Genomic DNA, 107,500 nt, shown 5'->3' on the forward strand with positions numbered 1-107,500 from the left:
TCCAATACAGAGAATTGGATATCAGCAAGGTCATGGGAGCTCATTAACCAAAGAAAATCAATCAAACTAAATCTCCTGAACGCTAAATCCCCCCGACTGAAAGAAAGGCTATCCAGTGAATACTCATTGAAGGATAAAGAAGTGAAAAAATCCACAAGGAAAGACAAAAGAGATTTTGCAGAAAATTTAGCAACTGAAGCAGAAATGCAGCTGTAAGACAAGACACACAAACACTATACAAAATCACAAAAAAGCTCTCGGGAAACAGAAGTTATGGTCAAGAGAAACCATTAAAATCCCAAGATGGTAGTGTCATCACAGACGAAAAGGAGAAAATTGAAAGATGGAGAGAATATTTCGCAAACCTTCTGAACAGACCAGACCCATCTTCTTACACAGATATCCCAGAAGCAGAAATAGACGTAGAGGTTAATCTTGGTCCAATCACTGAGCATGAGGTGCACGAGGCAATACAACAACAAAAAAATGGCAAGGCCCCAGGTATTGACAAAATCAGTGCGGACATGCTTAAAGCGAACTCGCAAGAAATGTCCAAAATTCTCAGTAAATTGTTCACCAACATTTGGGAAAAGGAAGAAATACCAGAGGATTGGCAGAAAGGCATCATCCATAAAATAGCCAAGAAAGGAGACCTAGGAAATTGTGCTAACTGGCGTGGAATCACACTCTTGTCCGTAACGAGCAAAATTTTTAATAGAATCCTTCTGAAAAGAATCTCACCTCACATTGAAAACATTCTTAGAAAAGAGCAGGCAGGGTTCAGAAAAGGGAAGTCATGTAGTGACCACATATTTACCCTGAGACAAATCCTGGAGCAAAGCATTGAATGGAACAGCCCCCTCTACACCATTTTTGTCGATTTTGAAAAAGCCTTTGACAGCTTACACAGAGAGTCCCTGTGGAAAATACTCCGCCATTATGGTATACCAATGAAGATAGTCAACCTAATCAAAGCAATGTACAGCAACTACCAATGCCAAGTGATCTGTGGTAACAATTTAACAGACAGCTTTAATGTAACAACTGGTGTAAAACAAGGCTGCATACTCTCCCCGCTTCAGTTTATCCTGGCTCTAGACTGGCTCATGAAAAATACAATTAATGGTAAGAAGAGAGGCATTCGCTGGACACTGACATCCTTTCTGGAAGATATAGACTACGCAGATGATATCGCGTTAGTTTCCAGTACACACAGAGACGCCTCAGAGAAACTAAACGTATTACACAAGAACGCCTCGAAAATTGGACTGAAAATAAATTTCGATAAGACTGTGTACATTAGGGTGAATCCAAAACATGACAGTGAAATTAGGATAGATGAACATATAATTGAAGAGGTAACAGAGTTCTCCTACCTCGGATCCAAAATAACAGACGACGGAAATGCAGAACACGATATCAAGCACAGAATTCAAAAGGCAAACCAGGCTTTCGGCATGCTGAAAAACTTTTGGAAATCAAAGCAAATAATGAGAAAGACAAAGCTGAAAATATACAAGAGCAATGTTTTCAGTGTACTGCTTTATGGAAGTGAAAGCTGGAAAATGACATCCTCCTTAATACAGAAACTAGAAGCCTTTCAGAACAAATGTTTAAAAAGAATTTTTAATTTATTTTGGCCTACAAAAATAAGAACAGTGGATCTATTAAAGAAAGCTGACTGCACTAGCATTGGTAGCCAAATAAAAAGAAGAAGATGGCGTTGGCTGGGTCATGTGGCCAGAATGGAAAAAGGGTCACTTCCCAAGACAGCCTTGTACTGGACAGCAGATGGGAAGAGAAAGCGGGGAAGACCCAAAGAAACCTGGCGAAGGACCATGGAGAAAGAATTAAAGGAAGCAGGCCTGTCCTGGAATACAGCCACCGCAAAAGCAGCCGATCGCAAAAAATGGAGATGTCTGGTGGATGCCCTATGTGCCTCAAGGCCCGAAGAGGATTAAGTAAGTAAGTATCTAAGGTAAACACTAATGAGATTTAGACGATATCCATTAAAATGGAATTTGGTTCTTTCTGCGCATGGCGGAAGTCATCGATAAGAAGACCACGCCCACTTTGCTTTAGATCCTTTCTCGGAAGGCAATCAGAAAACGAAAGTAGATCAGTGGTCCGTAGAACGAAAATAATGAATTGTGTTGTGTTGGTATTTGATTGAATCTTGAAATTATTTTACCCTACACCATCATGGTAGGCGTAAAGAAATGAAATGCTTGTAGAAATTAAAGGAGAAGCATCCTATATTGGTACTTTTATTTTATCTGGAGCACAATGCGTGAGCTATACGATCAGGTCAGGGTGTTTGTCTTAAAAGTAAGTGTCCTCACTCATACTCTTGTATTTTTTCTTTTCAATGAGACTTTTGCCCGTCACTTCTAGGTACTTGTGGAAAGACTCCCCTTAAAATAACACGTATGTGTAAACTATTTACTACGCAACTGCATTCACTTTCTGTCTATCAAAGTAAGAACAATGTCATCTATCATGTCTAGGCACTTTGATAACTCCAGTCCAGTGGCCGCCGATAGGCTCACTGTACTGTAACTGTAAGTAAGGTGAAACTCGTTTTTGGAACTTTATTTTTGGCTCTTAACTGTTTTGGTCACCTATGTGACTAATTTTGGTATCATTTTAAAAGGCACAAAACAAGCTTTCTAACGGTGTATTTCATTCTTAATTCCTGATTGTATTTATCAGAAAGCTAATGAAGTAAAAAATTATTCAATATTTTAATTATGAGAACTTTTTAAATTATGGATACATTTTAATTATACTTCATACATAGATAGACAATTAATTGAAGAACATCTCTGCCAAAGTTCATCAAAATTGATACATTCGCTCATTAGTTTCTTTTACCCGCCATCAACCCCACTTTTAAGGACAAAAACCTCATATTTTTTTCCCATTTTCATTTATCCTTAATTTTATCCATACTTTTCATACATGATTTATATGAAAATAAAGCTTATTTTCTGACCTTAAAATGATACCACTTGCCATTTATTTTTTAATTGAAACAAAATTACTGAAAACAATAAGTGGGCCATGTTGACTGCAAAACTCCAAATTTCTGATAGCCGTGAGATGCTGGTTTTGAGGCAGCAGTGAGATTCACAGATTCTCTCTTTAAAATTGACCAAAAAAATTCAACAGAAAAATATAAATAACTATGGAACCGTAAGTCGTAGAGAAACAAATAAGGTATCAAATTTTATGTTTTTTTCAAGTCCCATCTGCTTGACTGGGTCAAATAAAGATATTTTTTTTATCAATTCGTACTCTCTCATAACCCATGGCATGCCATGGCATTAATATCACCCTCCCTTTATTTAAAAAAATGATGCTGGGTAACCTTGTCCTAAGAGTGAAAAGAAAATCAACTGGAGGTGCAGGGGGAGAATAGCGGTCTTTTTGTTTAAGACAGCAGAGCAGAGGAGAGAAGTTGTATTGTGTGTGTGTGTGTGTGTGTGTGTGTGTGTGTGTGTTTGTTGGGGAGGGGTCGATGGGAGGACTTTCACAGTTTCACTGCACGTTTATTATATATTGCTTAAGTCTTTTAGCCATTATGGACTTTCAATTAGTTGCCATGTTCAATAAATATTACTAATTAAGATAAGTTTCATTTCTATAAGTGCTGGTGTGATATTTCTAATTTCAAAATGAAGTGGCAATTTGGACTCGAGTCTGAATAGTCTCTGGTGGCTATTCGGACTCCAATGTTCGTGCACAGTGAAACACAGTGTGTCAGTGGGGAGAACTCGTAAAGAAACAGAAGAAGAGTTCAGAAGAAATTCTGTTTTGCTCATGTCGAAATGATTCATGAGTCTCAAAACCCTGCTTCGGACTGTAGAAGGATTGTTGCTTGTCTAACACTAGATATAAGAATATGTTTATTTTAAAAAAATTGTTCCGAGTTTCTTTGGACATCACGTTGTGTTTTTAACAAAGCTTTTCCTTTAGAATGCAGTTACTTTAACTTACTTTTGTTACTTTTGATCAATGATTTTGTCTTTCTTATCAAATAAAGTTACTATAATTATTATTTTGATATGCATCAATTCTATTTAATTATCAATATTTAAAAAAACAACAAAACTATACTGTCATGGAACACTATTCAGAGTCCAAATAACCTGTTGATTGCGCATGCGCATTGGGATTGGAGTCCGAATAGCCACGGGAGACTATTCAGACTCGAATCCGAAAAGCTGCAGCCATTTCAAAAATGATTTGCTGAATCGGTTGTCGTTTACAACCCCGGCTAATGCCATTATTACTTACTGTGTTTTCCCATTAGTCTCGATATTGCAAGTAATGGCAAATATTACGTTTCATCCGGCTATGTAGTATCTTTAGTTAGGGTTGAGGTGGGGGGGGGGGGGCGGAGTTCGTAGCCACCCTTGCTTGAAAATTTAAATGAAATTGAAGAGGGGGTATTGTTTAATTGATCCTTTCTCCACAAAAAAAAAAGCCATTAAATAATAGGAAATGGCAGATCCAAATCACATTTTACCATTAACCATTTAAAAACTTTTAAGATTATTTGGCAACATTATAAAATTGTTAAAATTGGCTTTCTGTATCTGTCCTATACGATGCAGATACCTATTTGGTTTGCCACTGCCTGTATTTCTGACTAGGCTGTCGATGAATGTAAGTGTGCTGCGTAATTTATAATAGAGTTGTCGAGAGAGTCAAGTCACATACCTTTTATAATACAGTTTGAATTTATATTTCATTTAGAAGCATAGCATTAAAACCACATTGCTCAGGATGGTCTGCTTCTTTCTAAAGGTTTTTATTATAATGGATGCTCTTGGAATCGCATTTTAAAAATATTTAATGTATCCGAAATAAGACGTTATTTGAATTATACTTGTGTATTTTTTTTTGACTTATCAAGGATTTTATTTTGTTAAAATATAATTTGTTTGATCTAATATATATCATTTCATTTGACAATGTTATCAAACTTGGCTACAATTTTGGTTGGAAAAAAAATGACATGAAAAGGCAGAAAACATTGGCCATGTTTTTATAAAATGGTGGCAGTGACTGCATTTGTGGTACCATTAGTTATTATTGACAGACAATTTGAAGTAAAGTGAAGATGACAACCATCTTGTTTTGGACAACAGTCAGGGATTTCTATCATATCTGTTCAGATGACGGTTGGATAAAATAGGATGTGGAGGAAGTAGTTTTCTAATGTTTGGCACGCTATTAACTCTACTCCGTTTTTGAACTTACTATTGTTATTTACTATTGCTTCCACATCTTGCTCAGATCACGATCACCTGGAGGGAAGGGAAACAGACCTCACAATGCCTGTATTGGATAAAGGTGATGAATGATGGGAGCATGTGTTTGGTTAGAAATTCTTTGGTATGTACAATTTAGTATTTGTTGTATGTGACCATTTGGGTTTGCGACACATAAAACTTAAACTTAAAGTGAAGACTGCACCAATGGCACAATGATAGATAGTTAAAGTCTATCCGTGATTGTTTGATGGTTCACAAGCAAAGAAGATGATTGTAGCATCGGTGTCATACCTGGGGGGCATTAAAGATTTCTGGTTGTTTCAACCATCGAAATTGTACATAACCGTTTGTTTTTTTTTCATTTGTTTTTAAATGATGACTTGTCTTTTTTAAAGTGTCCCCATATATAGTGACAGTTTAATGACAATTGACAATCATTTAGTGTTGAGTATGATCCCATCATTGATTAATTAACATGAATAATAGAGCGAATTTATCATTATACGAATATTTTGTTTATTTACCTATTAATAGATTCTACTTTCACTTCCTTGCCTTTATCCTGTCCATGTTAGACAGATGAAAATCATCATGAGTTTTATTTAATAAAATCGAATTAAAACGTCCCTTCTGTGTTATCATCTTTCATTGATTATTATTGGGCTGCCATAACATAACCTCAACAGGTTATGGGCCCAGGATACTGAAGGTAAAATAACCGAACAAACGAATGTCAACAAAATATAAGACAATGGCAACCTACAAAACACCAATTTTTAACGGCGATGAACGAAACTTCGAAATGTGGCACCTGAAGTTCTTAGGTCTTATGAGACTTAAAGGTCTACACCACATCTTCATCAATGAAGAAACTCCAGATACAGATAAAAACGCAGAATGCTTCGCGGAGCTCATCCAATGCTTAGATGATCGTTCATTGTCCCTCATTATGAGAGACGCAACCGATGATGGGAGAAAATCCCTGAAAATTCTAAAGGAACATTACCTCCCAAAGGGTAAACCAAGGATTATAACCCTTGATACTGAGCTTACTAGTTTACAACTTGGAAAGGAATCCTTAACTGATTTTTTGATAAGAGCTGAAACAATTGCTGCACAACTACGTGATGCGAATGAAATAATAAGTGATGGTCTTCTGATCGCCATGATCATGAAAACTCTTCCATCGCAGTACAAAGCGTTTACAGCGGTAATAAATCAAAAAGAAAGTGATTTAAATTTCGCTGATTTCAAAATTCTTCTCAGAAATTACGAAGACCAAGAGAATTTACACAATAATAAAACCACATCGTCTTCAATTATGTCAATGGCCGCTAAGCCACAGCCTCAAAGGCACTCTACCTGGTGTTCATTCTGCAAGACAAAATCTCACCATACCAGTGAATGCGTCAAGAAACCTAGACAACAACATAACAACCCACGCCCACCGTCATGGCAAACTAACAACCCACGCCCAACGTCGTGGCAAACTAACAACCCACGCCCACAGTTGTGGCAACCTAACAACCCTCGCCCACATGCAAACTCAAACAAACCAAAATTTTGTAGTTTTTGTGATTCGTATAGTCATGAAACGAAATACTGCAGGTCCAAATTCAAACGAGAAAACAAACAGCAGTCGGTACGATCACTAACAACAGATCCGCCTGATACTAATTATGAAAATCATCATTTCACATTCAGCGTTAATAACCTGAGCAAGTCATCATGTGGTGAAAATAATCATATTCTTATTGACAGTGGTGCGACGACACATATCGTAAAAGAAAGTGAAAAGTTCATAAGATTTAACAAGCTGTTCAACCCAGAGTCCTATACCATTCAACTAGCGGATGGGACAAAAGCTAAAAACATTGGTCAGGGACAAGGAGATGCTAAATTGTATTTCGAAGATCAGCAAGGTCAAAAAAAGGGAAATTGTTTTAAAAGATGCGCTCTTAATCCCATCGTTTGATCAAAACATATTTTCTATTCCAGCTGCAACCAAATCTGGTGCATTCGTTAATTTTTCGAAAGACAAAGGAGTCGTTCAGATGGATGGACATTCATTTGATATTGAGAAAAGAAACAATCTATACTACCTGAACATGTTGAAGAAAATAAAAATAAACAATCAGTCCCTCAATGTTTGGCACAGTATTTTAGGACATTCAAATGTGCGCGACATCATAAGTTTAGAAAACAAAGTTGATGGAATGAAAATCTCTGGAGATAAATCCCCAAACCTAGATTGTGAAACTTGCATTTTAGGTAAAATGTGTGATAATCGAAATAGACAACCTGATACCAGGGCAAAAAGGCCCCTAGATCTTGTGCACTTAGATCTAGCTGGTCCTGTTGAACCAGCAGCTCAAGAATTTAGATATTCACTCATTTGTGTAGATGATTTTTCCAGCTTAACAGTGGTATATTTTCTTAAGCAAAAGTCTGATACAGCGGAAGCCTTTAAGAAATTTCTATCTGACATTAGCCCTTATGGTAAAGTGTGTAAAATCAGAAGTGACAACGGTGGTGAATTTGTTTCCAATGAGTTTAAAAGAATTTTAGTTGATAATTTCATACGCCATGAGAAAAGTGCCCCCCATAGTCCTCACCAGAACGGTACGGCCGAGAGGAATTGGAGGACGCTTTTTTCAATGGCAAGATGCTTACTAATTGAGGCAAAATTACCAAAGTCCCTTTGGACTTATGCTGTTATGACTTCAACATATATAAGAAACAAGTGTTTTAACCGAAGGTTAGGGGGAACTCCTATTGAGGCCATGACCAACATTAAACCTAACATATCCAATAAGCACATTTTTGGCCAAACTTGCTATGCATTGAACCAAAACCCAAAGAAACTGGAAGAAAGAGCAGAAAGAGGCGTTTTTGTTGGTTATGACAGAGATAGCCCCGCCTATCTTGTATACCTACCTGAGAAACAAATAGTAAGGAAAGTAAGATGTGTCAAATTTTTTGATTCAAATCCATGTGTAAACACTGATGACAATGATAATGAAAATACTGTTCTGATTGATAAGTCACAAAACAATTCTGATTACATTGAACCATTGACACCACCATATGAGAATGATGATACGGTTGATGAAATTGAAATAAATAATGACGACATTGAACATTCTTGTAATTCACCCAACCAATCAGCATCATCATCCTCAGATGGGGTACCCATGAAGAGAGAAAGGCGTAAGCCAAATTACCTTAATGATTATTATTGTGATGATGAAATGAATGACCATGTCTATACTCATTTTTGTTATAGTCTTAGCCATGCACCACAATCTTATTGTGAAGCCATCTCTGTCGACAACGCAGAGAAATGGATAGAAGCAATGACTTCTGAAATGGAATCTCTTAAAGATAACAACACATTTGAAATTGTGCCTCTACCAAAAGACAGGAAAGTCATTGGTGGAAGATGGGTATTTGCTATAAAAACAAGCAAGGAAGGGAAAGAAACTTACAAGGCACGGTTTGTTGCCAAAGGTTATGCTCAAGTTGAAGGCATTGATTACTTTGAGACATTTTCCCCGACTACACGCCTAAGCTCAATCAGAATACTGACACAAATTGCCATGCAAAATGACCTGGAGATCCATCAAATGAATGTAAAGGCTGCGTATCTCAATGCGCCCATAGATTGTGAAATCTATATAGAACAACCCAAAGGGTTCATAGCCAAGGGTGATAATTATGTTTTGAAATTAAAGAAAAGCTTATATGGTCTGAAACAATCAGGCAGAAACTGGAACAACACTCTTGATGAACATTTGACAAATGAAGGTTTTGTAAGGTCAATTAATGATCCATGCTTCTATTTTGATCCAAACAAAAAGATCTATATTTTAGTATGGGTAGATGATTTGCTAATTGCAGCTAAACCCTGTCACCTTGACTCAGTCAAGAATGTCTTGCAGGAAGATTTTAAAATGAAAGATCTTGGAAATGTTTCATATTTTTTGGGAATTCAGTTTGATAAGACAAATGAGGGAATAACAATGTGCCAAAGCCTTTACATTAACAATGTACTTGAAAGATTTAATATGGTTGATTGTAAGCCTAAAGCCATTCCATCTGAAATGAAACCATCTGAGTATGAACATGATTCTGAACCACTTGCTAACAATGAATTAAGATTGTATAAATCTATGGTTGGTGCTCTTATCTATATCATGACAGCCACAAGGCCTGATATTTCATTCACTGTTACTAGGCTATCTCAATTCATGTCTAATGCTAAACAATGTCACTTGAAAATGGCAAAACATGTAATAAGATACCTAAAAGGTACAATTAATGAAAAATTGATCTTCAGGTAATCAAGGGAACCACTTAGAATTACTGGTTTTTGTGATGCTGACTGGGCTAACTCTTCCCAGGACAGAAAATGTATTTCAGGATATTGTTATAGAATTTCAGAAATGGTCCCTTAATTTCCTGGAAATCCAGAAAGCAACAAACAGTTGCATTATCAACCTGTGAAGCTGAAAACATGTCTCTTGTTTCAGCTATCCAAGAAGGAAAATATTTGACATCTTTTCTCAAAGAAATATCAGATCTAAATGAAAATCAATTCACTCTTTTCTGTGACAATCAAGGAGCTATTGCACTTGCTCAAAACCCAAACCCAGTAAAGCACCAAAGATCAAAGCATATTGATATAAAATACCATTTCATTAGAAATGAGATATCAGAGAATAGATTGTCTATTTATTACATACCAACATATTCAAATGTTGCTGTTTTTACAAAATCTGCTTCTAAGGCCAAATTGCAAGAATTTAAAACTGCTATTATGGGGTAGATAACCCTATTGTTTTCATTTGCATAAAGAAAACTAAATGATTTAAATAACATGCATGATACTGTTAGTATCTACTATTAATTTACTTTTGTTTGATTTATTTCTCCTTTTTCAAATATCCCATTTTTATTTTAGCTCTTTACGATCATTTATTCAAGATTTAAAGTAAAGTTGCAAATATACTTCATGATCACACTACTATTATTACTTTGATTCATGGTCACTCTGTGCATTTACTTCTTATGTTAAATTTAAATAGATATAATGTATTGTTTTAAAGTCCTTTTAGATATTAACACAATAATTAACACAGTTTTGATTCAATGAAACTGTTGATATGCTTATTATTTGTATTACTAATTTCCAATTTTTCAGTAAATAGGTATAGGTAGATATTTTTTTTATATTGCACAAGTAACAAGCACAGATGCTATTTTGCTAAGTTAGTATTTCTTATAGGGTATATATATTGATGAATACCAATTATTTTGTTAAATGCTCACAATGCTGAGATCATGGGAGGGTGTTGAGTATGATCCCATCATTGATTAATTAACATGAATAATAGAGCGAATTTATCATTATACGAATATTTTGATTATGTACCTATTAATAGATTCTATTTTCACTTCCTCTTTGCCTTTATCCTGTCCATGTTAGACAGATGAAAATCATCATGAGTTTTATTTAATAAAATCGAATTAAATCGTCCCTTCTGTGTTATCATCTTTCATTGATTATTATTGAGCTGCCATAACATAACCTCAACATTTAGTCCTATTGAATTTTAATGAAACTGAGACATATCAATTTTTATGTATGATATATTGTACTTAATTTATGGGCAAATTATTTTTAAAAAATTCTTATGATGATGATAAGCCTGAAAGAGCTTACTGATTTTAAATAAGATTTTATTAAGAAATAATATGCATTTTTACCGACAATGAATTATGTAGTCAATTCAATTCAATTCAATATCCCATCCCTTTTTCACAAATGAAATCCTTTCAAAGAAATACATTAATGAGCATATTTTGCATTTTGGCTCAGTATTGATCATAAAAATATCTTGAGAGTCTAATAATGATAATAATAATAATAATAATAATAATAATAATAATAATAACAATAATAATAATAATAATAATAATAATAATAATAATAATAATAATAATAATAATAATAATTCTTAGTCAAATCAAGGATTCATAGAGTCAATAAAAATTGTGTTTTATAAAACATAAATCAAAAACCGTGTCATTGTAACATTTTATACTGTTAAAAACCGGTTTCAAAATTTTAATTGGAAAGAACTCTGAAAAGAAACTTAAATATCCAGTGTCAATTTACTTCTCAAATACTTTCTGTATGTCATTACAACAATGGAGCGTTGTATATAATGATCCTTTATATATAATTTCATTATCAGGTTGGGACAGGGGTCTCCACATGTGACAGTCTTAACCCTCATGTATATGAAAAAGTGGTTTGAACGCTAGTCGAATCAACTATCCATGATAAATAAGGTAAGATTTCTTCTTTTATATTCATTAAATCGGTATCAAATTTGAAGTAAGGAAAGGAGAAAGGAAAGGGATGGGAAGGGGTGAAGGGGGAAAAAAAGGGAGGTATAGGGAAAAGCAAGATGAATCTCAAGATGAACATCAAGTTTTGTTGAATATTCATATAGATAGAATAACCTACTGACCCAAAAAGACAAGTAAAAGAAAGAAGATAGAAATCCAAAGATCAGCTAATACATGTGCCATAAGAGGTGAAATTTATTAGTAATGCCAATGCCATTACTCTATTCAATCAATTGAATTCCTGCACTGTTATGGTTTTCCATAAAGAGCTAAAAATTGTTTACTATAAGAGGATACCATGCGATTCAATACATTGATTTGATTATATACTATTTCTATAAGAATTGAGAGGAGTAATGAATTATACTTGCAACTCTCAAAATAATGCTCATCAATGACTGGCCAATTTTAGGAGAGTAGGGTCGCAACAGTTGTTGAGTGGACATTGCTACATTCATTTGGTCCTGGAATGTTCAAACTAAAATTTTATTTTCACACAATGCAATTACTACTTGAGGTAAGGTAAAGTTCATATTGTTTTACAATTAAAAGGCTTAATTACCAGAATAAATGGTACTTAGAATTTGGGAAAATATAAACGTGAAGACTTCCGAAAATTTTTCCTATATTTATAGAGGTGTGCCCACTTTACCACTGCGTTAAGTCTGTATTAAATTTCAAAGCAATAATTCAGACAACTTTCCCTCAATATTAAATATATTTATCGACAAAACATGTCCTCTCTATGAATATCTCAGTGAAACTAATCTGATGCAGATGTGAGAAAAATGGTTCGTTACTTTCTTGAGAGGCACACGGACACCAACCAAAGTCAAAGAATCTGAAACCGAAGTGTACTAGACTAGCACTGGATAATTGGAGGTTGTTACTGGACGCTAAAGAAATGCATACATAATGCATAATTACATATTATAGCTTTGTGATGAAAAAAAATCAGCATAATTCATTAATTCTAAATGATACTCACCTTTTTGATTACATCATGATTGAAAAAAGATGGAACACCATAATTCAAGACGTCACGACCAAACCAAAAGCAGACTGTGACACAGACCACGAACTTTTGATATCAAAACTGAAACTGAAGCTTAAAATGAAGAAAAAAGTTACAAGACCTATTAGATACGAAGTTGACAGTATCAATGAAGAATTTGCGATTGAAGTAAAGAATCGTTTCCAACTGCTACTTCAAGATATCGAGGAAAAGGAACCGGATGAGATCGCAAATGAGACAAGGAAAATATACTTGGAATCCGCTGAAAAACACCTTCCTAAAAAACGGGGCAAAAAACAACCATGGATGAGTGAAAATACACTAAACAAAATCAAAGAGAGGAAAGACGCAAAGACGACTCATGGCACTCATAGCAATGTATACAAAGAGATAGCTAAGGAAGTGAAAAAGCTGTGCAGAACGGATAAGAAAGAATATCTCATGAGAAAATGCAGAAAAATAGAAGACCTTCAGAGAGAAAACAAGACCAGGGAAATGTATGATGAAATAAAAACCATCACAAAAAGTTTTCAATCACGAATAGGGGTGATAAAAGATGAGCAAGGTAAACCCCTCACAGAAGCAGAAGACATAGCAAATAGGTGGAAAAGATATTGTGAAGATATGTACACAGAAGACCAAATAAACGAAATCCAACCTTTGCAAAACAACATGCAAAATGAAAACGAAGAATCTAGCTTACCACCTCTAAAATCTGAAATAGAATGGGCAATTAAATCACTTAAAGATGGGAAAAGTCCAGGTTGTGACAACATTCAAGCTGAGATGATAAAAGCAAGCGAAGATGAAGGAGTTGAAGTATATCTAAGACTTTGTACGAAAATTTGGGAGAAAGAAATTTGGCCCTCAGATTGGAGGAGAGCAATTTTTATACCATTGCCTAAGAAAGGAGACTTACAACTATGCTCCAACTACCGAACAATATCACTCATCAGTCATGCAAGCAAAATCCTTCTAAAAATTATCATGAACAGGATTGAACGTAAACTGGAAGAAGAAGTCAGTAACACCCAGGCAGGTTTTAGAAAAAACAGAGGGACAAGAGACCACATATTCAATTTGCGTCAAATTATTCAGAAGCATCGAGAAGTAAATTCTGGCCTCCACACTTGTTTTATAGACTATTCGAAAGCTTTTGATTGTGTTAATCATGAGAAACTATGGGAAACTCTCCTGGAGATGAACTTTGATCCTAGAATTAGAAACCTGATAAGATCCCTCTATGAGAACCAACAATCAGCGGTACAACTAGAAAGCGGAACAACAGAATGGTTCAAAGTTACAAAAGGAGTAAGACAGGGATGTATTCTATCACCCCATTTGTTCAGCATTTACACTGAAGGTATAATGCGAGATGTGGAAAACGATGTCAGGAGAAGTAATTACAACGAACCTAAAATGCAAGGTCTACCCATAAAAGATCTGAGGTACGCAGACGACACTGCACTATTGTCCACAACACCGGGGGGACTAGAGAATCTAATAACATCTGTAAAGGAACATAGCGAGACCAAAGGCCTTAAGCTGAATATAAAGAATACCAAAATCATGAATACTGACAAATGCAAAACAGATGCCATCATAAAAATCAATGGAGAAGAAATAGAAAGAGTAAAGAATTTTGAATATCTTGGAGCCAGGATTGAGTACAACGGGAAATCGGCCCCAGAGATCAGGAGGAGACTAGCAATGGCAAGATCAAAGCTAGAAAAGATGAATAATATCTGGAAAGGGCAGTGCATTCAAACAAAAATCAAAATCCTCAAAAGTGTTGTTTTCCCAACTGCAACATATGGATGCGAAGCATGGACTATCAGCAAAGCAGAGAGCACAAAGATCACAGCTTTTGAAATGGCATGCTACAGAAAAATACTCAGAATATCATGGACTGAAAAACAAACAAACAAAGAAGTCCTGAGAAGGATCGGAATAAAATCACCAATTCTTCTTCAAACTGTAAAGAAATTCAAACTAAACTATTTTGGCCACACGACTCTCCACGAATCATTAGAAAAGCACATTCTGCAGACAAGGGTAGACGGCAAGAGAGGAAGAGGTAGACCAACAAGAAGCTGGGAACAAGATATATGTGAATGGCTGGGAATGACAGCAACTCAAGCAAGTAGACTGGCGGAAAACCGTAATCTGTTTCGCAAGAAAGTTCGGGAAGCAACGTCCTACGCAGGATCAGCTGACTAGATGATGATGACTCACCTTTTTAAAGCCAACTGCAGCATAAATAAGGTGTGAATTGGACACAAACATTCTGACAAGAATATGATAAACAACATCGTCTGTTTTACACTCATCACTATGGAAGACCCTTTTTCTATAATAAGAGATCGTGTGCTAGATGGCGTATATTTGATAATGGATAAGTACTTGGATTTGCTATACATCTCTACTATCTTATTCGAAAGAACCCATATTCCAATATGTCGGTCAAGGCATCGCTTAAAAGGAGGTATTCATCTAACAGAAGCTCTAATTGATTTCCACACTGCAGAGAGATGTTCACATGTAAACATACGCGAACAACTGAGTTTTGTTTTTGGTAACTCATGTTTTTGCATTCAATCAGTTCAAAGGTGGGCTAAGGGTTTAACTGGATCTGATGCTGTCACTACTAACATCATCGACCAGGATCATATACAAGTGTTCGTCCACAAAGTGCATCAACTGCAACAAGTAATAAAAAAATAATTTCTAATTTGTCAAATTTACTCTATGGAATCAATTATGGATGTACAATCAGACAGTTTGCAAAGGATTGGAATTTCATAGGGACGAGTTGGATATATCGTTCGAGAAATCCTCGGTTGTAGAAAGGTATGTGCCCGTTGGATACCAAGAATACTCACACAAATACAGGATCGCATTGAATGGCAGAGTTTACTTGAGTCGTAGAACAGTTACAGTTCCAATTTAGCTCCAAGTGGCCTTTTCTTTTTTCTTTAGACTTAAGAGACACCATGAGGGTGCAAAAGTTGACAGTGATGGCAATGTGCAGGCGGAGGTGACTCGATGGTGCTGAATTATGCCACATGAATTGTTCTTCAATGCGATGCAATAACTCGTGCGTTGTTGGCAGCTCTGTGTGAGTGGAAACAGTGACTATACTGAACTTTAAAATAGTGAACAACACTATAGTATTATAGTTTAATAATATTATAGTTTTGGAAATACAAGAACGATGTCAAGACTTTTCAGTATACCCTTGTACACTGCTTGGGATCAGTCCCCCACTCGCCCAACACATATTGTCTTCATTGTGGTTTGCCAGATTCTGAGACTTATGGTTTGTATTAATCGCAGTCTTACCCGCTGATACTTTGCAGCTGTTAGAGACGATCAACAGTGTTTTAGGCGTTACATGTAATAAATATTATTTTTAGATTCCCTTAGGTCATCCTCAGGGAACAATTTTCTTAAGCGTCTATTCCAAGCAAAGATTGGAATATCCCAGCCATCAGCTGCAGTGGAGTTTGCTCTGTCCTTGTCTTCATGGAGGAGTGACAGGGTTGCTTCTAAATAGCACGGAACCCCATTGTAGTGATTCCAAAAGTTAAATAACTTTTTAAAAATCACCCATAACTTTCTTACAGCACCACCTACATAATTTTATAACCCTGCCTAAATTACAGGCTAGCAGACCGGATGCCTTTGTAATTATCGTCCTGCTATCCGTTACCGAGATCAAAGGGCAGGCCACTGCCTCCCACAGCTAGAGTCTTATTGTGTGAGGCTATTCTATTGATTTATTAAAAAATATTTCTGTTTTAAGGGTGGGGGCAGCGTGCTCAGCGGTTCGGTCTTTGCTTCAGACCCGAAAGGTACCGAGTTCGATCACCTGCCGCTGCGCTGTGTGGCCTTGAGCAAGTCACCTCGCCCGAGCTCAATTTGCGGCGCTGCACTGCAGTTATTCCAGTCTTCCCTTGGATATACCCTAAAGAGAAATTTCCCCTTTGGGATGAATAAAGAGAATTTTATCTTTTAAATTAATCTCTTATCTTAGGAACCTGATCATTCCCTATATAATGTGCCACTGCTACAACTACTATTTATTTCTATTAAATTAAAACTTTATCACTATCTAGTTGCCAGGATCTTAACTCATCTATAGCAGGGTGAAAGAGGTCATAGGCGACTTCTGTATCTGGGGAAAACTACTTTACTTCCATTTGTCTTATCTTCACTCGCCACTATCCTACAGATTGCGACAATATTGGGGACTCTCTTCAGGGAATAATAATAATAATAATAATAATAATAATAATAATAATAATAATAATAATAATAATAATTTGGAGATTTATCCACTCATTTTGATAGTAAATATAATTGGGGCTCTCAAATCTCTGGTAGTAATTAATTTACAAGTTTAACATTTATTCTTAATCATAATTTGTATGCCTCACCACATTACCAAAAAAGATTGAAACCATCCTCTTCACTAAGTTACTCAATTTAAGTAATGTTATAAAAATCTGTTGTTATGATGTCACTATCATTATTCCATGCATACTATTATTGCCAGTTATAATGATTGAATGTATTGTGAATGTTTTTATTATGTCCCTTTTCGTTGATTACAAACCTTACATATTTAGAGAAAGCAAATAGTATCTTGTGGTTACTTCGTAAAATGAACGTTATGATGATTTACAACCAGGCTTAGTACAGAGTTACAGACCAGCCTTTTGTGATTATTACTTATATATATATATATATATATATATATATATATATATATATATATATATATATATATATATATGTTTGTGTGTGTGTGTGTGTGTGTGTGTGTGTATACATTAATAAATGAATACATAAATAAATAATAACACCCCTTCCTCTTAATTCATCACAAAGTAACTCAGCTATTTAGTGCTCATACCACTTGTAAACAAAGTCAGTCAAAAATAATAACCGAGTTAACTCCCTCTTTCATTCTGGTCACAATTACCTGCTTACTTAAAATAACAATTCTCTATTTAACAACAAATACCCTTATATGAATATTTATATACAATTAAGCAAACTAATTCCACAATGGATCGCATTAAACTGTGCAAAGAACTCCGTGTTCTGGCGGAAGAAATGGGAATATCAGATCAAATGTGGAAATAAATCAATTCATCAGGGAAGAATTAGACGCAGCAGTTCCAGAGGACTTGAACAGCGGAGATAGGAAGAAATGAGAAGAGAGGAGGAAAAGAAACGCGAGTGAGCTAAAATGCGCACACGTGAACTAGAAATGTGCACATAAGAGTTAGAAATACACATAGAGAAAAACAAACAGAACTAGAGATAGGGGTGTGAACAAGAGCACTGTCAACTACCCTGTCGTCACCTGATAGGTCACCTTTCGGTACTACACCCACGATTGACCCCAGCCGAAAATTCCACACGGACCCAGTCAACAAGAAATAAGGACCATTGGATGAATACATACACCGCTTTGAACGGATGGCAGAAAACGACAATCTAACCCCAGACAAATGATCGTTAAAATTGTCAACTTTGCTCAAAGGAAGAGCATACCATCGTTACAGCTTACTGACATCTTCGGTACAGAAATCATACACGGAAATAAAAGAGACTCTTCACCATCACTTTGAAGTCACCACCACTTCATACAAGAACCGCTTCCGATCGGCCAAGAATCAAAGGTACGAAACTTACACTCAACTGACGGAACAACTCAGATTCTTATTTCAAAGATGGCTACAAATGTCACAATTTGGAGAAAAAAAAGAGAGCTTTATATAACGCAATATCCACTAAATGTGCTGAAAGCGCTTTACAAGGGGTCCCTGGTCAACAGCAACATTTAACATGTAGGACGGGACATGACGCCTGTTGGGCGATATTACAATTTTTCGGACAAAGACAACGCTGTTAACGGCCAGACACTCATTTTACACCTGAGTACGGTGAGAGAATGTGAGTAAAGAGCCTTTTCCAAGGACTCAACTATGCGCCAGGATGTTCCGATCCGAAAACGAGTGTCATACCACTAGACCACATAGCCGCACAATATAGAGAAGACTACGATGGACTCACTCATCTTATCTTGCTAGAACAAACCCTGGACTCGCTGCCATCAGAAGTGTGCAATTTTATAAGACAAAACGGAGCTACAACAAGGCTACCACACACTGAATGCCCTGAGCTACAACCTTAAAAGATGTCACATTGTACGCCGATCGGTACTACGAGGCTCAAGAGGAAAGCAAGGCGGAGCGGAGATCTGACATGACGAATGAACATGCACGACCTGCGATACTCGGACGAAGTTAAGAAGCCTTGAAATTGGAAAAATCAAACCACCACATTGGCCACAATCTGCCATACATCACAAAACTATATTCTGTTCTCATTGCAAGCCAACGACTCACAACACAGCGGATTTCTGGACAAAAACCAAGAAAGCGACTTGCGGGAGATTTATTATCATCATGCAAACTAGATAAATCAGAAACTGCAACAAACCCTTACCCGACTACTGGATCAGTAATAATGAATGGTGAATTATGTACCACCCTTTATGACACAGGACTTGACTATTCTACGGTTGTCCGACCGAATTTAGTCAAGGCAGACCAATACACAGGTGATCAACTAGACATACAATTCGCATCGCTTAATTACCCACCCCTTTGTCTTCCAATAGCTCGGATTGTCATAAACAAATGTCCTTTCGTACATGGAGAAATGAAAGCTGCAGTGCTGGAAGCATACTCACCCCTTATAATTATCGGAGCTCGATATCTCTTCATCGCCGCACCAACAGCACCAATCCAAGCCTTTCCTGTTATTATAGGATCTCAGCATAAACAAAATGAGGAGACAAACCTGACTATAAATCCAGCACCCCGAGAAACGAAAGGCGCACAAAACAATGACTCAACCTTACAAAACTGCTTCAAAAAGTTGAACCAGGCTGCAGATATTCCTAAACACACTGTTCATCCCCTATTCAGGACATTCTTAGCCTATGGCAATTCTTCAGGACATTACGAACCTACCACCATGCCTTTTGGACTGCATGACGCGCCTTAGAATATTCTCACGAATGATGAGAAAATAACTTACCCCACGACAAAACAACCAGATTCTCCATTTTATCGACGACATTTTAGTTGAATCACCCAACTGGAAAACATTTGCATGACCTGAAACAGATACCAAACACTTGACTTCCTAGGTTATCAATCAAATCGAGGAACACTTCAGTCTGAACAAAAAAAATGTGGTCTAGTGGTATTTCGGATCAGACGGTCCTGGGTTCGAGCCTTGCTCGGCGCATAGTTGAGTCCTTGGAGAAGACTCTTATCTCACATTCTCTCACCGTACTGAGCTGTAAAATGAGTACCTGGCCGTTAACAGCGTTGTCTCTATTCGAAACAAAAAATGTAATTTCGCCTAACAGGCGTCATGTCCCGTCCTAAATGTTACTTGTTGCTGTTGGCCGGGGACTCCTTGTAAAGCGCTTTGAGCACGTTCAGTGGATATTGCTCTATATAAAAGTTCAATTTTAAAATTTTAATTTTTTTTTAAAACAAAAAAATGTCGAAAAGACGAAAAACGCACCTAGACCAAGGACAAAGAAAAATGTTCAATTCTTTATCGAAATGTGTAGTTTCTATCAAAGGTTTATTAAAGACTTTTTAACCAGATTGCCGCCCATCTCGCTGATCTCACGAGAATAGCAGCACCGACACTGTCGACTGGACTGAACGCCACAATGCGAACACGCCTTTCAGCCACTGATGGAATAATTAACTTGCCAACCCATAATTACATTTGCCCACATCCTACAAAACCATTTGTACTGCGGACAGACACACACCGGCGGAACAGCTATCGGTACTGTCCTAATGCAAAAGGATGCAATAAATGATGACCCTGTACTACACCCCATAGCATATGCCAGCCGGAAGCTTAACCCAGCGGAGAGAAATTATGCCACAGTAGAAAAAGAATGCTTAGCAATCGTTCGGGCCATCCGAAAATTCGAGATGTACCTACCTATACTGCCAATAATTCACTCAACATTGTGATAAACAACCCATGTTATTTTTGGCATCAGCTCAGAAGATCAACGCCACGTTTTAACCCCTTCCTTACCTTCCATAGGAAAATCGTCACATTCGTTACGAATCAACCAACAATTTTCTTATTCTGATTTCATTTTGTTATAGTTATAGCCATTCAAAATTCGACACTGTTGCAGAGCTAATTTTTTGGAACAAAATATAGTATATATTCGTTGCTAATCTGTTTGGAAACTTTTTTTTGTGTTGAGTGAGTATGAAGTTTCGGATACAACTCTGAAAATAGCTGGTGAAGGAGAGAGTTAATGCGATAGTCACTACTGTACTCAACTGTACTCCTTCAGGGTAGAGTAATATAAAAGGCTCTAAAAACCACATAACCGACTCATTAGGACGTGCACTAATCTATAAATGACGCCAAAAGACAAGTCCTAATGTAAAAAAGAGCTTTTATATAGAGCAATATCCACTAAAAGTGTTCAACGCGCTTTACAATGGTCCCTGGCCAACAGCTACACTTAACATTTAGGACGGGACATGACGCCTGTACTGTTAGGCGATATTACATTTTTTTTCCGGACAGAGACGGTGCTGTTAACGGCCAGGTACTCATTTTACACCTGAGTACGGTGAAAGAAAGTGAATAAAGAGCCTTTTCCAAAGACTCAACTCGAACCCAGGACCTTCCGATCCGAAAACGAGCATCATACCACATAGACCACATAGCCTCACAAGTGTAGGGCTATAAGTTAGGCTAAGTTTAGGGTGAGCGAAATGAGATGATTTTAACGTACTCATCCAAAACATGTCCTCACCACGGTTTTATCATAAGACATGTTATAGCTTGGTATATAGGACAATGCACTTTCTAGGTCATTCCGTCATTTAAAATACACTTATATTTCATGACGCTGATGACCTTTCAAATTATTCATATGACCACCACGTGAACTCTGTGCAAAGGTCACTTTCTCATGATTACCCTGTACATTGGAAAGGGCAAACTTGAAGCGGAAATAGATGACAGTTCTGTCTTCAGCGTTTTTTATTTATTGTTTTTTTTTGGTACTATCAACGTTTATATATCAGCGGGTCTGATAACTTAATACAATTGCTGTTTCCAGTTTAATGTCATATGACCTTTTGTTGTTATGCCTGGCAAGCTATTGACATGAATGTCTTTGTTTACTATTATTGTATGATATGAGTCTCGGATTATTCAATCAACATACAATGTATACACTCTTGAACATTTCGTCTGTTATTTTTATCGTATGTTTGATTAAAATTAGTCGAATAAACCTTTCAGTGGTTTTGTTTTTGACCCGAAAATTTAATATAAAGTGTATTTTGCCCCTGACATAATATATAGTTGTTAACCGCGAACTGACGAATGATAGCACAAAAACTAAAAACAAAAACAGCAATTTGCAAATCAGGGCGCATGGTATTGAAAATTAGAACGAATATCGAAGTGCTAGGAATAAGTAGATTAGGTGTTGCGAAAGGGCGGTGGAGTGTATGAGTATGAGTGGTAGACACACCTGCAGTGTAGGTAAATACACAGGATATACACAGACGTAGCTGTCATTGTCACAGTAACTCGTCAGTGGTCGAAATCACCGGGCGCATAAAATATCATTTTATTGATTTTTTTTTGGTTTGTTTTTACGTTGGATGGGTGGAATTAGTTCGAGGAGGAAACCTTGTGCGAGATAAAAATTAGTTCGAGGAACGAATGGAATGATAACAAAGAATAATAAGCGAAAAAATCGGGGCATTCGAGTGAGTTCGAGGAAACCAGGAAACCGTGTTAGAGTATATACACAATACTAAAAGTGATTGAAAGTAGGATATGTTACCCTTTAATCTCCTGCAATCGGTCACTGAAATGAACGGACTTCGCGATTAGGTGTCCTCTTATCACTGAGATAAGTGCACTGAAGTCTCGCCTGTTACTATACCGTGTTGTGTAGTATGTGAAGCATAATAAGATTATTTTGTAGTGGTATTCGTGAATCTTGCTTGCATTCTACATGCAGGATTATCATTTGTGTGGTCAAGAAATATCTGGACTGTGTCTATTTAATCCACGTAAACACATTGAGTAAAAAAAATTAGTATTCTCGTGTTTTTTGTTTTCATTTAGAAAGAATTATTTTCATGTACAGAGATCGTTTTCTTGTCTTTTTATATTAAATGATGATCATAAAAAGGATTCACGACAGCAATTTCTACAAACACTTAGGTTATGGTTTTGATTTTTCAAAATATCAGGCAGTCGAAGTCTTACAATAAGACTTAAGCAAGAAAAGATGGAAATGAGATCTTTTGGTAGCCGATTAATACTCTTAAAAGGTCATATAAAATGGGGATCAGAAATTTGCTGATTATATTAATCTGATAAAAAGGAAACGATAATGGTGATAAGAAAACAATCGGATTTTTTGCGTACCATTGGATGATATCTTCTTCATGATAGTATCAGTAACACTTTTCTATATAATATTATAGAACGAAGTTGACATCACTCACATCTTTATTATTTTTTTTTTTTTTTTTTTTGCCATCCATTTTTTATCCGTAATTCTTACTAAACTGTATTAACCAGACTATAAATGTTTGTTGCGCACGTGTATGTGTGTGTGTGTGTGTGTGTGTGTGTGTGTGTCTATGCGAGCTGGTGTGGTATGGTGTTGGGCTGGGAAGGGGGGGGCGTCTGGGGTAGTGGTTGTTTCATTGACTTGTGTAGTGTGTATTGGACAGTAAACATTTTCTCCTGTGTAAACACGATCTGAACATCCCTCTTTCTCTCTCTCTCTCTCTCTCTCTCTCTCTCTCTCTCTCTCTCTCTCTCTCTCTTTCTGTTTAGTGTAGCGTGTTGGGTTGTTTTTTGTTTTTTTACTATATGATATTTCTCGTTTAGGCATAAGTTGCATTTTGTGTGTGTTTACTGTTAAGCTTTCTTTGTTTTGTTTTTTGTTTTGTTTTGAGGCGATGTTCTGTGTGATGTTGTGTTGTGTGTTTGAGTCCTTTAGTTTCCAGATGTATTCGCACAACGTAGTTGAAGATCATTTTCTGTACCCCAAACTCTACGTGATTCCAGCTAACTCTCCTCAACCATATATATATATATATATATATATATATATATATATATATATATATATATATATATATATATATAATGATTTTCAAGGGATAATATTATTCCACTGACACAGACAATGCATTGCATCAAATTGTTCAACTTTGGCAATTTGGAGTTGAAGCAGTGTAATGTGTTTATGTGAGTATATAATATTTGTGTGTGTGTGTGCGTGTGTGTATGTTTGTTTGTGTGGGGGTGGGTTGGTGGGTGGGGGTTGTTTCTACAATATGTATACGTTGTGGTAGTAGTTGCCAAAGCAAACAATAGTATTATACAATGTTATCGTTTTGGAGCTACACAACATCACTGCTCTCAACCAGCACATTGTGTTCTCACCTTGAAGTAGGAATGAACTGGTGTGGTCTGGGTGGGATTGGTTGGGAGGGGATGTAAGTGGTGGATTAGAGAGAGAGAGAGAGAGAGAGAGAGAGAGAGAGAGGAGAGAGAGAGAGAGAGAGAGAGAGAGAGAGAGAGAGAGACGAATACGGCGTTGTGGATTAATGTGGGCAGTGGTTGAAGGAGGAATTAATGGCAAAGTGAAGAGTGTTTTAACGGAGGAGTGCGAGGGGTGTTGAATGGAGAGAGCAAGAGGGGACCTTTGTGTAACGGGAATGTTGTTGGTTATGGGCATTTTTTTTCTTAGCTTATTCAGTTATTCGGCAATTTCTTTTCGGTTTAAAGATTGTTTGAGCATTGTGGCTTTCGTTTTATCTATACTTGGGTAACAGAGACAAAGAAGAAAATCAGACATTTTGATTTCCTTTCGGTTTGACGGTCTTTTCAGTTTAGACATTTTTGGTTTAACCAGTTTTTATTGTATTACCAGCTGAAATGTCACCTATATAATTTCACTTGAGTTGGTTTGAATTCCATTTTGTGTTGATGGTTTCCTATCATCACACACGATTATCCGTTAAATATTAAAACGTAGTTGACAATAGTTGGTTAATAATATATTATTCAATGGCGACACATAATGCAGAGTGAGTGTATTCGATGAGGATCTGTTAAAGATAACACTGGAAACTATAAATTACTCATTATATACTACAACCTAGCAATTGTCGACGACAACCAAAAAAGTCAATTCTCTTCAGTAGACCGACCTAGAGCTTTAAAAAGTACGGCTAACACGTAAGGAAATGTTATATTTTGGGTGAAGGGAGAATGTCTAAATGTATTTGTATTTGTGTTTTTGGATGATCCCACAAGAACAAGTGTAAAGGTGTAATGTCTAATTAATCTGCAAAGGCATCTGTAAACTGACTACAACGCCATCTGTCATATCGAATATCAAGAACTCATCATGGTTGTCAAAAAATGTGAGAACAAGCAATAATGTAACGCCAGTAGCAGTCAGTCATCTCCCGGGTAATGTTGGACGTAGCTATTATTATTAATGTATAGATAGTTTGCGCTTGGCTAAGAAGCTCACAACATTGCCATCCGGAAGTATAACGGACCAACACACAAAACTTTGTGTAACCTTGAACTTTATAGTAGTCTGGTTAATACAGTTTAGTGAGAATTACTCAGAAAAGCGGTTGGCAAAAAGGAATAACAAAGACCTGAGTGACGTCAACTTCATACTATCCATAGCCTGATACTCCCTTATAATTGAATGTGTGTCAATGACGGATTAAACACTTGTAACATAAGGTTGCAATTCATTGCTAATTTCTACTTGTAACCTACATTTTGGACAGCACAGCGTGAATGTGTGTCTTTGATCAATTATCTATGATATCTAAACAGGGTTTAAATAAAGTTGTAAGGGTGTTATTGACTTGAATTAATGCCCTAGTAAAGGAATTATCAAGGGAGAAAATTTCAAGCAGTAAAATTTAAATTTGAAAATGGATTTGTTGCCACAAGGATGGGCAGTCCAAAAATATTGAAAGATAATCAAAATATTGTGAAAAAGTATAAGAACGTTTTGTATGATGATAATTACAGAGCATCATTTACGAGTGTGCTGCTGTGAGAATTCAAAGAAAGCCTATCTATACTTGGGTGCATTTTTTAAAAATTACAAATTAAATATTTGCTGTGACAATGCAAAGAATTGCTTCTTTTACGCCCATGCCCACCCTGTTATGCACAAGATTTAGTTTTACTCAAAATTACAGCTTTCAATAGAAAAACGAAGTTCTTTCTACATATAATAAGTACTGTAATGAGTCAAAAAGGGTCTTTGTCTCTATTGTAAAGATACAATAGAATACATCTAATTTTTTTTTATACGATATAATGTACGATCAATTGTAATTTTGATAAGCATCAGGTATCATATTTCTTTTAACCCTCTAATTACCACCTACAGCAAAAACGTCACATTTGTTACGACACTGTATATACATTTTTTTCTTATTCAGATTTATTTTGTACATCGCAATGTTCCTTGTTTAATTAATAAGAACATAATCATAAAGTTGTTTTGTGGAGAGATTGTTTGAGTTTAAAAAATCCATTTTTCTGCTGGGTAAGCCCACCTTTTGGGAAAATACTGAAAATGATCGGTAAGAAGAGAGTTAACCTCTTCATTTTATTATCTTCATTCCATCATTCTTTTTTATGGAGTCAATTCGGATTCCATAATGTTTTTAAATGTATTGAGAATGGATGAAATTAAGCTAGGTGATCAGTACTAGTAGAAAATAAAATGCAGATTAAAAAAATATTCAAGGAAAAATAAATGAATCCTTTATTAAAGATGTAAATTCCAGTCAACTGCTATGAGAGTAAGCTTTAGAAGGAAACGATACAGTAAATGTCATGGAGATATCTCGCGCTCAGGCATAATTTACCAACGTAGTAAACAAAAATGAATATAACAGCTTCAACAAAGAATTTTAAAAAACAACACAGAACATGTTACGATCTATAGGATTATTATGATCTAGACTATACGGTTTTGATCCGACTTTAATGATGTGTGATGAAAAAAATCATCTCTTTACATCTCCCTACATGACCAGTTTTACAAATAAGCCCATGATAAATGTTAAGTTGTCAATCATGTAGATATCATCAGGTAGAACACTGACCTTAAATACACTTCCAAATCGGGCAATAGTCCTATGTAACATTAACTTCTGACCTACTTTGGCTTATCAAATTTTCAAGATACGACACTAATACATGTATGCTAGCACCAAAGTATCGAAAAACGTACAGAAATTTCTGGCCACTAAAGAAGACTGCACACAAATTACAATTTTTAAATACTAAATACACTAACCAATAGCGGGATAATTTTAAAGGGGAAACAGGAATTATACGAAATCTGGTCTTTTTTTGTGTGTGCAGTATAATACTGTAGACAAAATGTCACCAACCACCAATCGACTTTCCGTTTATGGAGTGTCTATTCGTCCTTCAGGTCATATTCTTAAAAAGTGTCTAGCACAGGGTAATTGACGGGAAGGCTGTTGTATATATTTGTCACCGTATTTTTAAGACAATACGGATATATCATGTAATTACGTGGAATCGAATCTAGCTCAGTAAAAACAAAAACGGAATGTTGCCCAGCTTTAATGTGAAGTACGAATAGTGTAAACAAATTATTTGTCCTTACGTACGGCAGTGGCGGTTGATGCTCTTCGACCTTGAGAACGAATAGGGCTACCGTTACGTTTATTTCTTCTTCTTCTTCATATAAAAACCCCCCCTCCAAAATCAGATAATGGCTAATAAAAATGTATGAATCGCTGTGTAGGTGGTAGAGATAATTACGAAGTGGGTGCTTGAAATTATGGTGATGCTGGTGGTCGTAGTAGTGGTGTTAGTGATGATAATGTGGTGTGATGATGGTGGAAGTGGTAGTAGAGATAATGAAGTTGTGGTGATCGTTGTAATAGTGGTGGTAGAGATCATGATCATGTATTGGTGGTTGTAGTAGTGGTGGTCGATATGATGTAGTTGTTGTAGTAATAGTTGTAGTGATGATGTGGTGGTGGTGGTGGTGTTTTGTAGTAATGCGGGTAGTGATAATGATGATGTGGTTGTAGTGGTAGTATTAGTGGTGGTAGTGATGATTGTGGCGGGGGATTTGTGTTTGAAGTCGGTTCGAGTTCAATAAATGATAAGCTCAATGGTCTAGTATGCGCGCTATGGCTATCGTTACCAGCTGCGCCACTCAACCTACACTACAAACGACTCGGGTTTAACTACGAGTGATTAAGAATACCTTCAGGTCCCTTTTAACCAATTGTAATAATAACAAGTGAGTTAAGACAAGAGTAACACCCAGTACAATAATAACAATTCCATGAAAAAAAGGAGAAGATAGAGAGGAATAAGTGGAAGGTAGAATGAAGATTATGGATGATGTATATTTATTTTACACTTTTATCTAATAATCCTGTATTTATTGAGAACAGAAAGAATGGGTCTAATTGAGTGGATCTAATTTATTATTTATTAATTTAATGAATTAATTTTAATCATATGTGTCACTGGGCTCTTAATTTGAGAATGGTATACGCTCGTTTGGCTTATCTTTAATCCAGCCGGCTATCAATCTCAAGTTGCGTTTCTTGAAGACTTCCAAACCAGGCTTGGTTGATTCTAGCTGACATTCTTCTTGAGACAGGGAATGATGCCTTGTGCAGTGGTATGGCCTGGACTCTTTCTAGGGTGCAGTGAATGTTCTGGGGTTTCACGGGCTTTCCAGGTTGCCAGGGATTGTTCTGGGCTGCCAGGAACCTTCAATTCTATCGGAGTGTGGATATCTTATATTGTGATGCTTGATCTTTGATATTAGCTTAATTAAATTTGAGTTAAGATTAATTAATGAATTGAAACTGTGTGTTTAATTTCCTCAACTTGAAATAGTTTTTGTTTGTTTTTGTTTTTGTTTTAATGAGGGGTGCAGCCTGGCTCAGCGGTACGGTCTTTGCTTCGTACCCGAAAGGTACCGAGTTCGATCACACGCCGCTGAGCAAGTTACCTCGCCTTTGCTCAATTTGCGGCGCTGCACATCAATGTCACAGCAAATCATCAGGTCGAAATCACAGGTCGCATTGTTTTAAAATCCTTCAATTATAATTAATCCAATTTTTTACACAGGATGGGTGAAATTAGTCCCCCCCCCCCCTCACACACACTTATGTGATTGGAAAAATGATAATTCTAGAGAAATACAATCTTGATGTTAAAATTAAAAGGTTTTCGTGTTCATTTTGATGCTCCAGATCAGTGATGGAGACACCCCAAGTGTCAGTGTGTCCTCACATATCAAATGACGAACCCGTGATTTTCTGGGTCACAGTGCAATGCCTTAACCACACGGCCACTTCGTCCCCCCTTCCCACATATGATTGGAAAAATGATAATTCTAGAGAAATACAATCTTGATGTTAAAGGGGTTTCTTTTGTTCATTTTGATGCTCCAGATCAGTGATGGAGACACCCCAAGTGTCAATCTGTCCTCACATTTCAAATGACGACCAGGTCATCTCGATGCTCAAGAAGAATTATGGGTTGACAGTCGTGTCGTTGAAACCGCTTAACGGATACGATGACCGGAACTACCATGCAGTGGTAGAACGTGAGCACAGCAATGCACACGTGGAGAAAGTGTGTGATGAAGGATATTTAGTGAAAATAGTCAATCATGTAGACTCCAAGTTACCGGATTTTCAAAGTAAGTTCAACTTTTTTGTTGTTAATAAGGTAATTTAAAGGACAACTTCTGAAAGGGTCAGTACTACCGTTTACTGAAAGGAATAGTAAAACAAAACACAAAAAATGAATATAACATCTTCAAAAAAGACAAAAATACCAAACACGGGACGTTTCGCTATCAAAACCCTTCTTCAGCGGACGTTTTTGGTGTTTTGTTCTCTTCTGAAGTTGTTATATATTCATTTTTGTTTAATACTTTTTACAGTCCACAGCTTCGTATCGCTCTGCAACCCCCCCCCCCCCCCCCAAAAAAAAAAAAAACAACAAAAAAACAAAACAAAACAAAAACAAAAAAAAAACAAAAATAAACAACTGTTTTTAAACATGTTGGATAGAAAATTTAAGGGGCAGTTTGGATCTTTAAAATGTTAATTACCACTCTTTCCCTGGTTAGTTCACACCAGACATTGACTTTTGGTGAGTTGCGAGGACACTCGATAACTTCTACTGGTTTTCGTTTCCTCCAATGTCGAATATTGTGTTTGTGTACATGCCCGGACACGTAAAAGGTTGCTTTAATTGAGAAGACAACGTTTTCAGTCAGTTGTCTGTCATGGTTCGAGAATCATGCCAAAATAAATTACTTATGTCAAAATTACCCTTTTTCTATTGATGACGTCATAACTTAGCTACCAAAGGGCCCACAGAATTAAACCTCATATCAATCTAAACTTGAATAAATTTTGCACATGTGGCAAAAAAGAACAAAACGTTTGAGGAAATCTTTCATAGCTCTCGAGTTATTCAATCCTGAAATGTGTTAATAATTTAAAAAAAAACTCATTGTATATTCAGGACTTTGGAGCATTTCTGGACTGTGCTTAGAGCAAATTATTTATTTCTAAAGCTATTCATAGTGACTTCTGTTTTTCCCCTTGGAAACTACGAATTTTTGACATTTTAATTACGCAGTTCTGCATCTCTCATAGTCCCAGATTTATTTTCTCCTGATAACTTCCTCCCATAGTCCCAGGTTCCCTCCCCTTTGGTGTCCATTTCCCTGAGTCCGTGGTTCACTCCCAACTGCTGCCCACTTCCCAGAACTTCGGGCGGTCACGGTGGGTTTCGGCGGGTTTCTAATAATAAGAATAATAAAGTGTTCTTTTATAGCGCTAAACGCCGAAGCCTCAAAGCGCTTTATAATATATGTACTTGTCAAACCATAGAGACACTCGTACCGAGTACACACACAACAGTCGCACACACTAACTATAGCTAGGGGAATTAGGGACACAAAACCCCCGAATTGTGCAAATTAATGATGAAAGCATGATTTTTTAATGAAAAAAAGGTCGTGCTCTAAGGTTTAAATTGTGATATAGAACCACGTTCTCATTACTCCAAGAGCTGAGATATTAGCAATTTAAATCGTGTAAAAATTAACGGTGGTGGTGAAACTTGCCGCCTTCACAACGACATTTTGCTTTGGTGTCAAAAGGTCACAGACGGACTACGTCATCGGTACCGAGTACACATGTACACTGTTGCTTAAATCGAAATCGGAAGTATAACTTATCATTTATTCATAACATACAACTTATCAAATTCATTCATTTACCAAGAGAGTAACATAATTTTCAAAAGTATTTTTTTTTTAATCTAAAAGTATGCAAATTTGGTTATTTCAAATTTTACCGGCATTGGAACACGGAACATGAGATTGTGAAATCGAAGAAATCAAAGTTTTGGTGGTCGAATACGAATACGAAAAAAGAAAACAATGATTTTTTCCCCTCTCATATCTTTTGTATATTCCGATAGCTTTCAAAGAGTATAATGTTTACTTTCTTGATGTCTTATTAAATTAGAATTATTTGAAAATAATAGACTTCCGCTCATGTGAAGATATCTATAAACAATGCATCACATTCTGCGGTGGCTAGTTGTGTCGTCTGATTTCGGGTCGGCGAGGTCACGAAACGGTGTCTACTTGAACTCTGTCGCCTTTTACCCACCTAATAATAATAATAATAATAATAATAATAATAATAATAATAAATAATAATAATAATAATAATAATAATAATAATAATAATAATAATAATAATAATAATAATCATCATCATCATCATCATCGTCGTCATCATCATCATTAGCAGCATACCGAGCACCAAGATATCGCTTAAGCATCAAGGTTTATGTGTCACACTAATTCAATACAGTTATGTTATTATTGTGGTTTGCGTAATAGTATGGTTCAAATCAAATTTCAGGTTGAAAATGTCCGTATCATCATCATCATCTTTAACATCACCGTCATGAACATCGCCTCATCCCCATCACCAACAATCCCGTGATCAAGTCACTTAACCCATTAAATCATGGCATTGACAATATACTAAATCTTGTACTAACTACTTACAATTAATAATGGCAAAGTGCAGTATTGAGGTGGATTGGTCAAAATGATTCATTTGTCAAGAGATTTAAAAAAAATAAAAATTAGAATGCCCAGCTCTGTCAAAGCGGAAATATTGTGGTCAATGGTACGTGACTTTTGTAGCGTAGCGTTCTACCAGCTATGGTATTAATACTTTTAACGGATTAGAAAATGATAGTGACATGCTAGATTTGTCTGTTGAAGACTGCTCTGAGGATCCACTGGAGGTCCTGAAGCAAAATGATACCAACTGGTACAAATTATGTCGCTCTTGATATACGGCCACAAAAAATCAGAAGGCTCGATGTGAAAAATGAGAAATCACAAGAAAACTTGTCAAATTATCTCGATCTAGACAATCTCTCATCATCCCACTGTCCAAGGAGGCAGAATATGCGTTTTCCCTCAGATGACGTTATCACAGGAAATAGGACATATTGTATGCTTTGCAACAATATGATGAAGGTTCCCTCCATTCAATAATGACAAAAGACATGAACGAAAATATCCGCGTGGCTGCAGAAATTATAAATGATGTCCAGATTCTCTCCATGTCCTCAAATGGTGATTTGATTGCGCAGGAAGTTCATTATCAGAAGATTTGTCATGTCCATTTTATGAACATAAAAAAATGCTGAATATTACCAAAACAAAGTTCTAGTTTTACTGTTGCTGAAATTGTTTATTCTTTTTCTTCCTCTTCCTCTTCAAGCTGAAACTTCCTCGTGGAAGGCTCAGCAGCAGCATTCCCAATTGTTTTTCTGGGAGTTATCCAAATTGTTCCTAAGTCTTATAGTTGAAGGGCAGAAACGAGTGGAGATGGTAGTCCACTCTCGATTGTGGCAACATAAATTTGCCAGGTTTCCTCTTGTTCTGTTGGAGGCCGTTTAATGACACCTGACTTGGTTTTTCTGACCTTTGTAAAATACAGTTTATTCTTCTCTCTGCTTTCCTTCAATGGTTCCAAATGGGGTGTCACATATGGCTTTGATTTGTTTGAGGATTTTGTTGAACGAATTTTATAGCTATTTTGGATTGATTCTATTTACCTTATTTCGGAGGTGTGATCGAGATCCCGTACCTTACCGCTTTACTCGAGTGTTGGTCTAACATAAACGTTATAGCATTTCTCTTTTATGGTTACTTTGTAGCCGAAGATGTTTCTTCTCAAGAATCACAGGCTGGAGTTTGCCTTCCTGCATATGTTTGCAATGTAGTCTTTCCAGGTCAGGTTTATCGTTACTCCGAGATATTTTGCTTTGGTGACTTCTTCTAGTGAGTTGTGGTGTATTGTGTATTATCTTCCTTTTGTTGGTAATTTTCTGGAATCAAGGTCCGATGAAGAATTTATGAGTCTCTCTTATGCCTTATTGCTCTGTACAAAAGGCTGTCATCCGCAAATAGTCTCAGTTGAGTTCCTAGCGTCAATCGTTCAGGCAAATCATTGATGCAGATAAAGAACAAGAGGGGACCCAGTACGGTACCTAGGGGCACACCTGTAGTACTGGGGCTGACTCTGACATTGCTCTTTCAGTTGTTTACGATTAGTGAGAAAATCCATTATCCAGTCGTGTGTGTTACTCATGATTCCATATCTCCGCAGTTTTATAGCCAGAGTATGGTTATTGACTTTATCAAACGATTTACTGAAGTCTAATAATGTAGCATTGTTTAGAGTTTTTTAATTCTTTTTTCTTTTTTTAACCTCGGGAATGGGATACACCCAATGTTTGTCGTTGCTTTGCCAATTTAGAATTATCTCCGTCTTTTAAATACGACAATAAACAGGTCTAGGTATATTGACCTAAAAAAGAAAACCAAGCAAAAAAAAAAAAGAAACATAAAAAACCCATAAATTAAATAGTCAAAAAAAAAAAAACAAACAAACAAAAAAAAACATAAATTAAATAGTCAAAAAAAAACAAAAAACAAAAAATAAATAAATTAAATAGTCAAAAAAAAAAAATAAAAAAAAATACCCCCCCCCATAAATTAAAAAGTCAACCCCCCCCCCCCCCAAAAAAAAAAAAACAACAAAAAAACAACGAATTATATAAATAAATCAGTAAATAAATAGATAAATAAATAAATAAACATATGTTTTACAATGAAACAGAAAACTACTTGGTTTTATATGACTTAATAACCCTGTGCACTCTAAGATAAGGGGCTATAGATAGTAAGCATCTGTTTGGAGTTGTTTATTCATGTTTTCTGTTAGGTTGTTTTAAGTTGTTATTCGTTGCGTTTCACAAAATCTTTCCTTTCTGGAGCCATGCTATATATAAAAAACATTCACGTATAGAACAGATCAAAAAAAAAAAAAAAGAGAGAGAGAGAGAGAGAGAGAGAGAGAGAGAGAGAGAGAGAGAGAGAGAGAGTCCATAAATTGTTTGAATTAATCAAGATGTATAGCATAGAATGTTGTGAAAGAGGTTGCACCCAGTCGTATGTTCACCCAATCAGGTTCAGAGACAGAATCCAGCCGGTCCTACCAGGCCTCGACAGCTAACCTCAGGAAAGGAAACATTTTTAGCCTTCAATAAGACAACATAAGGTTTTCTTGAACACACTGCCATGGAAAAAGCTGACAACGAGGTGTTGGCTTATCTTGCGCCGTTAAAATAATTCAAAGAGATCAGGATAAACTAGAAAAGGCTGCTGTTTACTGTTGAATTCTCTCAAGTCTCCCAAAAAAATGTGTTCCACAGTCATTTGTCTAATAAATATGATTTTTGTTGGATCCTAATCATCTAAAAATGTTAATATACGTCACCAAGAGAGTCTTTCATTTTCGTAATTAATAGTTACCAGCATCACCATAATCACTACCACTATCACCACCACCACCTCATCAATACCATATTCATCATCATCATCATCATCATCATCATCATCATCATCATCATCATCATCATCATCATCATAATCTTCATCATCATCGCTACCACGATCACCACCACCTCATCATCATCCCCATCACCATTATCAATACTACTATCTCCATAATCACCTCATCACCATCATCATCATCATCATCATCATCATCATCATCATCACCATCATCATCATCATCATCATCAATACCACTACCACCACCACCACAACATCATCAACATGATCCTGATCATCATCTTCATTATCGTCTTCGTCATCATCATCATCACTACCAAGATCAGCACCACCACCACCTCATCGACATCATCATCATCATCACTACCATCACTACTATTATCACCACAATCACCTCATCATCATCATCATCATCATTATCGCCAACATCACCTCCACCATCATCTTCACCAGGATGACGACCAACACAACACAAGTAAAACTGACACCAGCACCATCTCCTCCTCTCCCACCACCCCCCTTCCAGTCCTCATAATAAAGCTATACTACCGGCCCAAACGGATCCTATATCACATAGTCACATTTTTAACAATGATAATTATTTAAAACAAAATAATCAACCGCTTGCACGGGCTAAAAGTAATATATTTTTAAAGCGCCGAATTGACAACACATATTTCATGGATTACGCCCCTTTGTTTTAATATAGCTCATATAGGCGGATTTTCATCTCCCTATTTTACACTGTTAGAGGAATTTCTCAATGTGGTTCTATATCAACATCGATTAATAGTGGTCTCAAGTTACTTTGTACCAAATTTGGTGCTTTCATCACTAATTTGCACAATTTTACCCTAATTCCCCTAGCTAACTATGCAAGTTTTACAAAATGAAATTGACATTCAACAAAATGGAATTAAAACATAAAACGTATGATTTACTCATCAATAAAAGAAACACCCCACAATACTTTATTTTGAAATAAAAAGGCGAGCATCTACAGCGAGATTGAATTTTTACTATTTATTGTTTATTGATACAAACAAATGCCTTTGCATTAATGGAATAGAATTTGAGCCACCACTATCACCACCGCTATAATCATCCTCATCATCATCACCACCACAATCATTATTTTCTATTTTTAGTGGGCCAAAAGCTTGCAATGGATAAACTTAATACCGCTGGAATCAAATGCCAGGAAGAAATCAAGACAGTGGAAGGAGAATTCTTCTCATCCCTCACAGTTAAAAAGGATGGTAAGATCATATATGGGTTGGTAATACTAATACGCATGGAAGGGCAACACAGTGTGTCCACTTCTCGAGACGTTCCATATGCCATTGGCCGTGGGTGCTTCAGAACGTTCTTTCATTTGTTTTCCTTATTCTTCTTTGTTATCATACCATTCCTTCCTCAAACTAATTTTTACCTCGAACACGGTTTCCTCGAACTAATTTCACCCAGCTTTTTTTTTTATGTCCTGAGGAGGAGCTCGAGGAAACGGTGCTGTAGTGTATGATCCTCCCGAGTGAACATTTAAAAAAAATTAAATTGAGCATTTATATAGAGCAATATCCACTTAACGTGCTCAATGCGCTTTACAAGGGGTCCCTGGTCAACAGCAACATTTAACATGTAGGACGAGACATGACGCCTGTTAGGCGATATTACAATTTTTCGGACAAAGACAACGCTGTTAACGGCCAGGTACTCATTTTACACCTGAGTACGGTGAGAGAATGTGAGTAAAGAGTCTTTTCCAAGGACTCAACTATGCGCCGAGCGAGGCTCGAACCCAGGACCTTCCGATCCGAAAGCGAGTGTCATACCACTAGACCACATAGCCGCACTGATATTATGTCAAAATGAATTATCGTCAGATTCTTTTATTAATGGCGCATAAATTTTTCTGGTTTTCTCAGCTGTCCCTCTATAAAAAGTTGTGTCAACCTCTGAATATAGATTTTGGTCCGTGTTCATCCATATCAAAACAAGTTTTCGTCTCCGGATAATTGCAACACATTGGGATCAGCGAAAATCTTGCGATTATTATTATTATTATTATTATTATTATTATTATTATATTATTATTATTATTAATTATTATTATTATTATTATTATTATTATTATTATTATTATTAATTTATTTATTTATATATTTTGTATTATTATTATTATTATTATTATTATTATTATTATTATTATTATTATTATTATTATTAGTAGTAGTAGTAGTAGTAGTAGTAGTAGTAGTAGTAGTAGTAGTAGTAGTAGTAGGAGTAGTAGTAGTAGTAGTAGTAGTAGAATAGTCTTCTTCTTCTTTTTCTTCTTCTTCTTCTTCTTCTTCTTCTTCTTCTTCTTCTTCTTCTTCTTATTATTATTATTATTATTATTATTATTATTATTATTATTATTATTATTATTATTATTATTATTATTATTATTATTATGACTCTTGTCCTTATTATCATGTTTATTAAAAGTATCTTCATCATTATTATTTGTTAGTTTTGTTGTCATTATCATTATCATTGGCAGTGAAGTCTAATATGTTTTGTTTTGTTTCTTTTTAATCTGAAGATGTGGATGTAACATATATGGTGTCAGTGCGAACATTTCTTAATGGTGCTATCCTGGACACAGAAACCTTGACCTCTGCCCTTGCCTATGATATTGGCCATTTTGTTGCTGGTATTAGTAAAGGTCTTCAGGTTTGTATAGTCAGTCTCCATCACAGTATTTTAATTCAAGATGAAAACGTAGATTACTGAGGTTTCCATTGAAATGTAAAGAGTACACCACTGATTGATGCTGGACTGCTATAAGCTGTGGACTGTAATAAGAATAGACTGAATAAACTGAATAATAAAATGAATATTAAAAAAATAAAATAATAATAATAATTGAGCTTTTATATAGCGCAATATCCACTAAACGTGCTCAAAGCGCTTTACAAGGGGTCACTGGCCAACAGCAACATTTAACATAATTTATGACGGGACATGACACCTGTTAGGCGATTTTCAATTTTTTTCGGACAGAGACAACGCTGTTAACGGCCAGGTTCTCATGTTACACCTGAGTATGGTGAGATAATGTGAGTAAAGGGCTTCTCCAAGGACTCAACTATGCGCCGAGCGAGGCTCGAACCCAGGACCTTCCGATTCAAAAGCAAGTGTCATACCACAAGACCACATAGCCGCAAATATAACAGCTTCACAAAAGAACAAAATACCAACACAGAACATGTTAGGATCTATAGGATTATTAGGATCTGTATGGTTTTGATCTGACTTTAATGACGTATTATGAAAAAAATCCCTTCTTTACATTACCAATTCTTTATCCTACATTACCAATTTTACAAATTAATAAGCCCATAATAAGTGCTACATTTTCAATCATGTGATATAATAATAACGTTGATACTGACCTTAAATACACTTCCAAATCAGTCAATAGTCCTATGAAACATTAACTTCTGACCTTTGGCTTATCAAATTTTATGCGTTGCTTTAATTCTGCTCAATTTAGAACTCCTTAGTTATATATCGAACGCCTTTCTTATGTTTACTTTCCAAGATTTTTCAACAGAGAGAACCGAAAAAATATCTCTGCCGTCTATTTAGTAATGTATTTATGTCTTATTTGTATTTTGCTGTTGGCTGAAGAAGGTATTTGAGCCCAAAACATTCCGTGTTTGGTATTTTGTTCTTTTTTGAAGCTGTTATATTGATTTTTGATTATTACCACTGATTGATATATATTTTTACGGATTGATGTTTCACTTGTCATCAAAACATCGTCCTGCCAGGAAACAGAGTGCCAATCGAAGTGCAGGTCAGAAAAAAAAGAGCCTCTACCTCAGAATATGCAATGCTAAGAAAGAATGATCACAGATATTTGGCTTTAAAGGATATTTTGCCATTATAGGCCCACAATTATGATCCTATGTCACCACACTATACACGGGGCCATCCCTGCCTCCAGAAACAAGAGACTTACAGTTCCAATGAAAATGCCTAACTCTTTACTCATTTGTCTAATTTAGTAAACTTTTCACCAAAGCGATGTCTTTCTGTGAAATTAAAACTAAAAGAAAGTGTCTTTGGCCAATAGCACAACACAGCCGATGCTTTTAGAACTGAGACAAATACCCTGACGGAGTAAATTAACTCACTCAACCTTAACACCGACTATGTCCCTAGTATACTCAGGGTTACTTTTACCCCATGCTTATTTCTTTCTGGACTGGTTCAGTAGAATTGAGATAGCACATATGTAAGAAAGAGCATTCTGAAAAGCTATACAGGTTTCAAAACTCTGTAACTATAATTCAAAAAGTAATCTATCGTGCCAATTAGAATTCTAAAGACCCACTGGGCCCAACCTTAACAAATAAAATACTCTAGCTGTATTCAAGGTACTTGTCGGGAAATGCATTATTCGACAAATCAGTAAATTCCATGCTATGCCATAATAATTAATCTGTATTCATTTTGTTACTTAAACCTATTATTATAATTACATACATTTTACCCAATCTACAATTTGAAAAAAAAAAACAAATTTTAATCACGCCTATACAGGGTTTGGAATTCAAGTTGTATGAGGATTTTTTACCGTTGTGGAATATGGAAAATATGCCTAAGGTGAATGATGTTCTCCATGCCGTTGATGACATAGCGCACAGAAAAGTTGCCGAGGAGGTACTCAAGGCTTTCGATACAGATGTTCTTGCAAGAAAAAGGGAATTCCGCAGAGGTTGTATCTCATTACTTATTTTTACTTGCCATATTAACTTTGGTTATAAGTGTCAAGAAACTATTCAGCTAAAGACTTTCTCCAGATGATATCTGTAGGGTTTCCAAACTCACTTACAAATAGGGAGCATACATTGCATTTCATCACCATGGTTGTCAACATCATCATAGTGAAAGTGAATCCAATCTTAAGATGTCAACTTGCCTCAAAGCTGCTTTTGCTTGTCAAAATCTATACAGGGCTGCCATAATTTTTTTTATTCCAATCAAATTGCTCAGTCTGTGGTGGACTAAGAACAATGTTTATAACAACTGGTTTGGGTTTACCATATTTGTGTAAAATGTTGCAATAGTTTTACAGGAAACTCAACTTCGGTTTATTGCAACTTCGGTTAATCGCAACATTTTCGCTGATCCCAAGGTGTTGCGATTATCCGGAGAGGACTGTACTACTACTACTACCACCACTACTACTACTACTACTACTACTACTACTACTACTACTACTACTACTACTACTACTACTACTACTACTACTACTACTACTACTACTACTACTACTACTACTAATACTACTACCACTACCACTACCACTACCACTACCATTACCATTACTACTACTACTACTACTACTACTACTACTACTACTACTACTACTACTACTGCTGCTACTGCTACTGCTACTACTACTACTACTACTACTACTACTACTACTACTACTACTACTACTACCACCACTACCACTACTACTACTACTACTACTACTACTACTACTACTACTACTACTACTACTACTACTACTACTACTACTACTACTACCCAATCATGAAAAAAAATTCTGCTATTTCCAATCAGCTGAAAATTTGCCAAAAAGATTTAAACCTGTACGATTATTCTTGACTATACAAATAAAATCAATAAAAATTCATAATGACTTCTGATCTTAGGGTAAAAAATCCTATAAATAAAGACTGATAAAAAAAAAGTCGATCAACCTATGTAAATATTAATAAACTCCCTATTGCAGTTATAACAATCATATCCTTTTTGTTTCATTGTGTTACAGGTCAGATACACGGTGATTTAAATGAGCAGAATATCCTAGTTGAGAAAACATCCTCTGGTATCGAAATATGTGGACTTCTAGATTTTCAAGACTGCTGTATGTCATATTGTATATATGACCTAGGCATTGCAATTGCTTATATGATGATGGTTATGAAGTCCGACGTGCCAGTCCTAGATGTTGGAGGCCACATGCTGGCAGGATATGAAAAAGTACTTCAACTGAATAGCGCTGAAAGAAAATGTTTAAAGACACTGGTTGCTTCTAGAATGGTAATGAGCTTAGTCTATGGTGCTTATTACTATTCTCTTGACCCTTCGAATAAATATTTTTTAGTGACAAGCCATGCAGGATGGAGAAACCTTCATAGCTTCTGGAAGACCGAAGAAAATGTAATGTGGAATAGATGGAATGAAATTATAAAGTCATACATTGAGTAGGCTTCTACTGCGTAACAAAATTTACTGGACCCTCTTTAACTGCCATATATGTATTATGTATAGTATCCTATCATTTTGTTTAAGAGCTAATAGGTTCTAAACATCTTTAAATGTTCTGCTTAAGTTGTATGCATAGATACGATTTATCAATGATATAATTAATATACAATGTCAATTAAATGATAACATAGAGAATTAAATTTCTAATACATATATAAGTGTTATATTCAATTTTGTAGTATCATTTACTCTCTTTAAATGGTGATAAGAAAACACTCTGAATTTTTGTTGACCATTGGATGATAGATTCTTCATGATAGAATCATTAACACATTTCTATATAATATTATAGATCAAAGTTGACGTCACTCGAATCTTTATTAGTGTTTTTTTTTTGCCATCCATTCTTTATCCGTAATTCTCACTTAACTGTATAACCAGACTATAAACCGTCAAGGTTACACATAATTTTGCGAGTATGTCCGTTTTATTTCCGGATGGCAATGTTTTGAGTTTCTTAGCCAAGCGCACAGCATCTCTGGGTTAAAATGATTATAAACCCACCACCACAACTTTATAAGGCTTAAAAGTCTCTTGAAAGGTGTGGATTTCTTCCTGAAAGAAGACTCTGATTTGGTTTTAGAAGATCGAGATGAGATGCTTTATCTGTAGATTTGAAAAGATGATTTAGCTAGAGGAATTGGGGTTAACTAGTGCAAATTAGTGATGAAAGCAACAATTTTGGCACAAAGTAAATTGAGACCACTATTAATCAATGTTGATATAGAACCACATTGAGAAATTCCTCTAACAGTTTTAAAATAGGGAGATGCAAATACACCTATATGAGCTATATTAAAACAAAGGGGTATAATCCATGAAATATTTGTTGACAATTCGGCGCTTTAAAAACATTATTTTTAGCCCGCTTATTTTGGCTTAAACAATTATCATTGGTAAAAATATGTGGTATAGGAGCCGTATGGGCTTTATTAGTGGAGCTTTATTATGAGGACGGGGGGGGGGGGGGGGGGGGGGTTGGGGAGGAGGAGATGGTGCTGGTGTTAGTTTTATTGGCGTTGTGTTGGTCGTCATCGTGGTAGAGATGATGGTGGTGCTGATGTTGGTGATAATGATGATGATGATGAGGTGATTGTGGTGATAATGGTAGTGATGGTGGTGGTGGTGATGATGATGATAATGAAGAGGTGGTGGTGGTGAAATTGGTAGTGATGGTGATGATATTGGTAACTATCAATTTCGAAAATGAAAGACTTTCTTGGTGACGTATATTAACATTTTAGATGATGAGGGTCTAATAAAAATCATTTTTATTCGACAAATGACTGTGGAACATATTTTTCTTGGGAGACTTGAGAGAATTCAGCAGCAGCCTTTTCTCGTTTATCGTGATCTCTTCGAATTATTCCGCGCAAGATAAAGCCAATACCTCGTTGTCAGATTTTTCCACGTGGGTGTGTTCAAGCAAACCATCTGTTGTCTTATTGAAGGCTAAAAATGTTTCCTTTCCCGAAGTATAGCTGTCGAGGTCTGGTAGTACCGGCTGGAGTATGTCTATGAACCTGGTTGGGTAAAGATATGGCTGGGTGCAACCTCTTTCATAGCATTCTTTGCTATACATCTTGATTAATTCAGACAATTTATGAACTCTTTCTTTGCTCTGTTCTATACTTGAATGTTTTATATATGGCATGGCGCCAGAAAGGAGCGCTTTTGTGAAACACAACGAAATACAACTTGCAGCAACCTAGCAGAAAACATGAATCAGCAACTTCAAACAGATGCTATCTTATTAGACTTTAGTAAAGCATTTGATAAAGTCTATCACCATACTCTGGCTATTAAACTGCGGAGATATGGAATCATAAGTAACACACACGACTGGATAATGGATTTTCACACTAATCGTAAACAACTGACAGAGCAATGCCAGAATCAGCTCCAGTACTATAAGTGTGCCCTTAGGTACCGTACTGTGTCCCCACCTGTTACTTATCTACATCAATGATTTGTCTGAAAGATTGACGCCAGGAACTCAACTGATACTATTTGCAGATGACAGCTTTTTGTACAGAGCAATAAGGCAGAAGGAAGACTCAGAGATTCTTCATCGGGACCTTAATTCCAGAAAATTACCAACAAAAAGAAGATAATACCATCACAATATACAATACACAACAACACACTAGAAGAAGTCACCAAAGAAAAATATGTAACTCGGAGAAACGATAAACAATCATCTGACCTGGAAAGACCACTTTCCAAACAATTGCAGAAAGACAAACTCTACACTGGGATTCTTGAGAAGAAACCTCTTCGGCTGCATAGAGAAATGCTATAAAGCTTATGTTAGACCAACACTCGAGTATAGAAGTAGAAGTACGGTATGGGATCCCGATCACACCTCCAAAATTGGGAAAATAGAATCAATCCAACAACAACAAAAGCTATAAAATTTGTTCTACAAAATCCCCAAACAAATCATAGCTATAATATATGACACTCCCTTTGGAACCATTGAAGGAAAGGAGAGAGAGAAGAATAAACTAAATTTATTTTACAAAGGTCAGAAAAACCAGGTCAGGTGTAATTACAGGGCCTACAAACAACAAGAAACTTGGCTGCAGCCTCTTATGGTTTTCACACTACTATGTTATGACGATCGACCCAATCAGCAAAGCCCGGTCCGCACTCGTGCAGCGTGGCGAACCTGCCCGGTAGCATCGTCACAACACACCGTTCGACTATATGCTCTGCCGTATCAAGTTCTTGTCCACAGCGGGTACATGCTGGACAGGTAGAAAGACCCCACCAATGAAGCACACTTGCCGTTAGGCAGCTCCTCGACCGAAGCCGATTCGCAGCAGCTACCCAGTGTCTCCTCTTACTGGTATCAAGGCATGGCAACTTCTCACCAAGCTTAAAGGAAACTTGGCAGCAGCTGCAGCTTCTTATGGTTCACACTATTATGTTATGACGATCGACCCAATCAGCAAAGTCCGGTCCGCATTCGTGCACCGTCGCGAACCCGCCTGGTAGCATCGTCATAACACACCTTTCGACTAGATGCTCTGCCGTTTCGGGTTCTTGCCCACAGCGTGGACATATTGGACAGGAAGTTAGACCCCACTGATGTAACGCACCGGCCGTTAGGCAGCTCCTCGACCGAAGCCGATTCGCAGCTACCCAGTGTCTCCTCTTACTGGTATCAAAGCCTGGCAACTTCTCACCAAGCTTAGAGGAGTGTAGGTCCCCGCCCCCACGAGGGATTGAATTCGTCCAAACCGACTTCCATCTCGTATGTGCAGCTCTGTCCGTAGTCAGGGATTCTGCGTACAAGGGTTGCTGGGACTTATTTCGGCTCGAAACGGGGGCACCGTTCATTATGCGCATGAGAGGGGTATCCCATTCCCTCTCTCTTTGATCTTACTCAGCCAGTTTCCCGTAATGGTCTCCCTCCGGACATCGGGGAGCTGGATCGCTGCCATTATCGGGCCCCATTCTCTAGGGGTTGTTGCTAGCGTTCCCGACACTATGTGCATCGACTTGCGAAGTTTTACATCCACCTTCTCAACGTTTCTGCTTCTACCCCACACTGGAGCGCAATACTCCGCGGTAGAATAGCATAGTGCCAGGGCGGATGTTCTCAGGAGCGCTTGGCTAGCGCCCCAAGTCGATCCCGCCAGCTTCCTCAGAAGACTGTTGCGTTTCTCTATCTTCCGGGCAACCCCTTCGAGATGAACCCGATAGGTAAGGCTGCGATCCAACGTCACCCCTAAATATTTTGGACGCGGCTCATATGGGAGTGGCTGGTCCCCGACTAGGACATTCAGTTTACGGGTGTGCCAACCACTGCATAAGTGAAATGCAGTGGCCACGGTTTTTGAAGTGTTCATCTTCAGGTACCACTTGTCAAAGTAGGATTTGAGTCTGGTGACGTCCTCGCTGAGTACGCTCTCGAGACGGGTCCACACTTTACTCTGAGTAACGAGTGCCCAGTCGTCTGCGTATCCCAGCCTCAGGGAGGAAGTGTTCGGCATATCGCTAATGTAAACGTTAAACAACATTGGCGCAAGTACCGACCCCTGAGGGACCCCATTCTTCAATTTCCTTACTTTGCTCGTGACGTCTCCCAGCGCGACGTGGAATTGCCTTTCCCCTAAGATCGAAGAGAACAACTTCAAGGTCTTTTTGCACCTTATGATTTTTGCAAGTTTGAGCATTAACCCATCGCACCAGACCGTATCGTACGCCGCTGATAGGTCTATAAACACAGCACCTGTTTGCTGTTTTCTCTCGAACCCGTGCTCAATATGCTCTGTAAGGGCAATGACCTGCTCCGTGGTGCACCTCCCTACCCTGAAGCCTGCCTGCTCAGGTGGCAGGGCAGCGTCAATGAACGGGGCCGTCCAGTCCGACTCCTCCGCAGGTAGCGAGTCCAAAATCGTACGGTACGCCTTGCGGACACCGCGCTCAAAAGCCTGATTAGGGACCCGCTTACTACGGTTCTTAATGTTCTTGGCAATTGTGTCTGCCTCGTATTCCGGTGCAGCCTTCGTGAAATTCCGATCTGGGTCCAATTTCTTTATCAGACGCCAAGCGTGGCGGCTGGAGTGTGTAAAGTCGAGACTTTCCACGGTCTCCTGCCACCGTTGCTTCCTTCCCTCTGCCAGAGACTGAAGTAGTCTATCGGCTGCGTCCTGGGACTGGGTCTGCTGGTACTCTCGGTACAGCTCTTCCGACTCTGCTGTCCAGCATGGGGTGTAGAATTTCCGTTTGCCCCGTGGAAAAGAGCGTTGAGCGCTCTTAACCAGTAGCCTACTGAATCTGGTTATATTCTTGGACTTGGGAGGAATGGCAGGGCAGACCTGCTTGATATAGGAACTGAATTCCTCCCAGTCAGCCTTCCTGAAATTCCATCTGCAAAGTGGGAGAGACTGCACCCTCGGTATTGTCACCCCAGCTGTGACAAGAACCGGCCTGTGCTGGCTATGCGGAAAGTCCCCGAGGACTGTCCGCTTCACCTGCGGCGGTTCACCGTTCGCGCCTTTCGTTACGAGGGTGAGGTCTGGAGTATACTCCTTCTTATGGCGGGTACCCCGGAAGGTACCCTTGGCTGTAGGATCGTACACTAGGTGTAGATCATTACAGTCCATCCATGAGCGGAGTTGTCTTCCTGCCTCGTTGCAGTCTCGGTAGCCCCATTCGTGATGGTGGCTATTAAAGTCTCCCAGACAGATGGAAGGATGGCTGACCACCGGAACCGGTGGTGTAGTTCAAGTCGCTCTAGGTGGTTTGTAAATATTATGCAAACACAGTCCACCTACTTCCACGGAAATTCGGTTCACCCCATTGCTGTCCGTTACGCTCTCAATGACCCTTACCTTTGATGGCTCTTTAGCGTAAACGCTAACCCCTCCTTTGAGCCTCGAAGTGTCCTCGCGTTGGACCACCGTATAGCCTGGGATCTGGAATCGGGAAGATTGCGCGCCTGAATAAAGGTGGGTCTTCTGTAACAGGAGGATATCTACGCAGTGAACGGCCAATAGCTTTGATAAAAGCTCATTTTTTGCCATACTCTGGCTCTCGACGTTCAGGGACAATATGTGCGTCAGTTCGCCATCCCCGCCGTCGCATTTTCCGATCGGCAGGCCGCGAATCGATTGATGCATGGGACGTTTGCTTTTTTTCGGACGTGCCGACGACCCTGGCGACACGAACGCGGTATTATTTGGTTAGGCGGCAGACCGCTTCGCCATTGACGGGACTGATTGGGACTCGACATAAGGATAATAGTGTGGCGCCCGGGATAGGGCTGCTATTCGGGCACCGGGTTTGGATCAAATTTAGTCACACACCGGGGCGAGCAGCTCATGTGGCTCGTTGGCTCGATACCCGGGATGGTCTCGTGACGGTCGACCGGGATTTACACCTTTGCGCTCCCGTGTGCCTCAAGCCCCCTCACCACTGCAAGGTAAAGATCCACGAGGGGGGGGGGACTTGGCAAATTTAGGTTGCCACAATCCAGAGTGAATTACCATCCTCACTCGTTTCTGCCCTCAACTATAAGACTGTGGAACAATTTGGATAACTCCCAGTAAAACAATTGGGAATGCTGCTGCTGAGTCTTCCACGAGGAAGTTTCAGCTTGAAGAGGAACATGATGATGAAGAAGTAGAAGAAGAAACAATTTCATCAAAAAAAAAAAAACTAGAATTGATGACTGTAGATTGACCGCTCTGTTTGTTTTGGTAATATTCAGCAGTTCTTTTCGTAGTCATAAAACGGACATGACAAATCTTATGATAATGAGTTTCCTGCGCAATCAAATCATCATTTGAGAACATGGAGAGAATCTGGATATCGTTTATAATTTCTACAGCCACGCGGATATTTTCGTTAATCTCTTTTGTAATTATCGAATGGAGGGAAGCTTAATCATATTGTTGCAAAACATGCAATTTGTCCTATTTCTTGTGATAACGTCAACGGAGGGAAAATCATACTACTCGGCCTTCTTGGACGGACATTCTAATTTTTATTTTTGTATCTCTTGACAAATGAAACATTTTGACCAATCCACCTCAATACTGCGCTTTGCCATTATATAATTGTTAGTAGTTAGTACAAGATTTAGTACATCGTCAACGCCATAATTTAATGGGTTAGGTGACTGGATCACGGTACTGTTGGTGATGAGGATGATGCGATGTTCAGGACGGTGATGTTGATGATGATGATACGGGCATTTTCAACCTGAAAATTAATCGAACCATACTATTACGCAAACCACAATAATAGCATAAGTGTATTGAATTAATGTGAGATATAATAATTGATGCTGAAGCGAGGTGCTCGGTATGCTGCTAATGATGATGCTGATGGTAAGGTTTATTATTGTTATTATATTATATTATTGTCATTAATTATGATAATAATAATAATAATAATAATAATAATAATAATAATAATAATAATAATAATAATAATAATAATAATAATAATAATAATAAATAATAATAATAATAATAATAATAATAATAATAATAATAATAATAATAATAATAAAAATATATAATAATAATAATATAATAATAATTATTAATTATTATTTTATTATCATCATCATCATCATCATCATCATCATCATCATCATCATCATCATCATCATCATCATCATCATTATTATTATTATTATTATTATTATTATTATTATTATTATTATTAGTAGTAGTAGTAGTAGTAGTAGTAGTAGTAGTAGTAGTAGTAGTAGTAGTAGTGCATCAGCAGTAGTAGTAACAGTAGTACTAGTAGTAACAGCAGCAGCAGCAGTTGTAGTAGTAGTAGTAGTAGTAGTGTTGTTGTTATTATTATTATTACTATTATTATTATTATTATTATTATTATTATTATTATTATTATTATTATTATTATTATTATTATTATTATTATTATTATTATTATTATTATTATAGTAGTAGTACGTGTAGTAGGTAGTAGTAGTAGTAGTAGTAGTAGTAGTAGTAGTAGTAGTAGTAGTAGTAGTGGTAGTAGTAGTAGTAGTAGTAGTAGTAGTAGCAGCAGCAGCAGTTGTAGTAGTAGTGTTGTTATTATTTTTATTATTATCAGTTGTAGTAGTAGTAGTAGTAGTAGTAGTAGTAGTAGTAGTAGTAGTAGTAGTAGTAGTAGTAGTAGTAGTAGTAGTAGTAGTAGTAGTAGCATGAGCAGAAGTAGTAATAGTAGGACTAGTAGTAGTAGTAGTAGCAGCAGCAGCAGCAGCAGCAGTTGTAGAAGTAGTAGTGATGTTATTATTATTATTATTATTATTATTATTATTATTATTATTATTATTATTATTATTATTATTATTATTATTATCATCATAACGTCATCATCACTCATCATCATCATCATCATCATCATTCATTTATATTATTATTATTATTATTATTATTATTATTATTATTATTATTATTATTATTATTATTATTATTATTATTATTATTATATTATTATTATTATTATTATTATTATTATTATTATTATTATTATTATTATATTATTATTATTATTATTATTATTATTATTATTATTATTATTATATTATTATTATTATTATTATTATTATTATTATTATTATCATTATTATTATTATTACCATTATTATTATTATTATTATTATTATTATTATTATGAGGTGGGTAAAAGGCGACAAAGTTCAAGTAGACACCGTTTATGGCCTCGTCGACCCGAAAACAGACGACTCGACTAGCAACCGCAGAATGCGATGCATTTTTTATAGACGTCTAGCTAGATACCTTCACATTAGCGGAAGGCTATTTTTTTTCCAAATAATTCTAATTTAATAAGACGTGAAGGAAAGACAAAATATAATCTTTGATTGCTATCAGAATATACAAAAGTTAAGAGAAAAACAATCATCAATTTTTTTTCTTATTCGTTTTCGACCATCACAACTTTGATTTCCTTGATTTCACAATCTTATGTTCCGGGTTCCAATGCGGTAAAAATTTAAATTAGCCAAAATGGTACATTTTTGGATTTTAAAAAAATAGTATTGAAAATTATGTTAGTCACCTGGTAAATGCATAAATTCGATAAGTTGTATGTTATGAATAAATAATAAGTTTTACTTCCGATTTCGATTTAAGCATCAAGGCACATGTGTATTCGGTATCGAGTACACATGTGCCTTGGGTAATTTAACTAAACGCAATGCATCAGTGTACATACACACGTACACACTCCACACTCACCTAGGCTCACACAATGCGCAATGGGATCGATTTATATTCAGGTTTTAGTCCAGCCGAGTCATCAATCACGTGATTTCTTGCTGTCCAACTATTGGATATGTCATGTAAACACGCTACTTTGTTCACGGAAGTTGTGTTAACATACTTTGGAGTGTCAAGCTGAACAAAATGACCAATCGTGATGTTAGATATTTGAAAAGCTATGAACACTTTTCACTATATGGGTCACTTTGGGCACATTTTGCAATGTGATCAATGACCGCGAACACATGGAAAGTTAATGTTCACCATCCTCATTAACTTTTGCATATATACCTCATCAATCAAGTAGAAACAAATATCATTTCACAGCAGAGAAGCAAACATGAAAATATAAAAACATACAAATAATCATCAAGATGATGACGGTGGTGATGATGATCATGACTACTATATATTTGTTGTTTTAAACAAAAGAAATGCAATCTTGAAGTTAAAGATTTTTTTTGTTCATTTTGATGATCCAGGTCAGTGATGGAGACACCCTGTCCTCACGACATTGACGACCATGTCATTTCGATGCTCAAGAATAATTATAGTTTCACAGTCGTATCATTGAAACCGCTCAACGGATACGTTGACCGAAATTACCATGCTGTGGTAGAACGTGAGCACAGCAATACAGACGTGGAGAAAGTGTGTGATGAAGGATATTTAATGAAAATAGTCAATCATCTAGACTCCAAGTTACCGGATTTTTAAAGTGAGTTTACTCTTTTTAAATTATCTGTATAAGTATAAGATAAGGTATTTTATAGGACAGCTTCTGGAAGTTGTCAATACTACCGTACACTGAAAGGAATAGTAAAACAAACAAACAAAATAATAATAACAGCTTCAAAAAAAGACAAAAATACCAAACACGGAACGTTTCGGACTCAAAACTCTTCTTCAGTCAACAACAACAAAAAAACCCAATGAAATCATAAAAACATTAATTTTTTTTTAAAAAACAGATTGACGGCGGAGGTTTTTAGTATTTTGTTATCTTTTGGAGCTGTTATATTTAGACCTGTTAATTCTCAGTCAATTAACTGAAATCAGCCAATTCGTCAAATTCAAATATTTAAAAAAAGGAAAGACAGAAATGGAGATAGAAAGAATTCATGAATCGTAGTCGAATGACCGTAAAGTAATTAGGAATGTTCCACAGCTCTACGCATAGCTCATGGGCCGTTTATTTTTAACGATGGATATATTGCCAATGCTAAGCGACGCTTTTTAGAATTCCCAATGGTGGTCAATTTTAACTGAGCCCCTGAGTCATAAATTTCACTGTTTCGTCTAAGCCAAAATTGACCACATTTACCTGGTGAAGAGTAAAAGTATGAAAAAGTAAAATGCGAACGCCGGAAGTGCGTTATGTAGACACCTTCAAATCGAAATATGATTACTACAAGCCTAGGACTACTGCTACAAGCACATCTAGTTTGCCTCACATTGTAAACAAACTGGTTGACCATTTCTACTTTCTTCACTGATTGGGTACCTAACTGCCCCCCCCCCAGGAAAACGCGACCGATGCGGCCGCATAATTTGCCACTTACCGCAATGCGGCCGCATAATTCACCTTTTACCGCATAATTATGCAAAATATGGTTTTTAGCGTGAATTTATGACCATTCATTGTATAAAGAAAAATGAAACCGAAAAAGTCCGGCGATGTTCCCAAATACGTGACAGTGACTTCCCTTTAACTTTGACAGCCAGGGATTGGCTTTTTAAGAGAGGTCCCATTTTTCAACCCCGCTAAGCTGCTCCTGTCTCCACCTTGGGATCAACTTGAGAGCCTCACAAAGCTGAAAACTGTACCCGAGGAGGAGATCAAGAGGTACACCCGGCAGCTTGGGCCCCTCGCGATGAAGAACTCCATCACCTCTTCTGTTGACGTGCCACATTTTTGGCAGTCCATTTCTGATGAAGTGCCCGCTTTGGCTGCTTGTGCCAAGTGGTACATATACACTATACACCACGATTAACAGCGCTGATACTGAGCGCAGCTTTTCTGTTTACAATCTGATATTGTCAGAAAGACGCAGGAGTCTTAGCACAACGTCTCTGCGACATCTAGCTTATCTGTGCTACAACAAAAAATTAAATTTTGAATTTGCGTTGTAGTTCTTTAATTTTGAATTTGCTAAATGTAAATAAAGCAATGGAAAATTTAGACAGCGATTTATTACTTTTCTCTTGTTTTGCATAATAAAAAAAACCTGTTTTTAACATGTTGGACAGAAAATTTAAGGGACGGTTTGAGTCTTTATAATGTTAATTACCTGTATTGGGAGGTTTTGATAATTCCCTGAGTCTCTGTCTCTGGTTCACTCCCCACTGCTGCCCACTTCCCATAATTTCGTTTGGTTTTGATAAGTTTCAGAATAAAGAATTACCCCTCTGGATTCACTCTCCACTGGTATATCTCGTACCTCTCGTAACCCCAGGTTTATTCCCCATTATTGCCCACGTCTATAGTCTCAGGCTCATTTTCTCTTGTGCCCATCTCCCATAGTCCGGCTTCAACTCTCACTGGCACCCATCTCCAGACCTGCCTAGCATTACGAAAAATTCGTAGAAATACGATTATTTGTCTTCAGCTACAGAACTTCATACCTCTCTTCAACTCAATAAAGCACAAGATTTTGAAGGAAAGTTTAGCTTCTTAGAACCTACAGTGTTTTTTAATTATTTTTTTTGTGACACTTCAGGTTTGAATAACTCCCAAGTTATGTAAGATTGGTTTGTTTGTATTTTGCCAAAGATGCAGAATTTATTTAAGTTTTGATTGATTTAAGTTTTAACACTTTGTGCCCTTTGATAGCTAGATATGACGTCATCGGTAGAAAATGGTAATTTTGAAATAGATCACAATTTACAGCGTGTTTGTTTGATTCATTTCAAGGTTGAATAAGTCAAGAACAGCTGCAACGAAATCAATTTGGTTTTCAACATAGTGATCCAAATTTATAAAAGTTTTTGTTTTTTTCAGATATCTTACTTGTGATCGTGTGTTTGCGCAATCGTCCTCCACGTGACCACCATCATTTTGAATGACAACGTCTCTCCAGTTCGTCCCACGTCTTTTGCAGCATGAGGAACGTGACAGAGCGAATGGCTTCTCTTATTTTTGTCTTCATGTGGCGCATATCTCTCACGGGAGTTCTAAACACTCTGCTCTTCACTTATTCATATCCTCATAAAAAAAGTCAAGTGTGGTTAGATCAGTAATCTTGGAGGAAATCGGACCATCTTTGCCAGTCCATCGGTTTGGGAACTGTTCATTTAAAAATTCCCTCACATTTAAACTCCACTGAAGGGGAGCTAAATCCTGTTATTGGGAAAAGATGTTAGGTTGAACATAATCAAATTGGGGGACGCCGTATGGTTCTATCATGGTCAGATAGTTTGTTGTTGTCACTGTCTTGTCATTCCCCCTCCCCCAAAGAAAAAGGACCGACCACTCTTTCCCTGGTTAGTTCACACCACTCATTGACTTTTTGTGAGTTGCAACGACACTCGATAACGTCATCTGGTTTTTGTTTCCTCCAATGTAGAACATTGTATTTGTGTACATGCCCGGACACGTAAAGGTTGCTTCATCTGAGAAGACAACGTTTTCAGTGAGTTGTCTGTCAAAGTTCGAGAATCATGTCGGACAAAGCCAAAATAAATTACTTATGTCGAAATTATCCTTTTCTACTGATGACGTCATAACTCAGCTACCAGAGGGCCCACAGTGTTAAACCTTATGTCAATCAAAACTAATAAATTCTGCACATGTAGCAAAAAACCGTTTGATGAACTTTTGCACAGCTCTCCAGTTGTTCAAACCTGAAATATGTCAATAAAAATATGTCAATAATTTCTTAAAAACACATTGTATATTCAGGACTTTGGAGCATTTCTGGACCGTGCTGAGAGCAAATTATTTATTTCTAAAGCTATTCATAGTGACTTCTGTTTTTCCCCTTGAAACTACGAATTTTTGACATTTTAATTACGCAGCTCTGCATCTCCCATAGTCCCAGATTTATTTTCCCCTGATAACCTCCTCCCATAGTCCCAGGTTCACTCCCCTTTGGTGTTCACTTCCCTGACTGATTCCGTGGTTCACTCCCCCACTGCTGCCCACTTCCCAGAACTTCGGACGGTTACGTTGGGTTTCGTAAAAAAGAAACACCCACACTACTTTATTTTGAAATAAAAAGGTGATATTGAATTTTTACTGATTGTTTATTGATATAAACAATGCCTTTGCATTACTGGAATAGAATTTGAGCCACCGCTACCACCACCAATGCATCATTATGATGATGTCATCATTATCATCATCATCATCATAATCATCATCATCATCATCATCATCATCATCATCATCATCATCATCATCATCATCATCATCATCATCATTATCCTCCTCGTCCTCATCCTCATCATCATCATCATCATCATCATCATCATCATCATCATCATCATCATCATCATCATCACCATCAGCATCACCAACAACACCCTCCTCATTGTTTTCTATTTTTAGTGGGCCAAAAGCTTGCAATGGATAAACCTAATATCGCTGGAATCAAATGCCAGGAAGAAATCAAGACAGTGGAAGGAGAATTCTTCTCATCCCTCACAGTTAGAAATGATGGTAAGATAATATGGGTGGGTAATACGCATGATGCAAGGACAACACAGTATGTCCACTTATCGAGACGTTCCATATGCTGTTGACCGTGGGTCCTTCAAAACATTCTTTCTTTTGTAACGACAAGTCAAAATAATGGACGTAGAAAATAATTCAACATCATCATAATTCTATGACACACTCCAGCACGGTTTCCTGGAGCACGGTTTCCTTGAACTCATTCGAAGTTCTTGAATGTTTTCCTTATTATTCTTTGTTGTCATTCCATCACTTCATCAAACTATTTTTTTCCTCGAACTAATTTCACCCAGCTAACGTATAAAAAAAAGTAATAATGTATGAGCCCAGGAGGTTCGGCCACTGGTGATTTACTGTGACATTGTAAGTTACGTATGTGTGTATCTGTCTACACTGCAGATGTATGTATACAATGTGACTTTCTTGTTGATACACAGACACTCATATAGATAGTATGCGCTTGGCTAAGAGGCTCATAACATTGCCATCCGGAAGTATAACGGACCAACACACAAAACTGTGTGTATGCATGAACGTTTATAGTCGGGTTAATACAGTTCAGTGAGCATTACTCATAAACGCGGATGGCAAAAAACAATAACAAAGACACGAGGACGTCATCTTCGAACTATCTATATACTATCGCTGTTTCGCACGACGAACCTCTTATTTTTATCACGTTGCCATTTGTTCTTATTCCATATAACGTGGTGATTACTCTAACTAGGTATCTAGGGTACTAAGCATATACCATAACTCTCCCCCCCCTCTCTCTCTCTCTCTCTCTCTCTCTCTCTCTCTCTCTCTCTCTCCCCATCAAGTCATTTTTCTATATGGCAAGGCATGGTTTCCTCCAACATTTTTTTATATCCCGATGAGTTCGAGGAAACGGTGCTGGAATGAATGACCCTCCGTCTGAATTTAATATTATGTCGGAATGAATTATAGTCAAATTTTTTTATTAATGGCTCGTATTTTTCTGGTTTTCTCAGCTGTCCCTCTATCAAAATTTGTAAAAAATTGTGTCAACCTCTGAATCTATTTGTCTTAACTGAATATCGATTTTGGGCCGTGTTCATGCCATATCGAAAAAAATTATTCTCCTGATAATCGCAACACATTGGGATCAGCGAAAATGTTGCGATTACCCGAAGTTGCAATTAACCGAAGTTTAGTTTCCTGTCCATTGTTGCAACATTTTACACAAATATAGTAAACTCTTACCAGTTATTGTAAAAAATGTTCTACGTCCACCACAGACTGAGCAATTTGATTGAAACAAAAACCATATGGCAGCCGTGTATAGATATTGACAAGCAAAAGTAGCTTGGATGCAAGCTGACATCTTATTCAGATTGGATTAAATTTCACTCTTTTGTTCTCAACATTTGTAACAGTCAAAGAGAGTAGCCGTGATGAAAGACAATAAACTCAAACCAAACCAATTGATCACAATGCACAGTTGTCAATTCCAAAACAAACGATATCTCTGTCTCTCATTTCAACTCTCATTGTCTACTGTTGTTGAGAACCTGCCCAGCCTCCTTTGCCTCCTAGTAAACGGTCGCAAATGACCTCACAAACCCACAATACTGCCCCGCCCTCTTTTGTCTCTAATATGGTGGTGACACACTACTGTAACATTAAACCCCGACCACTCTCAATTCTTCAATCTGTCATAAAAAAAACCCATGATAAATTTGATAATGAGATTTTGTTTCATTGATTTCTTAAATTTGTCACTTTTGAGGGTGAACATTTGTTGAAATTAACCGAAGTTTGTTGCAATTGAAAAGGTGACTTTTATATAGAATTAAATCCGTTTCCTGGGAAATGTTGCGATTAATCGAAAGTTGCGATTAACCTAGTTGCGATTATCCGGAGTAGACTGTATTACTATTATTATTATCATTATTATTATTATTATTATTATTATTATATTATTATTATTATTATTATTATTATTATTATTATTATTATTATTATTATTATATATTATTATTATTATTATTATTATTATTATTATTATTATTATTATTATTATTATTATTATTATTATTATTATTATTATTATTATTATTATTATTTATTATATTAGTATAGTTTGTAGTATGGTATATGTTAGTAGTAGTAGTTAGTAGTAGTAGTGTAGTAGTAGTAGTTAGTAGTAGTATAGTAGTAGTATAGTAGTAGTAGTATAGTAGTAGTAGTAGTATGTAGTTAGTAGTAGTAGTTAGTAGTAGTAGTATTAGTAGTAGTAGTAGTAGTAGTAGTAGTAGTAGTAGTAGTAGTAGTAGTAGTAGTAGTAGTAGTAGTAGTAGTAGTAGTAGTTAGTTATTAATAAATTATTATTTATTTTATATTTTATATTATTATATATATATTATTTATATTTTTATTTATTTATTAGTTATTTTTATTTATTTTTTTTTATTTATTATTTTTATATTAGTATAGTATTAGTATTATATATTATTATTTTATATTATTATTATTATTATTATTATTATTATTATTATTATTATTATTATTATTATTATTATTATTATTATTATTTATATTATTATTATTATTATTATTATTATTATTATTATTATTATTATTATTATTATTATTATTATTATTATTATTATTATTATTATTATTATTTATTATTTATTATTATTATTATTATTATTATTATTATTTATTATTATTATTATTATTTTATTATTATTATTTATATATTTATTATTATTATTATTATTATTATTATTATTTATTATTATTATTATTATTATTATATTATTATTATATTATATATTTATTATTTTTATTTTTATTATATTTATTTTATTATTATATATTATTATCTTATGACTCTTATCCTTCTTCTTGTCATGTTTATTAAAAGTATCTTCATCATAATAATTTTGTTTAGTATTGTTGTCATTATCATTATCATTGGCAGTGAAGTCTAATATGTTTTGTTTTGTTTTGTTTTTTTGTTTGTCTGAAGGTGTGGATGTAATATATATGGTGTCAGTGCGAAGTTTTCTTAGTGGTGCTATCCTGGACACAGTAACCTTGACCTCTACCCTTGCCTATGATGTTGGCCATTTTGTCGCCGATATTATTAAAGGTCTTCAGGTTTGTATAGTATTTTAATTCAAGATGAAAATGTAGATTACTGAGGTTTCCATTGAAATGTAAAGAGTACACCACTGATTGATGCTGGACTGCTATAAGATGTGGACTGTAAAAAGTAATGAACAAAAATGAATATAACAGCTTCTGTAACAATAATTCAAGAAGTAATCTATTGCGCCAATTAGAATTCTAAAGACCCAACCTTAACTAATAAAATACTCTAGCTGTATTCAAGGTACTTGTCGAGAAGTGCATTCTTCGACAAACCAGTAAATTCTACTCTATGCCATAATAATCTGTATTCATTTTGTTACTTAAACCTATCATTATACTTGCATTTAATTGACCCATTCTCCTATTTTAAAAAATATTTTAATCACGCATATATACAGGGTTTAGAATTCAAGTTTTATGAGGACTATATACCGTCGTGGAATATGGAAAATATGACTAAGGTGAATGATTTTCTCCATGCTGTTGATAACATAGCGCACAGAAAAGTTGCCGAGGAGGTACTCAAGGCTTTCGATACAGATGTTCTTGCAAGAAGAAGGGAATTCCGCAAATGTTGTATCTCATTACTTTTTTTTTACTTGCCATAATAACTTTGATTATAAGTGTCAAGAGACTATTCAGCAAAAGACTTTCTCTAGATGATGTCTAAAGAGTTTCCAAACTCACTTACAAATAGGGAGCATACATTTCATTTCAAAACTTAACTTCTATTATCATAATCATTATTATCATTGCATCACCATGGCCATCATCACCATCATCATCATCAACATCATCATCATCATCATCATCATCACCATCATCATCATCATCATCATCATCATCATCATGAACTACCACCACCACCAATGCACCCAACTCTAATCACCTTACAAACCACCACCACAACAACAATAACAATGTAAGCGGCAACTACGATCACTCAGAGTTGTGAACCGTCTCCACTACTACTACTACTACTACTACTACTACTACTACTACTACTACTACTACTACTACTACTACTACTATTACTACTACTAATACTACTACTACTACTACTGCTACTATTACTACTACTACTACTACTACTACAACTACTACTACTACTCCTCCTCCTCCTCCTCCTACTACTACTACTACTTCTACTACTACTACTACTACTACTACTACTACTACTACTACTTCTACTACTACTACTACTACTACTACTACTACTACTACTACTACTACTACTACTACTACTACTACTACTACTGTTGAATTATTTCTGTGTTATTACTATTAGTATATGATCTTATGATTTCTAATGGTCTAAGAGAAACAATTGTGTAATAATGTCTCTCTACAATACTTTGTTGGTTATTTCCCTTGAACCAAGGGCATTCACTCTTATGATAAATAACCGGGTGTTTACATTTCACTTTTACTTTTACTGTCGATTCCTTCCTACTGAAATTCACTCACGATGTCTCCACATTAATATGTTGTTCTTTGAGTTTGAATAAAAACCGTAGTTACAAAAATATCCTGTGTCATCCTAAATTATGTCAAACTTAACAGGTTATGGGCCCAGTGCCAACAACAGCAGGTATGCAAGATTAGTTTTCGATGGGGATGAGCAGAAGTATGAACAATGGGAGATGAAGTTTCTGAGCTACCTCAGGCTACAGAAACTGAAATATGTGATTCTTGCGGGTGAAGGGGAAGATGTAGACTTTGAAAAGAATGCGGATGCTTATGCTGAGTTGATTCAATTCCTGGACGACAAAAGCTTGTCTTTAGTCATGAGAGATGCAGCTGATGACGGCCGAAAAGCCCTCAGGATTTTGCGGGGGTACTATGCCAGCTCAAGCACCCCAAGAGTGATTTCTTTGTACACTGAATTGACATCATTAGCCAAGAGTCCTACTGAAAGTGTAACAGAGTACTTAATTAGGGCAGAGACAGCAGCATCATCTTTACGAAATGCAGATGAACAGGTTTCTGATAGTTTACTAGTCGCAATGGTATTGAAAGGGCTACCTAACTCATACCAAGCTTTTGTAGCTGTTGTCACCCAATCAGAGAAGAAACCGACGTTCAGTGATTTCAAAGTAGCTCTGCGAAGCTTTGAGGAAACAGAAAAATCAAGAGGAATCTCTACAACCTCAGAAGATTCAGTTTTAAAGTACAAGGCGACGGCTAGGCCCAACTATGCGTCTAAAATGAAACAACAAAATCCTTCGAAAGAAATACTTTGTTTCAACTGTGGTCAGCATGGACATTTTAAAAGAGACTGTCCAGTAAATAAAACTAAAGCAAATAGACTGTGGTGCAGTTTTTGTCGCAAAGATAACCACACTGACAAAACGTGTCGATCGCGAAAGCAAACCTCAACGACCAATAACACGCAGGCACATGCAGCCTTCCAACCTGATGGAAATGAACATAATTTTGCATTTAAGGTGAATGAACATTTCGATGCATTAAATGTGAATAAGAAAGAGAAACTTCTTTTGGATTGTGGTGCAACGTCACATATTTTCAACGACTTAACAAAGTTTACCGAATTTGAACAAAACTTCAACCCGATTGAACATTTTATCGAGCTCGCAAATGGCGACCGAGCAAATAACCTAGCTCTTAAAAGAGGACAGGTGGAAGTAACAATGGTTGACGACGAAGGCAACAAGTGTAGTGGACAACTCCGCAATGTTCTTTATGTTCCTACATTCCCTCAGAACATTTTTTTCAGTTCAAGCAGCTGCTGATAATGGAGCAAGTGTGCATTTCAGACAAAATTCTGCAGAATTAATGGACAAAAGTGGCAGAAAATTTGACATTCATAGGAATGGCAGACTGTATTATCTCCACATTTGTAACAATATAGTAGTTTCAGAAAGTGATACACAAACTGATGTTAATGTTAAACAAACGGTGCATGATGTGAATTACACTTTAGATTTACAAGACTGGCATAAAATTCTTGGCCACTGTAACTTTGAAGATGTTAAGAAACTTGAACAAGTGGTTGATGTAAATAAAACAAATGGTGAGAATGAGAAAGCTGAATGTGAGATTTGTCTTGAGGGGAAAATGATTAACGTTAAAAATAAAACTCCACGCATTCGTTCAGAAGTCCCACTACAGTTGATCCATACCGATTTGGCTGGTCCAATTACCCCAACCTCTAGAGAAGGTTTCAAATATGCTTTGGCATTTACCGATGATTTTTCCGGAATGTCCTTTGTGTACTTTCTTAAACAAAAAAGTGACACAGTCTCAGCAACTATGAGATTTTTGGCGGATTCGAGCCCTTATGGGATAGTGAAATGTCTGAGGTCAGATAATGGGACAGAATTCACGTCGGGTGAATTTCAGTTGTTGATGCAAGAGAATAAAATATGGCATGAAACCTCTGCTCCTTATTCTCCACACCAGAACGGTGTCGCTGAACGGAATTGGAGAACCATTTTTGAAATGGGTAGATTTCTTTTGTTAGAGGCTAAACTAGGTAAAGAAATGTGGCCATATGCTATCCACACAGCTACATACACCCGTAACAGATGTTACAATAATCGTCTTGGGGATACTCCTTACCATACATTTACTGGTAGAAGACCACACTTGTCAAATATGAGACCATTTGGTAGTGAGTGTTATACATATGTACAAAACAAGCAGAAACTTGATGCCAGAGGCACAAGGGGAATATTTGTGGGCTACGACAGGAATTGTCCTGCTTATTTAGTTTATTTCCCAAACACTGGAAAAGTGCATAGACACAGGATTGTGAAATTTCTGTCCACCAAAAACAGCGATCATGAAAGAGAGAAATCTTTCGCTAACTTTCCAAATGATGAAAATGATGATGAACTAGAACTTAGACCTAGACAAGAAAATGAAGAAATAGAACTAGATGAAAAAAGCACCCCAATTGTAGTTGTTGACAAAAGAAAGGGAAATTCACATTATCCTAGGCGGGAAACTAAACCACCAAAGTACTTAGATGATTATGAAACTTGTTATAGAACAAATGTTGATTATGATGATGATGTACATGTTGATAATGATAATGCACATGTTGATTATTGTTACAAAATGTTGTACTGTATTCCCAAAAATTACAAAGAAGCAATTGAATCCCCAGCTTCTGACTTCTGGAAGGAATCTATAGCAGAAGAAATTAATGCCTTGAAAGAACATGAAACATTTACTTTAACAGAGCTTCCAGAAGGCAGAAATGCAGTGGGGGGACGTTGGGTATACACAATGAAAGAAGACTCAAAAGGCTCAAAGTCATACAAAGCTAGATATGTAGCTAAAGGTTATAGCCAGATTAAGGGTATTGATTACACTGAAACTTTTGCACCAACTGCAAACATTACATCAATTCGGATATTGATGCAACTTGCTTGTCAGTACGGCTTGATTTTAAACCAAATGGATGTAAAATCCGCATATCTGAATGCCCCAATTGATGCAGAAATATACATGGAGCAACCAGAAGGCTTTGAAATCAAAGATTCAAAAGACAACAAACTAGTTTATAAATTGCAAAAGTCTTCGTATGGACTCAAGCAGTCAGGGAGAAATTGGAACAACCTGCTGCATACTCTTCTACTTGAAAATAAGTTTGTGCAGAGCCAGTCGGATCACTGTGTGTACACCAAGTTCACTGAAAATGAAACTGTCATTATTATAGCATGGGTTGATGACCTTGTTATTGCTGCAAATATTGTAAATGTCATGTCTGATACTAAGAAAGTTCTTAAAGACAGATTTAAGATGAAAGATTTGGGGAATCTATCCTATTTCCTGGGTATACAATTTGAGCAAGGGAAAGGATATGTGAAAATGAACCAGAAAAGATACACTCAGAAAATTCTAGAAAGGTTAGATATGACTAATTGCAAACCAAGAGCAAATCCCTCTGAACAAAAATTTGAGTGGTCAAATGATAGTGATCCAATAGATGAAAGAAAATACAGGGAGGCTGTTGGTAGCTTGATTTATCTTATGATATGCACTAGGCCTGACATCTGCTGGATAGTTACAAAACTTTCTCAACATTTGTCCAGACCATTGGCATGCCATTGGGTGACAGTCAAACATGTATTTAGGTATTTGAAGGGAACCATTGACTATGAATTAACTTACAGAAGAAGTATTGACAACCTTTCTTTGATAGGGTATAGTGATGCCGATTGGGCTTCAAGTCCTGATGATAGGCGAAGCACTTCAGGTTATTGTTTTGGTCTGACATCTAATGGAGCTTTAGTTTCTTGGAAATCTAGGAGACAACCCAGTGTTGCTTTGTCCTCATGTGAGGCAGAGTACATGGATCTTGCACTTGCAGTACAAGAAAGCCTTTACTTAGACCAGTTGTTGAAAGACATTGACAGAGAATATCAATCAGGCAATGTTTTGATTTTTGAAGACAATCAGGGAACAATCGCTTTAGCCAACAATCCAGTGAACAGACAAAGATCTAAACACATAGACATAAAATTCCATTTTATTCGCACTGAACTAAGGAATGGAAAGTTTACTTTAAAGTACTGCCCTACTGATGACCTGTTGGCAGATATTATGACAAAGCCTTCAACTAAATTTCAATTGCAGAAATTCAAATCCTTGATTTTTGGCTAAAATATGGTGATAGCCTTGAAAATTGTTTTGGATGTATTATTTTGACACATAATAATGTGAATACTTGTGTTGATGAGACTCACATACATGTATTATGATTCTTCTTTTACTTTTATTGTTCTATCAAACAACTTGATAATGTTACATGAATATGAGTCTTATGATTTTGTTTCTATCTGACATACAAAATTATTAGGGAATGTTTTGCACTTTTAATTTCCTTTTGAAAATTAATATGCACTTGACTTTTAACATTATAACTACATTTATAAGAAGTTGAGAATTTGTGAGAATCTCAATTAGAATTTCTTCAGTAAGTAACTTGTTTTATTTACTCAATGGATAAACCAACATTTATATATTATAATGGATTAATGTACGTTAAAAGTTTTAAATTTCAATTAGAATCATTAGATCAAGTGGGGGTGTTGAATTATTTCTGTGTTATTACTATTAGTATATGATCTTATGATTTCTAATGGTCTAAGAGAAACAATTGTGTAATAATGTCTCTCTACAATACTTTGTTGGTTATTTCCCTTGAACCAAGGGCATTCACTCTTATGATAAATAACCGGGTGTTTACATTTCACTTTTACTTTTACTGTTGATTCCTTCCTACTGAAATTCACTCACGATGTCTCCACATTAATATGTTGTTCTTTGGGTTTGAATAAAAACCGTAGTTACAAAAATATCCTGTGTCATCCTAAATTATGTCAAACATAACAACTACTACTACTACTACTACTACTACTACTACTACTACTACTACTACTACTACTACTACTACTACTACTACTACTACTACTGCTACTGCTAATCCTCCTCCTCCTCCTCCTCCTCCTCCTCCTCCTCCTCCTCCTACTACTACTACTACTACTACTACTACTACTACTACTACTACTACTACTACTACTACGACGACGACGACTACTACTACTACTACTACTACTACTACTACTACTACTACTACTACTACTACTACTACTACTACTACTACTACTACTACTGCTACTCCTCCTCCTCCTCCTCCTCCTACTACTACTACTACTACTACTACTACTACTACTACTACTAATACTCCTACTACTACTACTACTACTACTACTACTACTACTACTACTATACTATCTACTACTATTACTACTACTACTACTACTATTACTACGACTACACACTACTCACTTACTACTACTATACTACTACTACTACTATACTACTACTTACTACTACTACTATCTACTACTAACTATCTTACTAATACTTGAGCGGCATATAACAGCCAATCATGAAAAAAAATCCGCTATTTCCAATCAGATGAAAATTTGTCAAAAATGTTTAAACCTGTACGATTATTCTTAAACGATAATACAAAAAATCTAAATCAATAAAAATTTGTAATGACTTCTGATCTTAGGGGGAAATAATCCTATAAATAAAGACTGATAAAGAAAGTTGATCAACCAATGTAAATGTTAAAAAAATCCCTATTGCAGTTATAACAATCAAATCCTTTTCGTTTCATTGTGTTTCAGGTCAGATACACGGTGACTTAAATGAGCAGAATATCCTTGTTGAGAAAACGTCCTCTGGTATCGAAATATGTGGACTTCTAGATTTTCAAGACTGCTGTATGTCATATTGTATATATTACCTAGGCATTGCAATCGCTTATATGATGATGGTTATGAAGTCTGACGTGCCAGTCCTAGATGTTGGAGGCCACATGCTGGCAGGATATGAAAAAGTAATTCAACTGAATAGCGCTGAGAGAAAATGTTTAAAGACACTGGCTGCTTCTAGAATGGTAATGAGCTTAGTCTACGGAGCTTATAACTATTCTCTTGACCCTTCAAATAAATATTTTTTAGCGACAAGCTATGCAGGATGGAGAAACCTTCATAGCTTCTGGAAGACCGAAGAAAATGTAATGTGGAATAGATGGAATGAAATTATAAAGTCATACATTGAGTAGGCTTCTACTGCGTAACAAAATTTACTGGACTCTCTTTAACTGCCATATATGTATTATGTATAGTATCCTATCATTTCGTTTCAGAGCTAATAGGTTCTAAACATCTTTAAATGTTCTGCTTAAGTTTTATGCATAGATACGATTTATCAATTATATAATTAATATACAATGTCAATTAAATGATGAATAGAGAACTAAATTTCTAATACATATATAAGTGTTATATTCAATTTTGTAGTATCATTTACTCTCTTTACATTCATTTGGCATGTCCGACTTGTATATTACTCTATACCCAAGCTAGAAGATGAGGATGATGATGAAATATACCGTTTAGCCTCATGGTCTTTGCTTCCTACCCAGATGTTACCAAATTTGATTCCTTTGCTGCGATGTGACATTAATAAAGTTACCTTCCTCTTGCTCACTTTGTGGTGCTGTTCTGCAGTGTACACATGGGTGGTTCCAGTATTACATTTGGAAGGTCCTAAAGAAAACCTTCCCCTGGAATGAATAAAAGGGATGTATCTATCAATCGATCTATCTACAGTGCAGCACGACAATCTCAAAAACGTAAATAGCATCTCGAAATCACGGAAACTTCAAACACATGTAAATTCCCCAGTTTCAATCCCTCTAGTTTTATTGTTCTAGCAACACAAAAATCTCGAATACAATCAGAGGCGAACACGGAAACCTCGAATACTATCAGAGGCCAACACAAAAATCTCGAATACAATCAGAGGCTAACACAGAAATCTCGAATACTATCAGAGGCCAACACAAAAATTCCGAATAATATCAGAGGCTAACACGGAAACCTCGAATACTATCAGAGGCCAACACAAAAATCCCGAATAATATCAGAGGCTAACACGGAAACCTCGAATACTATCAGAGGCTAACACAAAAATCCCGAATAATATCAGAGGCTAACACGGAAATCTCGAATACTATCAGAGGCTAACACGGAAATCTCTAACAAAATGGACCTTAACTTTTGCATTTGTTGATAAAATTATTTGCCTTGTGTTTGTATTCAATTGAAATTAGAACAGCCATCGCTCTCTATGTGGCCTTAAATGTATTAGTTAATGTGCTAAGCACGCAAGCGTGTGTGTGTGTGTGTGGAGTATTAGCATGTTTATATAGGGGAGGGGGGGGGGGGTTGAAACATGTTTGTCTGGAAATCTCAAACCAACATGCCGGTCCCAACTTGTTCCGAGATTTCTGTGCTGCATCTATCTATCAATCAATAAATCAATCCATCCATCTATCTATTTTTACGTTTTTCTCACCTCTTACTTCGCCTACAACTTTGTCTCTGCAGGTCCACTGGAATAATAATAATAAAATTAATAATAATAATAATAATAATAATAATAATAATAATGATAATAATAATAATAATAATAATAATAATAATAATAATAATAATAATAATAATAATAATAATAATAATAATAATAATAATAATAATAATAATAATAATAATAAGAAGAAGAAGAAGAAGAAGAAGAAGAAGAAGAAGAAGAATAAGAATAAGAATAATAACAATAATAATAATAACAATAATAATAATGATGATGATAATATTAACCAATATCCTTTTTTTTTAAATAAACGTTTGCAGGAATTTTGATGTATAAGGAACAGGACTTTAAAAACCTTTGAATTAATGATTGTTATATAACATTCTAATTAATTCATTTTAGATACTTTGGCATATACGAAATATGAACAAATAGTAGCAAGATAATATCACTTCCGAAATATTATTATCAGTACGAGAGAGAGAGAGAGAGAGAGAGAGAGAGAGAGAGAGAGAGAGAGAGAGATAGAGAGAGAGAGATTAGTATATCTTACCCTTTTAATATCCCGTAATCAATGTCAATGAATGGACTTTGCCATCAGGTGCCCTCTTATCACTTAGATAAATTATGCAATGAAGTATCTCGCCTATACCGTGTTGTGTTTTTATGTATAGCATAATAAGATTATTTTGTAATGGTATTCGTGAATCTTGCTTTCATTCTACATACAGGATTATCATTAGTGTGGTTAAGAAATATTAGGACTGTGTCTGTTTCATCCACGTAAACACATTGAGTAAAAATAAAATAGCATTCTCTTTGTTTTCATTTAGAAAGAATTATTTTCATGTACAGAGATCATTTTCTTGTCTTTTTCTGTTAAATGATGATCATAAAAAGGATTCACGACAGCAATTTCTACAAACGCTTAGGTTATGTTTTTGATTTTTCAAAATATCAGGCAGTCGAAGTCTTACAATAAGACTAAAGCAAGAAAATGCGGAAATGAGATCTTTTGGCAGCCGACTAATACTCTTAAAAGATCAAATAAAATGGGGAGCAGTAATTTGTTGAATATATAATCTGATAAAAAAGAAAGAAAAATGGTGATAAGAAAACACTCTGAATTTTTGTTGACCATTGGATGATAAATTCTTCATGATAGAATCATTAACACATTTCTATATAATATTATAGATCAAAGTTGACGTCACTCGAATCTTTATTATTGTTGTTTTTTTTGCCATCCATTCTTTATCCGTAATTCTCACTTAACTGTACAACCAGACTATAAACCGTCAAGGTTACACATAATTTTGCGAGTATGTCCGTTTTATTTCCGGACGGCAATGTTTTGAGTTTCTTAGCCAAGCGCACAGCATCTCTGGGTTAAAATGATTATAAACCCACCACCACAACTTTATAAGGCTTAAAAGTCTCTTGAAAGGTGTGGATTTCTTCCTGAAAGAAGACTCTGATTTGGTTTTAGAAGATCGAGATGAGATGAGCTTTATCTGTAAATTTGAAAAGATGATTTAGCTAGAGGAATTGGGGTAAACTAGTGCAAATTAGTGATGAAAGCACCAATTTTGGCACAAAGTAACTTGAGACCACTATTAATCAATGTTGATATAGAACCACATTGAGAAATTCCTCTAACAGTTTTAAAATAGGGAGATGCAAATACGCCTATATGAGCTATATTAAAACAAAGGGGCATAATCCATGAAATATTTGTTGACAATTCGGCGCTTTAAAAACATTATTTTTAGCCCGCGCATTTTGGCTTAAACAATAATCATTGGTAAAAATATGTGGTATAGGAGCCGTATGGGCTTTATTAGTGGAGCTTTATTATGAGGACGGGGGGGGGGGGGGGGGGGGTTGGGGAGGAGGAGATGGTGCTGGTGTTAGTTTTATTGGTGTTGTGTTGGTCGTCATCATGGTAAAGATGATGGTAGTGGTGATGTTGGTGATAATGATGATGATGATGAGGTGATTGTGGTGATAATGGTAGTGATGGTGGTGGTGGTGATGATGATGATAATGAAGAGGTGGTGGTGGTGAAATTGGTAGTGATGGTGATGATATTGGTAACTATCAATTTCGAAAATGAAAGACTTTCTTGGTGACGTCTATTAACATTTTAGATGATGAGGGTCTAATAAAAATCATTTTTATTCGACAAATGACTGTGGAACATATTTTTCTTGGAGACTTGAGAGAATTCAGCAGCAGCCTTTTCTAGTTTATCGTGATCTCTTCGAATTATTCCGCGCAAGATAAAGCCAATACCTCGTTGTCAGATTTTTCCACGTGAGTGTGTTCAAGCAAACCATCTGTTGTCTTATTGAAGGCTAAAAATGTTTCCTTTCCCGAAGTATAGCTGTCGAGGTCTGGTAGTACCGGCTGGAGTATGTCTATGAACCTGGTTGGGTAAAGATATGGCTGGGTGCAACCTCTTTCATAGCATTCTTTGCTATACATCTTGATTAATTCAGACAATTTATGAACTCTTTCTTTGCTCTGTTCTATACTTGAATGTTTTATATATGGCATGGCCCCAGAAAGGAGCGCTTTTGTAAAACACAACGAAATACAACTTGCAGCAACCTAGCAGAAAACATGAATCAACAACTTCAAACAGATGCTATCTTATTAGACTTTAGTAAAGCATTTGATAAAGTCCATCACCATACTCTGGCTATTAAACTGCGGAGATATGGAATCATGAGTAACACACACGACTGGATAATGGATTTTCACACTAATCGTAAACAACTGACAGAGCAATGCCAGAATCAGCTCCAGTACTATAAGTGTGCCCTTAGGTACCGTACTGTGTCCCCACCTGTTCCTTATCTACATCAATGATTTGTCTGAAAGCTTGACGCCAGGAACTCAACTGATACTATTTGCAGATGACAGCTTTTTGTACAGAGCAATAAGGCAGAAGGAAGACTCAGAGATTCTTCATCGGGACCTTGATTCCAGAAAATTACCAACAAAAAGAAGATAATACCATCACAATATACAATACACAACAACACACTAGAAGAAGTCACCAAAGAAAAATATGTAACTCGGAGTAACGATAAACAATCACCTGACCTGGAAAGACCACTTTCCAAACAATTGCAGAAAGACAAACTCTACACTGGGATTCTTGAGAAGAAACCTCTTCGGCTGCATAGAGAAATGCTATAAAGCTTATGTTAGACCAACACTCGAGTATAGAAGTAGAAGTACGGTATGGGATCCCGATCACACCTCCAAAATTGGGAAAATAGAATCAATCCAACAACAACAAAAGCTATAAAATTTGTTCTACAAAATACCCAAACAAATCATAGCCATAATATATGACACTCCCTTTGGAACCATTGAAGGAAAAGAGAGAGAGAAGAATAAACTAAATTTATTTTACAAAGGTCAGAAAAACCAGGTCAGGTGTAATTACAGGGCCTACAAACAACAAGAAACTTGGCTGCAGCCTCTTATGGTTTTCACACTACTATGTTATGACGATCGACTCAATCAGCAAAGCCCGGTCCGCACTCGTGCACCGTGGCGAACCTGCCCGGTAGCATCGTCACAACACACCGTTCGACTATATGCTCTGCCGTCTCAAGTTCTAGTCCACAGCGGGTACATGCTGGACAGGTAGAAAGACCCCACCAATGAAGCGCACTTGCCGTTAGGCAGCTCCTCGACCGAAGCCGATTCGCAGCAGCTACCCAGTGTCTCCTCTTACTGGTATCAAAGCATGGCAACTTCTCACCAAGCTTAAAGGAAACTTGGTAATTTTATGTTGCCACAATCCAGAGTGGATTACCATCTTCACTCGTTTCTGCCCTCAACTATAAGACTGGAACAATTTGGATAACTCCCAGTAAAACAATTGGGAATGCTGCTGCTGAGTCTTCCACGAGGAAGTTTCAGCTTGAAGAGGAACATGATTATGAAGAAGTAGAAGAAGAAACAATTTCATCAAAAAATTTTTTTTTAAAAATAGAATTGATGACTGTAGATTGACCGCTCTATTTGTCTTGGTAATATTCAGCAGTTCTTTTCGTATTCATAAAACGGACATGACAAATCTTATGATAATGAGTTTCCTGCGCAATCAAATCATCATTTGAGAACATGGAGAGAATCTGGATATCGTTTATAATTTCTACAGCCATGCGGATATTTTCGTTCATCTCTTTTGTAATTATCGAATGGAGGGAAGCTTAATCGTATTGTTGCAAAACATGCAATTTGTCCTATTTCTTGTGATAACGTCAACGGAGGGAAAATCATACTACTCTGCCTTCTTGGACGGACATTCTAATTTTTATTTTTGTATCTCTTGACAAATGAAACATTTTGACCAATCCACCTCAATACTGCGCATTGCCAGTATATAATTGTTAGTAGTTAGTACAAGATTTAGTACATCGTCAACGCCATAATTTAATGAGTTAGGTGACTGGATCACGGTATTGTTGGTGATGAGGATGATGCGATGTTCAGGACGGTGATGTTGACGATGATGATACGGGCATTTTCAACCTGAAATTTAATTCGAACCATACTATTACGCAAACCACAATAATAGCATAAGTGTATTGAATTAGTGTGAGATATAATAATTGATGCTGAAGCGAGGTGCTCGGTATGCTGCTAATGATGATGCTGATGATGAGGTTTATATATTATTATTATTATTATTATTATTATTATTATTATTATTATTATTATTATTATTATTATTATTATTATTATTATTATTATTATTATTATTATTATTATTATTATTATTATTATTATTATTATTATTATTATTATTATTATTATAGTAGTAGTAGTAGTAGTAGTAGTAGTAGTTAGTAGTAGTAGTAGTAGTAGTAGTAGTAGCATCAGCAGTAGTAGTAATAGTAGTACTAGTAGTAGTAGTAGTAGTAGTAGTAGCAGTAGTAGCAGCAGCAGCAGCAATTGTAGAACTAGTAGTGATGATATTATTATTATTATTGTTATTATTATTATTATTATTATTATTATTATTATTATTATTATTATTATTATTATTATTATTATTATTATTATTATTATTATTATTATTATTATTTATTATTATTATTATTATTATTATTATTATTATTATTATTATTATTATTATTATTATTATTATTATTATTATTTATTATTATTAATTATTATTATTATTATTATCAGTAGTAGTAATAGTAGTGTTGTTGTATATTATTATTATTATTATTATATTTTATTATTATATTATTATTATTATTATTATTATTATTATTATTATTATTATTATTATTATTATTATTATTATATCATTATTACTCTTATTACTATTTTTATCAGTAGTAGTAATAGTAGTGTTATTATTATTATTATTATTATATTATTATTATTATTATTATTATTATTATTATTATTATTATTATTATTATCAGCAGTAGTAATAGTAGTGTTATTATATTATTATTATTATTATTATTATTATTATTATTATTATTATTATTATTATTATTATTATTATTATTATTATATAGTAGTAGTAGTAGTAGTAGTAGTAGTAGTAGTAGTAGTAGTAGTAGTAGTAGTAGTAGTAGTAGTAGTAGTAGTAGTAGTAGTAGTAGTAGTACTAATATTATTATTATTATTATTATTATTATTATTATTATTATTATTTATTATTATTATTATTATTATTATTATTATTATTATTATATTATGAGGTGGGTAAAAGGCGACAAAGTTCAAGTAGACACCGTTTATGGCCTCGTCGACCCGAAAACAGACGACTCGACTAGCAACCTTCACATTAGCGGAAGGCTTTTTTTAATCAAATAATTCTAATTTAATAAGACGTGAAGGAAATACAAAAGATATTCTTTGATTGCTATCGGAATATACAAAAGTTAAGAGAAAAATAATCATAATTTTTTTTCTTCTTCGTATTCATATTCGACCTACAACTTTGATTTCTTTGATTTCACAATCTCATGTTTCGGGTTCCAATGCGGTAAAAATTTGAATTAACCAAAATGGTACATTTTTGGATTTTAAAAAATAGTATTGAAAATTATGTTAGTCACCTGGTAAATGCATAAATTCGATAAGTTGTATGTTATGAATAAATTATAAGTTTTACTTCCGATTTCGATTTAAGCATCAAGGCACATGTGTATTCGGTATCGAGTACACATGTGCCTTGGGTAATTTAACTAAACGCAATGCATCAGTGTACATACACACGTACACACTCCACACTCACCTAGGCTCACACAATGCGCAATGGGATCGATTTATATTCAGGTTTTAGTCCAGCCGAGTCATCAATCACGTGATTTCTTGCTGTCCATCTATTGGATATGTCATGTAAACACGCTACTTTGTTCATGAAAGTTGTGTTAACATACCTTTGAGTGTCAAACTGAACAAAATGACCAATCGTGATGTTAGATATTTGAAAAGCTATGAAGACTTTTCACTATATGGGTCACTTTGGGCACATTTTGCAATGTGATCAATGACCGCGAGCACATGGAAAGTTAATATTCACCATCCTCATTAACTTTTGCATATATACCTCATCAATCAAGTAGAAACAAACATCATTTCACAGCAGAGAAGCAAACATGAATATATAAAAACATAAAAATAATCATCAAGATGATGACGGTGGTGATGATGATCATGACTACTATATATTTGTTGTTTTAAACAAAAGAAATGCAATCTTGAAGTTAAAGGGTTTTTTTGTTCATTTTGATGCTCCAGGTCAGTGATGGAGACACCCTATCCTCAAGACATTGACGACCATGTCATTTCGATGCTCAAGAATAATTATGGTTTCACAGTCGTATCATTGAAACCGCTCAACGGATACGTTGACCGGAATTACCATGCTGTGGTAGAACGTGAGCACAGCAATACAGACGTGGAGAAAGTGTGTGATGAAGGATATTTAGTGAAAATAGTCAATCATTTAGACTCCAAGATACCGGATTTTCAAAGTGAGTTAATTTTTTTTTTAATTATCTGTATAAGATAAGGTATTTTATAGGACAGCTTCTGGAAGTTGTCAATACTACCGTACACTGAAAGGAATAGTAAAACAAACAAACAAAATAATAATAACAGCTTCAAAAAAGACAAAAATACCAAACACGGAACGTTTCGGACTCAAAACTCTTCTTCAGTCAACAACAACAAAAAAACCCAATGAAATCATAAAAACATTAATTAAAAAAAAAAAAAAAACAGATTGACGGCGGAGGTTTTTCGTATTTTGTTATCTTTTGAAGCTGTTATATTTAGACCTGTAAATTCTCAGTCAATTAACTGAAATCAGCCAATTCGTCAAATTCAAATATTTAAAAAAAGGAAAGACAGAAATGGAGATAGAAAGAATTCATGAATCGTAGTCGAATGACCGTAAAGTAATTAGGAATGTTCCACAGCTTTACGCATAGCTCATGGGCCGTTTATTTTTAACGATGGATATATTGCCAAAGCTAAGCGACGCTTTTTAGAATTCCCAATGGTGGTCAATTTTAACTGAGTCCCTGAGTGAAAAATTTCACTGTTTCGTCTAAGCCAAAATTGACCACATTTACCTGGTGAAGAGTAAAAGTATGAAAAAGTAAAATGCGAACGCCGGAAGTGCGTTATGTAGACACCTTCAAATCGAAATATGATTACTACAAGCCTAGGACTACTGCTACAAGCACATCTCGTTTGCCTCACATTGTAAACAAACTGGTTGACCATTTCTACTTTCTTCACTGATTGGGTACCTAACTGCCCCCCCCCCCCCAGGAAAACGCGACCGATGCGGCCGCATAATTTGCCACTTACCGCAATGCGACCGCATAATTCACCTTTTACCGCATAATTATGCAAAATATGGTTTTTAGCGTGAATTTATGACAATTCATTGTATAAAGAAAAATGAAACCGAAAAAGTCCGACGATGTTCCCAAATACGTGACAGTGACTTCCCTTTAACTTTGACAGTCAGGGATTGGCTTTTTAAGAGAGGTCCCATTTTTCAACCCCGCTAAGCTGCTCCTGTCTCCACCTTGGGATCAACTTGAGAGCCTCACAAAGCTGAAAACTGTACCTAAGGAGGAGATCAAGAGGTACACCCGGCAGCTTGGGCCCCTCGCGATGAAGAACTCCATCACTTCTTCTGTTGACGTGCCACATTTTTGGCAGTCCATTTCTGATGAAGTTCCCGCTTTGGCTGCTTGTGCCAAGTGGTACATATACACCACGATTAACAGCGCTGATGCTGAGCGCAGCTTTTCTGTATACAATCTGATATTGTCAGAAAGACGCAGGAGTCTTAGCACAACGTCTCTGCGACATCTAGCTTATCTCTGTGCTGCAACAAAAAATTAAGTTTTGAATTTGCGTTGTAGTTCTTTAATTTTGAATTGGTTAAATGTAAATAAAGCAATGGAAAAATTTAGACAGCGATTAATTACTTTTCTCTTGTTTTGCATAATTTGTAATTTCCTTTGCATAATTTGCCTTTTTTTTCCTCGCATAATTTGCAATCCCCCCCGCATAATTTGGGATATTTTTTTGCATATTTCCGGGGGGGGGGGGGGGGGGGGGGCAGACCTAATTATAAGGAACAATGGTAAATAGCCTAATTAATTCCCGCGCAAATTAGTCTTCTGCCATTGTTTTGCTTAAGCGAGCTTATTGTTTATTATTCATTTCGATTCTTTGGATTTTTCCGCTACGAATTACGAAGCGATCCAGTCAGTCAATTTTTATAGAGCTCATACGGCATACGGGTCTATTATTATTATTATTATTATTATTATTATTATTATTATTATTATTATTATTATTATTATTATTATTATTATTATTATTATTATTATTATTCTTTTTTTCAAATTACTTTTTACAGTCCACACCTTCTAACAACTTATTATCGCTCTGAACCCCCCCCCCCCCCAAAAAAACAAAAACAAAAAAAAAAACAAAAAAAAAAACAACCTGTTTTTAACATGTTGGACAGAAAATTTAAGGGACGGTTTGAGTCTTTATAATGTTAATTACCTGTATTGGGAGGTTTTGATAATTCCCTGAGTCTCTGTCTCTGGTTCACTCCCCACTGCTGCCCACTTCCCATAATTTCGTTTGGTTTTGATGAGTTTCAGAATAAAGAATTACCCCTCTGAATTCACTCTCTACTGGTATATCTCGTACCTCTCGTAGCCCCTGGTTCATTCCCCATTATTGCCCACGTCTATAGTCTCAGGCTCATTTTCTCTATACGAATTTTTGGCTTTAGCTACAGAGCTTCATACCTCTCTTTAACTCAATAAAGCACAAGATTTAGAAGGAAACTTTAGCTTCTTAGAAGCTACAGTGTTTTTTTATTTTTTGTTATTTTTTGGACACACTTCAGGTTTGAATAACTCCCAAGTTATGTAAGATTTCATCAAATGGTTTGTTTGTATTTTGCCAAAGATGCAGAATTTATTTAAGTTTTGATTGATATAAGTTTTAACACTTTGTGCCCTTTGATAGCTAGATATGACGTCATCGGTAGAAAATGGTAATTTTGAAATAGATCACAATTTACAGCGTGTTTGTTTGATTCATTTCAAGGTTGAATAAGTCAAGAACAGCTGCAACGAAATCAATTTGGTTTTCAACATAGTGATCCAAATTTAGAAAAGTTTTTTTTTTCAGATATCTTACTTGTGATCGTGTGTTTGCGCAATCGTCCTCCACGTGACCACCATCATTTTGAATGACAAGCGTCTCTCCAGTTCGTCCCACGAATAGCTTCTCTTATTTTTGTCTTCATGCAGCGCATATCTCTCACGGGAGTTCTAAACACTCTGCTCTTCACTTATTCATATCCCCATAAAAAAAGTCAAGTGTGGTTAGATCAGTAATCTTGGAGGAAATCGGACCATCTTTGCCAGTCCATCGGTTTGGGAGCTGTTCATTTAAAAATTCCCTCACATTTAAACTCCACTGAAGGGGAGCTCCATCCTGTTATTGGGAAAAGATGTTAGGTTGAACATAATCAAATTGGGGGACGCCGTATGGTTCTATCATGGTCAGATAGTTTGTTGTTGTCACTGTCATGTCATCCCCCCTCCCCCAAAGAAAAAGGACCGACCACTCTTTCCCTGGTTAGTTCACACCACTCATTGACTTTTTGTGAGTTGCAACGACACTTGATAACTTCTACTGGTTTTTGTTTCCTCCAATGTAGAACATTGTATTTGTGTACATGCCCGGACACGTAAAGGTTGCTTCATCTGAGAAGACAACGTTTTCAGTGAGTGTGTAAAGGTTCGAGAATCATGTTGGACAAATCCAAAATAAATTACTTATGTCAAAATTACCCTTTTCTACTGATGATGTCATAACTCAGCTACCAAAGGGCCCAGAGTATTAAACCTTATGTCAATCAAAACTTGAATAAATTCTGCACATGTTTGATGAAATCTTGCGCAGCTCTCGAGTTATTCAACCCTGAAATGTGGCAATAATTTAAAAGACACATTGTATATTCAAGACTTTGGAACATTTTTGGACCGTGCTGAGAGCAAATTATTTATATAGTGACTTTTTCTTTTTTTCCCCTGGAAACTACGAATTTTTGAAATTGTAATTAGGCAGCTCTGCATCTTTCATAGTCCCAGGTTCACTCCCCTTTGGGGTCCACCCGTGGCCTTCGTGACTAGAATAACGAAGGTCACGGTCCACCTCCCTGAGTCCGTGGTTCACTCCCCACTGCTGCCCACTTCCCAGAACTTCGGACGGTTACGGTGAGTTTCGTGAAAAAAAAAAACACCGCACACTACTTTATTTTGAAATAAAAAGGTGAGATTGAATTTTTACTGATTGTTAAGGCTAGCACTATTCAGTATCTGATACTGAATAGTGGTTTTGTACTATTCAGTATCTGACACTGAATAGTGGTTTTGCACTATAATACGGTGTTGTTTTTTTCCGAAACCTGACAAAGAGGGCAGCTGTGGGAGTGAATCTGGGACTCAGAGGAGTGTACACCTGTGGGGAGTGAACCTGGAACTGGGTTTCGGCGGGTTTCGTAATAAAAAGCAATTACTTTTTTACGAAACCCGACGACACCTGGCAATATCCGACAAAGTTATGGGAGTTAGGCAGCAGCGTGTGTGTGTGTGTGTGTGTGTGTGTGTGTGTGTGTGTGAGTGTGTAAGGGAGGGGGGGGGGGAGGAAGGGATGAACCTGAGAACCAGGGAAGTGTACACCAGTGGGGAGTGAACCTGGGACTCTGGGTTTTGTAAAACATCAGTAACAAAATGGGGGGGGGGGGTACTTTTTTACGAAACCCGACAATATGCGGCAAACTTGTGGAAAGTAGGCAAAGCATGGGACTGAACCTGAGACAGTGAAGTGTACACCAGTGGGGAGTGAACCTGAGACTATGGTTTTCGGCGGTCTTCAGATAATTTCATATAAAAGCATTTACATTTTTATGAAACCCGACGAAACCTGGCAATATCCGAGAAAGTTATGGGTAGTAGGCAACAGTAGGGAGTGAACCTGAGATTCGGGGAAGTGTACACTAGTGGGGAGTGAACCTGGGACTCTGGGTTTTGTAAAACAGCAGTAACAAAATGGGGGGGGGGGTTACTTTTTTACGAAACCCGACAATATGCGGCAAACTTGTGGAAAGTAGGCAAAGCGTGGGACTGAACCTGAGACAGCGAAGTGTACACCAGTGGGGAGTGAACCTGAGACTATGGTTTTCGGCGGGCTTCGGATAATTTCATATAAAAGCAATTACATTTTTATGAAACCCGACGAAACCTGGCAATATCCGAGAAAGTTATGGGTAGTAGGCAACAGTGGGGAGTGAACCTGAGATTCGGGGAAGTGTACACTAGTGGGGAGTGAACCTGGGACTGGTTTTCGGTGAGTTTTGGAGGAAAAAAAAAGCAATTACTTTTTGTTTACGAAATGCGCCAAATCCCAACAAAATGGGGCAAAGTTATGGAAAGTAGGCAAATAATGGGGAGTGAACGTGAGACTAAGGGAAGTGTACACCAATGGGGAGTGAACCTGAGACTATGGTTTTCTGCGGGTTTCAGTGAGTTTCACATAAAAGCAATTACTTTTTTACCAAACCCGACGAAACCTGGCAATATCCGACAAAGTTATTGAAGTAGGCAACAGTGGGGAGTGAACCTGAGATTCATAGAAGTATACACTAGTGGGGAGTGAACCTGAGACTCTGGTTTTCAGCGGGTTTCAGCGAGTTTCATATAAAAGCAATTGCTTTTTTTACGAAACCCGGCAATATCCGACAAAGTTGTGGGAAGTAGGCAACAGTGGGGAGTGAACCTGAGCTGAGGGAAGTGTACACCAGTGGGGAGTGAACCTGAGACTATGGTTTTTGGCGGGTTTCAGCGAGTTTCACATAAAAGCAATTACCTTTTTACGAAACCCGGCAATATCCGACAAAGTTATGGGAAGTAGGCAACAGTGGGGAGTGAACCTGAGATTCATGGAAGTGTACACCAGTGGGGAGTGAACCTGAGACTCTGGTTTTCGGCGGGTTTCAGCGAGTTTCACATAAAAGCAATTACTTTTTTACGAAACCCGACGAAACCTGGCAATATCTGACAAAGTTATTGAAGTAGGCAACAATGGGGAGTGAACCTGAGATTCATAGAAGTATACACCAGTGGGGAGTGAACCTGAGACTCTGGTTTTCAGCGGGTTTCAGCGAGTTTCATATAAAAGCAATTGCCTTTTTTACGAAACCCGGCAATATCCGACAAAGTTATGGGAAGTGAGGCAACAGTGGGGAGTGAACCTGAGATTCATGGAAGTGTACACCTGTGGGGTGTGAACCTGAGACTCTGGTTTTCGGCGGGTTTCAGCAAGTTGCACATAAAAGGAATTAACTTTTTACGAAACCCGACAAACCTGGCAATATCCGACAAAGTTATTGAAGTAGGCAACAGTGGGGGGTGATCCTGTGATTCAGGGAAGTGTACACTTGTGGGGAGTGAACCTGGGACTCTGGATTTTGTAAAAAAGCAAGACCAAGGGAGAGGGGGAATTACTTTTTATCGGAACCCGCCAAAACCCGACAAAGTTATGGGAAGCAGGCAGCAGTGGGGAGTGAATCTGGGATTCGGACACCAATGAGGATTGAACCTGGGACTGCGAGAGGTTCATACCAGTGGACAGTGAGCTCAGAATGTACTTTTATTTCAAAACCTACCGATATTATCAAAAGTTATGGGAAGTGGGCACCATTGGGCAATGAACCGGGACTCAGGGAAGTGCACACCGGTTGGGAGTGAACCTGGGACTGTGAGAAGAGGTTAACAGTGGAAATGAACCTGGGACTATGGAAGATGGATACCAGTGGGAAATGAAGCCGGACTATGGGAGGTGGGTACCAGACGAGAATGAAGCAATTACATTTTTACGAAACCCGCCAAAAGCTGTCGAAAAACCATAGACTTAGGTTTACTCCCCAATAGTGTACACTTCCCTGAGTCTCGGGTTCACTCCCCCACTGTTGCCTACTTTCTTTCCATAACTTTGTCGGATATTGTCGGGTTTCGTAAAAAAAAGTAATTGCTTTTTTTTACGAAACCCAGTCCCAGGTTCACTCCCCACTGTTGCCTACTTCCTGGCGTGTTTCGTAAAAAAAGAATCTCCTCTAAAAATACCACGTGTATTCAGTAAATAGATGTCAATTGTAGTCTAATATTCAGTATCTATTTAAATTATTATTATTATTATTATTATTATTATTATTATTATTATTATTATTATTATTATTATTATTATTATTATTATTATTATTATTATTTTATTATTATTTATTTATTATTATTATTATTATTATTATTATTATTATTATTATTATATATCATTATTATTATATTATTACTATTATTATTATTTTATTTATTATTATTATTATTATTATTATTATTATTATTATTATTTATTATTATTATTATTATTATTATTATTATTATTATTATTATTTTATTATTATATATTATTATTATTATTATTATTATTATTATTATTATTATTATTATTATTATTATTATTATTATTATTATTATTATTATTATTATTATTGTTATTATTATTATTATTATTATTATTATTATTATTATTATTATTATTATTATTATTATTATTATCATCACGTAAATTTTAATATAATACGGCAATTAATTCACGGAAGTACATCGCTCAATTAAAAATGGCAGAAAGTCTGGCCACATATTTATAATGAATCGGGTTTGTCTTAGATGACCAAACAAACAACAACAACAACAACAAATGAGACAAACAGAAAAAAGCAAGATTTTTAAAAGTAATAAACAAGAGAAGAGCACATCAATGAAAAACAACAACGAGATTATAACACATAAAAGATATTCGTAATAAATCGATGACTGATTAAATTACTCCAACTATTTGATTAAAAAATAATAATAATCATAATAATAATGATGATGATGACGATTACAACAACAATAATAATAATAATAATAATAATAGTAATAATAATAATAATAATAATAATATAATAATAATAATAATAATAATAATAATAATAATAATAATAATAATAATAATAATAATAAAAGAACAATAGTATAATATCAACATTAAAGCATATTACAAGCAAATAAAATTATTAAAACAAAAGTTTAAAAAATATCAATAGACAGAAGGAATTTTTAAAATATTGGGGAAAAAAAAACAAACTTAGCCCAGCCGGGATTTGAACTCTCGAACCTTAAGCTCAGAGTCAAACAGCTTATATCCACCAAGCCATGGTATCACTTAACATTTAGTGACATTTAATCATGTCTATTTAGACATTTAAAAATGTATTTGAATGCCACTCTTACTTTGATATTTTGAACTAGATATGTTAATTGCACAATAGCAGAAATTTAAAAATTACGATCTAAATATTTTTACAACTTTGAATCGGGCTGTCAGTTACTGCACGTGTTCAATCTGGAAGGAGGTCAGCAGTTTATTTACATTCAACCGAGATTGTCGCACTTTTCACTCTCTCTATAGAAAAGAGTTCCTTGTGGATACTGAATAGTGGAAAAGCACTATTCAGTATCTGATACTGAATAACCACTTCCGATTGTTAATTGATACAAACAAATGCCTTTGCATTATTGGAATAGAATTTGAGCCACCACTACTATCACCGCTATAATCATTCTCATCATTATGATGATCATTATCATCATTATCTTCCTCCTCCTCACCATCATCGTCCTCCTCCTCCTCCTCCTCCTCCTCCTCATCATCATCATCATCATCATCATCATCATCATCATCATCATCATCATCATCATACCACCACCACCGTCCTCATAGTTTTCTATTTTTAGTGGGCCAAAAGCTTGCAATGGATAAACTTAATATCGCTGGAATCAAATGCCAGGAAGAAATCAAGACAGTGGAAGGAGAATTCTTCTCATCCCTCACAGTTAAAAAGGATGGTAAGATCATATGGGTGGAAAATACGCATGAAAGGACAACACAGTATACCCACTTATTGAGACGTGGGTGCTTCAAAACGTTCTTTCATTTGTAAAAAAAAAAACAATTAAAATAATGCGTGTAGTAAATAATTTAACATCATCATTCTATTGCACACTCCAGCACAGTTTCCTCGAGTTATGGGAGATGATATTTTTGTCTTGTAAGTCATCTCTCTGTTATGCATTGTATTATGTTTTGTTTACAATTATAAATGATTTGCAAACATTTTGAGTGTATTCTTCTTAGTGGGGATGTTCATTTGTCTGGATGAGACTTTTAGGTGATCTCAAACTATGTAGGACTACTTTGATAGTGTGCTCTTGAAATCTACATCTGTTTCCCATTTGAACTAATTCCCCTATGTCTTCCCTTTTTCTTGAATGCTTTAATTGTAATTCTATAACTTTTTACTATCAAATTTTCTCCCTTTTTACTGGCGCTGATATAACTCACATGTGTTGCATGCGCCGTAAAAACCCTTTAAAACAAACACTTCTTCTTCTTCTTTTTCTTCTTCTCATTATTATTATTATTATTATTATTATTATTATTATTATTATATTATTATTATTATATATTATTATTATTATTATTATTATTATTATTATTATTTATTATTATTATTATTATTATTATTTATTATTATTATTATTATTATTATTATTATTTATTATTATTATTATTATTATTATTATTATTATTATTATTATTATTATTATTATTATTATTATTATTATTATTATTATTATTATTATTATTATTATTATTATTATTATTATTATCATTATTATCATTATTATTATTATTATTATTATTATTATTATATTATTATTATTATTATTATTATTATTTCATTTATTACTCTTACCCTTCTTCTTATCATATTTATTAAAATTATCTTCATCGTTAGTATTGCTGTCATTATCATTAGCATTGGTATTGAAGTCTTATATGTTTTTCTTTCAATCTGAAGGTGTGGATGTAACATATAAGGTGTCAGTGCGACCTTTTCTTAGTGGTGCTATCCTGGGCACAGTAACCTTGACCGCTAGCCTTGCCTATGATATTGGCCATTTTGTTGCTGGTATTAGTAAAGGTCTTCAGGTTTGTATAGTCAGTCTCGATCAAAGTATTTTAATTCAGGATGAAAATCTAGATTACTGAGGTTTCCATTGAAATGTTAAGAATACACCACTGATTAATATATTTTTACGGATTGATGTTTCACTGTTCTTTATAAAAATGTAGTCCGACCAGGAAACAAAGAGCCAATTGAAGTGCGGGTCAGGAAAAATAAGAGCCTCTATCTCAGAATATTCAATGATAAGAAGAGAATGGTCACAGATCTTTGGCTTTAAAGGATATTTTGCCATTCTAGTCCCTCAGATAAACAAAATAAGATTTCTAATTGGTAAACACACAAGACAAAGTTGACCATAATCATGATCCTATGTCACCACAACAATACACGTGGCCATCCCCGCCTCCCGAAACAAGAGATGTCTTTTTTTAAAAAATTAAAACTTAAAGAAAGTGTCTTTGGCTAATATCAAAATACAGCCGATGCGTTTAGAACTGAGACAAATACTTCGACAGTGTAAATTAATGGCTTTCTGGATTGGTTCAGTAGAATTGAGATAGCACATATGTAAGAAAGAGCATTGTGAGAAGCTGTAAAAGTTTAAAAACTCTGTTACTTTTATTTAAGAAGTAATCTAATTACCCACTTGGCCCACCATTAACTAATTGAATTAGCTGTATTCAAGGTACCTGTCGAGAAATGCATTCTTCGACAAACCAGTAAATTCCATTCTATGTCATAATAATCTGTATCCATTTTGTTACTTAAACCTATCATTATACTTACACTCAATAGACCCATTCTCCAATTTAAAAAAAAAATTAATCACGCATTTTTATAGGGTTTGGAATTCAAGTTTTATGAGGACTATATACCGTCGTGGAATATGGAAAATATGACTAAGGTGAATGATGTTCTCCATGCTGTTGATGACATAGCGCACAGAAAAGTTGCCGAGGAGGTACTCAAGGCTTTCGATACAGATGTTCTTGCAAGAAGAAGGGAATTCCGCAGAGGTTGTATCTCATTACTTATTTTTACTTGCCATAATAACTTTGATTATAAGTATCAAGAGACTATTCAGCAAAACACTTTCTCCAGATGATATCTGTAGAGTTTCCAAACTCACTTACAAATAGGGAGCATACATTTCATTTCAAAACTTAACTTCTATTATCATAATCATTATTATCATTGCATCACCATGGCCATCATCACCATCATCATCATCAACATCATCATCATCATCATCATCATCATCATCATCATCATCATCATCATCATCCTCATCATCATCATCATCATCATCATCATCATCATCATCATCATGAAATACCACCACCACCAATGCACCCAACTCTAATCACCTTACAAACCACCACCACAAAAACAATAACAATGTAAGCGGCAACTACGATCACCAGAGTTGTGAACCGTCTCCACTACTACTACTACTACTATTACTACTACTACTACTACTACTACTACTACTACTACTACTACTACTACTACTACTACTACTACTACTACTACTACTACTACTACTACTGTTGAATTATTTCTGTGTTATTACTATTAGTATATGATCTTATGATTTCTAATGGTCTAAGAGAAACAATTGTGTAATAATGTCTCTCTACAATACTTTGTTGGTTATTTCCCTTGAACCAAGGGCATTCACTCTTATGATAAATAACAAGGTGTTTACATTTCACTTTTACTTTTACTGTTGATTCCTTCCTACTGAAATTCACTCACGATGTCTCCACATTATATGTTGTTCTTTGGGTTTGAATAAAAACCGTAGTTACAAAAATATCCTGTGTCATCCTAAATTATGTCAAACTTAACAGGTTATGGGCCCAGTGCCAACAACAGCAGGTATGCAAGATTAGTTTTTGATGGGGATGAGCAGAAGTATGAACAATGGGAGATGAAGTTTCTGAGCTACCCCAGGCTACAGAAACTGAAATATGTGATCCTTGCGGGTGAAGGGGAAGATGTAGACTTTGAAAAGAATGCGGATGCTTATGCTGAGTTGATTTAATTCCTGGACGACAAAAGCTTGTCTTTAGTCATGAGAGATGCAACTGATGACGGCCGAAAAGCCCTCAGGATTTTGCGGGGGTACTATGCCAGCTCAAGCACCCCAAGAGTGATTTCTTTGTACACTGAATTGACATCATTAGCCAAGAGTCCTACTGAAAGTGTAACAGAGTACTTAATTAGGGCAGAGACAGCAGCATCAGCTTTACGAAATGCAGATGAACAGGTTTCTGATAGTTTACTAGTCGCAATGGTATTGAAGGGCTACCTAACTCATACCAAGCTTTTGTAGCTGTTGTCACCCAATCAGAGAAGAAACCGACGTTCAGTGATTTCAAAGTAGCTCTGCAAAGCTTTGAAGAAACAGAAAAATCAAGAAGAATCTCTACAACTTCAGAAGATTCAGTTTTAAAGTACAAGGCAACGGCTAGGCCCAACTATGCGTCTAAAATTAAACAACAAAATCCTTCGAAAGAAATACTTTGTTTCAACTGTGGTCAGCATGGACATTTTAAAAGAGACTGTCCAGTCAATAAAACTAAAGCAAATAGACTGTGGTGCAGTTTTTGTCGCAAAGATAACCACATTGACAAAACGTGTCGATCGCGAAAGCAAACCTCAACGACCAATAACACGCAGGCACATGCAGCCTTCCAACCTGATGGAAATGAACATAATTTTGCATTTAAGGTGAATGAACATTTCGATGCATTAAATGTGAATAAGAAAGAGAAACTTCTTGTGGATTGTGGTGCAACGTCACATATTTTCAACGACTTAACAAAGTTTACCGAATTTGAACAAAACTTCAACCCGAGTGAACATTTTATCGAGCTCGCAAATGGCGACCGAGCAAATAACCTAGCTCTTAAAAGAGGACAGGTGGAAGTAACAATGGTTGACGACGAAGGCAACAAGTGTAGTGGACAACTCCGCATTGTTCTTTATGTTCCTACATTCCCTCAGACCATTTTTTCAGTTCAAGCAGCTGCTGATAATGGAGCAAGTGTGCATTTCAGACAAAATTCTGCAGAATTAATGGACAAAAGTGGCAGAAAATTTGACATTCATAGGAATGGCAGACCGTATTATCTCCACATTTGTAACAATATAGTAGTTTCAGAAAGTGATACACAAACTGATATTAATGTTAAACAAACTGTGCATGATGTGAATTACACTTTAGATTTACAAGACTGGCATAAAATTCTTGGCCACTGTAACTTTGAAGATGTTAAGAAACTTGAACAAGTGGTTGATGTAAATAAAACAAATGGTGAGAATGAGAAAGCTGAATGTGAGATTTGTCTTGAGGGGAAAATGACTAACGTTAAAAATAAAACTCCACGCATTCGCTCAGAAGTCCCACTACAGTTGATCCATACCGATTTGGCTGGTCCAATTACCCCAACCTCTAGAGAAGGTTTCAAATATGCTTTGGCATTTACCGATGATTTTTCCGGAATGTCCTTTGTGTACTTTCTTAAACAAAAAAGTGACACAGTCTCAGCAACTATGAGATTTTTGGCGGATTCGAGCCCTTATGGGATAGTGAAATGTCTGAGGTCAGATAATGGGACAGAATTCACGTCGGGTGAATTTCAGTTGTTGATGCAAGAGAATAAAATAAGGCATGAAACCTCTGCTCCTTATTCTCCTCACCAGAACGGTGTCGCTGAACGGAATTGGAGAACCATTTTTGAAATGGGTAGATGTCTTTTGTTAGAGGCTAAACTAGGTAAAGAAATGTGGCCATATGCTATCCACACAGCTACATACACCCGTAACAGATGTTACAATAATCGTCTTGGGGATACTCCTTACCATACATTTACTGGTAGACGACCAAACTTGTCAAATATGAGACCATTTGGTAGTGAGTGTTTATACATATGTACAAAACAAGCAGAAACTTGATGCCAGAGGCACAAAGGGAATATTTGTGGGCTACGACAGGAATAGTCCTGCTTATTTAGTTTATTTCCCAAACACTGGAAAGGTGCATAGACACAGGATTGTGAAATTTCTGTCCACCAAAAACAGCGATCATGAAAGAGAGAAATCTTTCACTCACTTTCCAAATGATGAAAATGATGATGAACTAGAACTCAGACCTAGACAAGAAAATGAAGAAATAGAACTAGATGAAAAAAGCACCCCAATTGTAGTTGTTGACAAAAGAAAGGGAAATTCACATTATCCTAGGCGGGAAACTAAACCACCAAAGTACTTAGATGATTATGAAACTTGTTATAGAACAAATGTTGATTATGATGATGATGTACATGTTGATAATGATAATGCACATGTTGATTATTGTTACAAAATGTTGTACTGTATTCCCAAAAACTACAAAGAAGCAATTGAATCCCTAGCTTCTGACTTCTGGAAGAAAGCTATGGCAGAAGAAATTAATGCCTTGAAAGAACATGAAACATTTACTTTAACAGAGCTTCCAGAAGGCAGAAATGCAGTGGGGGGACGTTGGGTATACACAATGAAATAAGACTCAAAAGGCTCAAAGTCATACAAAGCTAGATATGTAGCTAAAGGTTACAGCCAGATTAAGGGTATTGAATACACTGAAACTTTTGCACCAACTGCAAACATTACATCAATTCGAATATTGATGCAACTTGCTTGTCAGTACGGCTTGATTTTAAACCAAATGGATGTAAAATCCGCATATCTGAATGCCCCAATTGATGCAGAAATATACATGGAGCAACCAGAAGGCTTTGAAATCAAAGATTCAAAAGACAACAAACTAGTTTATAAATTGCAAAAGTCTTTGTATGGACTCAAGCAGTCAGGGAGAAATTGGAACAACCTGCTGCATACTCTTCTACTTGAAAATAAGTTTGTGCAGAGCCAGTCTGATCACTGTGTGTACACCAAGTTCACTGAAAATGAAACTGTCATTATTATAGCATGGGTTGATGACCTTGTTATTGCTGCAAATAATGTAAATGTCATGTCTGATACTAAGAAAGTTCTTAAAGACAGATTTAAGATGAAAGATTTGGGGAATCTATCCTATTTCCTGGGTATACAATTTGAGCAAGGGAAAGGATATGTGAAAATGAACCAGAAAAGATACACTCAGAAAATTCTGGAAAGGTTAGATATGACTAATTGCAAACCAAGAGCAAATCCCTCTGAACAAAAATTTGAGTGGTCAAATGATAGTGATCCAATAGATGAAAGAAAATACAGATAGGCTGTTGGTAGCTTGATTTATCTTATGATATGCACTAGGCCTGACATCTGCTGGATAGTTACAAAACTTTCTCAACATTTGTCCAGACCATTGGCATGCCATTGGGTGACAGTCAAACATGTATTTAGGTATTTGAAGGGAACCATTTGACTATGAATTAACTTACAGAAGAAGTATTGACAACCTTTCTTTGATAGGGTATAGTGATGCCGATTGGGCTTCAAGTCCTGATGATAGGCGAAGCACTTCAGGTTATTGTTTTGGTCTGACATCTAATGGAGCTTTAGTTTCTTGGAAATCTAGGAGACAACCCAGTGTTGCTTTGTCCTCATGTGAGGCAGAGTACATGGATCTTGCACTTGCAGTACAAGAAAGCCTTTACTTAGACCAGTTGTTGAAAGACATTGACAGAGAATATCAATCAGGCAATGTTTTGATTTTTGAAGACAATCAGGGAACAATCGCTTTAGCGAACAATCCAGTGAACAGACAAAGATCTAAACACATAGACATAAAATTCCATTTTATTCGCACAGAACTAAGGAATGGAAAGTTTACTTTAAAGTACTGCCCTACTGCAGACATGTTGGCAGATATTATGACAAAGCCTTCAACTAAATTTCAATTGCAGAAATTCAAATCCTTGATTTTTGGCTAAAATATGGTGATAGCCTTGAAAATTGTATTGGATGTTTTATTTTGACACATAATAATGTGAATACTTGTGTTGATGAGACACACATACATGTATTATGATTCTTGTTTTACTTTTATTGTTCTATCAAACAACTTGATAATGTTACATGAATATGAGTCTTATGATTTTGTTTCTATCTGACATACAAAATTATTAGGGAATGTTTTGCACTTTTAATTTGCTTTTGAAAATTAATATGGACTTGACTTGTAACATTATAACTACATGTATAAGAATTTGAGAATTTGTGAGAATCTCAATTAGAATTTCTTCAGTAAGTAACTTGTTTTATTTACTCAATGGATAAACCAACATTTATATATTATAATGGATTAATGTACGTTAAAAGTTTTAAATTTCAATTAGAATCATTAGATCAAGTGGGGGTGTTGAATTATTTCTGTGTTATTACTATTAGTATATGATCTTATGATTTCTAATGGTCTAAGAGAAACAATTGTGTAATAATGTCTCTCTACAATACTTTGTTGGTTATTTCCCTTGAACCAAGGGCATTCACTCTTATGATAAATAACCGGGTGTTTACATTTCACTTTTACTTTTACTGTTGATTCCTTCCTACTGAAATTCACTCACGATGTCTCCACATTAATATGTTGTTCTTTGGGTTTGAATAAAAACCGTAGTTACAAAAATATCCTGTGTCATCCTAAATTATGTCAAACTTAACAACTACTACTACTACTACTACTACTACTACTACTACTACTACTACTACTACTACTACTACTACTACTACTACTACTACTACTACTACTACTACTACTACTACTACTACTACTACTACTACTGCTACTCCTCCTCCTCCTCCTCCTCCTCCTCCTCCTCCTCCTACTACTACTACTACTACTACTACTACTAATAATAATACTCCTACTACTACTACTACCACTACTACTACTACTACTACTACTACTACTACTACTACTACTACTACTACTACTACTACTACTACTACTACTACTACTACTACTACTACTACTACTACTACTACTACTACTACTACTACTACTACTACTACTTCTACTACTATTACTACTACTACTACTATTACTACGACTACCACCACCACTACTACTACTACTACTACTACTACTACTATTACTACTACTACTACTACTACTACTACTACTACTACTACTACTACTACTACTACTACTACTACTAATACTTGAGCGGCATATAACAGCCAATCATGAAAAAAAAATCCGCTATTTCAAATCAGATGAAAATTTGTCAAAAATGTTTAAACCTGTACGATTATTCTTAAACGATAATACAAAAAATCTAAATCAATAAAAATTTGTAATGACTTCTGATCTTAGGGGGAAATAATCCTATAAATAAAGACTGATAAAGAAATTTGATCAACCAATGTAAATGTTTAAAAACTCCCTATTGCAGTTATAACAATCAAATCCTTTTCGTTTCATTGTGTTTCAGGTCAGATACACGGTGATTTAAATGAGCAGAATATCCTTGTTGAGAAAACATCCTCTGGTATCGAAATATGTGGACTTCTAGATTTTCAAGACTGCTGTATGTCATATTGTATATATGACCTAGGCATTGCAATCGCTTATATGATGATGGTTATGAAGTCTGACGTGCCAGTCCTAGATGTTGGAGGCCACATGATTGCAGGATATGAAAAAGTAATTCAACTGAATAGCGCTGAGAGAAAATGTTTAAAGACACTGGTTGCTTCTAGAATGGTTATGAGCTTAGTCTACGGTGCTTATAACTATTCTCTTGACCCTTCGAATAAATATTTTTTAGCGACAAGCTATGCAGGATGGAGCAACCTTCATAGCTTCTGGAAGACCGAAGAAAATGTAGTGTGGAATAGATGGGATAAAATTATAAAGTCATACATTATGTAGGCTCCTATTGTGTAACAAACTGTTAAAGACCGCCTTTAACTTCCATATATATGTATTATGTGTATTTAATGAGCAATGTTTATATGCACCTAACTTTGTACACAAGCTAGAAGATGATGATGGAATATACCGTATAGCCTTATGGCTATGGTCTTTGCTTCGTACCTAGATGTTACCAAATTTGATTTCTTTGCCGCGCTGTGACCTTAATAAAGTTACCTTGCTCTTGCTCACTTTGTGGTGCTGTTCTGCAGTGTACACATGGGTGGTTCCAGTATTACATTTGGAAGGTCCTAAAGAAAACCTTCCCCTGGAATGAATAAAAGGGATGTATCTATCAATCAATCTATCTACAGTGCAGCACGAAAATCTCAAACACGTAAATAGCATCTCGAAATCACGGAAATCTCCAACATATGTAAATTCCCCAGTTTTAATCCCTCTATTTTCATTGTACTGGCAACACGAAAATCTGGAATACTATCAGAGGCTAACACAGAAATCGCGAATACTATCGGAGGCTAACACGAAAATCTCGAACAAAATGGACCTTAACTTTTTGCATTTGTTGATAAAATTCTTTGCCTTGTGTTTGTATCGAATTGAAAAAGAAATGCCATCGCTCTCTATGTGGCAAGCAGGTGTGTTTGTTTTAAGTGGTGTGTGGATGATGACTAACGTTCAACGAACGGAAGGCAAAGACAAGACAGGGAGACACTAGAGACAACAGAAAAATTATCCCTAAATTATGGGCAAACAAAGAAAACAAGGAGAGATATGCCATCAAATCTTACATGACTTTGATTGAAGCGAACAGACAGTTAATCTAAAGAAGATGAATAATTTTACATCGCAACAAAGATATGCAAAACCATTTGCCCATCCACTAATACATTGTTTTTAAAAAAACAACCTATTGAATGTGAAAAGGATGGCAAAATCCCTAGCTGGATCAATGACAACACTGTCATATCATACATAGTGCCAGGGCATTCCTGGTGCAAAACCTAGTTATTAGTTAATATCGAAATTCCACCAATGGAGATATGGGTCCAGGAGAAGGCAGGCCTTTTCTGGACGCCAGCTTGGTTCGGTTTAAAGAAGAGACAGTAAGTGACCATCCTGCCCACTATGGGAGGTCAAGAAGCCCACTCAGATATCAATAAATCGTTTGTTTTGTTCTTAACGGTTTTACGGCACTTGCAACACGTTAAGGTCATATCGGTGCACGTAAAAAGAAAGAAAATGGGATAATAAAAAGTTCTAGAATTAGAATTAAAGCACACAAGAAAAGGTAAGACAAAGGGGAATAGGTTCAAATAGGAAACCTGTAGATTTCAAGAGCACACTATCAAAGAACTTAGTTTGAGATCACCTCAAAGTCTCACCCAGACACCAGCACAAGATCCCACTAAGAGGAACACACTCGAATGGCTACAAATCATATGTTAAAAATAAAAAATAACAATACATAACAGAGAGATAATTTACAAGGAAAAAATATCATCTCGCAAAACTATAACTATACATTTGACTGTTTCCCTCCCAGCCAAGGACTCCGGCCAGAGTCAGGACAAAACCAATTAATCTCATTCCAAGACAAAGACAGAAAGCAATTGAAAAACAGATACAGGGAGATAGAAGACACAGCTAGTACTTCCCTGCCCACTATGGTAGGTCGGAACCCCACCATGGACGCCAGGTTGGTTCGGTTTAAAGAAGAGACAGTAAGTGACCATCCTGCCCACTATGGGAGGTCAAGAAGCCCACTCAGATATCAATAAATCGTTTGTTTTATTCTTAACGGTTTTACGGCACTTGCAACACATTAAGGTCATATCGGTGCAAGTAAAAAGAAATAAATTGGGATAATAAAAAGTGCTAGAATTAAAATTAAAGCATACAAGAAAAGGTAAGACAAAGGGGAATTGGTTCAAATAGGAAATAGATGGATTCCAAGAGGACGCTATCAGTGTACTTAGTTTGAGATCACCTAAAAGTCTCAACCAGACACAGGTCCCCACTAAGAGGATTTCACTGCAATGTTTACAAATCATATATAATATGTAAACAAAACAATACAGTGCATAACAGAGAGATGATTTACAGGGGAAAAAATATCCTCTCCCAAAACTCTAACTAAACATTTGACTCTTTCCCTCCCAGCCAAGAGCCAGGACAAAACCAAGTAATCTCATTCCAAGACAACGACAGAAAGCGTGTTGGAAAACAGATAGAGGGAGATAAAAGACACAGTAAGTGCCTCCCTGCCCACTATGGGAGGTAATGGAACCCCACCAAGATCCAGATATATAATATGTAAACAAAAGATAATACAGTGCATAACAGAGAGATGATTTACAATGAGATAGGAGTTGGCGAATTGCAGTTATTGTGTGTACTATTGACGTTTCTCTGAGAACTTTTGTGGATCCACGACGGACAACAACGCAACAAAAGGCTGGTGAGAGGCTTGTGAGTGACCGATCAACATGTTGATCCACTTAGACCAATTATGTTACGTATAGATAGAGTGAGGAATGTGCTTCTCGTGACTTATTAGGTATCTATGCCGAATGAGAAGTGAGATGGTGAAGAGCTCTCTGTGAAGCCTAAGGCTAGGATTGTGAATTACTTGAGTTTTGAAGCTCACTTTGTCGCTGTCAATGGTGCAGTTGGAATGGGTGGAAAGCAGAGGAAAGGAAGAAGGTAGAATTAACTGTTGCATTGTTCCGCCATGTGTCCTGAAGTAAGTGGAAGAGAGTGAGGTGAGATGATTTGGGTGAAAGGGGAGGGGAGATTTATTTACTAAGGAAGGTAACTCGAAATGTGTTCTTTGTGGGTTTTATTTATTTCCCCCAGCATTGCTTCCATTCAAATTCCATATATGCTTGGATATAACGGGACTCTGCTACAACAGGGATTTTTTGCTAGTCCCCGCTGTATCCAAGTTCGACTATAATCTCATCCCAAGACAAAGACAGAAAGCAAGTTGAAAAACAGACATAGGGGTGTAGAAGAGACAGTAAGTGACCATCCTGCCCACTATGGGTATGGAGGTCACGAACCCAAACCAGGTATCAATAAATGAATAATCTTGGAAGTATTGAATTAGATAATTTAACTGTTTATTTTCAGTCATAACCAATATAACATATAATAACAAGGAAGAAAAAATGTGTTTTTATAAAATCTCTTTCACACCATAAGACACAAAGGTTTGCATGAACAAGTTTGATAATGATAACATTGAGATCAGTTGTTTGATGCTATCACAATGGGCTTAGACTATTTAACCCTTTAACGGCAGTATTCCGTTATATTGTAAACCCGGTATCTTATCTCACCAGTTTCATCAAGACAGAAGTAAAAGAAATGCATTTCCTGCTTCAAAAAACGCCATTTTCCTCCAGCTTCAAAAGAAGCCTAAGTCATATATAACCCCAACTTCAAGAAAAGCATATGTCGTATAACTCCGGCTTTAACAAAAATCTTAAGTCATATCTCCAGATTTAACAAAAGCCTAAGTTGTATAACTCCAGCTTTAACAAAAGCCTAAGTCATATAACTCCAACTTTAACAAAAGCCTAAGTTGTATAACTCCAGCTTTAACTTTAACAAAAGCCTAAGTCATATATAACTCCAGCTTTAACAAAATCCCAAGTTGTATAACTCCAGCTTTAACAAAAGCCTAAGTCATATAACTCCAGCTTTAACAAAAGCCTAAGTTGTATAATTCCAGCTTTAACAAAAGCCTAAGTCATATAACTCCAATACCAAGCTCTAACAAAAGCTTAAATCATATAACTCCTTTAACAAAAGCCTAGGTATTTATAACTCCAGCTTCATTAGATGATGACTCACAAACCTTTTTCAAAGTCTGAATTGCATTCCTACCTCTATTTCTTGGGAGAAAATGTGGTAAACAAGATATAAAAGAAAATATGATGAAATTCAGGATAACTGTTAAGGGTGTTTTAAAAATAAAAAAAAGATTTCTGACCGTGTTTAGCAAGAGATAAAAGTATGTTCAGTAGGTAAAAAAACAAATTCAAAATAATATAATTCGTCAGCTGGTACAGGTATGTTCAATTATAATCTGCTTAGGTATAATATTATTGTGACCAACAATTCACTGAAAACAGAGGTGAAAAAAGATACTTTTACATATAGAGCATTAACATAATCCTTAAATAGGAACCAATAGCGTGACATGAAAATGCTGGTTCCAATCTCATTGGAAGTGTGAAACCAGTTCCCCAGAGGACGGGATACATATTATAATAATATTATAATATAATATACAATGGGACTTAGCAGGCTTTGAAAGTCGACTCATCAAAGGTTTCTATCTAATGTGGATTTGGAGTATTTTGAGTATCTTCAAGAAGTCCCAGGTTTGAGAACTTTTGCCAAGATAAGGGTTATTTAAATCGATCGATATTTGAAGGACGAGTTTTCTCCCCAACTTTGTAACATTCCAAGTTTTTCCAGAGTATAGCAGTTAACTGGTACATAGGGGGGGGGGGGGAATAAAAGGAAAGAGGCAAGTAGAATGGAAATATTCAAGATACATTTTCTTAAGATTTTTCTGTGGTCAGTGATTTCTATTACAAATAAACGAGAAACTGGATAGCCATAGTTAATTGTAAAGGAGTAAGAAAAAAGCAAACTGATTATCTAAATAAACAACATCATTCATGTAAAAATATAAAAAATATTTTAACTGGTAAAAATTCTACAAATTAAGGAGCAGACACCGGTGTAAGATAAAGAACTGAACAAGTGTGTATGAAAGGTGCCAGACAAAGCAAGAAAAAAAAATACAAGAAAAAAACCATCCCAAAAAATCAGTTAACCTCGAGTGGGGGGATTGAACCTCAGACCATCTGATTGCCAGTCAGACATGCTACCATTCAATCCCCAGTCGAGATTAAATGATTTTTTGGGATGGGTTTTTGTCTTGTATATTTCTTTCTTGTTTTGTCTGGCACCTTTCATACACACTTGTTCAGTTCTTTAAAAATTCTTCAGCACACAGGGTTCTACCCAAGTGAAATTAGTGGGAGATTTTCTTTGGTCTGGGATTTCTATAACCAATAAAGAGAAAATGGATAGCCTTAGTTAATAGAGAAGTACAAAATAAGCAAACATCATTCTTGTAAATATATAAAAAGACGAAAACATTTGAGCTGTTAAAATATTCTTCAGCACACAGGGTTCTACAAAAGTGAAGTCAGTGTAAGACGTCTAGAATCCCAGGATCAAGTGATCTTTCATTAGGTAGTCTGATACGGACATGTCATCCACCTGTCGATAGAATGAAAATGTGGATATATATGATAGTGACGATGATGGTGATGGTATGACGATGATAATGAATGATGCTGCTGATTACAATGAATATGTTAATAATAATAATAACAATAATAATAATAATAATAATAATAATAATAATAATAATAATAACAATAATAATAACAATATAGTAAAATAATAACAACAATAATAATAATAATAATAATAATAATAATAATAATAATAATAATAATAATAATAATAATAATAATAATAATAACAATAATAATAATAATAATAATAATAATAATAATAATAATAATAATAATAATAATAATAATAATAATAATAATAATAATAATAATAATAATAATAATAATAACAGATCCAAGATAAATCTAGAGTTTCCATACCTGCTTGCACTGTTTTGGAATGTCAAAGACTGTAGCATTCTTTATGCCTGGTGTTATGTCCAAGTAACCCATTGGCTGAATAAAAGATGCTGGGTGAAGAAAACGGGGAAATACGTTTTATATAGGTAGACTCAGGATTTAAATCTTTCGGTTAAGAAAAGATGTGACCCACGGACCCAAGTTGGTGTCTACTATGTAGACAGTAATACACAAAAATGAATATAACAGCTTCAAAAAAGAACGAAATACCAAAAACAGAACGTTTCGGGTCCTTACAATCCAAGATCTTAACTCTCTCCTTACCAGCTATTTTTAGAATTTCCCCCGAAAATTCACTCCCACCCAACACAAGAATAGACTTTTCTTACTCAAAAAAAAGTAACAAGTGAGCTCTACAACAGTGTTTAGTATGTATAATATAGCTGTCATCAAAACGATTCTTTGAATTTTGTGATGTACAAGAGAAATCAGAATGAGAATCGGTTGAATCATAACAAATGTCACAATTTTCCTATTGGTGGAGAGGGTTAATTCAGATATTTTTGCAGTTGATCTAGGTATTTTTTTAGGAATATATTTATAGGGTTTTATTTTCATCTTTTTTTTTCTTGTTGGCCGAAGAAGAGTTTTGAGCCCCGAAACATTCCGGGTTTGGCATTTTGTTTTTTTCTTAAACTGTTATAATCATTTTTGTTTATTACTTTTTACAGTCCACAGCTTCTATATTATCATATTCGCATTTCCGTAACAAAATGGCTGACACCTGATTGAGACAGCATGACAATGACAAGCTAAGATAAAGCAACATTCTAATTCGGCACAAAATCTCAATTATAATACCCTCCTAGGGCCAATCGAATGTTCTGATGAAAGAAATGGTTTATAGTATTTTTGTAGAAATTAGAATTAGATTACATTAATGTTTTTGCCTTTCAAGACCGGCCGAACTGTGCGGCCGTTGGCCAATAGAATTGATTCTGCTCTGACCGCAGAGCATGGCCAATGGCGCTGAAAGAGGTAATTCAAGAAATCTGTAAAAAATAGTTTTAGTTTTATAATTTTTAGATTCACCAGCAATTCTGCGCTCAAGATAAAAATTTAACATTGGCTGTATGGAACAAAGTTGACCTACAACACTATTTTTTAAAAAAAGGAATGGATAAATGACCATAATTATTAACATACGAACCATCCCAACATAATACGTTTTTGAGACAGCCAGACACAAAACATAAATACGACAGGGATGGGGTCCAAATTTGTGGGGGGGGGGGGGTTAATCAGCAAAGTGTGTTTGTTTTGAATTTAAGGGTTTTACAGCACTTGAAAAACATTTCGATCATATCACTGCCAGTAAAAAGGGAGAAAATGGGATTGTAAAAGGTTCTAGAATTACATTTAAAGTACCCAAGAAAAAGGAACACAAGGTGGACTTAGTTCAAATAGGGAACAGATGAAGATTCCAAGAGTACAACCTCAGTGTACTTAGTTTGAGACCTCCTTAATACGTCATCAAGACATAAGGACAGGTCCCTGCTAAAAGGAGCACACTCAAATGTTTACAAATCATATATTATATATGTAAAACAAAAAATAATTTTATGCATAACAGAGAGGTGATTTACAAGACAAAAAAGATGAACTCCCAAATCTCTTAACTATATATTTGACTGTTTCCCAGGGCCAGGAAAAAAATCAAATAATGTCATTCCAAGACATCGACAGAAAGCGTGTTAGAAAACAGATATAGGAGGAAAGAAGACACAGTAAGTTTCTCCCAGCCCACTATGTTATTAGAGTAATGCAACAAGATGGTACCTACTGATAAACAAGTGCACGTCTATAGGCACTATATAAATGAAATCTTGTTTCTTTTTTAATTTAAGCAAAGCATTAATAATAATAATAATAATAGTAATAATAATAATAATAATAATAATAATAATAATAATAATAATAATAATAATATAATAATAAAATAATGATAATAATAATAATAATAATAATAATAATAATAATAATAATAATAATAATAATAATAATAATAATAATAATAATAATAATAATAATAATAATAATAATAATAATAATAATAATAATAATAATAATTTAATTTAATTTAAAAAATAATCTATGAGCATCCTAAAACTATGGAGTAGTAGAATGAAAATTAACTTTCTTACTTCCTTCGATATTTCCGATGACTGTTTCCCCAATAGGTATAATGTTATCCCCTGCCTTGGACACTGTCAAGGTGGCGGTCACATGCTTCTTTGTCACCTGATAGATGGAGATCAGGAATCCCCCCCTTTCCTTTGAGGCCCATGTAGCGTTCACCAAATGACTTGGCATCATCTGATTGATGAGGACAGGCAAACATTTCTTGAAGTAAGCCGTCAAACAATGCATTATCTCAACCCAAAAGGTTGGTCACTTAGTGTTAATCTGGTGTTATGTGGAAATGGAGGTGAATTTCCGTACCAGTAAGGTTGCGGTACGAGCCCCCGTCGTCGCTGCAAAGTTTTTATTCTCTGTTGTCTTCCGCCCGGCACTTTCCTACTCACTTCATTTCTTGTGGAAATGGACTAAATTGAGGACATTTATTATGTGGTCTAGTGGCATGATGCTACTCACCATCAGATTGGAAGTTCCTGGGTTCGAGTCCCGCTCTGAGCAGCGCACAGTTGAGTCCTTGGAAAAGGCGGCTTTTTAAATAATAAATAAAATTCCCTTTATTCATCCCACATTTTCTAATGAATAGAAACTTTCACAGCCAAAGTAATATTCCAAAAAGCAGCTCATTGCCTCAAAATATTATGACTTACCGGGGATACAAGCCGTCTTGAATGGCCTTTCTAATTTCATTGTCCAGCACTTGTCCTTCTTAAGGTCGACCACATACACACGCCCTCTCTGTAAAAGATAGGCAAATCACGAAATTATACATGTCAAAAACGATACAAAGCTGTGGGCAGTAATAAGTAATAGATAAAAATGAATGTAAAAGCTTCCAATAAATAAATAAATAAATAAATAAATAAACACAGAACATTTCGGGCTCAAAACCCTTCTTCAGCCAACAAAAAAAAAAGCATTGAAAACATAAATACAATACTTAAAAAACCAGATCGATGACAGATCTCTGATGAATTGTTCCGTGTTTAATATTTTGTTCTTTTTTGAAGCTGGTAGAGGTATGTATATTCATTATAATCTGCTTAGGTATAATATTGTTGTGATGATGATGTTGATGATTATGATGATCATTCATCATCATCATCAATAATAATAATAATAATAATAATAATAATAATAATAATAATAATATAATAATAATAATAATAATAATAATAATAATAATAATAATAATAATAATAATAATAAAATTAATAATAATAAATCTACAAAAATTAATATGACAGATTTTAAAAAGAACAAAATACAAAACAGAATGTTTCAGGCTCAAAGCACTTCTTCAGCCAACAACAAAAAAACAATAAAAAAAATAAATACATTACTAAAAAAGCATATTGAAGAATGAGAAGTTTTCGATGGGGAATGAGATTAGCGGGGAGTAGCGTCCCTTGATTAGACGTCACCGGCGGAGAATTATTTGTAAACAAACCGAAGCTTCGTCTCCAACTACAAGCGAAGCGCTCCAAATACAAAATTTATTATTCATATTTCTGTACAAAAATGCCGTAGATCTTGCCTTTAGTTTTCTCCTTTATGAAATGTTAACAAAATATGATGTAGATAGATTACAAATTAAAAATAAAAGATGTTGATAAATAATACAATACGATGAGACAACCCTTCCTAAACTTTCTGAACTCCCCGCAAATATTTGGTACTAATAATGGCGATAGCATCTGTCGATTATCAAGACGCAACTTCCAAAAAAGGGGTGCTACTCTTACATCTGTTTTGAAATCTCATTCCCTCTACGTCCTCTCTGCAGAAGAAAAATCTTGGAATGTAAACAAAAAGAAGTGCTCACTAAGTAACTAAGGAGTGCCACATTGAACAGATTACAAAACAGCACAAAAAAAATTGGAACGTAAATTTTTTTTTTTAAAAGGGGATGGGGGAAGGACACAGGTAATATAAAAAATAGGTAAGAAATGTATTTGTTGAAATAAATCCAATAATGCAATAAAATAGTAATCCAGAAGCATGACCTAAAATCACTGATTCACACTTCCTATTCGCCATGCTTCTGGATTATTAGTTTCATCACTTTATTGGATTCACTTCCTATTTCTATTTTCTAGTCTACCGTGGCCCCCCACCAAATTGTTGTTTTTTTTTTTTTTGGTCGTTTCATATTCCGCTCAATTTTAGTTCTCCTTAGTTACCTATAGTGATCGATTTTTTTTGTTTACATTCCAAGATTTTTCTTACACAGACCGAGCTGAGAGAGTGAGATAGTGTCCTACCACTAAACCATATTAGCTAAACATAAGCACATTGTTGCCTAGTTCTTTTAACCCTATTTCGGAGGTTGGGGTGTAAATACACGCCAGGGCTATTGTTTTGTTTTGTAGTTTAAATATGGCAAGAATCATTCATAAAAACTTGGCATATTAAACTAGAATTCCTCCCCCACCACCACCACCCCTCTGGTGTAGTAGTATTATCTAATATGGACAGTGGTGCAAAAAGAAAACCTTACATCATCTCCATCATCTCCATAGCGTTCAACCATCTTAAACTTGTTTGCATAGTCACCATTGACATAGTCGACGAAGGCAGCCTTACGTTTGTTTTTGGCATCGTAGGACACTTTCATATATTCCTAAAAAAATAGAACCAATGAATACAATGCTTTTTAATATATCAACTCATTCATTTAAATATCATCCAAATATATATGTCAATGTGCATGTATATATTTGATATAAAACCAAAAACCATGAAATAATAGTGCTCAACTTTTACAATATTGTTTCGAGCGTTAGCTCTCATCAGGAAGTGATGAGAGCTAACGCTCGAAACAATATTGTAGAAGTTGATCATAATTAACCTTGAAATGTTTAATATATATATATATATATATATATATATATATATATATATATAGGTACTTACCTTTCTGACAGAGAAAGTTTGTAGTGTGTATGTTTTAATGTTTAGCTCAATATCTAATAGATCATTATTATGTATAGTATTATCATAAATCTGTCCGTGGTTATCTCTACCTTGACGCCGTGCGGCAGCTAGCGTGTCTTAATGATCCTAAGCGCTATGCCAACGAGAGCTTTGGCTATCAGTAGGTTTTCCCATGCTGGACAGGTCAAGAATGGAAAAAGAGACTAAATGAGGACCAACTCCCTGTGTGTATAAATAGGTTGGAAAAGGGATCACAACTCTACTCGTAAAAACAATCATGTTACGAAAGCATCCAGAGCAAAGTCAATAAGACTTAGCTTGGTAGTAGATAGCCCAAGAAAAAGTCAAATGGTGAAGCAGCATTTATGGCCAATGCTCCAATTGGGGGTTAAGGGCTTAAAATAAATGGGACATATTTCAAGGCTATGATGGTATTTATCAAAATACACTGTGAGATAAGCAAGGCAATGCAAAACGAAGTGCTTTAAAAGGGACAAAGAAAATTAGTCTAATCATAATACATACATTGATGATTCCAGGACGATGGTGATAGACATATCCACCAGTGGAGCCTTCATAGCCCTCCCACTGATCAGGTGTGCACATCTCTCCAACGGCAACAGCAAGGCACACTGCCAAGGTCAGACCACACAACACTAGACGATTCATGATTGTTTCTGGGTAGAGGAATGCATGAAGAATGATTGGATAATGAATGAATAAATGAATAAATGAATGAATAAATAAATAAATGAATAAATGAATGAATGAATGAGAAAATAAATAAATGAATGAATGAATGAATGAATGAATGAATGAATAAATAAATAAATGAATGAATAAACAATTCATTCAATGAATGAATGATTAAGACCAATCATTACAAAACGTTTTTATGTTCAAGTTAGTCATAATTAGCTGAAAATTGAATTTAATGTCAAAATCACTAGAATCGCAAATGGTCGCAATATGACATTCGATCTTTTAAATAAAGTATATTTATCTATGTAAACTCTAACTTTAGACTTAAAATTCAGTTTAACGTGTCTTGTAATCCCCAACATAATAGACTTTTGAGACGTTTGGTATGAAATACATAAATGCAACATACATGTTAACTTTTGAAAAACAAACAAACAAACAAACCAACCTTGAGCCGTATATGAATATCATTCAGTATAGAGCAGATAGGACCATTCTTTTTTGTTCTTCTTTCTTTTTTTTCTTTTTTTTTTTTGTCTCAGACATATGACTTACAGTCTCAATGGGAATATGCCAGGGTGAAACTGTTGCGTAAATTGCATTTAAAGTGCGGCAATGTGGTCTTGTAGTACGACACTCGCTTTCAGATTGGACAGTCCTGGGTTCGAGCCTAGCTCGGTGCATAGTTGAGTCCTTGGAAAAGACTCTTTACTCATATTCTCTCACTATACTCAGGTGTAAAATGAGTACCTGGCCGTCAACAGTGTTGTCTCTATTGGAAAAATTGTAATATCGCCTAACAGGCGTCATGTCTCGTTCTACATGTTACGTGTTACTGTTGGTCAGGGACCCTTTGTAAAGCGCTTTGAGCACATTTAGTGGATATTCTTCTATATAAAAGCTCAAGTTTAAAGTCTACATGAAAAAGATTTCGGGGGTCCCAATAGCTCAGTTGGTAGAGTACTTGCTTCTCACACAAAGAGATCAATCTCTGGTAAAGTCAAGATTTTTTCTGACCCCCACTGCCCACCCAGAAGTGATTGGGTAGTCGGGTCTGTTACATTTGGTGGAAAGTACCTTGCGATAGAGTAGCTACAATCATATGCCCTTCAGAGCCCATGGCGCAGAAATGAATCCCGATTTCTATAGCATGAAATGGATGATAGCAATTGCTTGCTACCCATTGGATATGATGCGTCTATTGCTAAGTACTTTCTGTCAGATCAAATATAGCCAGTTACCCAATCACTGCTGGGTAAACAGGGGGGTCAGAAAATAATCTCAACTTCACCTGAAGTCCATCTCAGTCCTGTTACATGTGAAGCGAGTGCTCTACCAACTGAGTCGTCGGGACCGCTTTCCTATCCAAATGCTAGCAAGCAATTGCTTTTGTCCATTTAATGTTATAGAAACAAGGATTAACTCCAATTCCATGGGCCTTATGTGTTCGGTTTTAGGATGTCGAATTTTCAAACGTGATTTTCTCATTTACTCATTTTTCCGATACCTGGCTACAGTGCACGTGATATAAAATTTAAACTATCAGCTCGAGAGTCACCATATATTGCATAGTTGTTCCTTATTGAGTTTTCTGTGTTATTATGAAGAGAAAAATGCAGTTTTCACGATTTAAAAAATATGGTTTGGTTTTAGGATGTCGAATTTTCAAACGCGATTTTCTCGTTTACTCATTTAGTACTGATAGTGATCCCTGGTGCAGTCAAAAAAAAATGTCTAGTCCCATGACCACCCTTCAGTGTTTGGATAGCTGGAACTGTTTGATCTTGCAAAAAGTATTTAACAATAGACAAGTTTCCTGTCCAAAAGGAAGCGAGCAATTGCTTTTCGCAATTTAACACTACTACCAAAAAATGACCTTAAAAAATCCAAGATATAGCTTTGTTATTATTATCATCATCATCATCATCATCATCATCATCATCATCATCATCATCATCATCATCATCATCAACACCACCAACAACAACATCATCATATCATGATCATCATCATCATCATTATTTATTATCATTATTATTATAATTATTGTTATTATTATTATTATTATTACTAAACTAAAGGACTTAATTTAATAAATCTAGATTTTAATATCAAATATCAATGCTAAGGGAAACGGTTTCATTCTGATTTCACTATAGTAGACACATTTTTCTTAAGTGCAGAAATAGAAGCTTGTTGTATCAGTCGTTGGGGAAAAAATGGAATTTGAGAAGAAAAAATGACTTATCACTCTCTATAACATTAACAGTTCTGACTCAAACTGGGACAGAATGCTTTTGAAAAGTCATGTTGTACTGCCAATGGCTTGCCAATTACTCGGTATAAAGCAAGAACTAAAAGACAACAATAAGTGACAATACAACTATTTTCCTACTTAACCTAACCTCCTTTTGGTATCAGTCTCTAGACAAGGCAGAACATGTATTTAGAGCGGGTGTTACATTTCTTTTATCTCTTATCATAATTGTCTAGATAAATATACCGACATGTATAAGGCCAAGCATAAATGTCCAACGTCCTTTTAATAATAATAATAATAATAATAATAATAATAATAATAATAATAATAATAATAATAATAATAATAATAATAATAATAATTAATAATAATAATAATAATAATAATGAAAAAGATGATGATGATGATGATGATGATGATGATGATGATGATGATGATGATGATGATGATGATGATAATGATGATAACAACGACAACAACAATTAAAGTAAGATCAACAACAGAAATAATAATTTCGAACATGTTGTTCCAGCTCACAAAACCGGCTGTCTATGTGGTCTAGTGGTATGACTTCGGACTGGAAGGTCAAGGTTTCGAGTCCCGCTCTGGGTGGCGCATAGTTGAATCCTTGGAAAAGGCTCTTAATAAACTCACATCATTCTCGCATCACACTCGGGTGTAAATTGAAATTGAATACCTGACCGTTAGTAGCGGGAGGCCTTCCGAAACTCCTACATCCCCAGTATTCTTGTTTTTTCTAATGTTCTGTTGAAAAAATAAAGTGTCCCCCTCCCAAACCCCTAGAACAAGAATACTGGGGATGTAGGAGCTTTCGGAAGGCCTCCCTTAAAATAGCGTTGTCCTTATCGGGCGGTGGGGGGGGGGGGGATGTCCTTGTAAAGCGCTTTGAGCACGTTTGGTTGATATTATGCCATAAATGCTCAAGCTTTTGACTTTTTGTTTGTTTTGTTTTCTAAACCAGATAAGAATTCATGAATGACAATGCGGAAGTCTTTTGTGTACCTATTGCATTGTCATTGTCCTATATGCGGGTGTTAAAATGGTGTAGTGGCCGGGTTGTCGAGAGTGTCATAATCTGGACGACACGCTAGTGTGTTAGTGACAATGATCCCACTCTGCGGTGACAAAAAACAGAAGAGAGAGAAACATAAAATACTTTGAAATCTTCTTCTTCTTCTAGGTTCCATGCCTGGTCCAGGCTTCGGATACTGCATGAATTATCTCTCTCCATTCCTCCCTGTCTCTTGCCTTTTCAAACAGCTCTTGGATTGTTAGGCTGGTGAAGCCCTTCAGTTGGTCTATGAGTGTTTTTCTTTGTCTCCCCCGGGCGCGTTTACCAGGTATTTTTCCACAACTTGCCAGGTATTCATTCTTATCTTTCCTTACTATGTGTCCGAAAAAGGATAGTTGTCGATCCACTATTAAGGGCATTAGTTTCCTTTGTTGGTATGTTTGTTTTAGCACTTCTTCGTTCGTTTTGTGTGCAGTATACGATATTCTCTGCATCCTTCTCAAGCACCACATTTCAAAAGCTTCAATGTTCTTTTGTGTTTCTGCATTTGTAGTCCAGCTTTCGCATCCGTATAACAAGATTGGCCACACGTAGCACTTCAAGACTCGGAATCTAATCCCGAACGACATCTGTTTGTTTTTCAAAATGTTTCCCAGGTCCATGAAGGCCTGTTTGGCTTGAGTTATTCTTGCTCGTATGTCTCGGTTACATCTTCCATCTGTTGTCACTATTGAACCTAGGTATTTAAAACTTTCTACGTTGGTAAGTTGCTCGCCGTGAATCGTTATATTGCAGGTGTTGTTGTTTTCGGGGTTTTTCTGTATTACCATGCATTCCGTTTTGGTGATATTCACTTCCATTCCCTTGGCTTCACTATCTACTACCACTTTGTCAACAATCTTTTGAAGTTGGATTTCTGATGTTGCAATGAGTACCGTATCGTCTGCGTATCTTATATTATTTATGTTGTGACCTCCCACTTTTATTCCCTCCATTATTTATGCCCCTCATGATTGTTTCTTGGTATAGATTAAACAGATCTGGTGAGGCAACACACCCTTGACGGACTCCTTTCTTAATAGGAATGGAATTTCCTGTAGAGTTTCCGATTTTGATAGATGCCTGCTGGGTGTAGTATAATGTTTGCATGAGTCTGAGGTCTTTCTCATCAGCGCCAATGGAGTGCAGTTGTTTTAGTATTTCTTCGTGGCATACTCTATCAAAAGCTTTTTTGTAGTCGACAAAACAGAGGTATAGTGGGGTCTGAACCTGTATAGCTCTTTCACTTAAAACACGGAGGAGGTATATTGCGTTCCTTGTCCCTCTGTCAGGTTGGAATCCATATTGTTCTTCTGCGATTTCGGGGTTAATCTTATTCCTTAGCCTGTTGATAATTATACGCAACAGTATTTTGTTGATGTGGCTTATTAAACTTATAGTTCT

The 107,500-nt window shown here is 35.8% G+C and overlaps 2 protein-coding genes across 10 annotated transcripts in view; one reads left to right on the forward strand and one right to left on the reverse strand.

The window, feature by feature from the left end:
- The first annotated feature begins 22,252 nt into the window (after positions 1–22,252).
- LOC144978674 (hydroxylysine kinase-like) lies at positions 22,253–91,472 on the forward strand. 9 transcript variants are annotated; one of them, XM_078925049.1, is made up of 6 exons: positions 22,253–22,350; positions 29,346–29,596; positions 36,019–36,129; positions 37,455–37,585; positions 39,464–39,638; positions 40,704–41,331. In XM_078925049.1, exons 2-6 carry the CDS (start codon positions 29,353–29,355, stop codon positions 41,141–41,143), a joined length of 1,101 nt encoding a protein of 366 aa, XP_078781175.1. In that variant the 5' UTR covers positions 22,253–22,350; positions 29,346–29,352; the 3' UTR covers positions 41,144–41,331. The 9 variants fall into 9 exon arrangements, with proteins under 9 accessions (XP_078781175.1, XP_078781176.1, XP_078781171.1 ...); XM_078925050.1 differs by lacking the exon at positions 22,253–22,350 and adding an exon at positions 22,368–22,400; XM_078925045.1 differs by lacking the exons at positions 22,253–22,350; positions 36,019–36,129; positions 37,455–37,585; positions 39,464–39,638; positions 40,704–41,331 and adding exons at positions 22,783–22,902; positions 82,138–82,248; positions 83,265–83,395; positions 84,214–84,388; positions 90,800–91,472.
- Positions 91,473–94,350: 2,878 nt separating this feature from the next.
- LOC144978675 (ependymin-related protein 2-like) overlaps positions 94,351–107,500 on the reverse strand; it is a 13,620-nt gene continuing 470 nt past the window's right edge. Inside the window, 7 exon segments of the mRNA XM_078925053.1 lie at positions 94,351–96,549; positions 96,951–97,039; positions 99,134–99,257; positions 99,259–99,305; positions 99,776–99,863; positions 101,626–101,748; positions 102,588–102,739. Coding sequence (XP_078781179.1) covers positions 96,490–96,549; positions 96,951–97,039; positions 99,134–99,257; positions 99,259–99,305; positions 99,776–99,863; positions 101,626–101,748; positions 102,588–102,739 — 683 coding nt within the window. The 3' untranslated portion in view covers positions 94,351–96,489.

This window comes from Berghia stephanieae, chromosome 8 (genome assembly GCF_034508935.2).
Source record: "Berghia stephanieae isolate SIO BIC M18660-M18661 chromosome 8, UCSD_Bste_1.3, whole genome shotgun sequence".
In the NCBI taxonomy this organism is placed as follows: Eukaryota; Metazoa; Mollusca; class Gastropoda; order Nudibranchia; family Aeolidiidae; genus Berghia; species Berghia stephanieae.

Excerpts from the sequence above, each read along its gene's own strand:
- LOC144978674 (XM_078925043.1), top strand. The coding sequence starts at position 67,383 with ATGGTATTCGTGAATCTTGCTTTCATTCTACATACAGGATTATCATTA. Across the intron at positions 82,249-83,264 it reads CCTCACAGTTAAAAAGGATG|GTGTGGATGTAACATATAAG; the intron begins GTAAGATCATAT and ends TTCAATCTGAAG. Across the intron at positions 83,396-84,213 it reads GTATTAGTAAAGGTCTTCAG|GGTTTGGAATTCAAGTTTTA; the intron begins GTTTGTATAGTC and ends GCATTTTTATAG.